Consider the following 142765-nt stretch of genomic DNA (forward strand, 5'->3'; position numbering starts at 1 on the left):
GCTGCTTGCTTGGGGCGGGATGCTCACGCAGCAGCGGGCAAACAGGATACAACGTTATGCAATGTGGGTACTTGGGTGGCTGGAAGTGATGTTGGGGATCTGGCAAAGATTTGTGGCTTTTGGGAGGGCACAGCTCATGGCAGGGGGACCCTGTCGGTGGATGTGGGAAAGGGGGAGGTGGTGAGAATTTCTGACAGCCCTCCTGCCCTACATCCAAGCACTGGGAACCTTGCTGCTGCCTGGTTTGCTGAGGGCCAGGAAGGGCATGGCCTCACTATGGCTTTTGTAAGTGGTGGGGTGCCTGAGCTGAGCTGCACCTGGAGAAGGTCCCTGCTCTAGAGAAAGGGCATTAGCTCATGCCAGCCTTCAGCTGCTTTCCCATCTGTGTTCTGCTTTTCAATAGGGGCTTCCTGCTATTCAGTGTAAGTCTGCACAGGATGGAGTCCATGGAGAGGTGCTGGGGAAGAACTGAGGGTATGTGTTTGTTCTGTGTGGTATTGGCCTGGTGCAATTATGGTTTCTGTCTTCATACCTTGTGAGCTATCCCGGAGTGGTGGACAGTAACAAGAGACAAGTGCCTCTGTTCCACTCTTCTACCTGCACTGATCCCCAGCTGCACTCTTGTATTGCTAGGGGCCCTGCTGAGGCAGGATAAATGGATGCTGATACAGCTGAAAGGGTTCCTGTTTCTGGAACACTGACTGTAATGTGGAAGTCCTGTGTTTGTGGGTGCCTCTTTGGCCTTGCTGGATGAAGCAAGTCCAGGCCCTGTGGTGACGCTGGGTTTAGAGCCCTAAACCAAATATGTACTATTTGCTTTTTTTTTTTTTTTTTACCTTTTTTATTCAATCTTTTCTGCTAGGATCAGAAACAAGGCAGGAAATGATAGCCAACAGCTGTATTTCCCACCCCACCAGGTCTCCTCAGCAGCCCACCTCCCTGGGGCAGTAGTGTTGTTGCTCCCACCACTTTCTTCCCTCTTCTCATCCCCTGTGGCGTGTCGTGACAGAGTTATATGTAAAGGATCTGAAGTTTGTGTGAGTTGCTTTATTTCACAGTGAGCTCTCTTCTCTGCTCAGCTAGGAGGTGGCGGCTGGTGCTGGTGTGATGAGAGCCCTTCCAGTTCTGCTGCTTCATTTGCTCCATTCAAGGCATTCCCAGCCAGACCAAAGACTGAAGCCAAATGTGTCTTGGGTGCAATAGAGTAATGGCTCCAGGTCTCTGGTGGCTTGCTGAGCTGGAGACCTCTGGGCACAGACCCAGCACAGTGTTAGTGGAAAATTGGTGCAGCCACCAGAAGGTTGGTAGGAAACATGTGAGCAAGGATGGAACCAGCTGCTCTGCGTGGGAAGGCAAATGGTTGGCCCAGAGGATGTGGAGGAGTGAGACAAGCCAGAGCTGGAGTGCACAGCTTGTTCTGATGGCCAGGAAGATGAGTGGCTAGGGCTGGATGTGGGTGAATGGCACAGGGCCATGTGTTTGAAGAGTGACCTATGTGCTGTAGATGTCAGCTCTTGTGGAAAGAGTGTTGGAAACCTCCTGACCCAGGGAAGCTGACTGTGTGGCGTGTTTCTTTACACAAGCCTGCTGTCACCTGGGGTTTTGCCTTTGTAGGGAAAGGCACAAATCCTGTAAAGGGGGCCTTAACTCAACCTGATGTGCAGCCTTCTGAGCTGGCTCTGTGCCACATAGAAATGTCCAGGCTGCCCAAGCAGAGAAAATCTCTTCTGTACATCCCTTCACATCCTCAGTAGGTGATTCAGGTTACAAAGGTCATTTCAAACACTACATACGTGCTGAGTTCTGGGCTATCTGTGGCTGCAGGGACTGCAATGTGTTGTGGAGCAGAGGGACTTGTTGGTGCCTGTGGGGAGGCTACAGATCTTTAGTGTCTTCTTGAAATCAGCTGGCCTCTGCATCTAGAGGTAATCTGAACTCGTATGCTGACAGCCCTCCCTCATTCTGCTACTGCAGCCTTGTGACTTAAAGCAAAGAGCAAGGCAGCATCCTCTTTGTAAAGTGAGCTGAAATGGTCCATTTTTTCCTTAGAAGTTTCTGGGTGACCAGTTGTGTTAACACAGCTGCAGCTGTGTCTCTGCAGGGATGTTGTTTTCTAAGCAGAAACCCAGAACAATTCCCTCAAAGATTCACTGAGGATAAAAGTGATTATGCTGGGTGGAACAGCTTTATTGCTTGAGTGATGCTTTGGCTCCGACCTCTTCCTTCCAAACTGGGGAATCGCAGGACCACAGTTTCATTAATGTGGGAAAGGGTCCCTTGAGGGTAACTTAGTTCAAACCCCGAGGAGCCCCCAAACAAAGCAGAAGGATGATGAAGTATCATTGTATTCCTGAGGAGACAAACTTTGGAAAGCAGTCTTGGCTCACCAGGACTCAGAGGGTCTTTAGCTGTATTGTGAGCAGGGCTGGAATTTCAAACCAGCTCTGGATCCCTTCCATACTCACAGGTGCTCTACAAAGAAGTGGTGCTGGTTTGAGCATGACCCTTCTCTTTGCCATGGATAACACTGCTGATTCCCTGTTGTACCCCGACAGGAGGTGTATCCCTTCATGCAGAAGGGCAACACGCATTTGTTACTCCTTTTCTGGATGTCTGAGCATGTGCTCCTGGGAGCCCAAACCCTCCCCCAGACCTCCCAGGTTTGCATGAGTTTGCAACTGTGCTTCCTGCTACTGATAGGTCTGGGCGTACGAGAACAAATGTTGGATGCTATTTAGTGCTTCAGTCAGGTCATGCCGCAGCCAGGAAGTGTGATGTTTGGTAATGGAGAACACATGGACTCACTTGCAAACACCCTCACTTGCTCTACCCTGGCTTCCCTGCCTGTAAAGTGAAAATAATAACTTAGAGCTTAAATGATGAGTTATGGGGCTGGCTTTGCTAACAAGGATTTGTTGGTGCTTGCATGGAGGCCACGGCTTTTGGGGTTTTCTCATGAAATCTGTTTCTCACAGACCTCCTTCTTCTGGAGGGGGAGGCAGGAATTCATTTTAGTCAGAGGATGGTGAGGCACTGGAGAAGCTGTGGATGTCCCATCTCCAGAGGCGTTCAAGGCTGGGTTGGATGGGGCCCTGGGCAGCCTAAGTTGGTGAGAGGCAGCCCTGCCCATGGCAGGCAGTTCAGGCTGAGTGGGCTTTGAGGTCCCTTCCAAACCAAATCATTTTATGGCAATTGTAATTTTAATGGCAGGAACACAGCTGATCAGCCTCCTGCTCTTGCACTCCATGGGAAGGGAGTAAGGGATGGCCTTAATGGGCAGGCAAAGGGAGTGGGCAATTGCTGCCCACCTCTCAAGTGGTCCCACTGCCTCACCATGGAGGCCATCTATGTGATGGCCACCCTACAGCCCCTGTGTTGACTGCACCTGATAAAAGATCAGTCCCATCTGGGGGTGTTGGTTTCACTAACCATGTAGCTGTTTGTGTGTTTCTCACCACTGGCACAGAAAGCCAGCACCTCCCACACAGCTGTCCTTGCACATGTGTGCACTATAACAAGCATCAGCTGACTCCAAGAGCAGCAGCAGTGAAAGAAGTCCCCAGAGATATGAACATTTCCCAAGATAGCGACATAAAGTAAGAATCAGGGGGCTATTTTGTTATTTTTTCCTCCCCCACCTTCTCTTTCCCTCTCTCCTTTTTTTCTCCTTAACCAAGGCTCTTTATTCTGCCTTTAGGGAAGCCATTACTTATTTTGATCTTAGAGCTGTGTAATTTTGGGGGTTTTTGTTTGTTCGTTTGTTTTTTAAATCATTTTCTGTACTGATCTTTTTAGGGCAGAGGGGATGAGAAGTCTTTAGAGAAGATATGTAAGGCTCCCAACTCCTCCCCTTTGTCCTTTTACTCCAGGGCACTTTGTCCTCACTCCTCCATCCCTCATCTTGGCATTGGCTTCTGGGGGAAAGGAGGCCAGCTCTGGCCTGTCTCCTAACTGACAAGCTCTGCTCCTCCCTACATTGTTTCATATTTTCTTGGCCTCTTTTCTCCTGCTGAGCCCAATGCAGGGATGAGCTCATGGTGTTTCAAGAGTGGAAGACTGTGCTCCGTAGCACAGAGGATCCTCCTCAGTCCCCTGGGGTTGTGTGGGGTCCTCCTGGCACCCAAGGCCGCCTGAGAAGCAAGATAGTTGGGCTGCACAGCCAAACAGTGATGTTGGGTCACAATGAGACCCTGACCAGTGTTTCAGTGTCCCGAAACCCTGTAAAACTGAGCTGCTTCTGGAAATGCTGAACAAAGAGTTCTTGAAAAGAAGTTGTCCCTTAAACACTTGCTCCCACCATGCGGACAGAGAAACCAAAAGGCTAAGAGATCTCTCAGGGCCGCAGTATCAAAAAGCGGTGTCCCTTGCAGCCTGCCATTGGGCAAGGACTTTGCGGGCATGATGGCCAGTCCAGGGCCTCATCATGGCAGCCCTGAGTGGGAGTCTGTCAAAGCTGAGCAAAGCAATTCACCAGTAAATGAAGTGGTGTTTTTCCAGGGAAATTTTTGCTCAGCAGAAAGTACGTGTCTGCATCTGATACGGGCTCCGTAAGTGGCCATTAGCTTGTTGTGGATGAGAGCAACATAATTGAATTTAAGGAAAAGGTTTAAGAGGAAATAAACTTTTCCTTTTGCATAGAGTTTCCTGCATGCTTTTTTTTTTTTTTTTCCTTCTCTCTTTCCAGTTGATAACTGCAAATGTCAATAGGTTGCAGTTAATATGTGGAGATAAAAATAAGAACAAAGAGAGAGAAAATGAGAAGGAGAACTGGGGATGTCCATCTTCACTAGAGCTGGGCGTATGTAGCAATAAACGTTCACAAAATGTGCTTGTGAATAAAACATGCAGACTGTCTTCCTCAGTGATTGTGACCCATTTTATTTCCAAACACTTGGCTGGAAAAACGTTCTGCCCACAAAGATGCTCACGAAAGCAAGCTATCTCTTGGAGTAATGTGAATAAATATAATTGAACGCTCACGCTGGCGTTATTCTCAAAGCCATTCTGAAGAGCCCTATCAGTTCCACGATAGGCTCGTGGAACAATTTGGAGTGATTGCAAATAACTCGCAGCTAGGAGAGTACATTTTTTCTGTGTGTGAAGCATGGCCTCTGGCTGGAAGTGATGCAGTGTGACTTACGTGACCACCGGCATACAGCGAAGGGGGGCTGAGGGGTGGGATGTTTTCAGCAACGGGGTCTCATTGAAGCCGTATGCTAAAATGCCTCCACACCAGCTACTTGTCAGAGCCATCCGAGGGATAGTCCCGGTTGCAAGTAGACAGGCTGCTCACTGGTAACTCGGGGACAGATAACAGGGCTGTGGCTGTCCAAGGATTTATCTGCAGCGAGCAACCTGATCAGCTTTAATCATATGTGACAGCAATGCGAAGTGCGAAGTTTTGGTCAATCAGTTTGAATTAATCGCCCCATTCCTCCATCAGTGTCACTGAACACAGGGTCAGGACAAGCCGGTGACTTTTCCTCACTCAGCCCACAGCCGTGAGGCACACCCTGCCCTCACACATCCCCATGATCCCCTCCCTCAACCCATGCCATTTGTGCTGCCAAGGGCAGGGATGGAAGCAGGTTGTTGGTTCACGCAGTGCCCGTTCACCTCTGGCTATTGAAAAGTCATCCTTAGTGAATCTTATACCTTTTTTTTCCCTCACATAGCAGTGAGTTGCATTTCATACACCCCAATGCCGGGGCTTTCCCTGTGTCTCCTGGATGGCTATTACACATTAAGCTACAATTGCACCGTCAGGGAGTTTTCCTTTCTGATGCTCTGCCAAAACATTCCCTTTAAAAAAATATATCTATCAAGGTTAGCTTGGGCAGGAAATAATCCAGACAAACACATGCTACCTGATCTTCAGGCCAATTAATCTGAAACAGATACTTGGTGAGAGCAGAAAGGCTGGATGGGGTCTGGGGGGAGCAGATGGAAATTTGGATGCACTGTAAGGTTGCAATTTGGATGCTGGCAGTAGGGAGGACAGGAGAGTGCTGTGCCAGTATAAGCAGGAAGGAATGCTTCTGTATGTAGCGTGGAGGCAGCTGTACCTATACTAACCTGTGCTCCTTAGGCATCTGTAGTGGAAATGCTAAGTCACGGCCTGAAGCAGTGATCAAGCACCTGGCTAGAAGGCAGAGCCGAACCAGGGGAGCTCAAGTGCAAGGAATGTACCTGAGTGACCAAAAGGGGTGGAGCTGGGATCCACCTTCTCAGACCTTCTGTGATTCTATGACCTCATTGAAGGGTTGGCAGTGGAGGTAAAGGGTGTCTGGGTGTCTTGCTGGAAGTCCTTGCCTACTTGAGACCTTCTAAGGGTAAGCAGCTGTTTTTTTTCTCTCATTTATTTCTATGTCTTTGCCTGCTGCATTTGTGCTTATCCTCCCTTGCTGCACCCTAGGATTTTGCCACCCTGCAATTATTACTGTGCTTTTCATCACATTATAGAATAGCAAGTGTTTCTGGCTAGCTGTAGGTTATGGCTGGAGGCAGGAGCTTACAAAGCACTTGGAGCAGGATAACCTATGGAAATAATTCATGGCCGGTGTGTGGAAGAGCTGTCCGCATTGCTTGGGTTCCCCAGTCCAGGGAAGAGGTTTCCATGAGGTTTAATACATGCTAAAAGGGAGTCCTTTTGCAAGGGCTAGGTCTTGGTAAAGGCAGAGAGCATCTTTGGACAATTAAGAACAAATGGCAAAACAAAGAGGGGGGGAAAAACTTTTATTTCATTTTCTTGATTCTCCTAATGAGGATTTGAGATCTTTGGTTTAGAAGGGAGTTAAAAAAAATTGCTCTGAATGTCTCATTTTGGAAATACTAAAGCAAAAGTTCTTGGCTGCCTAAAGGGTTGCTTGGTAGACCTTTGTGTTTCTGATTTTTATACTAATAGCTGTGCAGGTTATGTCAAAGCCCCTGAGGACCTTTGGTGCCATGAATCCATATTGGGAAAGGCACTACCTGTCCTGTTCAGACTCAGCATCAAGCAGTTACTAGCAGAAATGGGGGCAAGTGATGGAGGTGTGACTTTTTCCAAGGAGTGCATCAGAGTCTCTGATAAGATGAGTAGTAATCTGATGAATGTTGACCAACAAGGGCAGTATGTGACTAGGAAAAGTTTGATAGTGGTGTCTAATAACAAGAATAATGCATGAAATACTATGAAATAATGAGTACCACTGCGCTTCAAATTGATCTGGGGAGGTAGGGTGGGGGGAGGGGTCAGTCATTCTCTCAGTGCTGTTTAACTTGTAGTGGTTCCCTCCCTTAGGAAAGATGTGGAGCTGTTAGAGCAGGTCTAGAGGAGGGCAAAGAAAATGATCAGAGGGGTTGGAGCACCTTTCCTATAGAGAAAGGCTGAGTTGGGCTTGTTCATCCTGGAGAAGAGAAGGCTCTGGGGAGACCTCATTGCAGCCTTCTAGTACTTGAAGGGGGAGCAAAAGGGGGAGTGATTCTTTACATAGGACAAGGAGTGATGGCTTTAAAGGGGAAAAATTTAGATTGGATGTTAGAAACTCTCTACTCAGAGGGCAGTGGGGCACTGGCACAGCTGCCCAGAGAAGCTGTGGATGCCTCAACAATAGAGGCACTCAAGGTCGGGTTGGATGGGCCTTGAGCAGCCTGAGCAGGTGGGGAGCAGCCCTGCCATGGCTGGGGGCTGAAACTGGGTGGACTTTAGGTTCCTTCCAATCCAAGCCATTTTGTAGTTCTATGATAGTGGAAATAATGCAGTGCTACAAGCCTTCGCTCATTGCTGTTTTTTTTTTCTACCCAGAAAAAGAAAATCAAAGCAATAGAAAACTTTAAACAAATAAGTTACCTTCAGAAAGTGGTAGCTTGACATGTTTTAATATAGCTAATTTTAATCCTGTTAGCTGTACTACTTAAAAATGAATAGGATGCAGAAGGAAAATCAGCAAGAGCCATTGTGAATAGCTGCTCTCTTTTCAAGACACGTTCAAAAAACCTGGAGCACACAGTCCCTTTGTGGAACGTACATCTGGAGTGATGGGAGCTGTGGTGAGGATCGTGAGCAGCACAAAAGGTAGGGTCAGGTGTCTGAGCAGTGCAGAGGGGGGCTGTGAGCGGAGCTGGCAGTCGCTGAGAGTAAGTGGAACAAAGGCAGAAAGAGCGAGCAGGAAACCTGCCCTCTGTGTCCCTTGTGCACTAAGGAAGGCAGGCGCTGCTGCTGCCTCTGTCCTTGGCTCTTTGTCCTAAGATGGGAAGCACCAGCTGTGCCAGGCAACCTTCTCTCCAGTCCCCTGCTCCCACTTGCTCAAGTTGTCCCTTCTGCAAACTATGCTTGCCCTTCCAGCCTGGATCTCTCTGGAAAATGGGCAAAAATTCAGTTTGGTCAATTGTTAAGAGGAAAGAAGGGATGTTCTTAGGAGCTTTTTGGCTGAAAGATGGGGAAATGGGAAGTAGAAATTAGGCAGGGTAAGTTTTGCTACGAAGAGCTCTCTCAGCTTATGTCATCAACAGTGACTTTCTTTTGACCACAGCATATTGCTTTAAAGTCATGTACCATGCGTGCTGGGTTCCTTTTTATGTGGCTAAGCTCTCAGCGTGAGCAGCTGAACAAGTCTGTGTAGTCTGCAGGAGTGGCTGATTTCCCTGCACAGTAACAAGCCTTTCTGAATGGATGGTGGGCTGTGCAAAGTGCATGGCAGAGCTGTACTCTGACCCAGCATGGCTTAGAGTGGCAGGAGACCATGCCCTGCAGCTTCATGGAGCCTGTCAGAAGCAGAGATCTGCGGAGCATAGTTTTCCTCCTGTTTCCCATGCGATGCAAAAATAAAGCATGTCTCCCCTTCCTTGTGGACTATAGGAATAACATGCTGAATGGGTGCCTCCTTAGGGAGGTGAGGCAGGAATTCCAACCCATGGATCACTAGTTGTGGCACACTGCTGAGCTGAGGCGGCAGGCCTGGCGTAGTGCTCCCTCAGGCCCTGCAAAGCAGCACGAGTGGGCTGTGGCCCTCTGGGAACTGGGGGCAAAGCTGACAGCTTATGAGCCTGCTGCTGGGGCTCAGTATTTATTAATGGCTCACAAAAATCAGGGGAAGCAGCCAAGCTGCAAGGTTTGCAGATGGTGTGAAATTATTTAGGGAAGGGTGCCTGGTGGGACCTACCCATGGCAGGTGGAGCTCGCTGTTGACAACCATGGTGCAGAAGGATTCCTCTGTGCCTTGCCAGGCTTGTGACTGGGTGTGTAGTGGCAGGAGGAGGCTGGGTGTCACTGGACACAGCTCAGTGGAAACATCTGCTCAGTCTGCAGCAGCTGTCTCAAGAGGAATTAGAATGGCTGGCTGCCTGAAGAGTGGGATAAAGAAGCAAGGCTGACAATACCACCACTCTGCTGTGTAAGAAAAGCAGGTGAATTACAGACTGAGGCACACTGTGCAAGTAACACTGGTGAAGAAAGCAAAAACAGGCAGAGGAAGCGATGGATGTAGAGGGGACAGAGAACTCTATCTTCCTCCATCTTGCATAAGGAGGGTTGTGGTGAGATGTTTGAAAAATAAGGGTATCAGTTTATAGAATCACAGGAAAACTTGAGTTGAAAGGAATCTCACAGCCCAGGGCTGCCCCCCCACCGGCTCAGGCTTCCCAGACCCCATCCAACCTGGCCTTGAACTCCTCCGGGAATGGTCATCCACAGCTTTTCTGGGCAGCTGTGCCAGTGCCTCACTGCCCTCTGAATGAAGAACTTCTTTCATACATCTAACCTAAATTTTTCCCCTTCTAGTTTGAAGCCATTGCTCCTTGTTCTGTCACTGTGTTCTTTGGTGTCTCTCAGTGTCTTTCTTGTAGGCCCCCTTTAAATATTTATAGACTAATATAAGGTCTCCCTGAAGCTGTATCCTCCTAAATAAGTAAAAATCAAAAGGTATTCCTTGACGAGTGTGGATGCTTTTAAGCAGCCCATCATCAGCATGGGGTGGGTGAGGTGACTTAAGGCACTGAAAACTTGGGTGCCATGAGGATGGCCTGACTAGGGGTAGAACTCATGTTGAAGCCAGGAGTCGGTCCAGCTGGTACCAATGTGCAGCTCCTGAGGTTGCTCTCAGGGTATTCTCCCTGGGTATTCTCCCTGAAGAAGCTGTTAGTGGTCATAACCCATCACGCAGGAGCCATCACTGCCACAGCTGATGACTGAGACGGCAGGCAGAGGGCTGTGCCATCAAAGCAGCTGATGGAAGGAGGCAGGGAAGACTGTGGTTTACAAAGTGCCTGCTGTCCCTTTCTTCTTTCACCTACCCTTTGGAGGCTGAGGTTCAGTCATCTCCTGCAGCAGGGTGCTGGTGTCTCTGCCCCTATACAAGGGCCGGGCCTCACATAAATCATTCAAGCAAGACAAACCTTTGCCTCTGATATGGTGAGGAAATGTGACCTAGTTAAGCCCAGCCGTTTTTGAGTGTGATGAAATGGAAGCGACTTGTGTGTTGCTAAAATCTGACACCAGAAATAGGGCATTAGTTGTGCCGCCAGCCCAGCAGCCACCCAGTGGAGTGCCTGCAGGCACCCCGCTCATCCCCAGTGCCCCTGCCCCCCGGGTGGGTGCTGGGTACCCCTCTCCCAAGCAGCACCATCCACGCTGTGCCATGCATTGTGTGGCTGCATGAAATCCAATTAAAGGGTGAAATGAATTTTGGAGTTGCTGCAAGGGGGTGGGAAATGCCCATGCACAGAGGAGCAGCAAGGAGCCAGCTCTGGCCTTGTTTTAAGCCCAGCCTGACTGAAAAGCTGCTGCTACGGCTGCAAGGGAGCTATAAACCCACCATGCAATAATGTTACTGCTTTGATGGATGCTGTAAAGGCTTTGAATGCTTTTCTTTTTTTTTTTTTTTCTTTTTTTTTTTTTTTTTTTTCCCCATTCTCCTTCTTCCCTCTTTTTTCTTTTTTTCCTTCCCACTGTGGCCACGTACCTTGCAGTCTCCTTTGTTATAAAATGCCAGCTTCATTTCTAACCTAAATCCTGCCCCCTCCTTTCTCCCTATTTCTTTTACTGGTCAAAATACATTCATTTGCTGCCCCTTTCCTGGAGGGAAAGAGTAATGTTCCACCGTTTCAGGAAACAAAGCCTTTCTCTTCTCATCCAGGGGGCATACAGCAGGTTTATGCTCCCTCCAGCACAGCAGTGACCAGCAAGGAGTTCCAGCTTGGGCTGTAAAGTGCCTGATGGAGCATTTCTCCTGGGGAGGAGCTGTCCCTGCAGGGACTGAGGGCTCCTTGAGTATCTGAAGGAAAAAGAAACTTTTTGGTACTGAAAGTCATTGGTTTGGCATTTTTCTCCCTCAGAAAGAGTTTCACTTCTGACAGTTATGCTCGGGGCAGTCCATCTGAAGGCAACACTAACATTTCTGACTCTTCAGAGGACTGGAGAGTTGTGTGCACCACAATGACGTGGCCTCAATTTGCTGTTTTGAGAATGCTGGCTGAGTGGCTGGACTGGCTGATGCCACAGGTCCCTTCCCAGAAGAAGTCTCTTTGTAATCCCAAGTTTGTCAGTCCATTCCCTGCCTCCCTTCTCCTGGCATGCACTCAGGCTGTAGAGTTTGCCGCTTCTAGTTATGACTTAAGCCAGCAATGTGGAGGGGTTGAGCAGCAGTTAGGTTCAGAGAAGAGGTCCCTGAAGACTGTGAAAGCTGCAAGTGCCTTGGAGTGGGAAAGGTCATCAGGGGAAGGTCACAAGGCACCGATCCCGGCTTTTCTGCATTTTTTCCTTAAACGTCTTTTCTGAGTCACTGATAGCAATAGCATACCAGGCTGGATGCTCACCTGGTAAAGGGCAGTCATTCTCATGTCCTGCAATCTGTTAGTTTTAGGATTTTGCTCACTCTCCTCCTTCTGTCTCTCTGGTTGTTTCCCTGCAAGGATGGCTCCTTCTCTTTCTCTCTATCTCTGCCATGCTCTTGCCTTATATGATTTTTTTTTTTGCAGCATTCAGCCCTTGCTTGGCTTTAGCTGTGGGTGACTCATTCCCTGTGCCTTGCCTTGTTCCCTCCTCCTAGCTGTCTCTTGGACATCTGCTCTGTGCTGTCTAATTCAAACGTAGCCTGCCTGAAAATGAAGCCCTGCTCTGTCCCTCTTTGCAGCAGAACCCATCCTTCCCTGGAGAGCTGGGGCCTCTCCAAGGGCACAGCAGGCTTCCCATTAAACAGTGTCAACAACGAGGCATTGGTTTAGTCCTCTCCATCATACTCTTATCCTCAATCTAAGATATAGCTGGTCGGTGAGGTTGTAAAACCTAACAGAAGTGAAAGGCTGAGTTTCTGGACAGTACCATCTGACCAGACAAAACTTGATGAATGTTTTTTCTTTTTTCCCCTCCTCTACATAAATGAATTCAAGCAACCGATGTTTCCTTCTTGGTGAGGGATTTCTGAGGTTCTGACTCCATGGAAAGTTTGACTGTCTTGGGTGTGCAGCCAAGTTCTGAGGACAGCATTTGTTGAGGGTTTGCTCAGTGCCTGGAATATAAAACTGAAAGAAACATATACATTCAGTAGCTGTGCTCAAAGTAAGGGCTCTGTGCATGTGCTGTCCAAACATGCAGGAAGGACTCTGCTGTTGCAAACCCAAGAAAACAGGCCACACTGAATACAAAGAGATGCACTTAAATATTCATGCAGATCTACAGTTGTGCCACGAAGGAACAAAATTCAGGCATGTTTCTGAATGAAGATCTCCACAGCTTCTCAAACCCCAAAATACTAAGTCCTTTTATAGGTGCTTTTCACCTTGAAGCATCTCACTTTGTATGTGTGTATATGAAGGAAGTGGAGGGGCTCTGGGGTGGGATGTAGCAGGCATCCTACATGATCTACAGGGCCCTTCCTTTCAGAGCCCCTGTAATGTGTGCAGGGCTGTTAGCTCCCTCAGTCTTCCTCCCCAGACTCTTTCCTCCACACTTCTCTGGACTTTCTCTGTGTCCCCCTGTGCATCCCTTGCTTACGCTCCTGCCCTTGTGCCTGGAGCACCCTTTGCTCCTATTGCATGTGCACTGCTCATCTTCCTTGGCAGTCCTCTGCAAAGCCTTCCTCCTGGAGCACTCCCCCTTCTTTCTTCTCCAGGCTCCTCTGTGCTTCAGCTTGTACCTTCCAGTTGAGTTTACGTGCCATGCCTGTTTCAGCTTGCAAGCTTCTGGGGACAGCAAAGGTATTTTATCTGCAGTGACAAATTGCTGCACCAAGTTACAGTGTTACATGAAAAGAACAGCCACCCTAACCGCATAGCAGCTTGATGGCCATGATGTGCTGGGGAGAAGGTTAAAGGAGGTTATTGCTGATGTACTAAGGCCTGAAACCAAAGAAACTTACTTAGCACTTCCTTATCTTGTTCTTTGTGTCTAGTAACTTTCTGAGATCGCCTGTTGATTCCCAATCTCCTGTTACAGGCAAAGGAAGAATAAATTTCTGCGTATCTTGAGTGGCCAGAATAGACCGATTTTTAAGAGCCATCCAGCAAACTTCCACAGGGCTGAGATTTGGAGTTTCAGATCAGACTGATTACATGACTTAAGTCATCTCAAACCTGAACTTTTAGTGCTATATGCTTGATTTCACTCAGCCCATACTACTTGATCCCCTGCATAGATGTTCACTTTATTTTTTGCATCTGGTCCTGGAGTTTGAGTCTTCAGGTAACTTTACAACTTCACAGAGCACCTGGCAGGTCAGAGCTCCTGTTCATTGTATGCCTGGAGGCTTGCAGTCTGCAATTTTCCATCCCTCTCTATGACTTTGTCCCAGGCTCCATCTCTGGGTAGGTAGCTCCTCAATACAGATAGTTGTCCATGATCTGCTGATGTGGCACCTGGAACTACAGGGATGAGGTGTGTATGTGCCACTGCAGTAGCAGGTGAATGAGAAGCATTTTCCCTTTACTGTAGGCAGGAGCAGAGCTTGTCATCATGCAGTATGCAACTTGGAGCCTTTGGCCTGGGTCACAGTTAGTGCAGTGGAAAGGCAATACAAGAGTGAAACGGCAAGAGGACAAACAGGAAAAGTGTGCTCACCCATCTCCAAAGATCTAGGCTTCTGGGAAAAATTCCACAAGGAAGGGATCTCCAACCAGAGATCCTTCCCCAGTGGCAGTCAGCCTTTAAATGGGGTCTAAGAGAAGTGTAACCAGACTCCGTCCCTTCTGGTCACACAGCTGCATTGCCTTCACCTGTGCTCCCAGGGCTGACCCAGTCTGGGGTATTTATAAGCAACCAATATTTCTCATCCCAGCCTGTATTTTGCTAATTTTGAGAAACAAGCCTGTTTAGTCTCTTCTTGTAGACGAAAGCTCTCTCCTCCCCTGGTCATCTTAAGGGAGAAAGGCAGAGGAAAAAGAAGAAAGGAGAAAAAAAAAAAAAAAAAACAATTTTAAATTAATTCATCTTCTATGTGGATGTAGAATGTTCTGTACTTCTGTGATGGTATTAAAATCTTCCAAGTTCTATTAGAAATCCTTCATCTGATGTGTCTTAGGCTTACATTTTTCTTTCTCACATCTGCATGATATTGCCAGCTTGCAGTCATTTGATCAGCTAGCGCACGCAGGTCTTTCTCCTCCTCTGTCACTTCCAACTGATGAGCTCCCAGCTGGTAGCAGAAATTCTCGTTATTACTCCCTCAGGGCACGACCTCGCATTTTGTACTATTAAATTTGATTCCATCTCTATTGCTTCTGTCCCTTTTTCGTAGGAAAACTGCTCTGATTAGTCACCGTATAATGCCTCAGAGACCTAAAGACACATTCACTATATTTTTATTTTTAGAAACCATTTGCTGTTTCAGTATTTTCATTCAGTGAATGATGCTGATGTCTTTCCGTATTACCACATCTTTCTAACAGAAACTCCGGGCTGATGTGGAGAAGGGTGGGGGAAAATTGCCTTCCAGATGAGGTATATTCGGCAAGAGCAGGTACATTTCCAGATTGTTTCAAGGAAATAATTGTTTAAGCTCTTTGTCACTCTGTTGTTTGGAGTGACCAGACATGGTGTCCAGTCAACAGGAAAACAGCAAAGTGCAGGTGCAAAAATGTTCTGTTTTACCAAACTATTTTTTTCCAAAGCAATTCATCCTTGCTGTGTCTGAATTTACTGTGTCTTGCTGCCGGAGCGCACATCTCGGCTTCAGCACCGTCACGGTGATGGCTTCCAGCTCTTCTGGCCATCAAAACTATTTTATGATGTTCAAAGTACTTCAGAAACAACTGCCTTTATTGCTTAATTATGATGCTCGATTAACACGGCAGTGGGCAGCTTATGAAGCTACGTGATGGTGATGAGAATTCATTTATTTTGACCTCCAGTCTCTCAGTTACAAGGAACTGCTTTATCCAGAGAAATCCTGATGCAGTGTTGAACAGCTTCCTGACCCTAAGATACCATAGGAACCTCTGAGGCTCCACACTGTCCACTGGAGAGAACCCAGGACCAACAGACAAGGAGACAGAGAGCTTAGCTTTGAGGATGTGCTTTGTAAGGAGGTACCTTTGGAGAGACCCATGCTGAAGAAGACTGCCACTGTGAGAGATGTTCTACAGACAAACGTGTTGCAGGAAGTATCTGGGAAGAAGCACATACAATGATGCTGCAGAATTTTATTTCCCATGTCAGAATCACGTGGCTTACATTGGTTAGGTGTTTCCCAGCACTGGGAGCTTTTTACAGGACTGCTCCTTTGTAGCTGTCTGAGCAGCATCCAAAAACATGGCACTTCCCTCTCAGAGGAGACCTCCTCAAATCTCATCTCTACAAATGTGTTTTGAGGTTACTTGGGCCAGACTACGTGTGGGGAGCTATATGACTGCCATGGTGTTAAAATCCAAGCTGGTTTCAATTTGTTCTCACTTATGCAACTGGGATGCATCTCAGAAGCATGTGACAGTTCATCCCAGATGGACAAAATGTGGTACCCAGAAAGGAGTTTCCGTGTTGCTCTCTGCGTGTGAGCTGAGGGTGTCCTCTGTGTCAGAGTACAGCAGGAGGACCCTCACCCTGTGTCTTGCAGTAACTCTATGGCCTGCTGCCCTCATTCAGTGGTGAGGATGTGTGCTCTGTGTATTGCAAGTTTCTGGCAGCAAAGGCTGCTTTTCCTGCCCTGTCCAGGCCTGCTAACGAGGTGCCTCTGACACCTGACAGGGACTGCCTACCAAGATGTGGAAGGAAACAGAGGGAACGGGAAAGCAAAGCATCGTTTTGGGAGCAGAAGAACTTCTGAAACATTAATCTGGTGAATAACTCCCTGCCAGCTGAATTTCACTTAACCACTGATCTGAATCATGTCACAGATGGTATCATCTTCCAAAGTGTTAGCAAAACACAGGGCTCAACCTTCGGTGGCCATGCATTGCTATTTCTGATCCAGCACAGCAACATGCCTGGAAAAGACAGAGCTTGTAATAACTGCAGCTCAGGAAAGAAAAACAACACCACAACATTTTGAAATTGGAATATCTGGTTTGCAGTAGAAGAATTGCCCTTTCTGCTCAATGCAGCAGTGAAGATGGGCTTGCAAGATAAAGAGCAGCACATACTCTGATAGACTGTGAGATCTGCTGTGATGACCTTTAACAAGTGTAAAATCCCATTCGGCATTGCTAGGTGTGGTAAGTAGGATTGGTCGTGACACAAGCAGAGAGAGGAGGAAGAGATGGCATGCCAGCTGGGAGCCTCTGTCTGTGTGCTATTTTGTGCCTGCAGGAAGAACTGATGTTTGAATTGTTGTTTAAAATATTAAAACCAGGGCTACCTGTTGCAAGGTTTGATAAATGGTAGTGTTCTCAGGCATGTGATTTCTGCTACTAGAAGCTACACCTGTATTATTTCACGCTGAGGTCCTTTTGGCACCTGAACTTAGGTACATGTCCTGGCTGCATCCACTGTCACAGTGAGAAATGACCGGTACTGCCCACCTGCCTACGTGCCTGATGTCCATGCAGGAGGACACACAGTGCACTCCCCCAGCAGCTCTGCGGTGCAAGTACCCCTCCTGAGAAGCCTGCATCTGGTGGCTCCATCCTGGCTGGTGTTTCACAGGCAGCCAAGACAGGATTTCCATCACCCCAGTGTGCCAAGAAGGTACAGCCTCCCAAGGACGCCCACACCTGTTGCCAGGCAGTGCCCTGGTACGTGGCTCAGCCTTCTACTCCAGAGTCACCTCTGAGAAGCCTTTACCAAAGGCAGCTTTTGGATATCTTTCATTCACATGCCTCAGCACCAAGATATTAAAAGAATAATGTGAAGGGTTGCAAAAGCACGGTATCCATGAAATGAAGAACATTGTATGCATCCTTCAGCCAGGCATTTGCAGGTACCTACTTCTCCTGTTCCCCAGCAACTGTCTAGAAATCCCAGGGTGCAGAACTCTGCAGTGATGGAGGTTAGCAAGAGCTCTGTTCTGACCCTTTGGGTACTAACATGCTGTTCCCTCATCATCCCAGAGTGAATATCAGGCTGACTTTTCTCATCTGCAGTGAGCTAGTGGTAAAAATGCATGAGCTGCTGTAAGAAGTCCAGCATTATAATTGTGCTACAGAAGGAACAAAGAGGGAATTAACAGGGCCAGGGTAACCAGATTTGAATAGCATGTAGCACAAAAGGCTGAAGAATCTACTAGCCAGAGGCAGGACCTCTCATGGAACATGTCAGTTAAAGTTGGGCAGCCTAGGAATGAACTGAGTATAATGGCAACCTGCATTATAGATGCTGCTACTACCTATCGTGTAAGGAGATTTCATAAAGAAAACCCCATCTCAGTGGTTTCCAGAAGGATTACTTTAGCAGACAGCTGGGCACATGGGCTGATTAAGCACAGATGCAATTTCAAACAATTGGAACAGTCTACCACAGAAAAAAGATGGAGTGAAACCTTGCTGGCACAGGTCTTGTGGACAGAACACTTCTCAGACCTCTTTTTCCCACCAGGGAAGGTTTTGTGTGATCTCAGGATGGTGTGGTTCCCATTACCCTTCTTCAGAACATCACTATTTGCTTGAGAAATGACAGTGGTGGGTGAAAAGAAGGGGACAGTGCAATGAAGAGATACCAAAGGCAGGGAAGATTCTGACTTCTTCCTTTCTGAATATTTGGGATGCTGGGGCCAAGGCAAGGCTATGATTCCTTGCATCACCTAACACCCCAGAGCCACTGGCAGGCTCACAGAACAGACTAAATGGATGTTCTTGCTACTGGTGTTTTTATCATCAGCAGCCTTACTAACTAAGCAAATGATAGAAAAATGTATCATCCAAGGAACCGTGTCCACCCTCTGTTGCTACACAATATGGCTTTAATTATTCTCAAACAATCTAATGACAGATTAGGGACTAGTCAGTGTCTTTTGAAGACAACAAAAAGATTCCTGTTGACTTGAGTGGGCTTTGGCTGAGGAAGCTGCCATGAGCTGCAGGAGGATGTTTGAACTGCTCTGATTTCATGCCGGAATCTATGAAGGGGTGGTTTTGCTCACTGGGAAGTCACTGGTGCTGGAGCCAGTGGAACTGAGCACCCATAGCTTCCAAAATCAGGAACATGGATTTATCAAACCCTTCATGATGTGGTATTCACCTTCACTCCTGGTCTGTAGAAGCGTTGCATGCCCATCTATAGATCCCACTGCTTACCCTTTGCACCCACAATCCTAGCACTAGTTAGAATCTGGCCTCCTGTTTTCTTTTTTCCCTCATCACTTGTTCTAGAATAAGTGGCAGTCCATGCTTCTAAAACTGGTGAAGCTATCAAATCAGATTCAATTAAACTCTTTCCACCCCTTGCACATGCCTGGAAAAAAAATAAAAGCTTCAGTTGTTGGAGTTTAGCTGACGATGCTTTTGTGCAAGAAAGGAAAGGCTGCAGTGAGTTCTCTGTAACTGAAGCCATATGGGATTGAGACTTGTTGTACCAATAATGAAACATGCCTGTGTCACAGAGCAGTTTTGGTTCCAAGACATACAATGGGCTGTTTGCAAAATCATGTTGCTGGTTAAAGCCACAGTTTTAAAATCGACAAATAGTTGAGGGGTTCAGCTGCTTAGGAGGATATGGTCTAGCTGATTGCTTGGGAAAGTTTTTGTAAAGCCCAAATTGGCCTGAGGTTCTCTGTTGACTTGTTTTCGTAATATATATTTAACAGCTGCACAGTGGTAAATGTTTGCCAGCCATTTAGGCAAGTTGCTTAAGACATATCTAGAGATAAGAAGAGTGAAAATGATTTTAACTTCCTAATTCTCCCTCCAGCCTTCCCAACACAGACGTGGCAGTGGCACTGAGAAGCAAGTGAATTGCTAATGCAGATTAAGTTGTCCTTCGAGGAGCTACTGCAATTAATCACCCAGTAACCCCTGAACAAAGAAGTATTTCCACGACACATCAGTGTTTCCAGATTTGGAAAGGGCTTGATAAGTGCTTAACTGAACTCTCACAGTGAGGGAAAAAGCGTGTCGCTTCTGGAGGAGGGCCTGGAACAGATAAAGGGGGAAATAACTTCCCTGTCCTGCCTGCTCAAGAGTAGCTTTCATTGTTGTTGTTTTTTTATCTTATTTCATTCAGGTGTTTGGCAGTGAAGAAGGAGGCTGGAGGAAGTCAGAAGTGTTTCAGCCTCTTGAAGCTTTCTGATGCCTGAAAGCATCTTCCCTTTCACCTGGCATCTTTCACCGCTGCCTATAGCCACCTGAGCTTCGTGTGTGTTACAATATCAGGTACTCTGCTTCTTTTTTTTCTTAATTCTTAGTCTCAGTGTCACTTGGCTTTGTATTGCAAATGGGAAGCAGCGTTTTGTGATCCTCAAAGAGCTCTGGTAATTCTTTGCAAAAACTTGAGCTTTTCTGAAGTTCCTTTCTTGTTAGCACTGGACTTAGATCTACCCTGAGAATATTCACCTCAGAACCTTTTGGCCCCAAGTATGACACAATAAGGCCCTGCTCAGCAGGGTGGTTAGAAGGATGCCCGCAGCACTGCTGTGCATCCTGAACAAGAGGGACCCTTTGGGGGCCTCAGTCCTGGCAGCTCCAGTGTCCTCCTGGGGGCTGCAGGAGCAGATGCTCCATTTATTCTGGGCTTTCCCTTTTTCCTCTCTGTTTCTGTCTCAAGTAATTAAGGACTGAAAGGTTGCATTAAGTGCTGCCTGGGGAATCATATTTTACTGCAGACAGTGTTCCCTGTTATCGGTTATTGTATTATAATAGGACCTAAAAATCCAATATGATCCCTGCACTGAGAGATTTACTATCAAAATGCATTAACCATAGAGACAGGTAAGAGAATATCTTTGATTACGGTGCAACGCGGCACTGGAAATTTAGGTGACATGAGCCAGCGTGCATTGGAAAGAGGCAAGCACTGGTGGCAAATGGCTCGAATCATGGTTCAGCCCCTCCAGCACAAAATGTGACTCACACAGAAAGGCAGTGGAAACACCTCAAGGGACAAAACTGAGAAGGACATTTTATCATTTATTGCTAACCAAAAGAGGTGAAGTCATCTGCAGTTGCATGGGGACCTGCCCGTTACAGGGACAGGCTTCAACTTCCCTGTGTGGATTTTCTGTCATAATTCACCACTTAGGCAAAAAAACCCAAACAAACCCACAAAACCGAAACAACAATGACAGAAAAGAGGAGTGAAAACAAGAGAGTTCAATGTCTCATAATAAGCTCTCTCTGCTGTGGCAGCAGCTGCAGTTTCTCCTCTCAGATTTCTCTTCTGTTATTACTCTGAATGAATCAGCAGCTGCTTAGGATGTAATCCAGAAAGATTCATGGAGGAGTTCCTGGTGGTTTTTCAGATACTGATCGGATGGAGGTAATGTCTTTGAGGAAGGCACTGCCCCTCATAAATTAGCGGCTTCTGATAACTCAGCTCTCTGAAAGGAAACAACAGCAGGAGGAATCCAGAAATAACAGGTCTGTGTGAGAGGAGCTCAGTACGTTTTTTATTGTCTCGGAGGGGATGTGGGAACCACGTAGGTAACTTCGACTGTTGTTGCAGCTCTCTGAGAGCCTGTGCTCAACCACACTGTTGTCCAAGCGGGTGTATCTGGAGGCAACATCTATAAGGATCATCTGGAAGAGATGCTGCAGCATAGGCTCCTCTAGAGCCTTCAGGACACATCCATGATAGAGCCATTTTGGTGCTGTTTGTGCTTCATGGTCGTGTGCTGGGTAAAAGCCATTGGGTCCATGATATCTGATACTTCCAGAGGCCATCTACTGGAGCACACGGGCTCTAAGGAATGTGGAAGAGATAACTGGAGGGTAATAGAGAGGGTTATTTCTATGGAAAAAAATAAAATAATCCTAGCTCTTTCCTTTTATTGAAGTCAGTTTGTGATCATCTATATAAAAGAAAGCTGTGTTCTGAGAGCACAGACACATTTGCATATGGCTGGTGTTCTCTTGCAAACTATTTGAATAAAAATAAAAGAAAAATGAAAATAGGAGTTTTCACTCAAGGGAAAAGTTAATGAACTCACTTCTCTTTCTTTCACTCCCTGATTAAATATTATGTTACCATTTTGTCTTTGCGCATGAAGAGTAAAACCCTGCTCTGTATTTTGCCAGCTTCATTCATGAAGCTTTGTATTATTTTTACAGCACTAAAAAATTAAAAATGACTCTCACCACGTGAGTAGCAGAACGGAGAAGAGCAGTAATTCCCAGCAGTGTGGAAGAAGTAGAAAGTGAAAGATGAGACATCTTTTGTTTCTTTGAATAGGCATGAGCTGTGCTCCAGCACACGCTGATGGGAATAGTCCGATTAGACTGGCTATGGAAGGCATTACCTGTCACGTAAGGTATCTGTGCGACCTTCCTTTCTGGAGAGTGTGGTTTTTCTCTTCAACATTCATTATTTCTGAGAGCCCGTGGGCTCAGCAGCAAATTGCAGTGATGTTTTAGGTTTGAGTGCTTGTATGTTCTGATTTTCACTTACAGCTGCTAGGGAGGATTTCAGCAGATTTTCAACTAGGCTAGTTGAACATCACCAGTCTTCTCTCCTGCAGTGGTCAGGCAGCTCATTGAGCTGGTGTTATGCAGTGCCGAACCTTCTTTAGGGTGTCAGCAGAAGCACTAGTAACATCCACAGAAGTAAGTGCAGACTCGTATGCCAGAGCATGGCTCCAGAAATGGCTTGGTGTTTTATTAACACATCAGAAGGCTATCACCATGGTCCTTGGATGTACAGAAATTGCTAGAAGCGCCTCTCTGAGGGACCATCAGAAAACTAGCTCTGTGTGAAAGCATCTTCATGGGGAAAGTCTGTCAGCTGCTCACTATGGCTTTTTATTTTATTTTTTTTCAAATCTTCTTGAGAACGAACATTGTTGCTTTTAATCTACAAGTGGATGCAGGGTTTAATAGAGGCTTAATGCCTGAATGGCTTGCAGTCTTGTTCAGTCAGCTGTTGAGATGTAAGTGGGAGTAACAGGGAATCGCGGAGGAGGTGTCCATATGCAAACCTTTTAAAACAATGTTTTGGGGGTGTGAGTGTGTGTAAATTCTTAGAAAGGGGGAATGAAAAGCAAACAAACATGGAAGTGTGAGTGGAAAACGTAGTTTTAATGCTTAGAAGTGAACTCCTCCATCCAGGGATTTCATCTGTGCTGCTGCTACTGGCCCATTTTGGTGTATAGTAAGAACAATTCTTCTAGCTGCCAATCAACCATTTTCTTTTCGATAATTATTCACATTGCTGTAGAAACGGAAATTATCCCCATTTTCTCACTTTCCAGTGGAAAACTGTAGTTGCAGCTGCTCCCTCCCCCCATCTGGAAGTTTTACGTGCTAAGAGTCATCAGCCAGCCTTGCCTTAAATCAAATCTTTACATGCAGCCTGGATGCAAATCTAGCAAGCACAGCAGCTGCCTACTCTTAGCAAGGAGAAAAGCAACACGTTTCTTCAGCCACTGGCTAGGGAATTCCTGCTCAAAGAAGAGGGCTACGCCTTGTCTGATGCCTTTATGAAGTTATAGGAGACAGTTTCCTGCGGGCTTTCACAGATACTGCTAATCATCTTAAACTGAAACAGGGCCTCCAAAAACAGCATGTAAATCCCCATAACACACCTTCAATTTCTGTCTCCAAGGCTACCCAGCTGCCCTGATCCTCTGTGACAGGCTCGAAATGCCATGATGCTTCCTTTTGAACTATTCCTTGCCCACTTTACTGCCAGACCCCCCTATGGGAAGAAGCCCCGCTAGCTTGCTTTGCTCACAGGGGACAAGGAGTCACAGCATCATTGCCCTGTGCTGGGTGATGAGCAGTGGGACACCTGTGTGGCAGGGGATACAAGGCCCTCTGCTGTCCTACAGCTGAGTGGAACTGATTTCCACAGGGGAACAAGAAGAGATGGAGAACCTGCACTGTCCTTCCCTTCCCAGTTGTGCTCACCCATCTGCACAAAGGCTGGGTCTTAAGGGCTCTTTAAAACTATGTTAATAGCATTTTTCATGCTGCTTTTACTGAACCTCCTCATTCTGCTCTAAACCATGCAGTTCATGAATAGCAGCTATTACCTGGTCAGGGAAGCATGTTTTGGGGGACACAGTGTACGTAGCTTTACTGGGCATTTTTCAGTGATTTTACATGCAGATACTGCCTTCTCACAGCGAGCCAAATTCTGCCCTCTCCTGAAGTCTCTGGGGTCTAAATTAGTGAGACTTTAAATATATCGTGATTTGAATCTGAATGTGCTTCCTGGCTTGCAATCCCTGTGGTCACAGAGTAGGCAAGGAGACTTTGTGCTTTAGTTTACCTTGCCATGAGCGGGCTTTTTCGGTCATCCCGGTAAACCATATGATCAGCAGGCACATTGCCTGTGTCGTCAATGTGGGAGTATTATCTGCAGGATGCAGGATTTGCAAAGGTATAGATGTATAAGGCAGGGTCCCAGCAGCACATAGAATTCTCCGGATAGTGGCTCATCTCGCATCTTCACTGAGAAGACAGCACCTGAGGTCCCTCCCAAAACATTCCCCAGGACTCACAGGAGTGCTGGATGAGCTGATGAGGCATTTGTGCCACAGACACCCCCAAAGCACTGCAGAGTCAAGAGAATGATGCCAGACTAGAATCAATGAGGCCTTATGCGGGCACTCAAGAATAACAAGCCAACCAGTGGATTTGCAGGCAGCCTGTAACAGCTTGTTATCTGATGTCCCCTGGGCACAAACACTGAGACATCTGCAGTTTTTGACCCGTTTTTTCCCTCTGCTGGCTCAATAGCTAGTTAGCCAGTCATCCAAAGTAGAAACAAAACAGAGGGAAGAAGGGAATGCGTGCCAGTAAGCAGAAGCTGGAATATCGGGACGCCAAAAGGACTGGAAATAAAACAAGAACACAGGTTTCTTTGCTCTCCTTTGTTATTTGTGCATCAAGCTCTCTGAGTTTGTTTCTGGAACTCTGTTGAAAGCTTGCTAGTTGCCACTGAACTTTAACGTTGGTTTATTTTGCATGTATTTTGCATCTCCAATCTCCTTGTTCGGCACTGCGAGATAAAAATGAACCTGAGCAACACACAGTGGGACTTCATCGATTGTCTCTAGTCCCTTTAATCTCTTCCCACCCCATCAGAGGCCAGGAGGAGCCCCAGAGCAGGCTGCTGTGTCCTTTGAAAAGAGATCCCTGAAGCACAGCAACCACGCCAGCTAACACTGCGCTTCCCTGCTTCCAGGCTCTTGTTACTAAAGAGTGTGCCCAGATTGTCTGAAGGGGTCATGAACACCAGCCCTGGCCTAATCTTCTAATTAACTCCTGTTAATGTAAGTGCTCTTGAGAAGATTCTTTTAGCCGTGCTACTCAAGAAATTAGAAGTCCTCTCTCAAAGAGATAGAGCTTTTCTTCTTTCATAGTTCAGCAGGACAACACCGTCTTGCTGCATGAGAAGGATTTGCCTCATCCTGTGGTGCTTGTTTCTCATCCCTGAATTACAGTTTATTTTAAATCAACTCAGGATAGTAGGTGGCGGCTCAGTGTATATTATTTGCAACATTTTAGCCTTACATAGGCAGAGGCCTCATGGTTTGTTGGTTCTCTTATTTTTATGCCTTGGAAAAGCCAAAAGATTGGGATGCATGCCTTGCAATGATATGTAAGGCTCTGGGACCTACTAGAGAAACATGCTGCTGCTGCTGCTTCTGCTTCTTCTTTAACCCAATGCGGCCTCATCGCATGGATGCTCAGCTTATTGCAGTCAAGGTTAGAAAGGGATTTGAGCCTCTTTCTGATGTGGAAAGAAAGTAGTCCCACAGGTAGAAGCACAAAGAACAGCTGAGCTCAGGCTGACCTCAGGAAAAAAACAAAGCAAGTTTCCACAATGGAGTGTAGGTGGAGTGCATCGGGAGAGAGAATGTGGAGCAGGATGAGAATTGTACCTGCCTGTGCTATAAGCAGAGACTCTGCAGCTCTCCCGGCGTCAATTTTGCCTAGGAGAATCCATCTGAAAACAAACAAATACCGACAGAAATGCTTCTATTGTTTTCTTTCTCTGTTGGTAATAAAAACTATTCCTTAAAAAAGAGCAATATCCTCCCCTATGATTTTAGCAGTCACAACACAGAAATGGAGAAAACCTGAAAGCACAATTGACTCCTTTTGATTTTTCCTATTTCAAGAGAGGAGACGTGCCAGCGGGAAAGAGAACAAAAATCACGCTGAGTAAATCTGGAATTTAAACTGCCACCGATGATCAGCAGCAACCATCCAAATGTTTATTTCTTCTTCTACAGTTTCTTTCTGCTTAAGCTGATTAGCAGATCTTTAATTCGATATTCAGTCACCGTTACATAAAAACATGTATCTTTTAGGTCGTTTCTTTAATTATTCACCTCTGCAGGAATTCAGACGGTGAGATTTGGGGGATAATTTAGTCACGTACCGCCTTAGCATGCAGCTTCTCTTCAATAATTTGTTGATTAGTCATCTCCATTTGGTACTAGAGATCAAGTCCTCCTTGCACTAGGCTTGACAAGAAAACGTCCAACGGTTTGAGCAGGGTGTTGGTTTTATCCCTACTGCATGTACCATAGCAGAGGTGCCACAACATCTAGTGCTGGATCTCTAAGATCAGTGCTAGACAGTGCTTTGAAATATAGCTCCGTGCAGGGGATACAGTCACAGTTTCAAGTGAGAAGCAAGGGAGGGACTGCAGCTCTGCTGCTGGAAGCATACCAGCGAGGCATGAAGCAGGAAGATACCTCCCTTACTGCTTAGCAGACTGGATACGTTTCTGTGTGTGGTTTGCTTGTGTGGCATTGGTGACGTTGTGTGCGAGCTGCAGCCACTCGCAGGTCTCCGCAACCTTCCCAGTTATCATGGCTGCAGACCACCATAAATGTTTCTGCAGGCAAGCTTCTAAGGTCATGCTGCTGAACCTCCATACATGGGCTGAAATATCATGATACATGGGTTGGGATTTTTTCACTCCTCGTGTGTTTAGTGCTTTAAAATTCCATCCAGTTCAACAAGAGCTGAGCATGTAATATAAAGCAGCTGTTTATGGGTGCTTAAGTACAGAGTTAAGGACCAAACTTCAGGCAGCCAGATTTGAAAAGCGTAGTAAGTCCTTAAATGATGCGCTCTGCTGAAAGGAGTCTACTCTAAAAATGCTCATGAAGTGTGAGGCTTTATGATGGAAAGGAACCTGTAGCAAGCAGCGTGTGTGCTTCCCACTTTTCCTAGGTTTCATTATGCCTTCCTGCCTCACAGAACAGCTGTAACATTAAACCCATTGAAATTTGCAAAGTGCTTAGAGATCCACCGAAGGGAGGCAGGACAGAAGTAAAAGGTACTCAATTTTCATCGCGTTTTATCAGGCAAGAGAGTTCCCAGAATGTCTTTGTAACAAATAAGAATAAATAGCTGCAAATGTAAAATGTTTCCTGCGCTCACTAATAGGTATCCTTCGGGCGGTGGTTGAGGAGAATCTCTACTTAAGAACAGCATAGATTTGAACACTTGAATTCATATTTCAATACCTTTCTTAGGGCCATAACTTTATGCACTTCACTAGTGCATGAATACTATCCAAATCTACTGGCATTTGAGTAGTGGTGGCAAATAGTTTGATTGTTTTCTCCCGTCAAATTTCCACTAGATGTTCAAATAAATCACTCACAAATGTGGTTTTTTTTCCCCCCTCATGACTTGGTTACTCAATAGCCAGCTGAATAATATTCATCAAATAAATTACTTATTTTTTTTTCCCATCAATCTGCAAATAATTAATTCACAAGTACTTTTTACACGAGGCAGTCAGCTCTAGCCAGGACAAATCAAGGTAATTTCCTGCTCTTTTGATCAAATGCCAGTAGGACTTTATCTTGGACAGCTCAATAGACACAGGTTTTAATGCATAATACATAATGGGTAAGTTGAGTTTTTCACAGTTCTTTGAGAGCTCTCTGCTATTGCCCATATTTCTGTTCAGCTACCGAGAGAGGCATGACAAGGGACATATATTTTCTGTCCAGGTATGCTCAGAAGCATTTTACTAACCTGAGCGTACAGCTCAGAGGCTGCTGGGCTCACACCAGTCACAGCCTCTTGGCTGGAACATGCCAGCTGGTTTGTAGAGCAAAGTGAGATTTAACGAGGGTTGAGGATGAGTATTGTTCCCGCTCCAGCATCTCAGGCAAACCTTGAGCAGAATGAAATCAAGAGACATGGAGTTTGGCCATCACACAGGGATAATGTCCCTAGCTCACAAGGAAAGGATCTTTAAAGAATAGCCATGACACAAGGTGGCACATCTATTTGTAGGTGTTTCCAGGACAGTCTACACTGTAGCTCCTTTTCCTTGGGGCTCTTGTGTGAGCAGCTTGGAATCGGCTGGCGGTCTCCTTCCTGCCCTCGGTGTATGTGTATTGCTGACAGAGCAGCTGAGAGTGGCCCTATCCTCTTGCCTAGCTCTCTCTTTGTTGTGGAGAGCTTATGGCTGCCACACAGCCTCAGGCTCTGGGACCACAAGATTTCTCCACTGCTTAGGGCTTGCAGCCAGCGATCTGCATGGGAGCAGCACTTCTGCAGCCCCTGCCCTGAGCAGGGTGTGGGCCCTGTCTGGGTGGGCCCTTCTTTTGCCAGAGATGCACGGGGCTCCTGAATGCTGCATGCCTTGCACCTCACACTCCCTGTGGGCACTCATCTCACCTCTGCTGCTCAGGAACAAGGTGAGGAACACAACTTGCTCATCCATGCTTGTTAACAGAAAGGCTTTGCAAAGCCTGCTAAGTATGTGCTGGAGGAGTTGTGCAAGCAGGGAAGGTTTGCAGGTGGCTTTCTTGAGGATCAGCGTGTGCTCATGTTTATGCACATATGTGTGCATACTGTTTCATACAACCCTCCAATTGTGATCCTTCCCCGAGAGTCTGATGGCTAATCTAGTTACCCCAAAATGAGAGACGCCTTCTGCCCATGCATTATGCAGCAATCTAGGTATAAAGAAATGTAGGCAAACATTCCTGCAGTGTCATCAATAAGTGAATATATATGTGGTATCTACGCAACAACAGCAATGCTAAATGCTGAAAGTCAAACTGAGCCTTCCCGAGATACAAACAACTGACCACATATTTACTCTGCATGTCATAAATAAACATGGGGAGAGCACAAAAACAGAGGAAGATATTTGTCTCGACTTTATGCTGGGAGAAAGCTTTCCACTCAGTGGAAATTTAAGTAAATTTAAATTTAAGAAATTTAGTTTGTATAGCTGAACTATACAAAATGGAATTGGCAAGGGGAAAAAAAAATGACATAATCACACACACGCAACAATCCATTTGAAAGTAGGACACACGAAAAAGGAAGAAAGCCGGCTTTGAAGGAGAAGGTAGACTGATGCTGTGGTCAGCTCCAGCCCTCTTCTTTTTGGCCTTTGCACCAGCAATTCATCAGCCTCAATGAAATGGTTCTCAGATTGAATGGGGGGATGGCAAACATGTGCCAAAATTGTCACAACTTTTCAAAATGTTCTTTAATGCTCCATGCTGCAAGGTTGGGTAGTGAGAAAGGAAGAACATCAGCGGCACGTGGCCAGACAAAGATGCCTTGGAAAACAGAGGTGTGAGAAGAGGCCTGGGGATGAGCTCCACGTGCTTTTTATGTAGTGTAGCAGCTCATGACCTAGTTTCATTTTTGGATATGTGAGAAAGGGAAAACCAAATAATGATAGAGAAATGATTTGCCTTCTGTGCGCAGCGTGTGTACAGACCACAGCGATATTGCATCCAGGGTCAGTGCCTGTGTGTCAACAAGCACTTAGAAATACGGGAGAATCCACAGAATGCTGCAGGGGCTGGAAACTGAATCAAACAATGCAAGGCTTCAAAGAAAACCTATTCAGTGCAGCAGGGAGAGGTGAGAGGAGCACAGGTTTGTAGACAAAGGCGTAACCGGTTCTGACGTCTCGAAGTCGAAGTTAGACAAATTCCAAATGACCAGAAGGAAAGGCTTTCCAAGGCCACCTCTTGCAGAAATCTGCTGCTCTAGCCATTCAGCCCTGTAATGCAGGTCCTCATCAGCAACCCTGACCCAGCAGAGGAACATGGGGAGCATGGAGCCTGCAGGGAGCACGGGGCTCCTGTCAGCAGGATACTTGTGCATGCAATGAGCCATGTCCACACATACATTGCTGCTACCAGGCTGAAGGAGTGCAGGGGGAGATATTTGGACTAGAGTTTGATGAAGGATCAGTAGTTCAAACAGCATGATGAAAGTGGATGGGTAAAAATAGGAGATCTCTGTTTTCTGAATTCATTGCAAGGGCCGTGGCTTAAAGGGAGGATGTTTTTCAGTGAAGTTCAGAAGAAACGTATTTGAATGGCAGCAGAGGAGAGCGATAGAAGCAGGTGGCATGAACAAGCTGGCATAGGGGCAATGTAAACACTGATGAAGGCAGCCTTGTTTGGTTTAGGCGTCCTGCTGGCAGCTGCAACCCCATTCCTAAGCCAGAGAAACTTTGGTGGGACAGGGCTTTGTGCTGCACACATCTCACCTCAGCTGGAGCTCAGGCAATTGTGGCTGGAGGGTGAAAGTTCTCTCAACCCATCCGAGGAGGGTTCTGTCTCATTCCCATCAGGCAACGCCCTCCCTACTGTAAAGCACAACAGAATAAATGACAAAGTCCAACCTAAAATGCAGCCCGATAACCATCCCCAGGTACTTCCTGCTGCTGGGAACACCCAGCCCAGCTCCAGGCCCAGGGGGTCAAAAGTGGTCGTGCAGTGGTGGGGGCAGAAGGCTGGACACAGAGGTGTCCCACGCGGTGAAATACGTGAGATGGACTTGGCTCCACCACGTAGGCCTGAAGGGAGCCCGGGAAGCGAAGAGCCAAACGCACACAGAGGGAGCACCCATGTTTAACACGGCGGAGGGGGCTGAAGCGGCAGTGCCCGGGGGTCAGGGTCAGGCAGCGCCATGGCGGCGCCAGCGCGGAGCGCGGCTACGGGCTGCCCACAGCCGGCGCCCGGCCTCTCCCGGCCACGTGTGCGGGGAGAGGGGTAGCGGCGCCCCTCCGAGCTGCCCCGCCGCCGGCAGGCGGTCGGCTTCGGTCCTCGTTTCCCTACTCGGCGGCGGGGGCCGGGCCGGGCCGGACCCGCACCTCCCCCGCTACCTGCGGGCGGGGGCGCGCGAGGGCGGGCGCTGGGGAAAGTTTGTCTCTGTGGTTGGCTGCGCGGCGCGGCGCGGCCGGTCGGGGCGGGCGGGCGGCTCCGAGCGCTCGTAGGGCAACGGGAGGCGAGCGGCCGCCGGTCCCCGGGCGGAGGGAGGCTGAGGCGAGCGTGTGCGGCGGCCGCCATCCGCCTCGCGAAGGGAGAGGCACCCGCCGGCATGGGGCAGCGCGGGGAGAGGGCGCCCTGCCCGCTCCTCCTCCTCCTGCTGCTGCTGCTTCTCGGTGAGCCCGGGGGCGGCGGGAGGGGGTCGGGACGGGGCCGTGCTCGGCCGCAGGTAGCGGGGAGGGCAGGGCCAGACCAGCCGGCGTTCGGCGGGAAGGGGGTCGGGCGGCGCCGCGGGGCTGCGTTATCCTCCGGCGGGAGACCGCCGCCCGGCCCGGGCCCCCCGCGGGCGTTAGCGGCCAGAGCTGCCCGCACGCCGCGTCCGGAGAAGTTTCAAGGCAGGGGGCCGCCGGGTACGGCCCGCTGGGAGTCGGGCCCCGCCGCACAGGTGCGAAGAGCTGAGGTCGGCGTGCGGGAATCGAGGCTCCGCGCGGGGAATGGGGCTACGGGATCGGCGGGGAGCGGGAGCGGCGCAGCAGCGGGGTGGTGGTGCGTTTCTTTTTATTCGAATTGGAATATATATATATATATACATGTATTTTTTGCTCCGTGAGGCAGCGTCGGGCTGCAGCGCTGTTGGGTACGTTGCTGAGGGAGAGGTGAGTTGAGCAGGGAGGTGCCCAGGTGAGAGCCGTGCCCGCTGCGGGGGGCTGGCGGCGATGGGGGGGTGCCCTGCGGCCGAGCCCCGGTGGCGGGCAGCAAGAGGGAGCCCCTCCGGGCTCTCGGGTCAGAGGGTGCGAGCTGCTAACAGTGTGCCCCCGTACCCCGCCCAGCAACGCTTTTTTTTCCGAGCAGAACAGTATTTGCTGACTTAGTTGGTGCTTGTACTTTTGACATCGCGATGACTAATTCTTTTCTATTACTGCCAGAGAGCGCGCTCTCCCCGTGGCCGGGCTGCGGGATCCTCCGCAGGCAACGCTCCGGGGCAGAACGCCAGCCTGCAGCTGGGCCGGGGTGTCGGCGTGGGAGAGCGGGATCCCTCTTATGCACGCTTTGCAGAGAGGTGTCAGTGTGCGCCTTCTCCTGCTGGGGGCTGGGGCTGGCCAGATCGGTGCTTCTCACAGCGTGGGCACTGGGCCAGCTGGGAAAAGGAGTGACAAAGCGGGGGAAACTCCCTTAACCCTGTTTAGAAACAGAAAGGGAATGGTATATCTCAAGCGAACGGCTTGGTAGGATGGGCAGGAAGTCATGGGCTCAGTGAAGTTCTGAAGATCATGCAGCAAAAGGAACAAGAAATATTGAGAGAGCTGGTCAAGCTGTGGTTTGTCTGGATGCTCTGAGTTGTGTTGCGGGGATTTCTTATTATTATTTTAATTGCAGTGTACTGTTAAAATTGAAAGCGCTTTTGTGCACAGTGGGAAGAACCCTGAACTTCCCAGTGCATGTATGTGCTGCATGGATATCTGCTGCTATATGGACCAGGCTGCTCTGTGAGGTACTCAGAGTCCTTAGAGGTCGGTGTGCGATAGCGCTCCTCCTCTCACTGTGCAGAGAGGGGTGCTGCAGCCAGCGTGTGTTTTCTAGCAGCTCTTCAAGAGAGAGGAGCAACGTGCAGTAGGTGTTGATGCATTTCTGTATAGCCAAGGTGGCAGGAAGGAGTTGAGGTCTGTGAGAGTTCATTGGCACGGGCTGCCCAGGGAAGAGCTGCAGTCACTGTCCCCAGGGGCTTTTTAGAGCTGTATAGACATGGCGCTGGAGGACATGGTTGGTGGGCATGGTGGGGGTGGGCTGGCGGTTGGATTGGGTGACCTCAGTGGTCTTTCCAAGCGTAATTATTCTTGTGTTCCCTTGTGTGTACTTAGACTTGATTGCTTCATTCAGGTTTTTAGAAACTAATGCAGCAAATGGCTGAAGTATTCAGCTGTGGCAAACGTTTTCTCAGCCTTTCTCCTGGATGGTGGTGCCTTTGTTGTTTGTCAGTGCCAGCACAGGTAAGGAGATGGTGGATCCTGGGCTAAAGGCCTAGGCAGGAGGCCTCACAAAATCCTCAGCAGAGCACGCTAGGCTGTGGGAAGATGCAGGAATCAAAGCGTGAGTGGTGTAAGAAGTGTTTCTACCTTTCCAGCCTGTGTTAAGGTTAGCAAATGATTGCTTAGTCACGTTTTCTTTCCAGCTCTTGTACATCTTTCCAGGTCTGGGACTACTTTTCAGGGAGTGCAGGTGCTTTTTCTGAAATTCTTCATCCGCGTTCTCCAGATTTCTCGATTGCAACGTTTTGACACAGCAACAGCTTGTTCTCTTTAGGTAGCCTCTGTTGTATTTGGCTCTAATCCCCGAACTGAGGTATAAGCCTGCCTCGACAAGATTTGAAGTAAGCGGTAGGGGTCATTTAGAAATGCAACCGCGCGCTTGATTAGAGGAGAATGTATGTAAAAAATAATGTATATCCACCCATCTCTCTGCATAAACAAATGCTCAGGGGCGTTTGAGATTACAGATTTCCCATCTAAAAAACCAGTGGGTTAAATTGGTTTTGTGTGGTTGGTTTCTGGTGGTTATTTTCCAGTCTCCGTAATCCTTTTCAAATACTTAACTGCAATATGGATCTGTATGTTTTCTTAATGGAGAAACAGTTAAATACCTCAATAAGGCACTTTTAGAAAATGAATACGTCAGTTGTCTGTTTTTAGATGCCTTTCATTTTGTTAAGTCCTGTGTTTTAGGAGGCAAAGGAATAGAAGCATCTGAAAATGTGAATTATTCCTGATACAGAAAGGAATCGATCACTTGGAAGTGAATTTGGGAAGAACTTAAGCAAAACATAATAGAACTGGGTAAAATAAGGGTTATGCCAGTGTCAGTCAATGTCTCTAAGTCTGGAAGAAAGGACGTTAGATGGACTATGAAGTGTGGATATCTGTCATAGTGGCAATGTATCTTTTTAATGCTTTGCTTTTGACTTCTGGAGATACTGTAGTAAGCTTCTGGGCCTGCCTTACTGGGGGTCCTGCTTTCTTAGAAGTTAAGTGGTAGTAAGTGATAAAGCCTGTTGTCTAGATATCACTGAAGTAGCATTGTCTAGATCTACTGCATTACAATCTGCCCAGGAATAATGAGCCATTTCCTGCATGACCTTTGTTCCCAACCTGAAGAATCATAGAATCACGGAGTGGTTTGAGTTGGTTCCTTAAAGGCCATCTAGTTCAACTCTCCTGCAATGAACAGGGGCTCCTTCAGCTCCATCAGGTGCTCAGTGCAACCTGACCTTGGGTGTATCTGGGTACAGAACATAAACCATCTCTCCGGGCAACCTGTTCACTGCCTCACCACCCTTATAGAAAAAAGCTTTTCCTTCAGGCCCAGTCTAAATCCCCCTTCTTTTAGTTTGAAACCATTTCCCCTTATCCTGTCACCACAGACCCTGCTAAAACAGTCTGTCCTGTGCCTTCTTACAGCTCCCCAGTAGACACTGAAAGGCTGCTCTCAGGTCTCCCCAGAGTCTTCTCTTCTCAAGGCTGAACAGCCCCAGCTCCCTCAGCCTCTCTAAGTAATGGAAGTGTTCCATCCCTTGGATTAAGAAAGTACCCCCAAGCTGAATTGAAGAAGAAATGTCTGTGACATAAACAGGTGTGTTTGGATGTTGGTATATGCTGCTGTGAGGAACCGGTGTTGTTAAGCACCTTGGTTGAGTCTTCTAATGTTGTACAGCTGTTGAATGCCAGTAAGTTTGCCCTGGTGCTGCTTGAAGCTTGTTGCATTAGGACTTCTGCCTGTTACAGTAGGTGAGTCAAGCTGCAAGAGAAGTCTTACATGACTGGCTCTGAAGGAGCAGCCCGGAGAACTGTTTTGTCTGTATGTAGATGTGGCAAAATAGCGCCGCGGAAATACAAAGAAGAGCTGAAATAAGCTGAAATAGCTAATTTGTGATAATCTCTATGGCCAGATGGCATTTGCATGGATGCTGTAAAAGAACTGAATTGTTAGCTGAGCTATGGGAAGAATAAGTAAGTTATTAAGACACCGAATCCTGGACAATGTTTTACTCCTTTAAAAAAAGGGATCTGAAGACGGTTTTTGGAATTAATTGACTTGTGAACTTCAGGAATGAGAACTAATTAAAGACTGGAGCTCACAGGCAAGCTGTCACAGCTGCTGATAGGCAGGGCTGCCAGCAATGCCTGTAGTATGTGTGCTTGGTACTTTGTGTTATGAGGGACATCTCTGAAATGGTTTATTATCCTGCAAGCCTTCAGGGCTGAGTGTCTACCCTAGGCTGACCTCTCTTTTTTTTTCTCCTTTTCTTTTTCTCTCCCCTAGAAGACAAACAAATGAACTGAAAAACAAAAAAAAAAAGCTCAATTGTTTCCAATCTTTCCTCTTTGGAAATGGGGAAGGCAGGAAGAAGCCGGTTGGCTTTTTGTTTTTGTTTTTTTTTCCTGGCCTATTCTCCCTCCCTGGTTTCCAACAAATAATAACATTGCAGCTGCTAAGCCGAGAAGTTGTAGCACCTCCGTGCTTTCGAGCAAGGGCTGGAAATTTGGCTGGAGTTAACTTTGCATCCAGAACGTGGCTTTTGCTGTTGTAAAAAATGCCCAAATTTGGCCACATTAGAAGACTTGGAAAAGCATCCATTTCGGAAAGCTCTGTAGGGGATTAGTATCGTGTCCCTAGAGAAAGCACGCTGTCGTTGCTTTCAAGGTGTCAAAAGATTATGGCTGGAATTAGGAGCGGGGAGGTGGAAGCTGCCTTTTAATTCCAGTTTCAGAGTTCTGTAAATGTGTCGAGAAGTGGGTTGTTTTTGTTGTTGGTTTTTTGTGTTTCCTTTATTTTTTCTGCCTTCTCCAAATTGGCCAGTATTGAAACAGCGCGCTTGTCTGTGCGCATCGCTGATTGTATCTGCTCGTAAGAGCCTGCTGCTTCAGCAGACAAAGTGTGTATCATCTTTCTTATATGTGGCTTTCTGAAAAATCAATGTAAACTTTATGTGCAGTTTGTAACTTCTGTTCTGTGGCTTCAGCTCTTCTCTCAGGCTGTTCTCCAGGTGTCCTCCATTGTCCTTCACATCACTCTGGCTGTAAAACATCTCCTGCTGCTACTCCCCAAAAAACTGGAGAACTTACCCTACCCTTCCTGTTTAATAGGCTTGATCTGTCCAGGCTTGCCTTTCTGCTGACTTCCCTAAAGATGTGGTTTAGCTTCGCGTTTGCTTCATGTCTGCAGTTTGCATGCTTTCATGCTTTCAGAGTGGCTCTTTACTTGCTATATTGGTAGCCATTCAAAGGAGTTTGGTGGGACTATGACTGGGGTGGAGTTGGCTGGCAAGAGGCTGGTCCTGACAAAAACTCGTTCTGCTTAGGTTTGTCAGCCTTCAGAAGAATAATTGCCAGTGTAAAGGACTTTGTTTCCGTGCATGTTCCACTGTTAGCTCCAACTGCAGAGAATTTAGCATTGTATTTCAGGCTTTGATGCAACGTGGCTGTGGGGAATCTTTGAGCAGCTCTAACAGCATTGTTCTCCTACGCGCATTAAAATGATTGTTGCAAGAGAGGCATCCATAGGGACCTCTGCCAGCTTCTTATTGATGTGTTCAGTTTCATCTATTGACACACTACCCTTCATTATTACACAGTGAGTCCTGTGGCAGTGGAATCTGCTATTAAATCTGCACTGCAAAAGAGAATTGGCAGCAGCCTCTTTAAAAGCAGCATGACCTCTGTGTTTGCAAAGAATAGCTTCTAAATATGAAACAGATGCTGAGCTAATATAGGACACTTCCTAAATTTTCCGGGTACCAACTATAATCATCTAGAGCAAAATACAGAATTCATATAACTTGGAATCATGTAAGATTCAGTACTAATTTTTTCCTCAGTATTGTGTGATTTATTAGTACTTGCATGTGTTTGTGCCTGAATACAGCAAGTAATAGGTGGTATTATTTGTTGGTGGGAACTGGTCTAACAAACAGTAAGGGATTGATCTTTCCCTCATATGCTCCAGTCCTACTTAGGATTCTAGACAGTGGGGCAGGTGATACGTCTTCCTCTGGCTTTTGCCATAGACACAAATTTCGTCCTTTCAGAGCACTACTCGTAATATGAGCCTGATGTTACAACCTCCACCTTCACCCAAATCACAGGACTGTTTGGGTTGGAAGGGACCTTAAAGCCCACCCAGCCCCAACCTCTTGCCGTGGGCAGGGTTGCCCCCCACCAGCTCAGGCTGCCCAGGACCCATCCAACCCAGCCCTGAGTGCCTGCAGCAATAGGGCACCACAGCTTCTCTGGGCAACAAAGGAAGTGTTACAGTTTTCAGAAGCCTGGTAAAGCCCAGTGGCATCCCGTGTCTTGGGAGATGGATTAAGTTTGTGTCTATGTAAAGAGCCTTTCTGTGCGTAGAGTACGCTTGTTTATATTCAGTTCATATGGAGATTTAAATTAATTTTGAGTAATAAATCTGTTGCATCAACCTTGTTTCCCTTTGATCTCACAGTCGGGTTCTAGACGAGGCACACAGTATGTACATCTTGGTTTAGAGAGCTGAAGTGCCTGGAGCAGGCTTCCATCAGGGAAGGAGTAAATAGTATGAGAGCTTATCAGAGAAAAAAAATCACTCTGATCATCTGGAGATGAGAGGTGGCAAGGTAAGCCTCAGCCCTACGGTTCTGTCCTAAAGCAGTGTTGAACTGACATTAAAGCTATTGACTAAGCTGTGGGTGCAGGCAGCTGTATTGATAGGCACCTGTCAATAGCTGCAAAACGACTCACTACCCTGGGCTTGGGAGGGTTTTATTAAAAAAAAAAAAAAAAAAGAGAGAGAAAATAACAGGAGTCAATAGGCACAGAATCGTGGCTGTTGTTAGAAATCAGAGGTAGGTGAAGTGAGGAAAGAGCACTGGGGGAGGTCACGCTCCCCAGTGAGAAAGAGAATAGCGTGTTCAAAATGGAAGAGTGAGTTAAAGGTGTATGTGTATGTGGGGTGGTGGGGTTGGGGCCGTCTTCGCCAGAGAACGATCTTAGCCACATAGAATAGATAGAAGCCACAAGTTTCTTGAAGCTCTGCAAATAAATCTTGAAATATCTGAGTTTTCTGAGCCAAGTTTTCTGGCAGGTAAATGGAATATCTAATTGTGGACTCCTGCGGAGTTTAAAACAAGGACTGAAGCGGGATGCGTGTGGCTGCAGGGCATGCTGTGGTGTCTGAATTGATTGTGGTGTCTGCCTTTGGAGTCTGAAAGGGATGGGCTGATGGCGGTGGCTGCAGCGCTGCTAATAGAATTGCTGGGTGGGGTTGTCCTTCCAAAATAGCGGAACAAATGAGTCTTCAGCTTGTATCTTTGCTCCTGCTCAGCACTGGAGGGCACAGAGAGCGTGCCTGTTCCAAACTTTGTCTTCCTGGTAAACCTATAGGGATCAACTGAGATGAGCCAAAGCTACTTGCTAAGGAACTGTTAAAGGTCATTTGAAATATTTTTCTGCCAACCCCCTTAGTGTGAGCAGTTGGCCTTTGGGTAGTATATATATACAGGGAGAGATTTTTCTCCCTTCACACTTCTACACTTTAAGACTTTGACACTTTGCTCTTCATGCAGAAGCTGGTAACATATAGATTAGTGCCAGGCACATGCCAGGATAAGGCATCTCCATACCCAGACTTCCTTGCATTAACAGGTCTTATCTAGAACAAGAGGCTAGTCTCCTTACTGTGCTTTCCTGGAACTAGTATGTCGTCAAATAAATTGCTGGCTTCCTTCTGTATTTTCCTCTTTCATCACACTCCTGATGTTGGTGCATTGGGGTGAAAACTCACTTTGTATATGCGGGTTTGCACAAAGTACAGCATGAGTATTAATGTTGCACGAGTGACCATTTGGGGTCAATTGCCTTTTTGTTCTAGAGTCTTACTTGCAATCCAACATGGCACTTTGGCTGTGTGACTGTCATGAAGGAACAGTCAGTTGTTGGATTGCAAACTGAGTTTTCCTCTTCAGAGGAGGCCACAAACGTAAAACTTTCTGTGCCTGGTGCTTGGGTTAAAATGTGTCCAGAGGAGCAGTTTGCCAGGAAAATGATCAATCACTGAGTCACAGGGTGTACTTTGAGGAAGAGGAGGTTGTGCATTGGGGTGGAAAGATATCTGGAGATTTTGGCAGGTAAGAAGCAATGACGCAGGCTGTAGGTTCTTTCAATGATGTGGTGATGAAAGCTTTGTTACCACTTCACAGTGATGGTTTTTGTTGACTTGGTCTAATGGCAGGAAGTTGGTTTTGGTTTTGTTTTTTTTTTTTTTGACCTTGGGTGTATGGGAGAGGGAGGTAGAGGGAAATATGGCAGCAAGGTTACCTAGGTCTGAGGAAGTATGAATATGTGCTTGTAGAAGATCTAGGAGTGAGGCATGCTGGGACTACCTTAGGACCTGCGTGTATTGAAGGTATTGAAGTCTTGCTGAGAGGACTTGGTTGTAGTTTAGATATTATTTCTTCATACTCAGTTTTCAAACTCTCATCTTGACTGGGATAATAAGATGAAACAAATTTGGGCTTTACACCTTGTGCATGTTGTCAGAGGACAAAGATATTTGATATTAGACCTAGTGCGGTAAAGGAGTGGTGGAGGACAGCTAATTGCAGGGAGTTTGGTAGCGTGAAGGTAGAACTTTCTGCTTTTGAGTATGCTTTTGAGTCTGGCCTACAGGTTGGCCTTGCTGGGCTTATGTGAAATGAATTACTGTTTTTGCTCCACTTCTGAGTGAACGTGCATAGTGAGGCCTGGGAGAAATTAAGGCATATCCTGGGTGACACAGTAGTCAACAAGTTTGCTCTTTGACGAGGGGCTGCATGAGCTTGGTACCTGATCTCTGATGCAAAACAGCCAGATGTGTGTTGACTGTGCCTGGCACTTGCACGTCGAGGTTCTTGAGAGGAAGTTTGTCCTGCTCTCGCCTGTTCTGTTTGAGTGGGTAAGCAAAGAACTTGGCCTTCAAAGTTATTTGAGCGTTTCTTATTACTATTTAACATCACTGTTTTGCTCTGCACCTCTCCATAAATGGTTTTTTTTACGCGCCTTAGAAATAAATTAATCATAAATTGGCAATTGTTTTCCATACGTACAGCCAAGGAGATTTTTAACTTGTGGTAATCAATGCTCCTACCTTTAAGACCTTCTTGGAGTCTTGAATATATGCCATTAGGTTATGACAGAAAAGTAACCTGATGACCTGTCTGTTTAGTGGGACCCTTAAATCCCATTTATGCAGTTACATGTACTGCCTTTGCAGTAATTCACTTCTGACTGTTACACTTACCCTTCCACTACTTAAAACAGAGGTCTGTAGTACTTCAGAGGCAATCGTGCATGGAGGTAAATCCTTCTGAGTGTGAGCCAATTTTGATGTGACTGTTACAACACATTCTGTTGAATTAAAGTTGGATGTCTTGGATGTGAACACATGCTTTCTAAAGGTGTGCAAAATGGAGCAAATATGGCTCCCTTTGCTTCTGTTCAGCCTTTGCACCCTTTGGGGAGGGCAGGTTCCTACATTCAGTGTAGTATGGTGTATGAGAAATTGGTAAGCACAGCCTGAACCTCTTATTAATCAGCTGAGGCAAGTGTCAGGTCAGCTGTGGGAGCACAGATGAGAGTAATGTAGCTGTGCTCCCGGAAGGAGTGGATCTTGGCTCTGCCTCCTCTAGACCTCATTTAAGGGCTGACCACCACTAAGGCAGCATCTCTTGGAGATTGTTCCTTGGTGGAGATTGTCTCAGCATTTCCCAGTAGACCGAAGGCTTTCATGTGGGTGAGTTTTTCCTGTAAATTACCTTTTGGGTATTTACAACTACCATCTTTTCATTATTGTCACCGTACATATGGGCACTTGTGGGAACTTATGGGGGCTCTGGTTCAGGAGCCACAAAGTATCTCCCACCTGGCCTGCCTGGGCCAAAGCTTTTCTCCTTATTGGAAAAGATGATGTGTGTGCTATATGTATTGAAATAGATGAAGTGGGGTGAATGGCCACTGAGAAATTTGAATAGAACTCATTTAGAGGGAATTTTGCTTCTCGGCTGATGGATACAGTTGGCGTTTTTAGGAGAGTGGAATCTTTCTCTTGCTCTCTCTCAGAATGTCTATTTCTGTACATGAAGTCATCTTTTGCTGGCCTTTTCTTTCCTCCGTTTGAATCCACTACTGCCTAAACAGTCGTCTCAGCAGTGTCAGAAGTATGAATGCTGGCAAAGGTTTTGTCAGATTGTCTGGGTTGTTTAGCTCTGCAGAAGAGAGAAGTTGTACAGAGGTTCCTCGCTGCATCTCCAGCTCAATGAGGACTGGTATGGCACCGCTTCCAGTGGATCAGTTGGTCTAGAAAACTCTAAGGAATATTGCCTTAGACCACCATGGTTACATAAATATACTGCTACTGGATTATACAGTTGTTCTGTGACTTGAAGTAATAATTCTGATTATGATTTCTGCTGCATGTGTGCTGAATTATGCATTGTGTGGAAGCTGTCACAAGCCTCAAGTAATAACCAAACTGGAGTTTAAAACCAAGTAAGCTCTGAAATAAAACAGTTTGCAGAACGCTCTTTGAATTTATGGTGATAATCACAGAAAAATAGTGATGTCCATTTCTAGATTATTTTTTTTCCACATACTAATTATCTTCTAATTCTCAGTTTGCTCAAGTTTATTATTATTTTTTAATGTTGAGATAGAAACAAAGTGGAACCGATTAGTGTTTTCTTTCCTCTGTCCTTTCACTCCAAGAATATCATCAAAGCCCTGGAGTATGTCCAGAAAAGGGCAACAAAGCTGTGAGGGGTCTGGAGCACAGGGCAGTGGCTGAGGGAGCTGAAATTGTTCAGTCTGGAGAAGATGAGGCTTACGGGAGACATTATCGCTCTCTACAGCTGCTTGAGGAGGTTGTGGTGAGGTGAAGGTTGGCCTTTGCTCCCATATCACTAGTGAGAGGACAAGGGCGAATGGCTTCAAGTAGTGCCAGGGAAGGCTCAGGTTGGATGTTAGGAAGCATTTCTTCTCTGAAAGAGTGGTCAGATGCTGGAATGGGCTGCCCAGGGAGGTGGTGGAGTCATCATCCCTGGAGGTGTTCAAGAGCAGTGTGGATGTGGTAACAAGGAACATGGCTTAGTGGGGAAATATTGGTGATAGGTTGCCAGTTGGACTAGAATCATAGAATCACCAAGGTTGGAAAAGACCTAAAAGATCATCCAGTCCAACTGTTGGACTAGGTCATCTTGGAGGTCTTTTCCAACCTTGGTGATTCTGTGTTTCTATATTACTGGTGTTTAAGGACAGGATGTGGATAAGAATTGAACTAAGCAGTGACTAGGCTTAGCAGAAGCTTGTGAAATCAGGCTGAGGAAGTTTGTCTTTCTGCTTACTTCTTTCACAAGCAGAAATTAAAGAGCCTCAATTCAGATTCTCCCTGCAGGATGTTTCCCATAAATCCAAAAGTGGTCCATGGTCTTAGTTCGTCCTTGATATTTCTGATATGCACTTCAACAATATTCAGCCATGGCATATTTCTGCAAAGATAGATAAATGCTGAAAAAGTCAGCAACAGTGATGCTAAATTTATTATCAACTTTCAGTATGGACGTTCAGGGCTGTGGCTTTCACCTCTGCTGTTGTTTCAGGCTCTCTGTATGGAACTTAGAACCTTGGCTTATGGTAGGTAGAGGTGGGTATCACTCTGAGCTTGGACTAAAATGTGTGTACATATGGATCTTCCACATAGAAAGTAGGGTTCTGATTATTATTTCAGTTGAGTTCTGCTTACAGGATGATTTTTTTCCATCGGTAATTGGTTGCCTGGCCATGCCTGTGACTCTTCCCTAGCAGTCAACTATGTACATAACCTTTCTTAAAGAGCTTATCAGCTAGGAATAAGAAGTGTTTTTGATGATTTAGAGAACTGTGCCCGAGAGCTTTCTTTTTCCAGAGATTTTGTAATCTGAATAATGTGATGTGAGTACAGCTTTATTAGAATTGTAAACTCCCATAATGATCAGAAGGGAAGAATGCATCTGCCAGGCGGATTAATGAAGATGGTTCTTTTCATCAGTAGAGAGATTTTTTTTTTTCAATAGGATCTCAGAGAACTCTGGGAGATCTTAGTGATTGTATTAAGCGTCTATAGATGATGGATAGGAAGTGAGTTTCTTGTGTTGACCTGCTAAAAGATGAAAGTACAGGAATGTGAAAAGGCCAGGCAAAAATCTGAATACTTTAAAGCTGCCGAGGGAAGATAATTATGAAAGTGTTAAACTGATTCTTTTAGAAAACACCTGTTTTCTTTAGTAAAGTGGATCTCCTTGTACGATAAAAGCAGAGAGCTTCCTTTCAGCGTAGGGATGGACTGGTCTTCTGTTCTGTACTTCAAGACTTTGTAGCAGTCTCTTGTCTGAGGCTTATTTGTTCCTTGTGGAAGGGTCAAATATCTTGAAATAATCTGTGTTTTGTCTGGGGGAAGGCAAAACCCAAACTAGTAGCATGTTCTATGTCCTACATTTTGATTCTTCATAGGGCTTAGGCTATAAAACTGCAAACAGTGAAGGCATTTATAGGCTGCTGTTGCGATGCATTATGGCTGGTGCTCTTCTGCTTGGATTCTTTGAAATGTCTTAATTTGATGTTGTGTGTTTTAACTGGCTGAAGCTCCTGGGAAATGCTCTTCAGATCATTAATCTCTTAAAAACCTGTTCTTATTTCTGAAAAATTTAGTGGGGAGGCAGGGAGTGAGGTGAGGCGGAAGTCGTGTGGTTAAGTGTAGTGCTCTGTAAATGCTTTACCTTCTGTGCAGCTCTTAGCCAGCAGCAGGAGTGCCTACAAAGAACTTTGTTGTTTTCTTACAACAGTAATAATTCTGATTGCTGTCTAATAGCAAACAGGCTTTTGTTATAGGATATTTCGTGACAGCATTCAGTGTCATTTCTTGCTTATCCTATTCTGCTAATGCTTGTGAGAACAGGCTTTCACCTCAGTTTACTAGCATCCTAAGTGACAAAAGCACACCTCTTGGGTATAGGCTGGTGTTGTGCAGCTGTATCTCACATTTCTGTTTTTCTCCTGATTTTCTTATGTAGAGGTCAGCATTTTGCATTTGTGTTCTGGAAGATACATCGGTTTATACTGTCCTTGATGCTAAGGCTGGGTGAATAGTTCTCCTTGACCTCTCGTGGCTTCCAGGGCACGTTATGGAAACAGGTTAGGACTTGCTCTGCATTTTGGACAGCAGTGTTTCTTGGTGCTGCTTTCTGAGCCTAATCATAAGGGAACAGTAACTCTCCCTGTGTGTGCGCTGAGTCCATCTCTGCTACCAGAGTGCCATTTGTGAACGAAGGGGGCAGTTCAGAGAGATGCACTTTAGCGAAAATAAACGAAAATCTCCAAGGTGCTTAGGAGGTGCTATGAGAATCTTTTCTCACTGTTAAAAAGCACGGACTGCTAATTTTAGTGTCTGTGGACAAGTCTGCAGCTTTTCTGATGAATCCTAACACCTTCTGATTTCTAAATTGGTGTTGTATTTTCCACGTTCTGTTCACATGGTGCTCTGTATTGTGTGCTGTTAGACAGCTGCTGCACTTGCGCCAGGCATCATTTCTTTTCAGTCAGTGCTAAAATAGTTCCCTTGTGTTAGTACAGTGGCTGTAAGACTTGTGAGATTTAGCCTGCAATGTGCTGTTGCTGATGCAGTGGTTATTTGCAACTTGCACTGTTGTCTTCTTATGCTGTATGTGTGCACTGATCCAGGACCACCCTGCGAATGGCTGTCGTGCTCTCTGGTGGGATGAAGTTTAACTATGGAGGTGTTTGTTTTTTTCTGTTGTAAAATTTACTCTGGGTCCTGTCTGTTTGTCCCAGTACATCAAATGTGAGGATGCCTAGGGTGCATGCAATCTGCTGTCTGTTTCTGCCTTCAAGTGTAAGCTGATTATAAGTGTCAGTTACAGAATAATTTCACAAATCTAAGTTTTACCCAAATAAACAGCTCTTTATTTTGTATGTAGATTGTCTTATAAGCAGAGTAACCCTGAGACAGCTCTGCAAGGAGGCTGGAACAGAAAAGAAACAAGTGGTTTTCCTCTGGGCTTTTCTCGGAAATTGTTTTCTTCTTCTTGCTGCTTTAACATTGTGTTTGGTTCTCTACCTGCCTTTCTCTCCTATGTTGTGCCCCCAAGGGTTCCCTTCTTTTCTGATTTGAAGAGTTACTTGAACATTTGGTTTTCTTCCATTCTTTTTCTTGCCTCCCTCACCACCTGAGGAGCAAGCAGTGGAAAGAAGGATATTTCCTCCATGCTCTTGAAGCTGGAGAGGGAGCAGTGTGATGCCAAACATCCATTTGGCCTCGTGTCATGCCTCTGTCAGCAGCCAGGGCTTCATGCCTGAGGAAGGGTGAGCATACACTGTGACCATCCTTTCAACACCCTCTGTAGCTCAGAGATCTCCTAAGTTAGAGGTGGTATCCTTGCGTTTAACCTCAGACTTTCCTTCCAAAGCCTGCTGACCAGCGTGCATTGCATTTGACTTCTTGAAGTTTCATTTTCTGAAGTGTGCTGGGTGAAGGTGCATATTGACTGATCTTTGTCTGCATGTTAACTTTCCCTTTCTCTTTTATCATCTGTGATGTTGACCTTCCTGTATGCAGCATGCCAATGACAGCAGCAAAGTAAATACTTTTGAGATATCATTTTTAAAAGTGGAGTAACAGGAAACATTTTAAGATGTGTATTTAGGCTTGCTTATCTGAAAATTAGTAGCTACTGGCTGAATGCCAAATACTAAGATTCCAAGAAGCAATACTTTGCAAAGCAGTCTCTGCTATATGGCTGCCATGTGGATTTCTTGAATGTCTGATAGCATAAAATTCTTCCTAAGTTTAAGTGTGTGTGACATTCTGTAGTGCTGTGTGTTACTATGTATACAGGGGAGGCCATACAGTATTGATTGTAAAGAAAAGAGTAGATAGTGTTGCAAATGCTGCCACTTAGTTGAAAAAGGAGCAGTGGAAACTTGCGGTTGTAATATAAAGGGGAAAAGAGGCTTTCCATTTGTGGTGGGCTACCAGAGGTGACTGCTTGGCTTCTTCAGCCAGGCACTGAATTGATGGGTTTCACTTTTCTGCTACTGCAGATAACAAAATACCTGCGCTGAATGCAGGGCAAGGTTTTAAGAGGTGATGGAGGGCTTGAGGCGGTGAGCTTGAAATGTTACAGAGACTTGGCTCCTAAGGTTAATACTTGGGGTTTTTGGAAAGTTGAGCCTTTTGATTTCTTGAACTTTACTCACCAGAATAGAGTGTTGTGAGGTGGGTTTTTTTGTTGTTTGTTTCTTTCTTGTTTGCTCTAGAAAAGACAGGTACAAAAGTGCAAAGGATTTTGTTTCTCTCCAGTATGGGGATAACTGGGAGCAGAGCTGCACCAGGTGTGATTCTTGCATTCAGCTCTCTGTGGATTTTGGAATCCTTCACATGCCTGTACCTGTCCACCCATCCCAGCAAGTATCCTCATTTTGTCTGGTCTAGGTAAGGTAAACAGCAGCCTTGTACAGTGCCATTTCCTCTTGTGGCAAGAACAGCTTTCTAGGGGTAGAATTCAAGGAAAAGGCAGGTAATGACACAGCTAATTTGCCTTCAGACTCTTGGAGACGGTGTTTACTGGCAAGTTTTCAGCTCTTGCACACTCTTTTCAGAAGCTTTTGGCTGTGGAATTTGTTGGGCAGGGTTAAGCAGCACTGCAGAGAGTGGGTGGTTTTCATATCCAAGACATACATGTGTTGATGGCTTAACTCACATTTATGACTTAGGGAAGAGTTCCCGTTTCCTCATTGAAATTCTGGATTTAGACATGAACAGTCCTTTAAGTATCCTTTGGGAGGAGTGTGCAGGCTACATCTTTGTTTCCGTTTTCTTTGGGTTTGGGATTGAATACTGAGGTGAATCTCCTCACAGCACACCTGCTGTGCTTCACTTGCCCTCCAGTCTTTGGCCTATGGCACCAAACCCAGCTTGGGGCAAACCCAAACCCCCAGCGTAGTGTGGCTCTGGAGGCCTCAACACCAACAATCCTCTACTTTCAATCTTTACTCCTTTGAGACTAGCTGCTAAAGTAGACAGTAGTGTTAGTCTTGTGAATTTGATAGATGATGGGATATAAGCATTTTCTGAGGATTTAGATGATCATTTTCTAAGAATTTAGATGATGGGATATAAGCATTTTCTGTATTTTAAATCACAGAATTGTTTGAGTTGGAAGGAACCTGTGAAGACCCTCTAGCCCAACTCCCCTGGAGTGAACAGAGACACCTACACCTCTGTCACGTGTTCAGAGCCCTGTCTAGTCTGACCTTGGATGTCTCCAGGAATGGGACTAAGACCTCTCTGGGCAACCTGGTCCAGTGCCTCACTTATTGAAAAAAACCTGTTATTTGTATCAAGCCTAATTCTCCCCTCTTGTAGTTTGAAACCATTTTCCCTTATTCTGTCACAAAAGACCCTGCTAAAGTGTCTGTCCCCTTCCTTCTTGCAACCCCCCAGATGTTAATGAAGTAAATAAACAGGGTGTCTTGTGTTCCGTCTACTATCTAAGTGTCTTATTCACAATTTTCAGGAGACTTAATGCAAGGAACCTTATTGATTTAAATGTTGTTGCTTTTGAGGTTTTTTCTGGTGTCTCTGGAACTGCCTGTATTGATAAATAAGTCTCTTTCAAATAACGAAGAGTGCTGTGGCATGTCTGTTTCAGAGCTAGCTGTTTTGCAGACCCATCTGGGGATAATTTTATTTAATGTTTTGTATGGGGTTACACAGATCCTCTTACAGACCTTGACCCGAGTCCCCGTGCATCGTCTAGATGCTGTTTTATGTCCCTGACCTCTTGTATTTTTCTTATTTAGACCCCTTCCTTCCTCTTGCCCCCTCCCTACCAGCAGTCTTCTTTGCAAGATGGAGACAATCCTGTAATGAAAAGTCTCTCTTCCTGAGGCAGCGATGATTTAACTTGTTCATGGTAGCTATTTTATTTTCCTGCCTTTTCTGGGGCAGGAGAGTTTCTCATAGTTGGTCCCTTACCAAATAACAGAAGCTCAGGCACAACAAGTATTGTAAATACCTTGCACTCCTGTTCTCAGTTACAGAATTAGTTATGTAAACCTTATATTAAAGAAGGAAGAGCCCTGGTGTGTCTTAAATCATGCCCTGCTTGTACACGCATGCGTACAGTTCCTTCTTGTCTAGGAGAAAAATATCTGTGCTCCTAACATGCAGGCTCTATAGAGATTAGCATACTAAACAGTGTTGCTCTGCATGACCTGAAATTGGCTTTGAGTGCTAATTGGATCTGTGGGTTTTGGGAGGGGGGGCCGGAAGATGTTGCCCTCTTGTTTTCCAGGTTGCAGGCAAGAGTATAGACGTGGTGGGGGTATAGGTGTCTGTGAGGAGTAAACTGAGCTCCTGAGCTATGGGGTTACCAGCTGACAGAATAGAAGCTGCCTCCTGTGCACTTGCTTATCTCTTTACCTAGCTGTGCAGGTCTTTCTATTCTCATCTTTATGTGAAGAAACATGATGATACAGGGAAGTGAACACCAAATTAGATCACAGGCATTCCTGGTTTCAATTTTTAACAGCTCCCGTTGTGCTGCATGCATGTCTCTAGTTGGTAGTCTGTCCAGGTGTACCTTCTACAGCCAAATCACTGGCAGTAGCCACACTTCTGCTCTTGACTGTGTGTGCCGACATGGCACAGGTGCTTCTTCCCATTCTGTAACACCTGTTCTGTGTGCATCTGTTGTTGGCATTTCTATTGTGGCTTCTTGCTTGGAGATTATGTATGTTGAAGATGGACCGTTAGGTAATTAAATTATGGTTAAAGAGGATTACTCAATAAACACTGAGATCCATCCCTCCATGGGCTCCTATGGCTGCAGTTCAGTTGTCAAGCACTGATCTGGGGTGGGCCAACGCCATATGCTGCCATGGCCAGCAGTTTCAGCAGCCTTGCTGACTGGTCACTCACTGCCTACTGTAATCTCTCACAGCAGTAGATGCAAAGGGAGTGAAGCTGTCCTTCTGGATCCCAAACCCAGCAGATAGTCTGTGAGCTTGACGTGAGTGCTGAGATGCTCCAAGTGGTGGCTGCTGTCTCCTGCAATCAGGCTTGGCTCTGGTGCTGGTTTTACTGAAGTCTTCATGGTGGCTTCTCTCATCTCATTGGTGGAATGCTTGCTGGGAAATTAGCCTCTGTGTAATGAGAGTTGAAATGATCCCCTGCTAGAGGTTTTGGAAAAGTAAAGGGTAAGGCTCATGTCTAAATTATTGAAGCATGTGTGTGGCTCTTTTTAACTCCTCCGCCAATTGCCTTTAGGCTTCACTTGTCTTTAGAGAGGATTTCATTTGATACAGATGAAGTGTGAGATTGAATTGAGGTGGACCAGGACCACCGAATTTGGGCAGGTAAAACAAACAGAAGCTGGTGAGGTGTTTGTTTTTGTTTGTTTTTAATGAATGAAAAGTAAAAGCCTTCATACCAGATTTAGCACTTCTTAAATTTGAAAACATGGTTAATGGTTTTGGATATTACCTAGCAATAAAGATAAGTGGAAAAAAAAGACCTGCTTAACACCATTAAATAGCAGTATCTGCTGCTCTGGAAAGAAAAAAGGTGATAATAATAGAGATTGTTTTGGGGAGAGGGTGGCCCAGATTGTTCCAAGAGTTCCCTTTTAAAAATGAACAGTTTGTGGAATTATTATATAGCAATGTGTTTCACAGATTTATAGAATCATAGAATGGCTCAGGTTGGAAGGGACCCTAAAGATCATCATGTTCCAGCCCCCTTGCCGCAGGCAGGGTCACCAACCTCCAGATCTGGTAATAGTCTAGGTTGCCCAGGGCCCCCTCCAACTGGGTCGTGAACACAATATGTGCATCTTTTAAAAAGCCTTTTGACATAAATACATTTTCCTGGTTTTACAATTTTCCCATCTTTTCTAGGTGCCATGTTATGTTTAAAATCATACTGGTTTAAAAATGCATTAGCTTTTATAGTTTAACACGGCCTTATCTTAGATTTTTTTTGTCTTGTGTTGGATTTTCCTGCTCAGCGTGATTTTACTTAATGCAAATTTAGAGATCATTTATTCTAGACTGATTGTTTCCTCAATTAAATCCAAAGAAGGCTCAGTTCAATACCAGAGATGTGCTGCATTCCACACAGAGCAAAGAGGATGGTTGTTCTCTGCCCAGAGGAAATTACAATATAGAGCAAATGGATTTGGGCTGCTCTGCTTGATTCCAACTGCTCTGGGAAAGATCTAAGATAACAGATAAGTTAATGATGTTGGAGAATAGTATTAATTTTAATTCTGTATATTCCAGTTTGAGGACTTCTTTAATATTGGTAAATGTATGCAATCTTTTTGAATTTGAATTCATATTTTTTTTCCCATGACCTTCTTCCCCGCGGAAGAAAATGAGATATTTTTTTTGAAATGGCATTTCTGCAAATTTTTTGCAGCCTTCCTTCCAGCTCTGCCAGCTCTTCAGCTTTGAGTTGTGGCTTTTACTGCTTTGTCAACTTATTTTCTTAAAAGGTAACATATCGAACCTCTCCTCTCACAACGCAATTTGCTTCTGAAGCAGAACAGCAGAAAATCACCTGCCTGGTGTGGCAGCTTAAATACCAGTTACAGAGTCTCTACACTTTGTGGGTCTGCTGTCACCAGGTAGCCTAAATGGAGCGCACTGGCAGGTTAGGGCAAAAGTGGAGTTATGTGAGAATTTTTGGAGAGAAGTCACTGAAGATGAGTAGCAGGGGCAGGTCTTTCAGGTGAGGAACAGGAAGAAGCAGCGTATTGACTCTTGCATTTCCTTTTTTCCTCTCATTCCCCCTTTGCTCCCAGCTGCACTTTGGAGACTTGTCAAAAGTGCTTCATTATCTTTAGCTTTTTATCTTTAACTGTCAGTCAGCGACAGGGAAAGGAAATAGAGATCATATGTGATACAGTTGTTTGACATCCGGAAGAATTTAAAACACAGTCTTCAGTATTATCTCTGCCTGTTAGGCGTTTCTGTTAGGACTGATGGTGCCACAGTTCTCTGCCTGCTTGGTGTGCTCAGTTTATCAACCCAGCCTTTTGCTTTACATAGCTGGGAAAGGTTGATGTGTCTTCCTTCTTCTCCTGCACTCTCATAGCATACCTATCCTTGTGACTGGGAAACAGCACCGCTCTTTGAAATCTGGGCTGTCTGCAGCAAATGATAGGTCTGTTGAATTAGTGACGTGACAAGGAGTAATGGCCTCAAGTTGCACCAGGGGAGGTTCAGGTTGGATGTTAGGAAATGTCTCTTCTCAGAAAGAGTGGTGGGCTGCTGGCACAGGCTGCCCATTCAAGAGGTGTTCAAAAACCATGTAGATGTGGCACTGAGGGACATGGTTAGTGAGCAAGGTGGGGATGAGTCGATAGTCAAACTGGGTGACCTTAGTGGTCTTTTCCAACCTCAGTGATTCTGTGGTTGTATCACACATGCAAACTGTTTTCTGCTTTTCCAGTTTCTAATGTAGGTTATGGTTCCTTCTACTTACGTTGTAGCAGTAGTTGCAGAAGCCCTTAAGGAAAATTCCTGTAGCTCATTTTGACAAACAGAGAATTGAGTGGGTTGTTTGCTTGAGTAAATGAGATGCCACTCTGGCCTTCAAAAGGGAGGAGCGGAAGAAGGGTAAGATGCTTTTTTCTTGATAACCATGAGATCATCCAAACAGGCACTGTCAAGAGAGGCACTCACTGTAGTGGAGACAGGGAAGAGGAAGGAGGTTTTTCCTCTTGCGATTCAGTTAAGATTTTCTAAAGTAGATCTCTTTGACCAGTGCAGATAGTAGATTTAGTGTATTTTGTATGGTGGAATACTGTTTTCTTACTGCTTCTGACTTTTTAGATAACGCTTTTTGACTGCTCTTTTCGGATCTGGACTTGCCAATTACTTTGTGTTTACCCAGAGGAACATCATCCTGACACTCAGGCTGGGCAGAAAAGTCAGGCCTCATTCACTGAATGTTCGTCTGGCCCACTGTGATGGTGTGTTTTTTTCTTATATCTGGAGTGTATTAAGAAACAAACAAACAAACAAAAAAAAGGTAGGGGGACATGGAAGATCTGTTTTTGTTTTCTTTTTTCTGTTGAGCTCAGTTGGCTGTCTCCCTAGACTCTGACTATAAACAGAAAGTTTACTGAAGTGCTGCTCTCCATTGATGACAGACAGAGCCTAGGTAACTAACCAAATAAGGCAGCAAACATCTAATGCGGCTGTGCAGAAGGACTTTTGGAAATGGAGTGTTGCACCGTAGGGTAACTGAGAACTGTGTCTCAGTGAATGACTTGAGGTTCGTTTAGGTGCATTTGAAATCACTTTCAAATTCAAATCACTTTGGGCGAAAGGTGGGGTGAATGGAAAAAACAGTGGGTCATTACTGTGCTGCAGGAGATGTTATTTTAATCCTTTCCTGTGAATCTTAATCCATGTGGTAGAGATAGAGATGGAGCCCAGCTGTGAAGGTATTCACTTTTTCACCCAGTGCTGGAGATGTGGCTTTTCTGAGGTCTCTCAGATGGCATGGAGATCAGAGCAATCCGGCAGCCTTGCAGTTTGATAGTGTTTCTGAGGCTTCACTTAAGATGCAGTATGCGTTTCTTCATCCTGATAGAGATAATGGGTTTTAAGCAATTACACCCAGGCTAATTCCTTTTGATAAGAGCTCTCCATTATCTAAAAAAAGAATCCCAGCCGCCTGGGAAAGAACAGTGTAAATGTCTCTCTCATGAACTCTTTCATTCGCTCTTCTCTGGTACGTTCAGATGATGCACTGCAGATCTTTCAAGCCATAGAAGTCTACCCGTCCTTTTTTAGGTAGAGAGTATTGCAGTCAGGGAGGTGTAACAGCACTGCTGCGCTGCAAGGTGCAGAGCTCTGTCTGCTTTGAGTAGCCTTGTACAGTGATTATGGCTCAGACAGCAGGGATGCGATTGGTCTCTCTTACAGGAGCCCTTTGTTCCTTCCCAGTGCAGGATATTTGGTTGTAAGGGACAGGTTGTGTCTGCTGATTAGGATGATCTAAATTTTGTAATGTGGAAGGAGTAGCAAGAGAACAAGAGCCTACCATTGTATCTAGTATAGATCCCAGCCCGTACTGTGCGTCGCTTTGCACTGGAAAGAAGAGTGTGATGTTGGTGCACATTATGCAGGGATGGTAAGAGATCTCATTTACTTATTTCTAAGACCAGTAAAGAAATTTCAGTAGTTAGTTGAATTTTATGGTACTTAAAAAAAATTATTTCTTGTATTCTCCTTGATCTCCCTCTGTCTTCTTCTCTTCTACATAAACGATATAGGATAGAAGATTTAGTTGATGACATTTAAAAATGTGCCCATGGGGGTAATCTCAAAGCATCATATTGTCTATGTGAATGTGCAACTTCTATGAAAACCATGTTATATGTTTAAATACATGTATATTATGTTAACAGCATTGAAAAGTGTTCAGACATTGTAAATGTAGTCGTTGTATTTCCTTCTTTCTTTCTCCTAGCTAGTCACATATGACATTCTTGTTGTGGAGCTGCCTGATGATACTTAAAACTGAGATGGAAGGCAAGGAGAGAAGGGGGAGATTGGTGATAAGGACTATAATTTCTCCTGCTTGTATGCCTTGGTTTTCCTTCTCTGGAGAAGCATGGCTTACTGCCTGTCCTGTACCTGGCTGCGTGTTAGGAAACATTGCTGAGTGCCTTGTGCTGGGGGCCTGAGCAACTTTACTCAGAAGAGAGTAAGAGGATTTGTGTGGACATGTCTCTGGGGTGGGAAAAAAACAATGCAAAAATATATATATATGTATTTTTTTTCCTTCCGTTCTGGAAGGTGACTTCACAGATGCCATAGTTAAGCAGTGTGGTACAGCAGTGGGAGATTTTGCTTGGAATGTGGATACTACTCATGGTAGGAATTCCATCACTCAATCTCCAGAATGGCACAAGAAGGGTTGTCCATGTTCAACTGCCTCCTTTAGACAGGGCTGCAGCAAAGTGGTACCTATGTGGAAAATATATGGAGGACTTCCCAGAGGAAAAATCATTACCACCATTTGCAGAGTTGCTTGCAGCATTTCGTCCTGTCATAAACTGCTGTGAGTTTGAAAGGGTTGCTATATTTCCTTCCAAGATATGATAATATTCAGTTGGCAAATGAAACGACCTTTTGTTTGGAAAACTCTTCTGAGATGCCTTTGGGATGAAAGGCATCAGCGATGTTGTTGTTACATCTCTTGTGACTGCCGTAGGTTGAGGAACTGGACTATGTGAGACTCGAGTTCTTAGTCTGAGCCAATTTACTGACTCTTCAGCTCTTACTTTTTTGGCTTTAATTGGCTTCCTACTGCACGTCACATTGCATTTTCCTTTGGAAGGTGGATGTAGAAAGTCGACCTCCTTCTCTGGGCTGCCAAGAGAACAAGGTTTCTTATTAGGCAGAGCTGTCTAGTGTGGGCTGGAGGCAGCACCTTGTATAAGAAAGCACTGAAGCAGAATTGTGTTCTTTGCAGTAAGAATACCGTCCCAGTCTTGTGAGCAACTCCACGGATTACTTCTTGTCATGTTCTTCCGTAAATGATATGAAGATACATAATCGGTGTGATGATGAGGCTCCTAGGAGATTTTCTTTATCAATGATAATGTCCCTAATGTAGGAGGAAAGCCCCACCAGCTCTTCTCCTGAGGAGGTGGCGCTTGCTGAAAGTTTCAACAGAACAGTTGTTCTGTAGATGATTTTGCTGCTTTGTTTTCTTGGCTATCCTAAAAAACTTCCATACCTCTCTTCTTTGAGAGGGTTTCATATAGTGACAGTAATGAGATGTTGCATCTTGGTGATGGGATAAGTTAATTTAAGTACTTTACTCAGTGATGGTAAAGAACAAACACTAGCTTAAAACTGCATAGGCTGTGTCTTGCTTCTGTGTTATTGATATGTCATTCCCCAGTTCATTGCTGTAACTTGATAAATACTTTACCTTTTGTTTTGGAAAGTAGCTCCTTGCTATTTCATCCAGTGATCTGGTAACCATAAAAACAGTCTGGCATTTAAGCAGTTAATCTTGTACTCAGATTGAATGTCCACAATTGCAGTTGATGATATTAAGACAGTTATTGAGCTCCAACGTCTCTTTATTTTTTTCAGTATCATAAAGACCACCATACTAAATTGTTTGTGTTCTGTTGGGCTTTGTCACTAATGTATACACTTTTCTGTCCTGCTCCATCTGTTTCTACAGTTAAGTGGTATTCAAATGAATTCATTAAGAACATGTCACCTTATATTAACATTGAAGTATATTAGGTGTCATGGAGAATAAATGTTCCCAATAAATTTACAGAGTGTGAAGATCTCATGAGAAGATTTCAGAAGAGCTGAACTTTGCTCTGGGAAGATAGAGGTGGGGGCTTGTGATTCTAACGTGGGGCAGAGCAAATTATCTGTAAAAGCTCCCGTTTATCTGCCAGAACAAAATAAAGCCAAGGTTGGTGTCTGTAGCTCAGTGCCTTCTGCTGCACTTACATGAAATGTTAATCTCCAATGCACGGTGAAGAACATAACACTTGTTTAGCAGCTAGGGACACTCTTCTGTCGATTGCTGCAGGACAAAAAGCAGAGCCCTGGATTCACAGCTTGCTAGATCCCGAGCCTCCTGAGTCACCTCAAATGGCAGCTTATCCCTGGAGTATCTGTGTTGTGCACACTACTCCTTACCTGTAGGCACTCAGAGCACAGCAGCTGCTCTGCTTTAAGTTCATATCCTCTTAGCTTTATGATGCTGTCTCTGTGCTTCTGCCTCACAAGTCCCTGTGCCTCTATCTTTCCCTTGTGCCTGCCTCCTCTTAGAAAGATGCTAATCACCCCTACCTTCATTTAATGTCAAAGAGTCTTTAGTGAACTTGGAAGGAAGAGAAACAGAGCTGTCTCTGCTAATCTCAAAGACAAATGTGTTGCCCTTGCCGCATTAGCTGTGCTTTTGTCACCTCTAGATTGGATTAGTGCAGTGCACAGTAAGTGGGTCTGCAGCTGAAGGCACATACAGAACAGTGTTGTCTGTTTGTTTTAGTGTCACCAGAGAGTATTTTCTAGGGAGAAGACGGTGCTTAAGAGCAATGCCCTCAGTCAGGATCCTGAGCTGACTTCTTGCACTGCTCTGTTCTGAGCTACTTTGGCTGTCAGGCAGTGCTTGAAAGCTTACCTGTTGTTGCTCCTGCTTTCTGTAAAAAGACAAGCTGAAAGACTGAATGGAGCTAGAACGTAAGGCTTGGTGAGAAATACAGTGACTGGAGCCTCTCAGCTGTCTTTTCTTGGGTTATTTTTCTCCATTCTGGATTTTGAGATATGGTGCTTGCGTTTAGAGATATACCCTTAAACACCTTTGACTGAGAACAAGATGTAGACACTTGAGATTTTTCCTTTTTCTGTTCACACTGGGAAGATGCAGAGAAGTCCAGATTCCCTATTAAGACTAGTCCATCACTTGATCAGGTGCATAACAGTTTTTTTGAGAAGGGTAGAAGTGAGTTAAAAGATGTTTTTAATACAAACTGGGGTTAGTGTAATGAAAGAGTATGTACTGTGTTGACTATAGAACACTACAGCAATCAGGAAGGTGAACTTACAGGAGTGAGTCTGTACACATGAACAGCCTGCAAAGCAAAGAATGTGCTGGGAGTTACCTGTCCTTATCAGCTGCAGAGGTAAAGACAACGTCAGTCCTTGGTTCAACTGTTTGCTGAACTGTAACTGGGGACCAGAGTCTGCTCTTTATCTTGTGATTTTACTCAGTGTGTACAGCTGCTCATGTTTTTAAATACCCACAGATGATCTTGATTCTTGAACACATCCCTTTCAGTGCTGTTCTTTATGGCAGATTTCCTTGGGGATGGCTTCTCTCTGTGTGCCCAAACTGGGATTCCTTCTGGCATGATGGCTTGGAGCCACTCTAGAGTACAGTCTTGAGGTACCGAATACAGCAAGAGATATGAAGGGAAGGCTCGTCACATGTATCAATGTTCATGTTGGTAGCTGGTAGCTTTCCCAATGTGGCTGGTAAACTGGAACAGTTGTGAGTTGCTGGACTTCACATGTGTGCGGGCTGTTTGTTTGAACTTGATTTTGCCTGACTCATACCCCAGATCAACCTAGTGGTCCAATTGCTCTTGATATCGCTATAATGATCTACTTGGTTTTAGTAAGATCAGTGTTCTGGCTTCTGTTTTGCTATACTGCTAAAATATTTAGATGTGGATATGGAGCTAGTGGGATGTTGTAAGAATTTTGCTGCTCCTCTTTGGAGGTTGGGGTTAGGTAGTATCCCTCTCTCGCTGAAAAAGTTTCTATGGCTGGAACTGTGAATCAAAGCAGTTTGCTCTCTGGTGAAGTGAGAAGCCACCAAAATGAGAGAGCCAAATGGACTAGAATAGTCTCCTTCCATATCTTTGCCAGGTCCTCTGGCTAATTTAAGCGGTTCACACTTTTGCCTGAGGCATAACACATTGCCTTGCCCGTCCTTCTGCAGAGCACTGCCATTGCTCTCCTGTCCGTTTAGTTAGGCAGCTTCTGTCTAGTTAGATGGACACAAGCTGAGCCCCATGTTTTCATGTGCTCTGTTCCTGCTCCCATGTTCTGAGACTTCCACCAAATATCTAGTATGCATTGGTAACAAGCATGCTTACAGAATTCCATTCAAGTGCTGTTTGTTCAAATTAATCATTCCTTATGAAATTAGCAGTGAAATAAAGATTGACCATACTAAAAATTATGTTTTTAGGTCTACTGTTCCAATGAGATTAAATATTAGTAGGAAAGATTGCTCTTAGTGGTTTTAGCTTTCTGAGGAGTGTGCCCAACCTTATTCTGTATCACACTTTTTTTTTGATCAAAGCCTAACCTGTTAATTCCTTTGTTAACTGTCTGCTTTCTCTCTCCTTATACTCCAATGTAGCTTTCTGCAGAGGACGTATTGTGAAGGTGCCCAAAGGCCCTCTTATTCGAGTCATGGGCACGGAGGTGGTGATCCCTTGCAGCGTTAGTGACTATGATGGACCCAGTGAACAGAACTTTGACTGGGAGTTCTCCCGGGGGACTGACTTCTTGAGGATAGTGAGTACCTGGGATTCTACATTCACCTCTGAGGAGTACCAAAAACGTGTGGGCCGCGGGGATATCAAACTGAGACGGAGCAGCAACGATGCTGTGGAACTCGTGATTAGAAACATGCAGCCATCTGACCAAGGGATATACAAATGCTCCACGCCCAGCACTGATGCCACCGTTCAGGGAAATTATGATGCTGAGGTCCAAGTGAAAGGTATTTCTGAAGATTGAGGTGTGCTCTAAATTTGTTTTTGGTATTGGTTATAGATGTGCTTCTAATAATGTTGAACTTCAGTTGCTTATAAGCATTGTGTTTGTTGTTTCTTTTTCCTGTTGAATTCTCCTAAAGGTAAAATCCAAAATTGGGAATTACAGTAGTAGTGATGGCACATAAAGTCCCCTCCCCCCTTCCCATAGGAAAGCTAAGCATTTGGTTTTCTTAAGATGTCTGCAAATACTTTTGGTTACTAAGCCTCTCGGTGGAGGGGCTAACTTCAGGTGAAAACACAGCTTGTGTTCTCTCTTATTTATAGCATCGTCTAGGAATCTGTCTGTATGAAGAAAGTAATCTTCCGTTTTCTCTTGCTCCTGCAGTCATGTCCTAGCCTTACTCTGTCATTTAGAATTCTTAACTAATGAACGGGCAGATTTTTATGTATTTATTTTTAATTCCTGGTGTTATATCTTTTATTCTCAATATGTTTCTGGGTGGGAATAATCTGAATGATACTGCTTGGATGAGAAGCTGTAATGAAGAGGAGGGTAAATGAAGTTGAATGCTTGTCTTGGCTTGTTGGAAGGGGATCACTAATGAATTTTCAGCTGAATTTCCTTGTTCCTGAAAAACACTTGTGTGGAAGAAGAAAAGGTTGGATACATGGTGCCCTCTCATATTTTTGGTGCCTCGTATCAAAATAGGTGAGGGTAGGTGCTCTCTCCTTGCTTCTGTTTTATGATGCTTGTGTTTTCTATTTGTTTTTTATTAATAGTGATTTCTGATGGTTTATCGGTGAGCGGTTCAAAAGCACGTTCCGCAACATCTCTCAAGCTTTCTGAGGGTGACTCCTTCAAGTTGCGCTGCTCAGCAATCACCACTTCACCAGAACACACTCACCTACACGTGACTTGGCAGATCAAAAGTGGATTGTCTTGGCGGGACATCCTGTCTTTAACTCATGAAGGCAAATTCCAGCCTGGCCCTGGCTATGAAGAGCGCTACCGTAATGGAGATATCCGCTTGGACACAGGAGCAAATGACACGTATCGACTGTCTGTGTCCCAGGCTTCCTCAGCAGATGGGGGTGTCTACAGGTGTCTTGTGAGCGAGTGGGTGAGAGGGGCAGACAGCTTATGGCAGAAGATTCAGGAGAAGAGCGTGGAGATAGCGAGTGTGGAAATCCAACGGACTGGTGAGTGCTACTGATGGGCTGGGATCATAGCTTCCAACTGAAGCAGAGCTGTGTCCAGAATGAGATACTTTGAGAGTAGAAATTGGATAAGCTGGACCGAATGAGCTCACCCTTCAGGAGAGTTTGGTGCTGTTTGTATAGCTGGCCTGTTTACATCTGAGTTGACATCAAATTCTTGGCTTGACTTTGTTAGCTTTTATCTGGGGGGCAGTGAAGATGATGACATAGAAGAATTGACTGGAATCTCTTACATGCGTAGGCTGAGATTTTTATCTTAGACTTCCTCTGTTCTCTCTGTTTCTTAGATAACGTTGTATTTAACTGCTCAACACCCCAGACCTACCCTCTGCGCTCTCGTTAACATTGTGTTGTCTGATAGCACTAAACAGCTGTGCTTTCCCTGTAAAAGTGGATTATGACTCAGTGACAGATGTGAATGTTATGTATTAAAACAAAATAGAAAGTCTGGGAGGAAGGAGAACAGCAATGATAATTTCAAAGGACAAATTATCCAGTGATTTCTATCACCTAACACTGGATCACTGGGCTGATTGCTCCACTGTGTTGTCACGGCCCTGTTAATCACATCATTGCATGCTTGACTTAGGAGACAAAAATACGTGAGCTGTGCTGAGGATATCCAGATATTTCTGTCTATATAGGTTTCAGGAGAAGATGTACTAAGCGCTTAATTGCATTAGCATTACTGCTGCTAGATGGAGGGGGAAAATGAGAGGTGATGCATCTTGTCACTCAATAGGTGGAAAAACAAGCAACAGTAGTCCCTCAGAAATACAAGGCTATGACAGTATTTTCAAGCATTCATACAATAAAGTTATATTTTCATTTTTGTAGTCTCGCAAACAGTGTAGGGAGAGCTCAGAATTGCTGAATTTTGACTAGCTCATTTGGATGTAGTTTTTGTATCCCGGTGGTATTTAGCTTGTGAAATTGGACAGAACCAATCTGCCCCTTCTTTTCAAGGTGCCTGTTACACAGTAAAAGCTTGCAGGTACTATCTGCTAGGCCAGGGGTTGCTAATTAAGAGCTGTAAGCATCTATTTTGATGCACTTGTGAAGAGCATTCTGGCCATCCTCATCCTGTTTTCAGACACTGATTAAACACTACCTATTTAAGCCGCAGCTAGCAGTGACTAATGGGGCAGGTTTTTAGTGTTTGTGTATTTTGGTTTTCTTTTTCCTGTTTGGCCTGGATTTTTTTGGCCGTCATTTTCAGCTCAGTAATTGGCAGCACTGGAACTTTGTCAGGGGCACGAAAGCTTTCTGGCTTTCCTGTTCTCCTTTTAACTGCTGTAAATTCTGGTGTTGAATTTGTAGAATTAAAATAAAGAAATAGACATTTGTTTTCGTTTTTTAAAGTGATGCGAATACTGTTGTCTAACTGCTTGTACAAGTAGCACAGCTTACTTTTGTAACTGTGTTTTTTGCTGCTGGTACTCTAACTACCTTCCCACTGCATTCATCTCCTCGAGTCTTGACCTTTGGGCCTGACTTTGTTTTTGTATGTCTGTTTTCTAATAGCACCTTGCACAACAGGGATGTAACACTAAGCAAGTCCTTTACACACTTCTGTAACAAAAAAAGAATGTGAGAATGCACATTTGAGTGAACTCTTTCAGATTCCCTCTCCATGGTTATACCACCAGGTTTTGAATGCCTGTGACTTGTGCATGAAGACAGAAGCGCTCCATGCTGAAATGCTGTTCCTAACCTTGCAGAGGTTAATTTATATTCTGGCACTAGCCTATTAAATTAATTAGGCTTTCCTACTGTTTCCAATCCTAATGAGGGAAGTCTCAATAAAACACTGATCAGGTAGGAGACTTGGCTTTCTGCTCTGTCAGGTGGTGAGCAGTGAGATGAGCACTGCTTAGTTTAGATGGCAACAGTTGCAGCCACTCTGTTTTGCTCTGGCATTTGTATGCTGTCTTTTATTCCTGATGATCATCCTAGAAAGCTTTTATGGCTGGGTATGCATTATGCGCTTACAACATGGTTTTACATGTAAATCCCTGATCTGCTGTTAGCTGCCTGTTTAAGTTAGGAATCATGTTACTACAGAGGACAGCTACTTCTGTAGCAGCCCAGTCTGCTGACTTTGGTTGAGATGTTTGAAGAACAGGCGCATTATGTACTGTGGAGGTGGTGCTGCTCTGAGATCCAAATCTAATCTTTGGATAAGGTAGGCTGCAAGTTAAGCAGCAAGTTAAAAGGTGGGAGTGTAGCAATTGGACACATCAGTATGATGGGAAAAGGTGTTTCAGCTGAGGTGTAATGACAAAGAATTGTCACAATAGAGAGGTGCTATAAAGGAATAGAAGAAGATTGCTTACCCATACCAGAAGATTCCAGGTTGACAGGGGAAAGCTCTACCAAGGAAGGATCTCTAGAAAGAGGTACTTGTCCTGCGGCAGTCACCTCTTAAATGAGTTCCAGGAAAGGTGCAGCCAGGATCCACCCCTTCTGGTCACACAGCTGAAATGCCTTCACCTGTGCTCCCAGGGCTGACCCAGTCCCTTCCCCAGGTACTCAATGAGTGGTTCAGGCCGTGACTCAACAGTTCCCATACAGGGAACCAGGTAATCTGTGAATGATTTGAGCTGAGGTTTACAGAGAGCACCTACAGCACCCCCTGGCTTACCACTAGGAGGTTTACTATTCCTAGTCTTGACACTTTCATTCTATGACTTTTTATTTCTTATTTATTTATTTATTTAAAATAAAGCTATGACCAGCTTAATAACCTACAGAATGCAGAGGACCCCATTTGAAGGCTGACCATGTGTGTTGTATATATTAAAAATAGTCACTACCCATGAGAAGAGTTTGTTAAATGTGTTTTTAAGTAGCTGTTGGAGTTGTTTTGAAGTTCACTGTATGTTGGTCACAGCATTAAGATGTGAGTTAGCAACATAAGTCATTATTGCTGCCATCTGATTGCTTCCCTTTCTTGCTTCTGCAACACACCAGTGGTTAGTCAGAACTTCAATATGTGGCCATAGCTGCTGCACATCTAAATCAGTTCTCCTCAGTGAGCTCAAAACCATTTCAGCAGATATAAATTGAGTTCTAATATGGTTTCTTGTGATGTCAGTGAATGTTTTCTCGTCTGAAGGAAAGTCCCAAAACACCCCGACCCCCTGTGAGAATGAGAAATCCTTTGTTTTCCTGCTATGTGAAAGTGGTATATATAGTCTGTGATTGGGACAAACCTTTCATGAACCAGTTGCTGTTCTTCTGTTTTCCTTTGTCTTCTCACACTTATCAAACACCATTGCTTGATTAATCTGTGTTTTGCATATGATAACCAATGCAACTCAACAGCCAATGGATGCTTGAAGGTAGGGTTACTGAGTCACTTGAGACACTTCTGTAATAGTGAAAGACTGGATAATTTACAGTAGACTCGTAGTAATAAAAATAGTGTTTTATTTTTTTGTTTGAATTTTTGTCTCTTCTTTTCCAAGCTCTAGATGTGCTCATCTCAACAAGCAATCTGTCTGTAACTGAAAGAGACTCCCTGGATCTTACCTGCAACGTCACAACAGACAGGAGTGGTATTTTCCAAGCCGAGGTGACGTGGTATTTCTCTGAGTCACCCGATGATACCTTGTCAGATGCTCAGGTTTTGTTGAGCATGGACCATGATTCTGTTGTCAGTGATTCAACTCTTATCAGTCTGAGCCACGTAGATAGGAACTCCTATCGCCTGTTGGTGCGTGATGTGGATGTGGAAGACTCTGGGTACTATTTTTGCCAAGCATCTGTCTGGGTGCCACTGCACAATGGGAGCTGGCATAAAGTGGTGGAGAGGATATCTGCACCAGTCAGTGTGGTGGTGACAGCATTAGGTAAGTGATTTTGCTTTCAAACTTCACTGAATCTCTTCTGGGCAAGTTTTTATCACATTTGCATTAATCATGTATATGTAACTAATCTGTCTCTCAGATATGAAAATGTACTGATCCATTCTGTGGAGTTTGGGGTTTGTATTATAATGGGGTTTTAAGATCTCTAATTGCATGTCCCACCCCCACGCCCCATTTTTTGATGTCACTGAACAGGCTGTAACTGGGAAACAGAACTTAAGAGCCTATCTTGTTTACCAAGGGCTAAAGCTGTCCCTGGTGTCATGTTGTCCCCTTTCATCTCCCTCACACTGTCAGTAGGGCTCTGACACAGCAGCAGGCATTCTCTTGGAGTTCCAAACAGAGTGGTATCAGGTGATTCCCATGATTTTTGTGACTCATATGCTATAAAAATTATTTATAATGCGAACTTCATAATGGTCTTTAATAGCTTCCAAAGTTGTTTATCTTTTAGTTTGTTTTATCACTGGAGACAGACCGCATCCTGCTGATGGATTTAGGATAGGGCAGGATTTTATACTGCTTTATTTTTCTTTCTTCAAAAGACAGGTTCATTTTAGTAGATCACACTAGCTATTGATTACTGTGAGTCAATGAGGCAGACCTGACTACGAACTAACATAATTCTGGAACTGTTGATTAGCATAGTGGTCATTAAAACAGATTTTCCTCAATGTCCTTTTTTTGTTGTTGTTGTTTTGCAAGGGACTAGCTAGGAGGGGCTGTTCGTAGCATTTATTCTTCATTTTAGATTTCTTGAACTTAAACTGAAGAAGGAACAGAAGCCAGAGGTCAGAGGTTCAACAGGCTTGTCTGATCTACCTGACCTACAAGAAGAGGCTGACAGCATCTTTCCCTACACCCCTGTCCTGAGAATAATGTGTTTTGGAGATCCAGTGGGACATATACATGCCTAAGACAATGAAGCTTTTACTTAACGCTATCCCTACTGAACACTGAATTCTGATCATCTCTCTATGCAAATATCACAGAACTGCAGGGGTTGGAAGTGACCTCTGGAGATGATTGCATCCAGCCTCCTGTTAATGCAGGTTCCCTACAGTAGTTTACACAAGAAGGCATCCAGGTGCTTATTGAGTGTCTCCAGAGAAGGAAATAATGTTTACAAGCAAAGTAGGTTGGGAGCAAAAATGAAACTCTGGGAAAACTTGGGTGACAGGCACCAGCAATACTATTCCTCACTCTTTCAGTTCCAATTGGGTATTATCTGGGGACAGGAGAAAATAAAATCTATTATTCAGCAGGTGCTGTGTTGCTAGGGTAAGGGAAGTAGAATAATTTTTCAGTGTTTGAGGTTCTCAGCTGCATCCAGAATTCACCAACTCCTCCTCTTTATGGAAGTTAAGAGCTGCTGGGGTATTAAATCGTTGAACTGTCAGTGAGGCTGCTCTTTGACAGCTGACAGAGCGGAGGAATGAGGTTTATCCAGCCAGCCTTTTATTCTTTCTAAATCCTCAGCTTGAATGTCTGTCAGGGTGAAGCGCCTATCTGGAGTGGTGTCAAATCCCAAACTCTCTGCTTAGCGGTCCTTTCCCTCCCCACAAATAAAGCTACCTGAAGTGATTATCAAAGAACTTGATTCTTGCAGCTTTTTCCCTCCTGTATTCCTGACTTCTGAAGAGTTTCTGCTTTCTTCATCTTTGTTGGACTGAAAATGTTAATTGATCTTGACTGCGTTATTTTTTTGTGAGGAAGGAGAAGTTTGGGGGGGGTGGGGGGTGGATAGGAAAGCTGCAGAGTGTGGGCAGTGTATCATGAGGCCTTGGAGAAGTATGGTCTTTTGTGAGTGAGACTGGAAGGGCAATGTAGAATGTAGCAGTAGGATCTGTAGGGATTTACTTAAACAAAAAATGGAGTTTGACCACCATTAATAATCTATGACTTTGTTGTAGCAGAGGAATTGTGTAAGTTTTTCCTTTGTATTACTTACACTGAGAATCTGTACAAATCTGTGCTGATGTTCACTATATAGCGAATACTAAATAGAGCACGATAAGTTTCAGCAGGCATCCTAATAAATACTAAGCAGGCTAATGGTCAGAGGTGCATAGTTAGAAGAGCTTCACAGAATGGCAAAGTATATGCTGATGTAGCTTTACTGCTGCCAGTTGTAAGTACTATGGACTTAGGTAAATGGTACTTTCAAGCTTTTGTGTTACTCAGTGCTGCAGAAAGTCAGTGATTTAAATACTCCAGTGTCCTGTCTGTGTGAGTGTCCTTGTTCTTGCTAGATACAAGGACACTGCATGCCTACGTGCATAGAACTTAATGGGTGGAGGTCCTTTCTTCAAATGGGCATAGGAACACCAGATTGCTTGAGTAAAATTGTTTCTGTTGTTTGCATCTGAAGTCCAGAAGTGCATATGCACACACATTAGTGCAGCTGCTCTATTAAGATGTTTTATTATCTTGGCTTGCTGGTGAGCTAAGTCTAAGTTTTAGCCTTGGATTGCCTTCTTCATCCCAATTACAGCTTCAGTTAATTGTTTCTGGGAGGGCAAAATGCCAAGTACAGCATAAAGCAAGAAATAAATACAGAGCAATGAATGCATTTATATTATCAAATCCATGTGATCAATATTGGCTGAGTAGTTGGAAGACTGGTCTTTTTTTTCCTGAATAATAGTAGACAGCAAGAGAGACAAATATCCTAATACTAGTAAATAAACATGCATTTCTTTCGTGGCAGGAGGTCTTTGCCGTAATCTTTTTTCTTCATTGTCCGAGAGAAAATGGTCATGTGGCTGCCTTATCTCCTCAGGGCTTTGGGCAGTCAGTGATTTTGAATTTAAATACAACAGCACCCTTTATTTATTTATTTATTTACATTTTTTTTTAACCCATGCATTTCAGGTGCACTTTTTCAAGCTCATGAGTTTCCATCCTTGCAGCTTTACAGTGCAGGCCTTTAGACAAAGATGACTGGAGGTCTGAAACTGAATCCAGACTGTGGCTTCTCGGGGCCTGAGGAAGGGGAAATGATTTTACTCAGTAAGATCACTTTGTTCTGGTTTCTCTGAAGTGCTCTGATTAAATATACGAGGCAAAAGATCTTGTTTGGAAATGCAGGCCTAGAGAGGCTTACTTCAGACCAGTACATATCTGAGAGCTGGAGTCCATGCTCCCGATTCCCAGGCATTATAAGTAAAATACGAGTTTTGGCACTTGGCCTTTATCTTAGTTGCTGTCACAGTCTGGATGTTAGCAGTATCTTATTCAGTATTAAGCTCTGCTGCTTTCTGCTTGCAGCTTCTGACTTCTGTTTATTTTTTATTCCTGCAGAGCCAGATTATGAGGTGTTTCTGAATGCTTCTAAGACACCCAAGTTTTCCGATGACCCCACAGAGCTGGAGTGCAGGATCACAAACGTACAGGACACCGAAGCAGACATCCGCTTCTCAGTTTCCTGGTACTACAGGCAGCACTTGCTCAGTGACGATGTGGTGTCAGATGAGCTCCTGGCCACGATGGATGCAGACTGGACTCTGCTGCTTGGGGACAGGAGCAGAGAGAGGACTCAAAATGGGGAAATAATCTTCTTCAAAAAGGCTGTTGACACCTTCAGTTTACGAATCCAGTGGACTTCAGAAAATGACAGAGGGGATTATTTCTGTGTCGTCTCTGCATGGAGTCGGCAGCGCAACAACAGCTGGGTAAAGAGCAAAGATGTGACTTCTGCTTCTGTCCCCATTTTATGGGCTACACAAGGTAGGAACCTCGTACCTATTCACTGGAAGACCTGGGCAGCTAAGATATTTTTCTCTTGAGTAGGACCCCCATTAGTCAGAAGGCCTGCAAATGGGCTTTAGGAATATAGCTCTTCGTTGTGAAGAAGAAAAAAATCCTATTGGTTTGTGTAAAGGCTTCTGTTTTTGGAGGTAAATACTTAGCACTAACAGGTTTTATGCAACAGTTTGAAAAGGAAACACAAAACAAAAATATATATGAAACTGCACAGAACTTGCAGGAACTAGGCTATCATTGTGGCAGGTAGCATCCAGCAGTGATGCTGGGGTCACTGCTCACTTTCATGATTCATAGTGCTTTGGTCTCACTGGGATGCATCTCGTTGCTAGCAACAAAGTGACCTGCGTTGAAAAGAGGAATGTCACTCACCTTGTCTTCTTTGGTTGCCAATTTGATTGTGGGAGTTTGTGTTCCCTCTCTTCCACCTTATATTTACAAGCACGTTTAGACAGCACTTTTGAAGAAGTTTGATGTCATAGTAGTACAAGAGCATAAAAATAAAATAAATTAATTTAAAAAATAAGTGCTTTGTATGGATCTTGTCCCCTTTTAGGCAGGAATAAACTACCTCAGATCAGTATTTAAACTGTCTTTTGGAGCATTTCTTAGGAGCTAAATGAAGGTACCTGAATCACTTAATGCTAGTTTAAAGTGAGTGCATTTAACTTTTTGGCTTAAGCATGAAGATGGGGGATAAAGAAATAGGATAGTTTAGGATGTAGCATCTTTGGCAAAATCTCAATGCTTAGCTAAGCTGAATTTGCCCTGATAGAATTCTCTAGCAGGACTGAGATCTCTCATAGATGTTGAGTACTGGTCACAATTAGTTTAAATATGCCATAACAATGTGTGTGTGTGTGTGCATGCACGCGTAATGGCTTGTTGCCTTCGGAGCAGCTAGAGAAACCAGCTGGAGTTGAAAAGTCTCAGCCTGTGTTGACATTCCTGTGGGAAAACAAACCCTGACAGGTGTGAACGTTCCCTTGTTCCTGGTTTTGTTCCAAAATCTCTTCTAATTTTGCATCGCAAATGCTATAGTCCCCAAGCTGAAAAGTACATTTGTTAGCAAAACTTAGAGTTGGGGGATTTATGATCTGAAAGCAAAATCCTGTACAGACTCTCTTTTCCTCCTGAGAAAACATGTTGTATGTATGTAAAGGGGGGAATATTTAGATTTGATTTCCTCTGCTTTCCTTCCATACCCCCACTTCTCAGCAGTCTGACTGCAGATGCCTTCTTTTGCTTTCCCTGCATTAGTCTGGCTCTGTGATCTCCAGGCTGGACTGTTAGCCTTGTGTTGCAGCCAGTAACTATGAAGCTATGAAGGAGTTAATCTGCTGCTGCCTCTGCTCTCTGACTGTTGTTTTGATAAGTATCTCTGGTGATTTGAGTCCCTAACTGCTCCCAGTGCTTATAAAAGCAAGCAGACAGGCTCCCATGTGTTTGCCTAAGGAGAGAAACAAAATTTGCCTCTTCCTTGGATAGGCTGTGCCTATGTAGAAGCTTTTCTTCCAACTATTTCATTATTTGAATTGTCTGTCTTAACTTCAGAGCAGTGCTGGGGGAAGGGGAAATAGAGGGAGGAGACTTTAGAGAGATCCCAGCTAGAAAAAGACAGACTCGAGCTTTTGAGAAAGACAAAATGATTTTGTTGCAGCTGTGAGACGGTCAGTAATGAGGGCTGTTCAGGATAAAGAGACCTCTTCTTGAGATGTATATGTCAGATGAAGATGTCAAAGTCCCTTTTCCTCATGTTTTATAATAAATTGTATGCTTGCCTGTTTGCACTTGAGGCTTTTTATCCTCTTTTTCTGTTTTATTCTGTTGGGACCAATAATGCTCATGTGTCTTTCTGCTTATTCAGCTTTGCAAATGCAGCCAACCGCTATCATACATCACCACTGTTTTTGACACGCTCTGTCTCATTTCTATTTCTTTGCCTTCTTCTTTTACCCTCTGTCCTTCACCAAAGGTAAGAAGAAAGCATCTCCATCTTGCCTCAAAACTTGAAAACATGAATTTATTGTATTGTTTTTAGCTTGTATACTTACTGGAATCTGTACTTGTAAAGGAAGAGATGGAAACTTTTGTCTGGTTTTGTAGATTATTTTGAACACAGAAGTTTGATAATAAAAGAAAAAAAATCTTTATTGGTTTGAGTGCAAGTACTGCCAGCATGGAAAACAAAGTTGCTGCTTGCAAAGGAACGCAGAATTTTCTTAAAGCAGTGTTGTCAGCTCTGGATCTGCATGAAAGCCTTTGCAAAGAACATTATCTTTTAATTGAAACTCCATATCCCAAAGGTACTATTATTTGGGGTTTTGTTAATACTTCTGACTTTAATTTACAAAGTAATTGTATTTCACACAGTGTTACATGTCCTAAATGTTTTCTTGGCACTCTCTGTTAAGTTTAGTGCAGAACGAGGACATCTTCATCTTTCAGAAATTCCTTTGAATAGACAACAGGTGATATTCCTTCCACTTCTTGCAATTGCTTGTATACAGCAGACGCTGCACAGTACAGACACACAGTTTCATTTGAGCAAAGGAATTCCCGTACCCGTGGTACCACGTTGCCATGTTAGGTGCCTGTTTGGATCTAGGAACAAACAAGTGCACTAAGCTAGGGGTACAAGCACCAGTCTGGACACCGCCTGGCTGCTTTCTTATCTGCTCGGCTGTTAGGCAAAGAAATGGCACAGCTGTGTGTGTGCAGCAGTGAGGAGAGCAGTTGCCTGGCGTCTACATTTATCAGGCCATGATGGAGGCTGCAGTGTGCAGGCTGTATTTTCAGAGCTCTTGGTATCTGAGCTACTGGAGCCACAATTGTACCTTGGGGTGTTGTGCAGCCGCCTCCTCCTACAAAGGCAAAACTGTCATTACCTTAATGTTTGTTACGTTCCCTATACTTTCCATCTAGTTAGTGCGCTGGGGGATGAAAAAGCCTTTACGAATATTGAGATGGTGTTACTTGACGCTGCTGACAAGACATTAGTCTCTGAGATTACTGCCAGTTGTGGTGGTGTGCTTCTTTTCAGGCTGGAGTCAGCAAAGGACAGGGAAGGTGATTGTTGTTTCCTGTGGTCTCCTTGCCCTTTAGCTGCAAGGTTTCACTCGCAGTTTGGCTCGCTTCAATTAGGTTAGAACTGTTTTCTGTCATTACCCAGGCAGCACACTCGAAGCCAAGCACACACTTTGTTGCAGGGCTCAACAAGAGAATTAGTGTGGATTATCTGCATGGAGCTTTGTCATGCTTTCACTCTTGGAGATGGAGGTGGGAGCCTGCACAGGATGCTGTGTGTGTGCTAAGGGACAGGCATGCATGGTAGTGGTCAAGACATGGACACTTACTTCTTTGGCAGCTCTCAGAAGATTTGAGAAGATCTCTCAGGCTGTGGTTCTTGGAGGAAAATGGCTTCTCTGGCCTATTTTTTGCTTCCTTGAAAAAAAAGAAGCACTTCAACACCTGTGGGTGTTGGGGTGTCTTTTTTCTTCTGTTGTTCTTTGTTGTATGTTTTTAGATAAGAGAATCTGCCTCTACCTTCTGTATGTAGTATTCATCTAGCCTAAGGATCAACGGGTTTTTATAAAGGTAGGAAAATTCTGTGCAAGGTCTTCCAGAAGGATCTCTGCCAGTTCTTTGTTCGCGTCTTAATTCCTAACCCCTTTGGATTCAACTGCTGTTCTCCAGCTGCATTGCCACTCCTCAGTGTTCTCTTCCACTGACTCTACAGATGGCATTTCTGCTGCTGTATCATGCTGCCAACTCTGCTGTCTTCTGTAACAAAGGTAATCAGTAAACACAGTATTTTCTGCTGCTTTGAAGTGGGAAGCTGAGAAAGAATACCTGGGAGCAAAGTCTGGCTGATCCTTGGTGGGGACAAGGCATGCTCCTCTGTGCACTGTTTCCTGACCTGTGGCTCTGTGAGTAGTTGAAATACAGCATTTGGAGCCTAAATGGGAGGGCTACCTCTTCTCAACTACGTCTCTGTGTCATCACATGGAGGTGTTTGTCTTATGTACATATATATGAGACCGAGTGTGCAGTACCCAGGACTCAGCTCTGATGTTAAGATCAACAGCACAGTGAATGTTTGTATCATGAGAATTTTAGCTCAGAGCCTTCTTACGAAGTCTAGAAAGCAGCCATATATGGTGGTGAAATACAGTTACCTTTTTGGGCTTTTGCTTTAGAGGCAAATTTATGATTGTCTACTGTATTCCTAAAATATGAGACACGCTGATCTGTGCTCCTAAATGCAACTGCCTTTATAAAGAGAGTGCTATCAGAATTTCATGGAAACTGAAACTGAAAAATGGACGTGGAGTCTAGAATCAGATGCTTGATGAGGTCTTACACAGAATAGCATAGAATGCCTGTACATGCAACGTTCAGTTCTGATTGCACCCTTGATGCTTAAATGTGCAACTCTTACAATTCCCACCTGCTTAGCAGGTGGAAGTGCAGGGGGAAGTTGGTGTGGAGCATCGAGTAGTTCCATGCTTAGCCAGACCACAAGATGCAGTTCAGCCTCCCCTGCTCCTGCTGCTTCTTTTATATAGCTTTGTACTGCGATCTGCTTTCATACAGTACTGATTTAAAGTTGTCATACCAGGTTTCTCATCTTGTGGGCTGTGTTTACTCATTGTGAAAACTGCTGCTTGAAGGCAAAACACTGCAAAATGTAATCTTGACAAGTATCTTGTTGCTGTTGCGAGGAGGGCACAAATATAATTTCATTTAGTTTACTTTGGGGAAAGTATTAGAATCTCACTATCATTTATTTCCATTATCCTAAGAAGTCTCACCTTGTGTAAAGGTGACCTGTGTAGTCTTGTGTTTAATGCGCGTGCAACCATTTTATTTTTTGTAAGGGAGGGAAGTTAGAGTATGTCATAATGAAGTAAGTCCAGAGAGCTGGACTGGCCCCAATTCTTGCAATACTGCTAGAGTGGGAAGTTGTCATAAGCCCTTCTTGCCTAAGGAAGAACTTGGGATGTCTCTTTATCACAATGCCAGGAAAGCAGCAACTCCCTTTCCTTTTATCTAGCTGTGATTTTGGGCACTCCTTGTTTTCTCAGTTGCTCCCTGTGAGCTTGTATTCTTTTTCTGCCTTGAGGCTATGCTCCTAGATGTATAGTTTTCCCAAACCCTGTAATTAAAGGGATTCTTGGAATTGAGGAGCCCACAGACTTGGAGAAGGCTGAGGAAAGGAAAGGAAATGGAGTAGTAAGTGTTGATATCGTTCTTGTTGTCAATTTGCTGGGGATACGTCAGGGCTTCTTGTAGGCTTATAGTCAGATGAATGCATGAGAATCAAGTGAAAAGGACGTGGAGGCAGAGGTATACTGACCTCTTCCAAGACTTTCTTGTCATGCAATTTTGTCACGATTTTGCAAGTAGAGCTGAATGTGACTGGGTTGCACTTGAGCTAAATTCTTCAAGAGAAATAATGAATCTTTACTAAGTGCTGCAGATTCAATCAGTAGCAGCTTTTGTCACTAGTCACGTGTGCTTCATCTTGTGTCCTTGTAACTTGTAGCTGACGGGGCTTTTCCAGATCCAGTGTAAAACTGGGGCTCATCTGACTCATCTCATCTGACTAGTCTTTCAACTCCTGAATTAAAATATCCTGGAGGTTCTGTCCTGCTTTGTCCTGCATATTGCTCTGTTTGTTCAGTGTTTGGTGTTTTCTTTTAATCCATGCATCTTGACCCAAGCTGTTGTGTTACTAGTATGTTTGCTGTTGCATTGCATTCTGGGATGTTTGTGTTTAGATAAATTTAGATAAATTTCTTTCTCAAAAAAACAAAATTTTCCCATTTTATTAGTGACCTTCCAGTCTAAAACGTGCTACAGAAATAACTGCACTATTTATTAACCCTTCCCTTGCTGCTTATTTCCTTCCCTCTTCAGATTACACGCTGACGGTGGAGGCGGTAAAACTGAAGCCATTCTTTGTGGCAGGCCACACCTTTGAGATGACGTGCAAGGTGTCCTCAAAAAACATCAAGACGCCCCGCTATTCTGTCCTCATTACAGCAGAGAAACCACTGACAGATCAGTCAAATCCCAATGGAACCACTCGCATAATTTCCTTGAACCAGGACTCAGTAGTGCGGCTGGAAGACTGGACGGACCAGACTCGTGTGGACGGCGTGGTTCTGGAGAAGGTCCAGGAGAATGAGTTCCGCTACAGGATGTATCAGACCCAGATTTCAGATGCTGGGCTGTATCGCTGTGTGGTGACTGCTTGGTCTCCAGGTGGCGGTGGCATGTGGCGTGAAGCAGTGAATGGCTTGTCCAACCCTATCCAGATAGACTTCCAGACATCAGGTTGGTATTGAATTTGATAAGCGTGGGTTTCATCCAGAAAGGGAGGAAGTTCTGTGACATTATTCCAGTGGTTTACCTGTTTTTGGGAAATGACTATTCTGGAAATCAGAAGGTGGTGTGATGGCTGAGAGATTTGTTTGTCTTCTTTGGTGGTACTTTTGTCTTTGGAGCTATAAGCTGTTTACAGAAAGATATTTGATAAATTAGTTACAATCATAACCTACAGATTTTCCTTTATTAATGCAGGTTTTATGATCCTGCAGACTCAGAGCTCCAGTATGGAATAATTGCTGCCATATTTTCTGACTTCATTACTAGATTGCTGTTATGTAACAATCTTTTTGGAAGAGCATTAATGTAAACTGTGTTTCTGTTCCAAAACAAACCTGATTAGCATAGTATTACACACCTTCTTGTTGATGTAATTGCAAAAAATGGTCAGGTTAAGGCAATGGCAGCGTTCCAGCAAGTGAAGACTGAATGGAAGACTATAAAGGCCTCCTGTGGCTGGCATTCAAAGCTCCACAATTTGGAATAAATTTCGGTACCTTTATGTGCATCTTGTTCCCCACATCCTTGCCCATATTCACCTGTAACATACCCTGCCTGGTGAGATTTTCCTAGAGAAATGTACCTGTCCTGGTATATTTTTGGGGTAATAGAGAGACTGGGGCAGAGTTGGTTTAGATCATCAGAGATGCATCAGATGTTAACACTAACTTCTATCATGCTTTGGAATTGGGAGCTGCTGCAGAGTTGTTTTTCTGTTTTGTTTTGTTTTTTAATAATGGTGTGTAACTCTGTGAGGGAGAGACTTCATGATTTGCTAAACCAAACTTGTGACTTCTTGAGTGCTTTTGAAGAGCTCTCAGTGTAGCCTAGGGGTGGGTACATCCTTTTTGGAGTTCTCTGGTCGGCTGCTTTATCTTGAACCTGCCTTCCTTTGTTCCAATTCATAAGCACAACTGGGGTGAAAGTCTCTCCTTACTTTCTTCATTCTTCATCTGAGTTCTGCTTCATTCTGCTTATAATATTGGGCCTGTTTTCTGAAGATGTGACTAGGCTAAAGCAGCTTGACTTCTGGTTGCCTCGATAACTAAGGTAACTGTTCTCCACCGGGTGGTTTATGAAAACACTTTTTCATAGCAGATGCACAGTGATGAGCGCAAGGGCTGAGCATAGGGGCAGCTGTGCTACAAAGGCTTCGCTTTATGAGACATTTTGAAGTGCATCATCTTAATAGCAACTCTAACAATAGCCTTGCCAGTAGCCTTGCCTGAGCTGGTTGGAGAGAAGTCAGTGACTCAGCTCAGTGCCTATTTCAGTTCTAGATCATCCCTGGTTGGCTTCTTGTTTAATATTATGGTGAGTTATTCTTCTGTAAATAACCCATATGCCTGTGTTCTAAATGCCTCTTGGAGTGATACTGTCACAGCTGAATATTGCTGTAGATTCGTTATTATTTTGAGAAGGCTTAATGGAGTGTAGCTCCAGCCCTACTACTCTTAAAACTTGAGTAAGACACAGTGGGAGAGTGACACTTGCAAAGAGTCGATGCAGAAAAAACAGCAAGAATTAAACCTGTTCCAAAACCCTCCCCTCCAAGGTCTTACATGAAGGCTTTCCTGCGCAAAGGCTGTGATTAGTGACTCTCCCAATGAGATTTACATTATGTCACTTTGAAATCTCATCCAGAAAGTTTGGCAAGATGCTATTAATATCCGTGGTTCAGAGGGAAACCTGTGAGCTATGCAAGGAAGGGAAGTGAGCGTGCTGCAGTCTTGACTTCTTTTCACTGTCAGTTTCTACTCCCTCCATTTTTGCCCAGATAGGATTTCCAGCACATGGAGTGAATGAAGAAAGGGAAGCAGCCTGCAGTGCTGCCCTGGGAATGTGTGAATTCCAGTGGCAGAGCTGAGCAGGGGGGGAGGAATGGTCCTGAAGTTTGGTCAGCCATTCTTCTTTACAAGAGAGTAAAGACAGAAAGGAGAACCCAGGCACAATTTACTGGAGAGCCATTTCCCAAAATAATCTTGGCATGCAGCAAAATCTGACTTGAAATACCTTTCTTTCTGCTATTGATGGATGAACTTTGTGTCCTTGAGTAGTTACTCAGATATCCATGCTGGACATTCATCAGTGGGCATGATGGTGACACATGATGAGCGCAGTTAGAATGGATGCTGGCAGACTTGCTTCCCTAATCACATACCCTCCTTCCCCCCCGTTTTCTGCTTGTCTGCAAAAGTGACGTTACATGTATAAAGGCAGCTGTGCTTCCTTTCCATTAGCCTTGCTCATCTGTTGTGTCTTATTACTCTGTTCTGGGCAAAAACAGGCCAACAGATATTAAAAATAAATAATTGTAACTAGATGTGTGAGACAAAATTTGTTGTGAGCATGTGTTATCTTACATCACTGTTTGCTAGGGTGTACTTTTTTTGATATAAGCCATGACCAAACTGTGACTAGGTCAGGAAGCCAGAGGTAAGTGGCACAGCTGTGGAGCAGCTATAAAAGTGCAGCTCAGATATCATACCCTTCTCCTGCATCTCTTATGGTACAGGAAACTGTCAGTTTTGTACTCCAGAAGAAGAAGCAGGTGCCAGATGTTTTCTAATGGGAATAGTGTAAGGCAGAACTGCTGAGGTTGCTAGGGTTTTCTGGGGATAAAGGGAAGTTCTCCAAAACAGGAGGGAAGATGTTAATAGGAAAAGGGTCAGAGAAAGCGGAGAGAGGTTTGAATAAGTATAAGGTGAGAAACACCTCTCTGTTAGAATCTTGAGTTCAGTGGGGATTTGTGATGAGTGGTTTATGAAATCGTTTGCCCCTTATAGTACGATTGTCTTGCTAACAGTTTTCCTGACTGTTAGGGTCTCAAAGTGTAGCAGAATGGCACTGTAAGTGTGACTGTTGAGAAGACAGTATTACATCAAAATTAAAAGGTATTCCTGTCTACCCTCTACTTTGAGGGCTTGGTCTTAGCCAACATTTTCAGTTTGCGCCGTGGAGGGGAATGAGGGGCAGAACAGATCAATATGGAAGTAGCATTTTCAGCAGAAGGAAGTCCTTAAAGGGTTTCACATGAATGTTTTAGTGGTGGGAGGAATTTATTTCTCTGATGTTTTTATTGATCTCTCTTTGGCATGGGGTGTGGAGGCTTGGGCTGGAAACCCTTCTTTCTAGTCTGACTCCCAGATATCCAAGTTGTGATGCTTCAATGAAGGATTTTTAGTGTGTGTACGTGTTGTGCGGTGTGACCTATCTGAAAGGCAGGAGGCCTGTAAGCTTTTTATATATGTGAGCTGGGGACTACACACATGAAACTTCAGGGTTTCCTGCCACAATAGGCTAGAAATGTGGCAGCGCTCTGAAATGTTTTTCCATGAACATCTGTGGAAAATGTCTTGCTCAGATTCTTTCCATTCAAGGCAGAGCTTGCTGGCACAAGCAGACACCTCCTCTCTTCTTTCTCCACTTGCTGTTGCAAAGGGACATATTTATTCCATTTCAGTTTATGATCTGAAATGTTAATGTAGAGGCATTTGCTTGAAACTTCCTGAACTTAAAAAAAAATTAGAAGTCATTTTTGTCTGCTGAACTATATAAACTGGGACTCAGGGGGAGGAGAAGGAGGAGCCTAGTAAGCCATTAGTGTTCATATTTTCAATCAATGGCAGATTGTTCTCTGCTGGATATATTTTAAGACTGGAGGGGATCTTGAGAATCCTCTGGTTCAGCCTTATGAATAACGTGGATCACTAGACTAGCTTTATAAAATGAATTCCTGCTGTATGTCTAGAGACAGTAAGCAAACTGAGTTCTGGGGAGAGGCAGGAGGAAGCCATCCAGTATGGAAGCTTTAAGAAATACTCTTCCGCGCTGCTTTTGGTCAACAGTTTCAAACAGAAGTTCTACCATCCCTTTTTAAGGGTTGCCCAGCAATATGAGTGACAAGAGCAGCTTAGAAGTGCTTGACTTGAGATTTTCTCTTAATTTCACTGCTGAATCTGTGTACAGGTACATTTGGTACAAATGGTCCCAGCTTGCCTGCAGCTGTTTTTCTATTGTTGTTTTGGCTTGGTTTTTTTTAATGCTCAAGCGCCTGGTCTCTGTGAAATCTGCCTAGTTTATCCTGGAGTCATGTGTTCTTCTTTGATATTCATTCTTTAATTTTCTATCCCTTTCAGTCTGTACCCATCAACCCAAGTTAGTGTTTAGGTTGTCTTTGCCCACTGTACGCTAACAGGGATTTCCACAGAAGTGACTTATTTTCCTTTGCCTTGAGGGAAGCAGGAAGAAGGAAGCTTTTAATCTTGTATACAGAAATATGTTATGAAGGAAGATCATTTGGAGCTTGGCTGTGCTCTGAGCTGGCTTCCTCTGTGCCATTCAGCAGAGGGCAAATAGCTCTGGAGAGGCAAAAATGAAAGAGAGCTCTAAGGGAAGCATCTCAATGAAATCTTCAGCTGTGGATTACATCTTCATGTGAGCTCATTGCTCAGCAATGTATTATCAATCTCTTTGGAAGAAGCTGAGATAAACTAAGCTGCAGAAATATGAGCTAAGTATTGATGTTGAACTTGCAATTAAAATGATGCCCTGCAATGACCCAGAGAGACACTCAGATGCAAGAAAGTAGATTAGAAAGGTTCTTAAAGGAAAGAAATCTTAATCATGGAAAAGAATGAACAGGAATGCAGCAGAAACTATTTGGCAAGAGAGACTGGTATTTTCCAGTCACAGCTAATGGGCAAGAGCGTGCTTTGTCACGGTGTGTCTTGGTGCCTGCGTGCATTAATTCTGGAAGTAGAAACCACAGACTTAAGCTACTGGGGTCTTCTTCCAGTAATAGTTGTTTTGAGGTTATGGGTGAAACCTGTTGGGGAACAGCTCTGTAAAAGAAGCTGGGAAAGGGCTGAAAGGAAACAGCATGGGTGAAAGAGCTCGTTATCTGGAGAGAGACAGAATCCACGGTTCAAATGGATGACTTGGTGCCAGGGCAGATATGAGTAATCTTGGAAGATGAAGAACTTGTGGATTGCATCTGTATTTTCCGCCTTATGGTCCACGGTGCTGGCTAATTGCAGGCAGTGAAACTGCGTGCAGCAATTGCTCTCTCTGTGCTGGGTAACGGACTGGATGTGGGGTAATTGAGTGGAGAAGCCTCCGGAGTCTGCATCTCTGTTGCCAGCCGGGTTGCTTGACCTTTCTGTGTTCTACTTTGTCTGGAAAATAAAGGTAACTCATTTCTGTGGACAGATTAGACCTTGCAGTGAAATACTGGCTAAGATGAAGTAGAAAAGTTCAAAATGTCATGTAGGACCTAGGTAATTAGGAGCTCATCTATTGTAAATCCAGATGTTGACTGGCTTTTGGTTAGTTTCCCTCCTTTCTCCCTTTTCTTACAGATTTAAGGTGTTTGGATTGATTACTGAGCTGTGAAGGAAAATGGGGTGACAGCGGGTAAACAGGGCTCAGGGAATTTTATTTTTCTCCAATGTGTAAATTCTTAAGCAGAGTTAGTTAACTGAATAAACTTCAACTCCCCCTTTCATCACCACAGCATATTCAGGGTGAATCTAGTTGAATGCTAAATAGTAAACCAAACTTGGTGCATTTTTTTTTCCTTCATTTATGCGTGGAAGAAACTTTTTTTGCTGAAAGCTGTCCTTAGGTTTTGGGCCTGGAATTTTCTGCTTTGGTTATCTGAAATTGATGGCTTGAGCAATGAGAACTGCTGCAAAAGGGCATATTCAGAAGAACCAAACCAGTCCTGATCCTGGAGCTTGGTTTCCTTGTAAGAACTTCTATACCTGTGCTACTGAATAACTTCAATTTCTTTACTTTGTCTAGAATGGTGGTGTTTTTCAAACACACAGTATTGGGATTGCTGGTTTATTTTGTAACTCTGCTTTTTAGTTTCTGAATTAGCTGAAGGCATGACATTTATCTTCAAACCTGAAGTTATTCAAATCCAATTATTTTTCAGCTTTCAGCCTACTGAATAGATTCCCTACACTTAACTTTGCTTTGTTCTTGATGAGCTTTTCAAGTCATGCTTGATCTGTCAACCCTGTGCTTGAAACTAAATTCCAGTTTGTTTATTCTCTTGAGTGACCAGCAGTTGGCAATAACAGTATTTCAAGCTATTAAGTACAGGCGGCAAGGTGAGCAAAGCCACATTGTCTGTTGTCTGCAGAGTTCTATTCTTGCCAAAGAAGAGTTCGTTACTTCCCCAGCCCACACCTTGCAGAAGATCTTGTATCACACATGCCTTGTGAGGTCCTCAAGATCATCAAAAGTGTGCTTGGAAGCATTGTCTGCTCCAGTGCCATTTTATCTGAGCTGCTAACAGTAAAGGTGTTCAGTTAAATATGGCAATGGATTTGCTTGTAACCTACTGACAGTGGCTGGCTGCTGCTTTTTTTCAAGACTGCTTCTCTCATCCCACTGCCAGACAAGTTCAGCTGAAGCCAGATTAAATTGTTTAAACTCAGGCCATTAATCAGGCAAATCATAATCAGGTTAAAAGCAGTGATGGTGTTTTATTCTCTAGAATAGAAACAAACAAAAAACCTAGAACCCTTCTGTAGAGGAGGTTGGCAGTTCAATGACTTTTCATGAGGGGCAGAGGGATCTTCTCAGCTTCTGTGAGTCTTTTGTAGGCTGTGTAGTGACTATAGCTTTGGCAAACGTACCTTATGTCGGAGGGTAAGGGATTACATGGTCATCTTGATCCAGCTCAGGGCTAAATGGTGTCTCTTGCAAACAGGCTCTTGTCTTCTCAGGTTATGTGGAGGAGTAAAAGCCATAAATGAAGAGGCCTTATTCTGTCCTTTTATGCCTGAGGACAGCCTGAGGCCCAGAGCATGGGGCATGTAGACAGAAAATATTGCTAAAGAATTAAGGTACTCCTCTTGAAAAGCTGCAACTCCAGTTTTCAAGGCTAAGCCATTAAGAATTCAATGTAAGGAAGATAACTTGCATTTAAAAAAAATACATTAATTAAGAAAAAATTAAATTCCCTCTTTAGCTTGAGAAGGAAGAGCTCAGCACCTGACATACCTCTGGGCTCTGTCAAAATCAAGTCCTTGTAACATGGGACAGTGATATCTCCCCTGGAGTTACAGATGGTAATTTTCAGGAGACATACCCTGGTAGGAAAATAACCAAAGGGAAATAACTGTGGCTTATTAAAGGTAAATACAATCATGAAATGACAGTCAAGTTGCTGCTTTGCAGCTGCCTTATTGCCCAGGAAGCTTTGACTCTTAATGTGGAAGGTAGACAAGAGATGAACTTGCAGTCCCAGAACTGAGGAGTATGCAGTGATGCTGCATTGCCACAATACTTCCTTTCCTGGCAGAGACACCAAACAAACTCAGCACTTACCCTAATGATGTTTGGATGCCAACAGTACTCAAACTCCACTCTGTATTAGTGGTTTTTTTTTGGCATGCTGGGTTTGGAATCCAGTATCTGCTAAATGCAGGTGACTGGACTGTTGATCTAGAAATAAAACTCTGTATGTGTACCCTTCTGTCTTTCTTTTTTTCACCCTACCAGGGCAGGGATAAGACAGCCCAGCCGTAGCCTGACCAAGTTGGGACCACATCGTTCTTTCTTGCCTGATCCCTGCCATCATCCAACAGAGCTGGGCCTATGTGTTGGAGCAGGGTACCCACTGCCAGGTTGTAGGACCCAGGCAGCAACCAGAATTATTTCAGTGCTCTTTTGCATTCAGTCAGTGCAGCAGAGGAATGTGCTGGGAATGTGGGGATGTTCCTAGCAGTCTTGACAGTCACTCTGCTGCTGTGGCAGCAGAGTCACAGTTGAGGACTCACCTGGAGAGCCCTGGTCCGTCTTGCCTCTGACTAGTCCCTAGGGCCTTGAACCTCTGTCTGCGTAGCTACCTCAAACCCCACCAAAGACAAAAATTAAGTTATATGAAATACCTTGTTTTAGTTGAAGAAGAATAATCAAGTAGGCTGCAAAGGCAATATGGTTGTAGCGTGTGTCTGTTCCAGGCAAGGGCATGTCAGTATACATGGAATTCCCATAGAGTTTGGACAAGGCTGAGAAAGAAGTCAGTCTAATATCTATTTCCTCAGGAAATAATCCTGTTATGCTACTTCTCTTTTATTCTTGCTTCATGTGGGTACCTTACAATCTTATTTTTTTAATAGAGACGACTTCTGGGGAATGGGTATAAACCTCTAGGATGTTTGTCCACATCCTGTCCTCGTGTACAAACTGAATCTGCTTCTGGGGCAGAGAAGGCTGTAAGAGGTTTATGGTTTAGCACAGCACAGCAGATTGTGTGCGGTGAAATTGTTGGAGAGGAATCCTGGAAGCCACAGAGTGATTATTGCAGTGTAATTGTAATTCATTTCTTAGTGTGCTGTATAATCTCTGATGAAAACAAGTCAGGCCCCTGTAACCTAGAACAGCTTCACTGGAGATGAAAGCTCTAGCTCTGTGGCATCTGCAAGTTTCTTTTCAGAACCTTGATGAGTTCTTAGTGCAGCTTTCCACATGAACCTGTTAAGACAGCAGGGGACAAGTGGGTTGCTTAGCTGAATTTCTTAACTGTTCTCTATCAAAAATAGTGTTTGCCACAGGTCTTTAGCAGATTTGAAATTTGCAGTTTCTGTACTTAAACAGTAACGTGTGAGAGGAGGGAATGTCTTCCAACAGTTCACTTTTCTTGCCCAAATTACCTTTTTGTTCTTGTTGTTGCTTCTGCTCCTGTCCCAGAAGTAGCTGAGCCAGTTAATGACAGCAGCTAACAGAATCTAGGGTGAGTGAAAGCTGTTACATCATAATCCGAATCTCAAGTTCCTTTGTGAACTCCCTGGCCCTTTCCCCCAAAGCCATCCCAGAGACCACCATTGTCATCAGCTTCCCTCGTGCTCATCTCTTCCACCTTATTTAGCAGAGAAATAACTGTGAGTATTTTGACGTGTTCTTTGTTTTCTGCCCTGTGAAACAGAAAGTACTAGCAATGTAGGTGTATCTGAGGAACTGATTTTGTGAATTTTGCATTGGAGATATGCTTGTCAAAATGAGGGGAAGTTTTGTTACCATCTGCATCTCAGAAGTCAAACACATACACTGTTACGGTGTCTGAGCATTTCATAACAGCCCAGTGGTTTTCATCATTACCATCACCACTTTACAGCTGAAGGAGTTACCATACCCTTGGGCATTGAGATATCTTGTACAAAAGAAGCTATCTGTAGCAGAGCCGGAAGGAAAACCCACAGAAAAGTGTTATCAGATGCATTTCTCCTATTGTCTGTGTTTCACTTCTGCGGCAGAGCCACCTGTACTATTAAATTAATGGATTGCTCTAACTTGAATTCCTATTGACAGTGTCAGCCAAAATGATCTGTGCTGGATTAGCCTGAGGACCTGAACTTTATTCTTCCGTGAGAAGTCACCAGTGGCGAAAGGGCTCATTTTGCACAGGATGGTGGAAGGCAGACTTGGTTGGTGACTTTGTGCTGTGCAACAGGCCTGGCAGATTAGTGGCTAAAAATGGATGACTGTTTTGCCCAAACTTGCAGGATCGCTTATCCTTACTTCAAAGCTCAGTCTCAGCAAACAAGTAGAGGATGTAATGTAATGTACAAAAAAGGTTACGGACTCTGAAGAAAAAGCATATCATGAATAATTGTGGTTACTCTTTTCTAGGTCCTGTGTTTAATGTCTCGGTGTATTCTGACAACCTGACGATTTACCAAGGTGAACTGGCAGATTTGCTCTGTATCATCACAACAGATGGAATGACACTAGAGCCAGGTATTTTGACAAAAATATTTCCCTTGTAACTCAATTGCTTTGTGATTAAATACTAGCAGCTACAACGCTGTGTCATTTGAGTGAAGCTGACTGAGGGTAACACTGAAAATCCTACAGAACTAGATAAATAACAGGAGAGAGTACTTGCTTTGCACAGCCAAGTTTAAGACAAGGTTTGTGTTTCACACTCTTGATAGAAGGAAAAAAGTGTTCCTGTTGCTAACTCTGCCCCTGTGCTGTCTGTACAACTGACACCGGTGCTGGCAGTCTCTGCCTGCAACCACTAGATGAGCATGGGAACTGTTCCTGACTCCTTTAATTAAAAAGGAGATATGTTTGCAAAACCTTCACAGTCATCTGTAAGCGGTCTTAAAATCACCTGATCAGTCAACTCAACACTTCACAGTGAATTTGAGGCTTAATGTAAATCTAAAAATCATAAAAACTGATTACTGCAGCCTTGGTACTGAAATGGATGTTAATTCCCATTGCCTTCAGAAGCAAGCCTTCTTTTTTGCATGGGAAGAAACACACAGTACCTAATCATTGTGGGAAGGACGATGGGCACTTGGAAGGCAAGCATTTGTGAAAGGCTGAAAAGTTCAGAGAATTGCTCAAAACTTAGCTGCTTGCCCAACATTGCCTGAGCTGCTTTTCATCATAATGCTGTGTGAGCAGCTCTGGTTTCTGGACTCAGAGTTTGAGTTTGGAGCGAGTTTAGTTCCTTTTTTTCTATTAAGTCATGTTATATATGTGAATATATGAAATGTTTAGAAGAAACCTATATAAATACATAAAAATATGTATGTATGTATCTAAATGTAAAGATGCCACAGTTCTTGGGAATCTTGGAAATCTGTGCACAAGCCACGACAAAAAATGGTGCTGTGTGGCAAATGTTACTTAGTGTAGTAGTTAATGAGATGAAGTGCCAAGCTTAGTAGAGGTTCATCACTTGGAAATTGCAGAATGTCTGTTCTGTGTTAAATCTGAGTGTAGCAGGGAGGCAATTTGCTAGATTACAGTTCTCTGCTGCCTGTGGAAAAATGATGGAAGTCTGTGGATTGTATTACTGAAATGCTTGGTAAGGAGCAAATGCTGGGTGAACTTTATTCCTGTCAAAAGATTAATAGTGTGGGATATTGGACAGTCTGCAGCAATGTATGTCTGTATATATGCCTCAGTTTCTGCTCAGCAGAATGCCTCGGCTCAGTTGAGGTGTTCCCATGCTCTTACAGGTAGTGTTGCAAGGCAGTAGTAACTCCAAGCAGCTGGCTTCCTGTGCAAAGAGAGCAATAACTGCTAGCAGGGAGCACCTGCTGCTTCTGATGATGTTTTACAGCTAAAATAAGCCTGGGGTTGCCTTGTGAAAGAGACCTCAGCATCTCCAACTGATTTAGAACCTGAAAAGAGGCCACTTACTAACAGTGGGGCTCACCTACTAGTGCATTTGAGTTTGTGATGCTTTTGTGTGTGTTTGGTAGTTTGAGACGGGGAGAAGGACTGACAAGAGAAAGATAATCAAATAGACAGAAATAAAAAGATGGCCTTTTCGCGGAGCTGCTGATCAGCAGAGTTAGACTTAAAGTGGGAAGTTCCATAAGGGAGTATGAATGTCTGTTGAATCAATAGATGATACCTGCGTTTGGAAATGTTGCCCTTTTCGCACATTATGAGCATCCAGTGCAGAGCTGTAAATGTCAGCACTGCAATCTGTTTTGTAGCTGGTTAATATTATCTGGAAGAGGCAACTCTCTGCTCTGTGGTTGTTTTTTGGTTATTGATGTTTGGGTTTTTTTTTTTGTGTGTGTGTGTTCTTGTGACTTATTTGTCTATAATGGGGCAGATGAGGCACACACAGTGGATATCTAGAGAAAGGAGTAAAGAAATGTGGTATTGTGGCAAGTGTTGGGGGAACATGTTGGTCTCTGCTCTGAGCCTCCAGTTGCTGAATGAGCAAGATTTGGGTCTAGCCAGTTGTGCTCTGTGTGTCTATGTGGTAAAGTTCCATCTGGGCATTTCAGGTGGCCCTAAAAAGCTGATGCCCCTCCAGCCCTTGCTGGTCTTCTGGTTGAAACTGGCAGCAAAGCTGCAGGAAACATCAGGAATCTATGCAGCAGCAGTAGGGTGTGCAGATTTCCCTTGTCATTCTGCATTCTTGGCCTTCAGGGTTGGAGGGGAATAGAGAAGTGGGATAACTAAGCAGGTTGGGTAGAGATGGTCCTTAAGGGCTCATTTAGCAACAACCTGGTGTAATCACTTGACTTTCTTTCCTCCTGTATCTCATCTCTGATCTGAATCTGCACTGAGTAGGTATCACAATGTAGTTCACCATTCAAATGGAGAGTTCCTTTTTAAATTAATGCCAAAACACTAGACAGACTCAAAATAACAGCACTGTTCCATCCCAGCAGGGAAATGAGGTGTGTTGTTGGGAAAAGCCCCTACACCAGATAATGAGACAGGAAGAGCAAGTGTTGCTAGCATCTCCTAGAAGAAAACAGTTGGCAATCATGGCTTTTCAGGTTGGGAACTCAAGAGAGGAAAGCGGAGCAATAGTCTGTGCACATTTCTATCCCGACTATATTCTGTGGGTCATGATGGCTTTCAAGAGGTCTGCTGTTCTGTTGTTAGATCTGCCACAGCAGTGTATTTTGAGCAGAGAAGGATCAGGGAATTTCATAAGATCTTTTGTTAAACGCACTTCCTGGACAGTTTGAATGCACTTGATATGCCAGCTGGCTCTGGTCTTGTACATGAGGCACTCAACTTCACAAGCATGTGAGTAGATTAGTATGTATGCTTTATATAGGAATACGAAGTGTTGGGTGCCACCTCTTTCCCCCCCTTCATGCGTACAATCAGAAAATTAAAGTACTTTCAAGGAGCTGAGGAAAAGCTAAACAGACGATGATCTTTATCACTCCCCTTCTCAGCTCCATTTGTTTCTAGAAGCGTTACTTACGGGTTGGTTCCTCCTCTAGTAGAGGCGATTCACCATTGTGTTCCTGCGAGTATGCACGCCCACCCTGTGGGAAACTTTCAAAAGGGTTGAAAAGGTTTTGGCTTGACTGCTACGTGGTTTAATTTCCTCTGTTTCTCTGAGACCCTGCTGAAGTGGAGTGTGCATTACTGAGCTCAGTACGTGGCAGCAACCGTTCCATCTAAAGAAGTGCTGCTTTGGCTTGGCAGCTATAGCTGGTGTTTTGAATTTGTACAAGGGGAGCATGTGTGTGTCAGGGGGGAATAGTAGTAGTACTTCTGTGCCCTGAAGATATAAAAGCTGCTTCTGATGTTTCTGTTGAATACACATTTCCGCAAACGATCTCTCTAGACTTCCCAGATCACCCCTTCTTGGGCTATGTGCAAAGGGATTTTAAAGTGTTACTTACTCTGCCTGAAAGAGGTGGGGTTTTTTTCAGTCCGCTCCAGACAGACCCAGTGGGTACTCTGGAGAATTTAACAAAACCAGCTTGTTTACCTCTTGTATGGTTTGAAGTGGTTCGCTCGGCTCTCTAGGAAGCCCTATTCAACCTCATTTAAATGTAGTAAACAAAAAGGGTCTCAAAATTGTGATTCAACACTGTAACAAGATGCTGAGAGAGCTCCATTCTAAGTAGTGGAAGTGTATGGTTCCTAAGAGCTGGTCTAGAAATAGGATTCCCTGTTTCAGGGACTGATTGGCCAGGGAAGCAGCTAAGACCCAGACAGCTTAGTCCTGTGTGTCAAATCGAAATATGCATAAAGATGTGCTTTACATGTTGATGATCCTCACTAGCTGAGGAGGGGAAGAAGCATAGCACCACTATTACTCAGCTTGCAGGGCCTCTGAAGCACCCAATTCCCAGACTCTGCGTTCGGTTATGGAAGGAGCTGAGTTGCAAGAGCTGCTGCTGACACTGAGGTCCTTGATTGCCTTCTGAATGATGTCATCCAGTGCCAGGATGACTTCCCTAGCGCATGGACACTTACTGTCCTTACTTGTGGAAGAAACCTTTGCGGTGTTAACCACGCGTGTGATTCCAGTGGGAGTGTTTTGTTTTTTGCAGCCTGAGGACAAAAACTGAGTGGCTTGTCACCATACGAGGGGCGTGTGGCATTCTGCAGATGCTTTTGGGAAGCCTTGCATGTGGCCTGTTTTACGTCAGTAAAATCACATATTTGTTAGCACTTGGGAGCTGCTTGGAATGTTCATCACTGAGCTGCAGAGAGCGCTTGATTCATGTCCTTGTTTTGCTAGATTTGAAAAATGTGAGAGAGATAGAAAGGAATCAGATGACTTTGCTGTATGAAGCTAGTTCAAGGAGGATGGTGACAAAGAGTTCTCAGAGCCAAATCCTCCCTCTGACTGTTTGCAGTGAGTCACTAATTGCACGCTGTGTATACTGACTAATAAAATATGTTGGCATAATAGTTGTCCCATGTTGTAATTACGGAAGATAGATTCAGCTATTTCAAAACGACAGCAAATGCTCGCATTCATCTTTGCATGTTGAGGGAAGAGAACCTCAAATTACTGACTGAAAGAAGTAGTTGCCTGGGCATCTAGAAGCTATTTTATTTTATTCTATTATTTTTCACCTAACTTATTGTTGAAATCCATTTCCACAAATGCAGTGGTGTATTTGGTGCAGTTGGACTCAGCCTGGAAGGTATCCATGTGTTCCATACCTGAAAGCACAGAGCAAATGGCAGTTTTGATGAACTTCCCAAGGAATTGGTCATTCCCAACAGGGACTGCCTGTGGGCTAACGTTACTGCCTTATTTGGCATAAACAGGCAGCAGAGGAGGAGGGTAGTTTATAGAAACAGCTCTCTCAAATTGAGGCCCCGCTTCCCATAGATAGTTGGATGAGCGTACGAGGCAGAGGTCAAGGCTTGTTGTTTTTAATTGGACGTGTTTGTGCGGTTATTTGTGTTAGCTCTGCTTTAAGGAGAGGGGTTCAGAGTGGTATGCCGTGTAACAAAGAGTGTGATAGGAAAGTATGATTGTTGTGCGGGCTGCTGGTCTGTATGACCTACGTAGACCTTATGTAGGATCAGAAAACCTGCTGTGGGGCTGCAAGTGTAGGGTGTGCTGCGTTGTCACCCATAGCAGCTTACCATGATGGGTGGGGTCATAAACTAGATGCTGTCCTAAAACTGTTCGGTCAGCCAGTATCCCTGGCAGTAACAGCATGCTTACGTCTGCTTTCACATGTTTTTGTTTTCCAAGATGTGTGTAAAAACAGAGCACCTTACTGGGGCGTTAATGATCCCCCAGACAGCAGCAGGTGGTTTTTGTCTGCAGTAAGGAAGAACGAAGCACCTGGCCAGCTGATGCTGTACCTCAGATAGCAGTGCTGAGGATGTATCTGCCTTTATAAGATTATTCTAAGGTTCTCTATCTTCTCAGAGTGCCAGCTTGCCTGATAAAGGCTTAAAAATGGTCTTTACTCTTATCTACAAAGAATTTAAGTAAAGCTGAGGGTTTGGGGCTTAGATGAAAGATCAGTTCTACATTTCAGATTGGTAATACTGTATTTTTTAGAGTTCTCAGTGCTGGCAAGTGGAGGATTGATATATATGCTCAAAATCAAAGGGTCTGTCTTAGGTGTGAGAAGGCATCACAAAACTTAGGGTAAAAATAGTAACCTCTGTTTCCAGCAAGCTCCTATCAGCTTGTTAATGCACCCGGAAGAGGGAACTGTTGAACCAATTGAGTGGGCATCTGGAGCCCCTTCCTGTCTATGCTATAGGTCATCTCATGTTTCAAGCTCTATCAGGTATTTCTGAGTTTGCATTAGCAAAACATAGTGGTGATTTTTCTAATAGATACTCAGCTACAACAGCCTAATAGGGCTAAGATTGTGATGCCCTGATGTGATCAATAAGATCTTGCACAAAAGTAGAAGGAGCTAAATATGTTGGTGTGGAAGGTGCTGCAGATTGTTTGTGTGGACTGTCTCCTTGCATAATATATCTTGTACACGGCACGATGTGTGATCATCCATGGCAGTAACTGACAATTGTGGAAGAAGCATGTGAAAGCAGGCTTTGCTCTGGAATACCTTGTATTTTTGCAGGTAATTTTTTTTTTCCTGCTTTTTGCTCTTTATTTATTCAGGCAGACTAAACGTGAAGCAGGTGCTTTAGGAATGAGCACTCTGTAGTTATATAGGTGCTGCCTGAAGCTAATGATGGAAATCACTCTCTGCTAGCAAATACCTTCTACTGCCACTCCCTTTTCAGTGTAGCTTCAGCATAGAATCGTAGAATTTCCCAGGTTGGAAAAGACCTCGAAGATCATCAAGTCCAATCGCAGCCTAACCATAGTACCCTAACTCTAACAACCCTCTGCTAAATCATATCCCTGAGCACCACATCCAAACGGCTCTTAAAGTTTAACACGTCCAGGGATGGCGATTCAGCCACCTTCCTGGGGAGCCTATTCCAGTACTTGACTACCCTTTCTGTAAAGAAGTGTTTCCTAACATCCAACCTAAACTTACCCTGGCGCAACCCTTCTCATGACACCAGGCCTGCCTTGCTGATTACTTAGGATAGTAGGCAGGAAAGCAAGTGTTTGCTATGGTGTAGTGTTGGTTATAATGCTTGCAGATCAGCCTTTCTGCTGAGAAGTGGCAACATGAATGCTCGGTGGAGCTCAGTGACATTGTCCAAATTCTTCTTATTCCTGCAAATGCAGATGATATGTCCTTTGATGTCTCCTGGTTTGCCGTGCGCTCCTTTGCGTTGGACAGAGAGCCTGTTTTGCTGGCCTCAGTGGACCGGAGAGGGATCGTGACTCAGAGCAGGAGAAATGGGAGCAGTGATCTGAGCCTGGAGAGAATCAGCCCGCTGGAATTCCGTCTCCGCATTCACGGCTGTGAGGATCATGACTTCGGGAACCACTACTGCGTAGTCACCCCGTGGGTGCGCTCTGCCACCGGTGTGTGGCAACAGGAACCTGACATCAGAGCCAAGCCTATCTTTCTATCTGTAAAAATGGATGGTAAGAGCAGTACTCTAGTTTCTGTTGTGGGATTTTTAACAGCTTGTTATGTTTTTTGTGGCAAGTGCTCTCTGTCACACATACCTTTAATCTAAGTAGACATCGCTATCCTTTTTCTGTAGTTTGCAACTTCTAATTCCAAATTCTGTAGACTAGTTGGTTTATACTCTGAAGTGTTCTTTTTCCTGTTGTGTTAGTGATGTTTTGCATAGCTAGGGTATCTTTTAATCAAGACTTAGTATTCTCTCCAAATGTTAACCCATTTTCTTCCTACAGGAGGAAGCCTTGGCTTGCATCTTCAGTGTGCTGAAATAGGGTCATGCTGTGGTTAATGTCAAAGCTGGGCATGAAACATCAGAGCTCTGTCTCCTTCCTCCCTCCCCTAACCACAAGATGTGCTATTCACTGCACTTAGTGCCTTATCTGCTGTGCAACCTGAGTTGCAAGTGTTGCTGGATTTTGTGAGAAGCTAAATGTGTGCTAGGTATTGCATTCAGTACACGGCTGAGAAGGAAGATGAATGCAGGAGGGATTTCAAACTGGTTGCTTTCTTCTCAGCATTTCCATGAAAAGTCACATTGAGAAATTCCGTGGACTTGAATCAGAAGATCTTGTTATTCCCACTGTACTATTATAACTGTACTTTCCAATCTCCTGTTTCTTGACCCTGCTTTTTAACAGTGCAGTAGGGCCTACCATCCAAGTTTCCTGTTTATGTGCCAGCCTTGTGGTTTAATAGGCAGGGCTGCTGAGTGGCGGTGAGTGTACTTTGCCAGTAGTTCTAGTCAAGCGAATTGTAAAGAAGCCTACTATTTGCTGTTTGGAAACAGTCATATAAAGAAGATTGCAGACACAGTATGCCCCTGAATAGAGAACCTTTGGAAGGCATTTGTTTGGAGGATTGGGTGTTGAGATATCTCTTGGAAGTACCTTCCTTTTGCTTTCTTGCTCCAGTATTTCTTGTGTGTTTCCAGCCTCCCTGAAGCTCTGAAACGGTGAAGGAAGCAGTAAGGTGAAGTGGTAAGGGAGTCTGATGACACACCAGTATCCCAAACCTCTAAAGAACAGAAATCAAGGAGGAAAAATAATTTAACTTCCTTCTGAAATAAGTAATCTGCCTGTGACAGAAATATGTGGGTTTTTTCCCCTCCCTTCTTTTAGGCAAGAAAAATAATGCAGATCTTCAGATTTCTCAGTAATATGGAATGACTTTGCCTTCCTTCCTTTTTTTCAGTTCTGAATGCTTTCAAGTATCCCCTATTGATTGGCATCGGTCTGGCTACTGTCATTGGACTCTTATCCTGCCTCATTGGCTACTGCAGCTCCCGTTGGTGCTGCAAGAAGGAAGTACAGGAAACAAGACGAGAGCGTCGCCGGCTGATGTCGATGGAGATGGACTGAGTGTGGGAGCCAGACACACTTGCATTTTGGGAGAGAGTCACAGGGCTCTTGGACTGTGCTGAGACACTCATTCACAGGCCCAGTTGAGACAATGCTTTTCCTCTCTGGTTTCAGCCTGGACCTCAAGCTTCTCCTTGTTACACGTCGTGTCCTGAGAGCTTTCGGGCCATATCTAGTGACTCAGAGTTCTCCTTTCTCCAGCAGCACTTTCTGCGTAGAGGTCATGTCCTTTTAATGTATGAACTGTTGAGCCTACTTTCAGCAGGGCCCTGTGACAAAAATTCACTATGTGTTATTTAGTTTTTAATGTTTTGTTTTTGCCCCTCTTGGATTTGAAAAGATCTTCTACTATGAAAACATGTTGAGTAGTGTGGCGTGCAGGAAGGGACTGGTAAAATCGTTAGACTTTTTTTTTTGTATTAACCAATCTACTTTTCTCCTCTACCTCCACTGCAGCATCCTGTCCACTTTTTCTCTCTGCCTTGATATCTCAGACTTCTTTGTATTGCTTGAAGGCTGGAGAAGGGTATTCCACTGGAGTCACAAGAGGCTGTTCCAGAAAGTAATTGATTTTTGGCTGTTGCATACCTTCTCTTCCCCAGCTTTCAAAGAATTTACAATTAATCTGAAAACAAAATTTGCCTGGAGGTCTTTGAGATGCTCTTCTTAAAGTTTTATTTTGTTTATTTGTTATTTTTCAGTGCTCATAGCCCGTATCCGTGTTGAACAGGGGCTAACTTAGCAACCCTGAAGAGTCAGCCCTCAGACGAGCATTTGTTAGATGACTGCTTGCAGCCACCTTCTCCCCAACCCTTCCACCTTCTTTTCTCCCCACTACAGCTGCTCACAACGTGCCTCAGACACTGCTCTGCTTGTAGCGGGGGGGCAACGTGGTGTTGAGAGACAAGGCCCAGCCTTTGCTGGCTTTGTCGGAGAGGTAGGAGACCTTGTACCGCTGATGCAGCGTGACTCATGAATAAAACATGAGATGGATCTTTTTGTGCAGTGAACCAACTGATGACGTTCAGAGACCTGTAAACTGTTACCAAGTGCACAGACCAGATTCCAGCACTACTTCTGCCAGTTGCTCAGTGGTAACCCTTGAACTTGTGAGCAGTCTGAGATCTGCAGTAGTTCAGGGTAGGAATATGAGCAAGCCCAAGAGGGCAGCAAAAACCCTTCAGGTTCCCATGATCCTGGTCTTGTTGCATAGCTTACAGCGAGGATTTCCCTAAGAGTTTGAGGCTTATTCCTGGGTGCTATATAGTATCATGAGTCCTGCTTTGGTCTTCCACTTTCACTGACCTGGCTCCTGGTAGGGAGCAACTTCTTTTCCAGGCAGTGCTGTCTTTCCAGCACAGCTGGTATTTTAAGCAATAAAAGTCAGAATAAAGATACTGTGTACAAGGAGGTAGGACTACATCATAACCTAACATCACAGCCGTGGGTCTGGTTTGCATCAGGAAGAGCGGGAAATGTAGAGGTAAGGCCAGGGCTTAATCCTGTACTGATTTGATTTTTTAGTGGGTTTTTTGTTTGTTTGTTTTTAGGATAAAATGAAAGATGTTGGAGGATGGCATCCCCAGAAAGCAGTGGTTGTGGTATGCCAATATAGACACTAGTTATGTACTAGACAATCATCGTCACTAATAGCTCATCCCAGTATAATATATACCTGGGGAGCTGCAGGTCTAACATCTGTGCTACAATGACCTCAGTTCACATTAGTTTGTGAAAGCTTTCACTGAACCACTCAACACTGCTGCTATTCCAATACTATTGCAGTAAGATTGATGTTGTGGTTTATTCGTGTCTTGTGTGATGACCTCTTTCTGAGGTTGGTGTGAAGGTTTTTTCTAGAAGGATTGTGTTCTGCCTCCAGCATGTGAACATGCATGCAGTCACATTGTTGGTGGGTTAACTTTGGCTTTATATACATACACACACAGGCGTCCAATGATTTTTGGGAGCTGAATGTAAGACATCTTTAACATGGACTTGATTTGCAGAGATGAGGTTTGCAATTCCTTATTTAACTGCTTGATATTTCATGTAGAGTTCCAAAGCTGTGACACCTGTGAACCTCTGGAGGACTTTGACCAAAACATTCATGGCAGATTCTTCTTCTGGCCCAGTGATTATTTTTTTGCTTGTTTTTCTCTTGAAGAGGTCTGGAAGGGCCTATGTTGCAGACAGATGTAGCTGCCTCTGCTGAGGAATGGGGCAGAAGCAGTCTACCCTCCACTGTGAAAGCCTGGAGATCTTTAGTAATGCTTTCCAAAGAAAGGGAGTTGAAGAAATCATTTACTCATATCACTTTGACAGCAGCATTTTTCTTCTCCTTCCTGGCTACTGTAGCGAAATCTTTCTTTTCCTTGGCCATTTTGGAACACCATACAGACATCTGGGATGCTGGCTGTCCTTCCCACACTCATCTAAGCAGCTTCTTTCTTGCGTTAACCTCTGCTTTCTTCACAGAAGGCCTGTGGAATCGGGGTGTCTTGGTTGTGGAGGCTGGTAGTGGTGGTGAGGTTCAAAGCACAGCATCAGTCACTTGCTGTCCTAGCGGGCTGACTCCTTATTTATGTGCTCTAGCTTAAGTTTTAGGGAAGGAGGGTCATGACTGTAATGCAATAATTAGGGAATGAGTGAGCGGGGACCTGACAGTTCTTCCTAAGCACACAACGTAGCACACTTTATCCCTGCCAGAAAAAAAAACTCAGGGTTATTTTGGTCAGGTCTCCCTGCTTGTCTGTCATGGAAGGTCTCTGTGTCCTTAGCTAGTGCTGACCTTCTTTCGTGGCAGGTAACAAACCATCTCCGTCATTCCAAGTGAAGCAAGTTCCCTGCTATAGCTCATACTGCTGCCAGCCCCTTGGAAGGCAATGCTGCATCCCCTTACACCCTGTATCTGCTGTAGTTGGAAGGCTAGAAGCTGAGGGGCTAGGCTTTACCCCACAGGTTTCCTTCTACTTGTGCCAATTTTGTATTATCCCTTTTTTAAAAATAGAGTGGGAATCTTGTCTCCAGTGAAAAAAGAAAAAAAAAAAAGAAAAAGAAAAAAGACTTTTGGTCACTTTCATGTTTTTTATTGTTTCTTGTGTGAGTGATGGTGTGTGTGCACCTGATCGTGCATTAAAACCTGCAGAGTATCAGGAGAGTAAGCTGCCTGAAATGTGTTGCAAGCATCCATATCCTCTCAGCTGCAACCTGTGGTATTGTCTAAGTATCCTAAGGGCTCGTGTTGATCTTCCTCTGTTCACATTGCCACATCTCCTGGGTAAGCTGGTAAATTCCTCCAGGCACTTGGAATTCAATCCAGGACAAGCTTGAGCATATAGCAGAAGGGCAAGATGTTTGTTTTCTTTTGTTTTGATTTCAAAGTTACAAAACAAAGTGTTTGGCACGGTTCTGGAATGCAGGTACCCAATAGTTCTAACAATGCTGTGTAAAATGTTTCTTTTTATGTTTAAAATAAAGAACCTTTTTGATTAAGCCTGTGCTGTGGGCTTGGCCTGAATGTTTATACAGTGGGCAGTTCTCGTACCTAGCACGTACACAGATTCTATTGTTACTGAAAGGGTATCAAATGTAAACCTTACAGTCACCTTTCCAGCGCTGGTCACCCTGCTAAGTAGGCATCAGCCCTATTTTACAGTAAGTTTAAAATATTTGCTTATGTTTGTGTGATGAATTGGGAAATGTCATTGTTTTCTGTATCCATTCTGTTTCTACCCCATCATAAGTCAACATTATTGCAGAAGGTACGAGGCATCTGAAATGTGATGGGTTTGGCCTGGTTTCTCCCATGTGATAACACAAATGCTGCCAATCATCCGTGAGTTCCAGTAAAGCAACCTTTGTGCTAAATGTCGTTCCTCACATGAAGCGAAGTCTTTTCCAAAGGTAACTGTGATGGGACTCATCTTTTAACACTGCCCAGCCACCCCAGACTTGAAAAATAGGTATTGTGAGAATGCAGTTTGTGACTTACTTGCAACATGCATTTTTAAAGGAATGAGAATCTGAAAGTACCCATTCCTCAGTGTGAGTTGTAAAGAATAGTACAGCTCGCCTTAGGTATGAGAATGAGTTGAGGTAAGTGTTTAATTGGCCAGGCAAATAAGAGGAGTGAGGTAATAGCAGCTCCCTCTAGTGATGGGACAGGAAAAGAGGGGGGAAGCTGCAGCAGATAACTGTGGCCTTTAATTCAACCAGGGTGTGTGATCAGTGAGTCCTCCAGCTCTTTGTAACATTCTTCTATTTGTAAGAACAGTTCCAGGATGGATTTTAGACTTGTTTTTTGTCGTCGTTTTTGTTCTTGAGTGTATGGCATCTCTGCATTTGCATGAGAATAGTCATTGAATCACAGATGGATCTAATTTGCTCAATTTATATTTATACCCTTATTTATATCCTTATCCAGGCTCTTAGTCTTCTGCCATGCGGTTTTCCAGCTATGCAGCTCCTCAGGTCCCATATTGAGCTCCTTGGTGTGCCGTGGATGGAGTATCTGCTGCGTCTTCTAGCAGCTGTGCTAATAGTGAGTGACAAGTCTTCACAAAGTATTTACTTGGTGCAAAATCACTGACATAAGGTGAGTCTTTCAGCAATGAAAAGGATAATGTGTCTTTCTACTTGGGTTGCTTCTCCTTCTTCCCCAGGAGCAGCCCTTCCCAGCTCTGCTTTCTATTACTGTCCACACTATTTTCTTCTCTCCCCAGCCCCCACAGGTCCTTCTCCTCACTCTGAAATGTGTCTTTGATGTTACAGGGAGAGCTCCTTCAGAAGCTGAGCTCTGAATTCCCAGCCCAGCAGAAATGTATGTTTTCTATAGAAATACTATGTTTAAGGTCCTTTTGAAGCTGATGGCTTTGTCTGCAGCCTTCCAGGTGTGTGCCGAGGTGTCCTTACCGTTATCTTTTTCTCCTTTCTTCACAGTTTCCCGCATTCATCCAGAAATGTCTTTTGTTAATCATTATTCATTAATTTCTCCTTCCTTGACCTGATCGCATACAGTGTTAAGAAGGTGGCTCTCAGGATTCGTGCACAGGGCACTGCTGTCTTTAAACCTGCCCTGCCCTTCCCCGTGCCAGCTGAGTGCAGCTACTTCCCACTTGATGAGGCATATTTTGAGAGACATTCTCCAAGGCTGGGAGAGTCGTGCGGGAGCTACTGCATGATCCTCAGGTGAAGGGTGTCTGGCACCTATGCCATGTTCTGCTTTTCTCTTGGGATCTGTGTGCAGCAGTGAGAGCAGCACTGAGTGAACAGTGTGTTCGCAGACCAGAACGCTCTACCCAAACTTATGCCCCTTACTACAAGAAAGATATTGAGGCCTTGGAGTGTGCCCAGAGAAGGGCAATGAAGCTGTGAAAGATCTGGAACACAAGCCTTATGAGGAACGGCTGAGGGATGTCTGGAGAAGAGGAGGTTCAGGGGCCTGAAAGGAGGCTGTGGTGAGTTAGCATGTTAACATGACCTTCTTAAGTCCAAGTCCCTTTCTGACAACTCAGCAGGCTCCAGACCAAATTCCTTTGGATAACCTGAGTGTGTGAACTTGGACAGAAGCCTTGTATATTTGATGGATGAGGGTTCCTTTAGGATCTTCAGGAGGAACTGAAATGTTGGGCTTTCAAAAAAGAGCAGTTCTGTCTCTGTTATTGGACCATATGAAATCGCTGCTTTCCCCATGGCCTTGTAGGAGTGAAAGAGAGGAAGCTGTTTCTGGTGGATGAGCTGTGTGGATAAAGCAAAGACTGTGATGCTGGATGAGCTGAAAACGTTGTTCTGCTATGGCTACCTTGCTGCATTGCTTAGGGACCATATCTGTGTGCCACTTCCACATTGTTTTTAGCATAGGGATGGCTGCACTGGTGAAATGCATGCTTTGTGCATCCTCTAGTCTGGCCTGCAAAGAGAGCAGCTCCCTGCTGCAGCCACCGATGAAGCAAGTTTTGGCAGTTGGAGTTTATCATTTTTCCCAGCTTATGTGTATTTAACAATTGGCTGCAGCAATGGCTGTTTAATTCCCTTACTAACATTTCCAGGGCAGCCATTTAATTTTTTTTTAAAACCCTCTTGCTTCTGGAAATCCTGTAATCAAATCCAAGCTCTGTCAATCTAATTAGTTTTGAAGCACAGCATCTCCATAACTTGGAGACCTAAATAAGCAGCTTAGTATTAAAACCTCACTTCTCTCCTCACGTTATGCTGCCTTTATATTCCCCAGGAGAAGTTCCCACCAAACAACAGTCATTGTGGCTGCTCCCCCGTTCTCTTCTCTTAGAACCATAGGATCATTAAGGTCAGAAAAGACCACTAAGGTCACCCAGTCCAACCACCAGCCCATGCTCACTGACCATGTCCTTCAGTGCCACATCCACACATCCCTGCCATTTTTGAACGCCCACAGGGACAGTGACTCCACCACCAGCTTTTGCCAATGCCTCACCACCCTTTCTGTGAATGAATTTTTTCTAAGGACCAGGTGTAAGCCTCTGCCACTGCGTTTTGAGCAATCTTTTGCATTGCTGCTTGCTTAGAAGATGCTGATGCACTGATTGGTTTGGGGCAGCGTGTGCTGATTTGTGCTGCTTGCTGAGGGCTGCCCAAGCAGCTGGGGAGCTGCACAGGTGCTGCTGTAGCATGTTGGTGCAAAGCAGCCTCCAGTCCTGACCAAGGGGAAAGGCTGGATATGGAGACAGTGGGCAATGGAATGAAGGGCTGGGTCACCTGTCTACAGTGGAAACTGTGAATAAGAGCAAACCTCAACTCACCATAACAGTTGTGGGTGCCCTCCTCCCAAGGCAGCCTCTGTTGCTCGCTGCTTAGAGAAGCCGGTGTTGTAGAGAAGTGGTTGCAACCTTCTGTGCCTTTGCTAGACTCCCTCTGCTTTTGGGGCTGTCTGCGTGGCTCACTGGTGCATCAGAGTAGAGATCCTCATCCACTGGCATCATACTCACCTCTGCAAGCTGTGGGTGGAATCCTATGTAGCTCCCAGCAATGTGAGTAGCTCCAGTCGGAGCCAGCACATCTGGGCATTTGTACTCCATTAGGAGGCTTGTGCCCAGGGGACGGGGATTGAGCTGGTGGCCATGGGGAAGCTGCCTGCCTCCTGCTCCTTACTGAGGGATGTAACCAGCTGCCTTTGATGTCTGAGCCAGGCTGAGAAAACCTGACAGCAGACTTCAAAGTCTGTTGTGCCAGCTCCTCCATTATCTGAAGACTTCTGCCACATCCCCCAGGACTGCTGGATTATCCTGGCTAATTCCACAATGCATCCCTCATCTCTGCCTCGCTCCAACCCCTTGTGTTCAAGGCTGTCCCTCCTGCATCACTCTGGGGATGTGACAGTGGCGTTTCTTGGAAGGGATATTTTTGGAAAGCTTTCCTGCAGAGTACAGAGGGCAGGTACTTGCTGGATCCAACAGAGGTGATCCCCAAAGACGCTTCTCAATGGCTGCTGGGCCTTTCACAGTAGTCTGTCTTTGCCCTGGCTGCACAGCGTGGAATGCATCCAAAAGAATGTGCAGAGAGAACTAGGGTGTGGGAGGAGGGAAAGTCGTAGAGAATCAGTAAGGTTGGAAAAGACCTTTAAGATCATGTAGTCCAGCTGTGAGCCCATGCATGAAGGTGTGTAATTTAAGACAGTCATCACCACATTAGAGCCAAAGCCAGTGCTGTGGGCAGGCTGGCCCCACCTAAAGCAAAACGTGGCTGTGCCCTGCTCATGTTTGCTGGGAAGTGGCTCTACCACCAGGTCTGGCTGCGCTGTTGAGGCTTCTGTTGGCAGTACATCTCAAAGGATGCTCTGCTGATCCTCCTTTAGCCAACTCAACATTTCCCAGGAAGGGAGTGAGGAAGTTTCAGACTACTCAGCCCTAAGAAGAGGGAGCTGTCGTTTTTGTCTGCAGAGCATCATCATTGCCCTGACGAGGCTGGGCAAGGCAATCCTATTCTCCCTGGTTTCTCTATTGTGAATATAAACAGCAGTTCATGCGTCATTGCAGTTGCAAGCTTGGAGTGGAACTGTCCCCGTGTGTGCATTTATCTGCACACTGACTGCAGGAAGCTTGCTGAGGTTGGGCTCCAAATCTGATTTTCCTCTGTCACTGTGGCAGAGAAGCTTTTCTCTCCACCGTGGGGATGTGTGGGCTGGCTTACTGTCAGTAGGGCCACCGCCATGCACCTCTCAGTGGGCTGCTCTCAGAGCCAACCTCCTGCCTGTCTCTGAGGCAGCGCTGGTTTCCGCGCTATGCCCCTCTGCTCTGCTGTATTGCTGTATTGTTGGTGGCAGGGACAGGTGGGATTCGATGGGACCCCTCCAATAGTCTGTCCCTGCAGGCTGAGCTTGGCTCTCTGCATAGCTGTGTGGTGCTGATGAGCAGTCAGCAGCCTCTGTCTCTTGGCCCCATGAGCTGTCATGTGAATCAGTTTCTGAAATGGGGCAAGGAGGGACCTCGTGCTTGTTTTGGTTCGTTACATGAATCTCATTCCCTCTGAGAGCCCAGTGGGATCAAGCAGAAGGGCCTTGTTTGTTTTACAGCTGCTTTTTGCTTGTGAATCCCTGAGCAAATTTAGCCGTTCATCCGATACCTCAGCAGGCTGCAGGAGCAGCACAGCTCAGGAGCCAACTTCACACCGCTTTTCTTCCTGTAAAAACCAAATAGATCTTCTCAGAGAGAGCCTCCAGCTCCAGTTTCTCACCTTTGGCTGCTTCCCACCTGGGTCATGCCCCTACCAGCCTCCCCCTTTTTTCAATGGGCCATGTGGTGGTGGGATGCCCTCCTCTGCCTTCAGTGCTAAGGAGGGAGTGAGCTGTTTAACATAACAGAGCAGGAGGCAAAGGGTTGGTCAAGCAAGGGGGGCAGTGTCTTGCTGTGCCATACAGTGTGCTATGTGTGAGCTGCTGCAGGATGGGAATGGCCTCAGGTTGTTGATAGTGGAGGTCCGGGTTGGATATTAAGAGAATTTTCTTCTTAGAAAGAGCGGTGGGGCAGTGGCACAGGCTGCCCAGGGAGGTGGTGGAGTCACCATTCCTGGAGCTGTTGTGCAAGATCCGTGTGGATGTGGCACTGAGGGACATGGTCAGTGGGCATGGAGAAGTCTGTGTCTGACTGCCACCTTGGTAAGATGCAGGACCTCGGTGACGTGCTCTGCTCCCCGCTTCTACCCGCCTTTTTCTCTAAGCAGAGGAAACCGCTGCCGGAGTCTGGCAGCTTCCTCTCAGCTGCTTTCAAAATTGCAGGGTGGCTGTCACCATCACCCTGAGGGCCTTCCACTGCCTTTCTAGGGAAGGACCCTAGCAGATCTTGTCCGCATGGGGCTGGTAAAGCATCAGGTGGCTGCCTTCCTCCTTTTCCTCCTCATGGGTGAGTGCCCTGCACTGTGACAGGGATTTCTGGGGCAGACAAGTGGGAAGTAAAGCTGTCAGGAGCCTTGTGTGGGTTATGTGTGCGGGCTGCTTTACCTTCCTAAATCAGGGGGACAGGACGCTCCTGGGTGGGTGGCCCAGGAGAGCACCTCACCCGGGCTACAGGGTGAGGGCAGCCCGAGTGTTGTTGGGCTCCAGGGCTGTGGGAGCTGCAAGGGATGGGAGGGTGTGCAGATGACCATCACCTCCTCATCTCTCCTCTGTAAGCCCTTTGCAGGTTCCTGGTGCCTCTGGAGGTGTTTCATGCCCCTGGAGGTGCTCTTGCTGGCTTCTTCTCCTGTACCCTCATTGTTTCTTTCTGTGAGACACTTCTCCAGCAGCAGTTAGCTCTGACTCCTGCTTCTTTCCCTCCAGCCTGCACTGGACCTGAGAGTTTGGTCCTCTTCAGCACACCACAAACTTCCTCTAGTGGTCTCAGCCTGGTTGCTGCTCCCTCTGAGTGCTGTCTGGGAGATGCTTTCCAAGCAGAAACTTGATGGCCACATGGGTTTGATGCTCTGGCCTCTGTTGTCTGATCCTGCATGCTGGAAGACAAGATTTCAAGTTTGTTGGCATTGGTGCTGTTCTTAATGATTGCAAGGGATGCTGAAGTTCCTTGCAGTTGTTGCACCAGGGAGGTTCAGGTTGGGTATCAGGAAAAACTTCTTTGAAAGTGTGGTGAGGCATTGAAACAGGCTGCCCGGGGAGGTGGTGGAGTTACCCATCCCTTCAGGTGTTCAAAAAACATGTGGACGTGGCACTGAGGGATGTGATTAGTAGACAGTACTTGGTGGTAGGTGGACAGTTGGAACTAAGTGATCTTAGAAGCCCTTTCCAGCCTTAATGATCTGTTGTTCCTAAGTCCCAGGGGCATTGTGCTTCATAGAATGAGACCACACCCTAACTCACTGCAGTATCACGCTGCGGTCCCTGGCATGTCCAGGCCCACTGCCACTTTGAATTGCAGTAATTTTCAGTTGCAGTCTGCAAACTTCATGCATGATGACTGTCTGCTGGCAGGTATGGGTGCTGGCCAACGTGTGGTGACTATCCAAGAAGGACCACTCTACCGAGTACTTGGCTCCCACGTGACACTGTGGTGCAAGGTGAGCGGCTACCAGGGCCCATCAGAGCAGACCTTCCAGTGGTCCATCTACCAGCCCTCAGCCCCAGAACGGGAGGTGCAGATCGTCAGCACCGCCGACCCCTCCTTCCCCTACGCCATCTACACCCAGCGGGTGCGCGCCCAAGAGATCTATGTGGAGCGGGTGCAGGGGGATGCGGTGCTGCTGCACATCACGGAGCTGCAGGACCGAGATGCTGGGGAGTACGAGTGCCACACGCCCAACACTGATGAGAGGTACTTTGGGAGCTACAGTGCCAAGACAAACCTGACAGGTGAGTCTCAAAGGACGGCTTGCTCTGTGGGGGTGGCTGATTTCCCATTTTCTTACTGGTATTGTCAAGGTGATGGCCAAGCTACCAGGGATGACGTGCTGTTCTGTACACAGTGGCATGAGGATGTGTATAGGTCTCAAGCCTGTACAGATGCATGCAGGTTTCCCCCTATTTCATAACCCAGCACCTTATAAGAGAAGAGTTCTCAGGCTCTAGGTATTACCTGTTGGTACCTTCTCAGGTTGCGGATGGGACTTGAACTCACGGGGTACTAATGATGATAGGGAGACAGCAGGGTGGAGAAGCAAAGTAAAGTATCCAGCTGTAAGCCCAGAAAGTCTGCATGGCCCATCCTCTTGGTATTCAAACTTGTGTCTTCCTTTAACCTGGTATTGTGGCCACTTGGGCTCATGAAAGGCTGGATATTAGCCTCCTTGGGGTTGCCCAGTGCTACCCACACTTTCACTAAGGAATATACTGCTGAGTAATACACTGTGCATTCTTTTTAACTGAGGTTTTAAGCACTTCACGTATTGGCATGGTCTGGTTGGGGCCTCTCCCATTACCAACAGCACTTCTACCACACTGTCAGATCCTTTGGAGCCTGGCTGTGGTTCTTGCAGTCACCAGCACATTGCCCACTGAGGCTAAGAAACGCTTTTTCTCCTGACCAGCTGCTCTCTGCTTCTCCCCTTGTGCTCAGTGATTGCGGATACCCTCTCAGTCTCCATGGGCCCCCAGGACCTCACCCACGCTGAGGGGGATGCCATGGAGCTCACCTGCGAGGTGTCCAGATCCACTGCCCAGCACACACACCTCTCTGTTGGCTGGTACTGCCTCTGGGGAGAGCACCGGGCTGAGATCCTCACCCTCTCCAAGGACTCTGTCGTGATGCCAGGGCCTGCTTATGCACAAAGGTTTCTGGCGGGGAACGTGCGGTTGGACAAGATTGGGAGCACCTCATACAAGCTCTCCATTGTGGCGGTGGAGCCATCTGACCAGGGGCAGCTGTACTGTGAGGCAGCCGAGTGGATCGAGGATCCCGATGGGACGTGGAAGGACATTTCCCGCAAACAGTCAGAGAGGACATCGCTGGTGGTCACTCCCCAGGGTAAGGCCCTTGGCTCTGGCTGCTGTGTTCAGCAAAGGACCTACAGTGTGTGACCTTTGCAGTGGTGTGTCATGAAAATCTCTCTGCCCGTGCAACTATCTCCAATGCCTTGTTTCCTCCTATTTGACCTCCATCACAGCTTGGGACATCCCAGTGGCTTTCTGTGGATGTGCCAGCTGGGCATCAAGGAGGACAAGGTGTCACTGGGGCTTATGTTAGACATGGAAGTATGTGAGGACAAAGGCAAAATGCCTGTCCCCTGGGTCTCTCTGCCCCACCCCCTAGCAGGGTCTTGTTGAGCCCTATGCTAAGTGGAGACCAGAAGAGGCCTTGTGTCCCTGGTTGGCTGTGGCATGACTGTGTACGGCTGCAAGTACTAGTTCCACGCTGCTATTTAGAAATAAGGAACTCCTGTGGAAGGCAGTATTCTTTACACAGAGGGTGGTGAGAAACAGGCTGCCCACAGAAGTTGTAGATGCCCCATCCCTAGAGGTGCTCAAGGCCGAGTTGCATGGGCCTGGGGCAGCCCTGCCCATGGCAGGAGGTTGGGGCTGGGTGGGCTTTAAGGTCTCTTCCAACCCCAGCCTTCTGGTGATCCTATGATTTGCTCTGTGGTGGCTGCTTAGGGTGGAAGAAAGATGGCAGTGCTAAAAGGGCACTGTGATGGTCACACCACAGCAGCTGGGGCAGTGGTGAGTTGTGCATGAAGCCCCTCCATCCCCTCTGTGGGACTGCTGGCCCTGCTGTGGCCAAACACGCCAACGGTTTCTATAAACTCTCCAGCAAATATTTGGGAATACCAAACATATCTACAGCGGCTGGGATTCCTGTTCATACACTGTTTATAAGCTGGTGTTTAAATTCAGAGGGTAGTATGCTGTCTGTAAATTATTCCGGCTTCTCCACTGGCAGTCGTGGAGCTACTCTGCTTTACCTCCAATCTACAGCTGATGGGATGGGGGATCCACAAAGCTACAGAACTCCTTTATCCTCTTTTTGGCCTATGGGGACTGGAGTCTGCTTCTCCATGATGAACATTTTCCATTCTCGGTGCTTCTCTATGAAAGAAAACGTTACAGTAGTGAGCCCCTTTCATTTCCCACTGCACAGCCACCATTGCTCCTTCTTGGCTTTTGTTTGCCCACAGACCGACATCTCTACGTGGGCATTGCTGCCACCAAGAGTGACCTTTCTGAAGGGGACACCCTGCAGCTCAATTGCACGCTGGGAACGCAGAGGAGTGACAGCAGGCACTTCCAGGTGGCTTGGCTCCTCAACAGCACTGAGGTGGCCAGAATTGACCCCCGTGGGTTGCTGGTTTGGAAGAAGGAATATGAGGAGAGAGCCAGTCTGGGGCAGCTCCATGCATTCAAGCAAAGCAATGCAGTTTACATCCTCACTATCCATGAGGTGGGGCTGAAGGACAGTGGGACCTACCACTGTTCTGTTTTGGAGGTGAAGGCTCCTGGGAACTTCCAGAGCATCCAAACCAACCTGTCATCAGCTCTCAGAATTGGTGTGAAGCCTATAGGTGAGTAAATCCTAATGGTTCTTCTGGGTGAAACCTACATCAGTGCCTGGCTGAGGAATGCATTGAGTTTGGCCTTGCTTTGGCAGGCGCTACTCAGCTTCTTTTGTTGCAAGTGCACCAACATGCCACGTTTTTCAGTAGATGATAATGGGAGAAGTATTTGCTCTTAAAAACATCAGCATGATGGGAACAGCAGCTGCCAAAATGAAGCATACATCCTTAGCCTGGTTCTTTGCAATCAGTTTAGGACAAGAAGGTAGAGCTGTGGGAGGTTGGGTACTTGGGGCCCCTGGGGGTGGTGGGCTGGAGGGCAGGGCAGGATGGGAACTGTGGCTAGGGCTGGAAGAGCAGAATGTAGCTCAGGAGAGGAGGAGTGGGATGGAGGTTTTGTCGTGCTGACAAGATTCACACAGTGCAAAATGAATCTGGGAGCTGGTGTGAGGTGGGTGGTGGGAAGGGTGTAGGGGGTGCAAGGTGGCAGCAGGCAGGACTTCTGTCCCATCACCATGGGCTCTCTCCCTCTCAAGCAGGTCTTGGACTGAATGTCACACTGAAAAGCCGACCAGCCACTGTCAGTTACACGCAGAGCTTTGAGCTTGTCTGCCATGTGAGCGCTAGCCACCCAATTGAGGAGCTGCTACTGTCTGTGGGGTGGCTTTTCCAGTCCAGGTCACCCACCAATGGCTACCAAGAGCTGGTGCATGTCCTTCCTAATGGCACTGTGTCCTGGGGACCAGCACAGCCCCACTTCCAGGGCAAAGCCCAGCTGATGAAGTCAGGTGCCTTCTCCCGGCTGCACATCCACAGTGCAATGGCTGTCCATGCAGGGACGTACCAGTGCAAAGTGGGAGTCTGGAGGACGCTTCAAGGGCAGCCCACTGACTCCTTCACCTCCAATGCTGTGGGGATAAAGGTTGTCCCACCAGGTAAGTGGTGCTGTGGGGGCTCCTTTTGCAGGCAGTTCCTTCAAACCCCTTGGTCACAACTGGGACAACTGGTGGCTGGGTGTCCCCTGGGGCTGCACAAGGCAGTGTTGCTCATCCCGTTTCTTCCTTTGGATTTTAGGGGTCCTTGGAATTTAGGAGCTGCAACCCAGTGAACTGGGATCATGCTTTTCCATGCTTTTTAACTGATGGGTTTGCCTAAGTTAACGTGTTTTCTTCCTTCCTCAGTTTCATAGTACTCTTTCCCCTACACTCTTGGTACTCTCTCTGTGTGCTCAGATGTCAGATACTCTGTTTTACACTCTGAGGAGGTCAGAGGGCTGTGATGCAGCTGAGGGGATTGAAAAACGTGGGTGTGGGCATGCAACAGTGATGTGAATGATACTAAGATAAGCAGGTGTGATCATAGTCTTTACAGAGGAGACAGCAAGACATGATGACATTCAGCTTCAGAATTACTGCAGCCGTTGCTGGATAGTGTGGAGATGTAATGAGGTAGGCCATTCCCTTTCACCCTCAGGTTGTGCAAAGGGAGGTTCCAGTTGGATATTAGAAAACATCTCTTCTTTAAGAGTGGTGAGGCAGTGGCACAAGCTGCCCAGGGAGGTGGTGCAGTCACTGTCCCTGGAGCTGTTCAAGAACTGTGAGGATATGGCACTGAGGGACATGGGTAGTGAGCATGGTGGAGGTGGGTCACTGGTTGAACTGGGTGCTATTAGCGGTCTTTTCCAAGTCTAATGATTCAGTGATTTTGCTCTGGGAATGGGTGACCCATGTTGCAGGAGATGGCTACTGACTCTAGCACTGCTTCTCTATGAAAGGTTGTAGTCCCAGCCATGCAGTGTGTTTAGGAGTTCCAGAATAAAGCTGGAGAGGGAGTTGCTCTAGCAGCAACGGGTTGAGGCTGTGCTGCAGAAAGTAGTCCTCCTAATCACAAAACTTACCAGCCTGTTCGTCTGCACAAGAAATCTTCTGAATGGAGCCCACTGAGATATTCAAGTTCATGATTTGTGTTTCAGTGTTTTATCTACCATTCTGTGTTGCTGTGTACCTCGGGGGTTTAGATGCTGCTGTAGGCCTGGTGTTGTAGCACTGGGCAGGAAGGACATGTGCAGAAGGTCACAGTGGGAGAGGGAAAGGAGGATAGATATATCTTCCCCCTCCTTTACTTCTTGCCCTCCCCTGTTCCTCCAGAGCAGTGCAGTGTGCTGTGAGATGCATGGCAGCACTTGCCAGTCCCTTGGGACTGTCACCTCCCAGACCTCCCAATGACTGGTACTGCAAAATCTGCATTGCTGAAGTGTTGGGTGATAAACAGATGTTGGAACTTACGGACACGCTGTGCAGTGTGTGTTTTCAGGTTAATAACTACTGCAAGCATTCAAGTTGGTGGTTGTTGGCAAAACTACCGGGGTTATTTTGTTCTTCCATTTCAGAAAGCAAGCTGAGGGTGGCTACGAGGGAGAGCTCCGTGGAGGTGGCTGGTGGTGATGATGCAAGGATCGATTGCAGAGTGGAGTTCCCCCTAGATAACTCTCAGCTGGCTGTCAGCTGGTATTACCTTCCTTCTCCTCCTCCAGCGGATGCCATCCCCCTGCAGGTTGTGCGGGCCAGCCACAGTGGCCTGCTGGAGTATGGGGCTGAGTTCAGCTCGCATGCACAGAAGTCTCGGTTCCTGAGCCAGAGGGTGTCCAGCCATTTGTTCCAGCTGTGGATTCTCTCGGTCAGCCCTGGAGATCAGGGCCAGTACTGCTGTGCAGTGGAGGAATGGCGCTGGCTGGATAGTGGCTGGCACAGCCTTGGACAGCAGTGGTCGGGGAAAACCAGGCTGCTGCTCAGGCTGCCAGGTGAGCTGTTTGGGGGGGCGGAGGGGGTTCTGCCTGAGGGGACCTCTAGCAGGGGATGGGAGAAACAGCAGTTCCTGCGCAGAGTGGAGATGTTGGAATTCTTTGCGTGGAGCGTGCCTCTCAATGGGAAATGAGGAATTAGGAGGATTTGCCATATCCTCCCAAACCAATCGAGCTGGTATTTGTGCCTCCAGCAGCAAATGCTTCACAACAAAGAGAACCACAGCCCTTGCTTTCCCATGTGACACAGGGTGTCCTTGGTCAGCAGTACAGCCCTTTCCCAGTGCTTCTGGGTGTCCTGATGCAAGATGCAAAGCTTCTCCTGTCCTGGGGCATGCAGTCAATAGAGAGAGCAAAGCTGAGGGCTCAGTTTGGTTTTCTCTTTTGGTGCTGCACCTCTGGCATGTGCAGGGTGGGGGGTTCCTCCCCCATTCAGCCTCACTTGATGTCTTGTTTTTGACCTCAGATGATCTAAAGGGGAGGAGTCTGACTTCCTAAGTAGTCTGGTGCAAAGGATGCTTATTGGGAAGAGGACAGATGGTGTGGTACAGAGATGGTGGAAGGGAAAAAAACACCCCAGACAGACACCTCCATAGCAGTGCATAATGCCATGACAGCTCTTTCTGCTTCCCTTCCCCACAGAGAGTGAACTGCACCTGGAGAAGGCCAACCGCAGCATCTTGGCCAGGCACGGCCAGGAGGTGACGTTGGGCTGCCTGCTGGAGAGCACCCTCCCGCCTGCCGCCCGCCTTTCAGCCACCTGGTTTCATAGGAAGAATGATGGCCACGAGAGGCCCCTGCTCACCCTGAACCACGATGGTGCCATTGAGTCCCTACAGGAGGGGCTGGTGGGGAGGCTGCAGCTCCGGCGGCCCAAGGCTGGTGACCTCAGCCTGACGCTGGGCAGCGTGCAAGAGGACGATGCTGGGACATATCACTGCTGGGTGCAGGAATGGCGGCAGCAAGGCAACAAGGATAAGTGGGAGCCGCAGGCCTGGGCACTCTCAGGGTACACCCAGCTCAGCACCACCCCACCAGGTAATGGCGCACAGCCACCTGCCTTGAACTGCTCCCTGCTGCCTACCTCCTTTCCCCCCCCCAGCCCTTAGCTTGCTGGGGTGCATCATGCAACATCATGCATCCCTCCTTATCTTGCTACAGTGCAACTAGGAATGATAGCAGTGCTGGGAGGACTTGCTTAGGGACCTCAGTGGGGTCGTCCTGGGAAGACTGAGCTGTACTGAGAGGCAGGGCAGGGAGGAGGAGGGCAATGCAAAGTAGTGCATGCTGGGATTAAGATTCCAGCCCTATCCGTCTGCTAGGGCTGAAACCCAAGTTCCTTGTTCTGTAAGTGCTGGAGGCAGAGGTCTGATAGGATGCCAAGAAATCCAGTCATGAGTGAGATGTAGCTTGAGCAGGGTACTGCTGACTGTCACTGATGGATTGCAGGCTCTCTGCAGGACCACATACCCCCAGCCCTGCTCTCAGCCCAACCATTTGGGTTAAAACGCTAACCATTTTTCGGGGAAAAAATGTTGTTGCAATTTTTTTGGCATCTCAGTCTCTGGTGAGGCCTTAAAAAATGATCACTGTCCTCATAGGGTGTATGAAATAGGACTGGGTTCTGCATATAGGAGCTTAAGTAAATAAAAAGAAAGGTTTCAGTCAGGCATACAAAATGTCTTTAGGGAGGTAACTGGCAGGAAAAAAGTACTCTCTTGATACCTTGATGGGGGGAAAAAGGAGGCTCGAACGACCCACATGGAGAAAGAAATACGACCTGTGAAATCAGCCATGTTGTGTACGGCTGGACTGAGGTGCTTGCAGCTCTGGAGCTGCCCCACTCCATCTTGGTCTGGTGTTTGCAGCGGTCATTATTCCTGCATTTATCAGCACTAAGTGAGATAGTAGGGCACAAGGGGACTTGTGCCTGCTTCTGGCACAGGCTCAGAATTGCACCTCTGGCAGAGCTAATCTGAGCTTAATTGCTCCTGGAGGGACTGACAGCACTCCAACCCTCTTCAGATCTCTTCCTGCTGTCGTCCATTGCAGCTTCCTCTGGCACTCAGGCTTCTCCTTCCTCACCCCCCTCCATCTCCTGTTAGCTGTTACTGGCAAAGTAGCCATTGCTGGAATTACTTGGTAACTTAGAAAATTCTCCTCCAATCTGGTCCACATGGTTTGATCCACATGATTGCTCTGTGGTTTTCACGGCTTTTACAAAATCTGAGATATTAGCTGGCCATTTTTGCTTCTTCTCTCTCTTTTTTGTTTTATTTTGTTTCTCCATTGATGTAAGTGTCTTGAAAAGTTGTCTGAGGGTAATTCCACAGTCATGCACAAGTGTACCTGCAACCAGGGTTTACTCCAGCTCTAAGACTTGATGCCCTTTAGGATACCTCTCTAGCACTGTGGAAACTTCTCCCTGTTTTTCTTGTGGGAGAGTCAATGCTACTTTACTCTGTGTAGGAAGGATGCAGAACTTGAGAGGTAGGTAGAAAGGTAAAAGCTGGTTTTATGGCTGGGAGCAGCTGCCAGGTTGCTTGTTCACACCAATCCCACCAGGCCTCGTGGGTTTCCCAGAGGCAGCTTGGGATTGAAAGAGCTACCACACTCACCACAGTTTTGCAGAACAAGAGTGAAGCATCTGTGTATGGGTATGGGTCAAAGAGAGAACTGAGATGGACAGAACAGGACCCAAGCTAGTTGGTGTGGCCATTCATGGTAGGCCACGTGCATCTGAGATCAATTTGTGAAGGTAAAGCTGTGTGTCATAGAATCACAAAGGTTGGAAAAGACCTCCAAGATCATCAAGTCCAACCATGAGCCCATCACTACCATGCCCACTAAGCCATGTCCCTCAGCACCAAGAAAGGAGACTGTAATAGTCATGACTTCTGGGTGAACGTGAGGAGCTCAGAACCAAAGGGACAGGCTAGCATTGGGCTGATCAACCCCAGCCTGTCAGAGCAGACAGAGGTTCTACCAGAGTATGGTGCATTCACCTGGAACCTCCTTGAAACTTGTTGTTTCCTTTGCTTTCCTCTTGTACTTCCTTGCTCTGGAGCAGCCTGAGGCAGATCTCTAGCTGTCAGTGGTATCAGGCAGGGAGCAGGGAGTGATGACTGTGTGGCTTTTCATTGCTGAGCCTGGTGTGGAACAGGTTAGCTGTACTTTCCCTGGTGGGATGCTTCAGCTGAGAGTGAGATGGGGCCCATCTGACCTCCCAAAACAAGAAATTCAGGCAAATTATTTTGTTTTTCCTTCCCCTTTCCCTCAGATAACCAAGAAAACATGGTATGAATTCTTAAAAATTGCTAGATTGAGGGAAGAGCAGTAAGAAGGTAACCTATAGAAACACTAAGAGGGCAACTCAAACTGGGTTGGGATCTCACTTGTTTTTCCTTCTTTCTTCCTCCAGAGACAACAGTCATGTCTAGGATCTGTTCATCTCCGTCATTGCTGAACTTCATCCTATGCTTACCTCTGGTTCTGATCCTTCTCCTGGCCCTTGCTGGCTTCTGCTGGTGCTTCATCTCCAGGAAAAGAAAAAAGAACACCATTAGAGGAAGCCAGCTGGTGGAACTGCAAGGGGCTGAGGGGATCAAGCAAACTTAGCTGGTCCACAATGGGAGGTGTAACTTGAAGGAGAAGAACTGGATGTCTGAGAGGACTGAGTACTTGAAGAGGGGTGGCTTGTTTTGCTGTAGCTTTTGCAATGAATACTTGAAAATACGTGTTTACTTTTAGTGGAACAAAGCAGCTCTGAATTACCGAGCAAATAAGGTTTTCAAAATAGTTATTCCTCTCTCTTAGATTTGGAACCCACCCACGTGTTCACTGTTGTGGCTGCTTGCGGTGTTTGAGGTGCTTGTGGTATGCATGTCCACCAGTGCTGTGTGGAAGTGGTGTTATTCTCTTCATGTGTAAGGAGAAAAATCAGCTGGTTTTGCCCTAGAACGCAAAAGTATCGAGCTGCTGCTTGGTTTTAGGCAATTTGACAAAATCAGCACAGCACCCAGCTAAAAATCCTTGGCAGCACTGGGAATGGTGTACTGGCATTTCATTTAAGGCATTGCACTTGCCTTTCCCATCTCTTGCTGGAGGAGAACTCAGACACTGCTCTCCTCTGTGTCTGGAAGAGTCCCTGTGCCGAGAGAGCGACATCTCCAAAAGGAAATGGGTCTTCATCACAAAACCCACTGCAGGAGGTTGAGAACTGAGCAAGGCTGGCCATAGAATCACAGAATCATTTGGGCTGGAAGGGACCCTTAAAGACAGTCTAGTCCAGCTCTCATTGAACAGGGACGTTTACGACTGGATCAGGTTACTCAGAGCTCCATCCAGGGCTGAGAGGCCAGGGATGAAGAAGGTCTGTAGACTACTTGGGAAGTTCTTGTTTCCCTGTTCAGCTGCTTCAGCCTTTTCCTGTAGGTGATATTTTTTCTGGACCTCTTACAACTTTTCTGCTGTTTGTCTGAGTCATATCTTGATAATGCTTCACCAGTATCGTGCTCTCTCTCAGTATTCTCCTTCAGATGGTTTCCATAGCTTGCTCATAAGAGTATCTTGGGAGCGTATTTCAGAGACCTTGCTAAAGTCAGGAACATGTGCCTGCTGCTTATCCCTATAGAGAGCAGTAAGGTCTTCCCCGAGCCTCCTCCAGACTGAACAGTCCCATCTCCCTCAGCCACTCCCCATGAGACCTGTGCTCCAGACCCCTCACAGCTCCGTTGCCTTTCTCTGGACACGCTCCAATGCCTCCATCTCTTTCTTGTAGTGAAGGGCCCAGAAGTGAACAAATAACCCGTCCTTGTTTAAACAACAAAAACATTTCTGCTTTTTGCATTCTTCTAGGTGCCCCTGGATGCTTTGTTCTTTGCCCTCACATGCCTCTAAGGACTGCAGTTAGGAAGATGTGGCTTTCATTTTCTGCTTTGTATTTTCTCATTGCTCACTGTCTCACGCCACCCCAGGTGTTACTGCAGCAAGCCACAACCGTGCGGCTTGACAGCCTGTTCTTTATGTGTCTTGGTGTGAACCTGATCAAGATGAGCCTTCTGCTGAAAAATCTACCTTGTTGGGATCGTTATTGCTGGAGCGGTGTCATAGAGGAGCCCCCACTATGCTGCTGCTGTAGCTGAGTGTGGTTTGGTCTCTGTGAGCTGTCTAAGTCCTTGGGGTGGCTGTGCTGGCCTTGGTGTCTGCTGAGCCTGTGCTGCCTCTGGTTTGGCCACCACATCGTTCTATGGCAGCAACTGCTGGCATCTAACCACCATGTAAGGAGCTGCAGACTCAGCTGTAACGTGAGACTGTGCATCTGGTGGAGTGAGAGAAGAAGGTGGGGGGGAGGTGGGGTGGGTATGTTTCTCCAGCCATAGGACACTCTCTCCTTTCTTTTTCTGCCCCCTTTTTTTTTTTTCACAGTTAGCCCGAGGCCGAAGTAGCAGCTTTCCATTCAGTCAGGTTGAGAGGTTTTATAATGTAGTTTTGAGAAATGTGCCTGGAGCCCCGATGAAGGGTCTGTGAGAAGAATGTGTGTGTGTGTGTGTTTGCTGTGGTGGGCTTTTATATTGTTTTTAGTTCTGGTTTTGCTGGGTTGCTGCCAAACCTTTTGGCTATGTTTTTTAAGATGGATTTTTTTCCACAAGTAGCCTTAGAGTTGTAACTTATCCTGGTTAGAGCCGCAGAATGGTCCTGTTCTCAGAGGGAAACGTTTCACAGGGCTGAGGCAAGGAGAGGGAGAGAAAGGAGCGTGGGGTGGGTGGGTCAGAAGGATGGTAGTGGGTGGTAGAGGAGCCTGTGGTCCTTCAGGTCTTATATGTATCTTGACAGGATGACAAGGCAACAAAGACTCGGGCCCAAGAGGAATGAATTAGCTGTGAAACACTTGTGTGGGGTTATAGAAACACAAAGCTGCTCTGTGCTGGAAGCTTTGGGGGAGACTGAAGTTGCTCTGCCTGTGCCATCAGAAATCAATCCCAGGCTGCTTCAGCACTGTTCTCCAATAGGGGTTAGGAAGGTATGGAAGCTCTTGTGCAGCTCTGCTGCTTGGCAGACCTTTCTCTGCAGAAAATGAAGGGTGTGAGGGGTCAGGTGGGAATGCAACCGCTGCATTGTCTTCCTGGAATGCTTTTCTGGCACTGCCTTTGGGGAGGAGTGAGGCCAATGCCTGATGACCACACTGGGAGGTTGTGCAGCATGCGGTGGCACAAAGGCTTGCCCAACTGACTCTCTCCTGCAAACTGGTCCCCTGAGGGCCTTTTGCTGTAAGGCTATGAGGAGTAAGGCTGGGCGGTGAGGTAGGTGCTGTGCAGGTGGCAGATGGCTTGCAGGCAAGGAGATGCTTTGCATCCTCTTGCATCTTATGTCTTAGAATTTCCTATAGTGCTCCACTCTGTTAGAAGAGAACAATGGAGCAATGTGCTGCCCTAGTGCTTCCAGGGCAAGTCTGTTGAGGAAGTTTTCCCAACTTTCCAAGTGCTTTGCAAGCAAACAACTTTCACTTCTCCTGGGATGCCCCCTCTGAAGCTGTGTGACTTCATTCCTTCCTCTTAACTCTGAGTTGGCTTAGAAACCTGACATTCAGTTTTCTTCCTGTGATAAAGTATTTTAAATCTGGAAATAAAAGATGCTTTACTCTCACTCTATGCCATTCTGCATTCAAACTGCTTTTTGCAACCCCTGCCTGTTTCACATGTCCTTCAGCCCTGGCCTTTGGCATCTAACACAGAGCAAAATCACTCCTGGGGCTCTAAACCTTCCTTAACTGCTGAGAAACCACTGTGCTGAGTCTGCCTGCTGCAGGCATTCAGCCCTTTGCTTCTGCTTCCCCGCCTCCTCCTCTTCTTCCAGCAGATAATGGGATGACAGTCCTGTTGCACAGGGCAAGAAAAGGCAATCATCGCTCTCCAGCAATGCTTTCTAAGGCAGGAGCAGTGCAAAGAGTGGGGCTCGAGGTGGAGGTGGGAGAGGCGATGCAGCAGGCAGGAGGGAATGGTCTCATGTCCCTGCAAGCAAAAAGGGGCTGTTTGTGGTGCTGTGAGGTAGTGATATTGATACCCCCACCTGCTTTTTAAGGATACATACATAGTTTAGAACAAACGCAAGCCTGTTTCCCTAGCAGGTTTTGTTGAGAAATGCAAACAGGAAAGCAGAGTCCAGATTACTTCTGCAAACCAGACAGGAAACAGAATACTGCAAGCAGCAGTTTTGAGTGTGTTTTTTTGGAGGTTTCTTGCTTTTCTTTGTTCATTACGTCTTTTCCTGTAGGTTTCTGAATGTAGCGATGTGCTTATAAATGATGCTGAGCCTGGATTGCTAGTAAAGGAAGAGGAGCTGCTCCCCACCATCCCTAGAGCCTGTCCTCATGTGGGATGCTGCCCTGGACCCCTCCTTAGGGATCACCGTGACAGCGAAGCGCTGCGGGGTGGCTGTGAAGCAGAAGGTGAGCTGGTGTCCAGCCTCACGCCTGCTGTCCCTCCTCATTGTAGGGCTGGGAGAGCATTCATTGCTTGGACTTCCAACCAAGTGTAAAAATTCACAGGTCAGGGGTTGGAAAAAAAGGCTGCTATTAGCGTTATTCTAAGTGCCAGAGAATGAATTGGTGAGTGCTGGGAGCAATGTGGAAAAGCAAGAGAGGCGGTGCCTCCTCGCAACCCCTTCATGGGGCGGTGATGCTGAGGAGAAGGGATCGCTGCCCGATTTGAAAGGGAATAGGGCCATGACCAATCGCTGTGAAATGTGGCAATAATGCCTCGCGCAGTGGCCATGGGATAAAAGGCAGGGACAGCCTGAACTGTAAAGATGTTTCATTTCCCTGGTAATGAGGGAGACACACTGTGGCAATGGAACCAGAGAGAGAGAGAGCCCGAGAGATGCTAATTTCTGCTCCTGCTGTCGCTGCCGCTTTGATCTGAAGCAAATGCCCGTTTTAAATTGCAAACGGATGCAAGTCAGATATCATCCAGCCACCGGCTTACAGACTTAATGAAGTGGGACATACGCCTCGGCCTGATAATGTTCCGAGGGGCAGGCGACTTGGAGTGGAATTACTGAGGGTCTGAGATGGGAGGAAGGCTGGGGATGTCATGGTGGAAATCGCCACCAGGGGCACAAAGCCCTCCTGCTTGGTGTTCTTAGTAGGTTGTGGCACAGAGGATGAGGGGCTCAGCCAACAGAAAAGATATGAACGTGTTGCCCTGCTGTTATGTGTCCTATGTTTTATAGTATCTTGAACAGGCCACCGAGGTTATGGTGCTCTCAGAGCATGGACATCAATTTGGTGTTCACCAGGCAAACTTCTGAACAAGTAACCAGCTCATTTTGTGCCATCGTTTGGGTGCTCAATCGGACTTCAGAAAGAAAATATGTGTTAAGACTCTGCTGATAAGACTGCTCTGGGCCAGACCCAGAGGCCCAAGGGAACAAGTCCACCATACCAGCAGTGATCTGGGAGCATAGTAGCTCACTCTGGACAACCCTGTCTTGAGTCTTGCGTGAAGATCTACCCATTTTGAAGAATTGATGTTGAAAGAGATAGAATCACCAGATTATTACAGTTAGAAAGGACTGCTTAGATCACACAGCCCATCCCCACCATGCCCACTATCCATGCCCCTCAGTGCCACATCCACACGGTTCTTGGACACCTCCAGGGATGGTGAGTCCACCGCCTCCCTGGGCAGCCTGTGTCACTGCACTGCCACCCCTTCTGAGATGAGATGTTTCCTGATATCCAACCTGAACCACCTCTGGTGCAACATGAGGCCATTCCCTCTCATCCTATCACTGGTTAGATATTTATTACGCTCTTCATTAAGGTGAGGCACATGGGTCCTACTGCCAAGCCAGGGTTTGTTGTGTACGTGAAGTACCACCGTGCACAAGAGCAGTGGGATACAGAAGAAGCTAACTGGAGGTAGATAGCCTCATCACTCAGGCATTTTTATGTTCTTATTCTACATTTACCCTGTAGCCTTGCATATAACTGCAGAAGAGGTAAAAAAAGAAGCATGTGCCTCCTCACACCCTCTCTTCCTTTCCCACTACCCCACAAGGCTTTTGTTTCTGCAAATGCTTTCATGTGGCTTCCCCTTTGGTAGAGTAAATCACGTTAATCTGTAGAATGCTAGGCAAGATGAAGTTTTTAGATTATGCTTTATTTTTCTATGGCATTTTGTGCTTAAGGACATCATGCCATCACAATGCATAGTTGAGAATTTTCTCTGCTTGACGAATGAGGGGACTTGGATGCAGCAGTTTGCTATGAAACAGTGAGGAGAGAAAAAATAAATCAGAAATCTCTTCTAGAGAAGGAGGCAGGAAGAAAAGCTGACTCTGGTACTGAGAATTAAAGGGAAAAGCCTCTGCTGGACCCAAAATAAGTCTCCATAGAAACAGCTTATTCTGAAAATGAATTACTGCAGTATGAAATGAAGATTGTGGGCCTAGTTCTGCAAAATATTTAAGCATGTTCTTTGCTTATCCCTATTCAGCTCAGGATGCAAGCATGTGATTTCCATGGGTGCTTATGTGCCTTATTTGATGGAGGTAGGAATATGAACGAGCGTTGTTGAATGGAGATCTGGACTTTCTTGTGCTTCCTTGTGGCTGACAAACTTACAACTTAGTTTTTAATGCCAACACATGTTGCTTGGTTGCCAGAATTACAGACAGCAGCAAATAGACCACAGCACTGCGTTTTTGGAGTTCAGCACAAGGTTTCAGTAGATTCTTCTCATTAGCAGGGAGTGGAGTCAACAGAGTGTTTACATTGCTGGGTACTTTACTGTTCTGTTAATTAACTCTTGCTGCATTTGCATGCAGATTTAAATTTATATGGGATATTTATTCTGTAAATTAACAACATGGTGATCATCTGATAATTAACTTGGGAGTCAATGGCATGAGAGGTTGAGATTTATTCCTTAATCTATCTTTTGTGCACCTCTATTTATGGTCTAAGGACATTTTTAAGACAGGGTAGGTTCTTAATATCTTGCATGCTAATTTACTTTTATTGGGAATGCGTGCTCACAAACAATTGTTTTTAGCTTAAGCTATTTGAGACTGCTTTGTGCATCTCTTTTTTCCTTCTGTTGTGACTTTATGTTCAGCCAAATTAATAGGACAAATAAGGTCTGACTCAGAGCTTTATTCCTGTTTACTATGCTTGGTATAGGCGAAGTTTTTGCATAGCTAAGCTATGGCTGCTCTACTTCACAGAAACTTTCCATCTCCTTACTGCTTCTTATTTCTCACCAACTTCTGACTTATTTATTTGGGGAGGTATCCATTTGTAGACAGCCCATCTAAACATTTCCCAGTGTCACTGTAGAGCCCTGCATAGTGAATTTAAGGTCACCAGTGACAGGGCTTTGGGACAGTCTTCAGAAAAACAAGTTTTCTTCATGGAAATTTGCCTAGATTGTGTCCCTTCCTCTGATCATCTCTGCCAGACCCAGCCAAAACAAGCTCTCAAGACATGTCAACAATCCATCTTAATATAATGTTCAGCACAGAAACTGTTGACGTGCTGTTGAGCCTACATGAATGGTCTCCCTCCTATGTGATCCTTCAGCCCTTCCAAGGCTATCCCTGTGTTGGGCTTTAAATGTACCAAGCTGGACATGGTCTTCAGCAGGGGAATCATCTCCATCTGAAACTGTCCCTTGGCCCTGTTGGGCTTGAGTTTTCTCTTATTGCTGGAAAGTATTCTTTTTCAGAACTTTCTCTGATGTGGAGATGAAAGACGTGCATCCTCTCCCAGAGGTTCAGCTGTTTCTTGCGAATTCCTGAAATCCACATTTGTTTTACAGTCTTCCTCCCCTCCTCTGTGCTTTCTTTTTATTTGCCCATGCCTGCTATTCCGTCATCTGAAGTGCATGCTGGAGATGGCAGCAGTTACAGCTCATTTTGCAGTGGTTCTCAACTCCGAGCCTTTCAGGGGCTGTGAAAAAGATGCCATCTAAGGAAATCACACAAGCCCAGCCAGGTAATGCAGGTGCCTCACGGACACTCTTTCCTCTTGGATGCTTTCAGATCCTGAGGAGGCCCGTGACCTGCGTAGAGTCCAAAGTGATGGATAGATTTGCACTGAAGGAGCAATGGTTGTTGCCCTTTTGCTGCCTCTTCAGATCCCAAGGATCTCCATTTCCACATCGCACTGACATGAGCAACGAAGTGCTGCCTGAACATGGGGTGTTCAGTGAGGTCCTATTCCTCATTGGTTAGAGCCCAAGAGGCCCCACTGGGGTTGGGCTGACTCCCTGAAGGCTGAAGCGGAGAGGGAGCTATGCTTTCACTGGCCATCGGTAATGACTAACCAGTGCAGAAGTCAATTCTGCTTGTCCTTGACCTGTGTTGGGTTTGCTTAGGTCCCCCCAGAGGTGCCTCGTGCCCATGAATCCAGCCATGATGCCAAGAACATCCTCATCCCCACATATGGCTCCATCGGGCCATGCATGTGGCCCACTGCTTCTGACTCCTCAGTTGGGCACATCTCCCCTCTGAGCCTGCAAAGCCTGCTGTTGGTGTGCCAAGCTGAAGTCATGGAAATAAATAGAAATGTATTTTTAACCAAGTGTGAGATCTCTCATTCTTAGCTTCCCCCCATAATTGATTCTGTTTTTACTAATGATTTGGAATTCAGCATCTATTCCTGCCTGAGAGTGTTACTTTGTTAGCCGGTATTAGAGAAGGAGATTAAGGCTGTTGTTAGCAGTGGAGGCTGTAGGACATATGGGTAATGCAGACCTGCTAGTGACAAAGTTGTTTTGAGGCAGTGGGACAGATTGCCTGACTTAGCAGCAGTGAAATGGCGATGAGGTAAGTAGTGCTGGGAAAATCCTATTAGGGAAGGAGAACAGCACACTGGAACCAAGCGATCACAAGGTGCATGGTACCAAATGTGTTGTTTCTCTAAGAAATCAAATTCACATTAGTTGCACAGTGGGGACTCATCTCTCTCCAAACTGCACTTGCTCTGTGAGCAGGCTCACAGGCTGCTCTGAACATCCCAGCACTTAGTAACAGGTGAAGACCAAAAGATGATGATTTTAGCCCTTCCAGGTGGTCAGTCAGTTCTGATTTTAGCTGGATGTTTCCACCTCCACCCCCTTGGCAGATGTGGAGCAGGATGAAGGACAGAGAGATTTAGAACAGCATCCTGGGTCTGATCCTTGTTGCTGTGATGGAGGTTAGAGCAGATGTTTTCTTTGCTGAGCAGGAGGGCAGCAGAAATGCATATGTACCTAAAGGTTTGGCTAACAACCACTAGCTATCAAAGGCTTCAATCTATTTTCCCCTATTGGGAGTGTTCTGCAACACTGTTCCTTAAGCAATTCCTGGGCTCTGTTTGGCCAGCAGGTGTTTCTCTGTGGATTTGATTTTGTCGTGTTTTGTTTTGTTTTTTGCCTGTTGCTCTACAATAAATAGGTTAGCCACGATTTATTTGAGACAGGACTGCGGCTGGTGATCTGTGTGCTGTTGTGGATGTAGGAGCTGCGTGATCTTATGACAAAAGGTGATTGCTGCACAGCATGAGGGGACAGATTAGGATAAATGACACGGAGGAGTCTGGGTCCACCAGTGGGCTGCAGGCCTGCCAGCTGACGGGGGATGCAGGTGGGTTGATCTTCACTTCTAAACAGCCTCTCCCTGCACCCTTATGATTAAGGGCAACGCTGTGGCAGACATGCCTCTATTTTTATTCTGTTTTTATTTTATTTAGGAGGAGATGGGGAACAAACAAGGGAACCAATCCTCCTGCAGAAGAAAGGAAGCACCGAGGAGCCATCCAGCAGAGGCAGCACTTCTGCCACCAAGGGCAAGGGCTGCTTGGACATCACAGAATCACTGAGGTTGGAAAAGACCACTAAGACCATCTAGTCCAAACCCCGACCCAGCATGGGATGGTGCTGTCATGATTTTCCAGGTAAGAGGAAGGGGACTCTAGGAGGGACAGCTGGAGCCAGCCCACCTGGGTGACATGGGGAATGTCCCAGAAGGGACCTTAGGAAGGATATCTGCTGTGTTTTCTACTACTGCAGGGGAAATGCAGTAACGACCAAGCAGGGGTGAACTGCAAAGACCTAGAGGGAAGCTGGGGTCTGGAGTTGGGTCAGGTCTCCTTGATTCTCCCTATGCAGCCAAAACCAGGTGAGCCCCAGGGTGAAGGGATAGTGTATCTGCAGGACTGGTGTATAGTCAAGGGTTGATAAGCCATCTACCCTGGGAATCCAGGAACAGGAGGCTGTTTGCGTGCTGAGGGTGGACAAAGCCATTGTGATACTGGTCAGGAAGTGTTTTTGTGCAAGAGGAACCTCAAGATACATAACTTCCCTCACCCCTTCCAAGCACCAGCTTCTCCTTTCTCATGGGGAGTGCTGGGACCAGGGGAGGCCACCTGTGCTGATTCTCCTGCTCTGTGAGTGTGCTGCCAGCTGCAAGAGCTGCATGTACGCATGCTTCAGATAAAGCTCTGTCCAGCTGAGGGTTTGGAGTGTTTTCCTGATGCTCATGTGGATTCTGGTTACACCTATTTCTGTAGAATGTGTTTGAATTGCAGAACTGAACCTCAGCATCCTGAGTCTTTGTATGGAGCCATCGCTCCCTTGCCTGCCTGTTTCTTAGCTCTCTGTGCATTACAGCAGGGAGCCGAAAAAGAGCCTTCCCTTTCTTGCCACAGCTCAGTACTCCTTTGACCACAGCAAAGCTGCAAGCATCTTGCCAGCTTTTTGCTCCTCTTGGCAAAAGCTTTGAGCCTCTGTGGCCCGCTCAGCAGTAAGGAGCCACCCAAGGCAGCAAGGGCACTTGCAGAACTGCTGGCTCCTACTCTTTCCCATATAACCTCCAACACCTCTCACCCACAGACATGTGCTGCTGGGGGCTGCTGCTCCCAGGGCTGAGCACTGGCAGCCTTGCACGCTGCAAGGCTAAGCACGGCACAGCTAACCACTACAATGTGGGGCAGCCGCAGCCACCCAGCTGTTCGTGCTGATGATGTGACTTCCTGATGCTGCTCAGTGCTGTTGTTGTTTCCCCAGCCTGTTGCCAGGTGCTGCAGCAGCACGTTGCTGCACTCTTAGTCGCGTCTTAAAAGCATTTTAGGGTTCTGGTGGCCTGCGGTTTGCTGTGCCACACGCACCACTACCATGAAGGACCTTGAGGACTCCTTGCACTGGGGGTGGGACTTAGGGCCAAAAAGGCTGCCAGAGCATGTCTTATTTCCCAGCAGACCTTGGCTGAACTTAGTCAGGCCAGGGAATTTCACCCCAATGTCTTGTGTTGGGTCTGAGTAATGGTGCCGTGAAGAGGACACCAAGAACGAGGGCCTCCAGCCCTTCAGTTGGCGTGTACTACAGCAGCTAACCCCCTGCAGCTAATGGCACACCTTATTCCCCAGCAGACCTGGCTCTAGTTTTCAGCCACTGACTCTTCTTTTACCTTTGTTCACTAATATGTTGAAGAGTCTTCTGAAGGTACTTGCTTGAACCACCTCTGACAGTCCCAAGATGCTGGAGTTTAAGAAGCATTTGGATCTCAGACACAGAATCTGATTTTTGGGTGGTCCCTTGAGGAGCCAGGAGTCGGAACTGATGATCCCTGTGGGCCTCTTCCAGCTTGAGATATTCTATGAGGTGTGTTGGGGCAATGTAGGCTCACCTCTTCATGCCCTTCTCCTTTTACAATCCTGGAAGATCAAAATTGGCTTAAATAGGTAAAAGCCTAGAGGTATAGAAAACATTAATTTCTCAAGTAACCCATGCTGAGAGGTCTGCTTAAATATTTGAGAATGGTTTGAATCACCTGTATGTAACAAGGAACAATTAAGGAAACTAAAGATGTTCTTGAATATTTCCTTTACGTTCATTTTCACTACAAAGTGGCTCTGGAGGTGCCTGTTCAGATCTTCCTCCTGTCTTGGCAAAGCTGAGATAGCGTCAGAGATTGAGGAGCTGGAAGAAGTGGGCCACAGGGATGGAAGCGCCGCCCCTCTCCAAAAGGAATAGTTGTCTCAGAAATAGAGAGGGAGAGAGAAGAAAAAGTAGTATTTGGTAAGGGTGGTGTGTGTTGTGTTCACATCTTTGAAGGCTCTTGGGATGATCTGGACAATTACAGGCCCGTTTGACATGCATGCAAATGAATGCCATACCTAGTAAATTAGGAGAATCAGCCGTGACACTTATTGCTGCTAAGGCTGCTCCGAGGTGCAACCTGCAGAGATTCTGCAAAAGAAAACCATGTTTGCTGAGCTCTTGCAAGTCTTTGAACAAACCAGTGAATTAGCTGATGGAGAAGACCTGTCTGACACCATTTCTTTAGCTTTCAGAAGGCTTTTTGCCAGACCATGTACAGGAGAGAGCTGTTTCTACAACTGGCAGTGCAGGAAGCAGCTTATTGCTCTGCCTTGTGCCTGCTGGGAGGTTGGGTGAGCTACTGGGTGGTGGTGGCATGGGGGATGAGCACCCACAAGGAGTCCTCCTAGGAGAGGACAGAGGAGGAGAGAGGACCCCTTGGTGACGGCTGTTCAGCCAATAACTTGCAGGAGGACTGAGCTCTCGCTGAGCCACCAAAGCACATCTGATCAATAACTCGGTGTCCCGACTTGCACATTAGCAGAGTCAATTATCAGCTCTGCTCTCTGCTTCCTTGATTATTATTTCAGTACGTAGCAGCTGCTTCACAAGCGTTATGGCCCATCATGCTCTGAGGGGACTAAGTTAAATGCAGATTATTGACCGATGAGGCCATAAGAAGGTACTGTAAAATATACAGTCGTGTTCTCCCATAAATCCCAAGCGGGAGTGCTTTTCAAAGACATTCCTCTTGCAGTGGGAGTGCTTTCTGTCATCGTCAAGGCCCTGAAAAATGCTTTTTCCACCTGATTCGCACCACCTCCTCTGCAACATCATTGTCTCTTTTGGCACTGCATCTTCACATAAACGCATGGCCCTCCCTCCCTCGAGGTGTTTGTCAGGACTCCCAGGCTTCAGTGGGGATGCTTGACTTACGGCTTGTTCTGTACACAGGCAGGGCGATCTATATTTAATCTCTGTTCTGGCCCCAGGCTGTCTGCTGGCCCTCAGTTTCTCAAGTTCCTGTTGCTTCAGGTTCCCCAATTCTGGCTGACTGTGGCTTTTTTGCTGAGGCAGCCCACGTTATGCAGAGCATGAGTAGATGCCATTGTGAGCACTCTGAACACCCAGAGAAGTCTCCTTTCCTCCCTCTGCGTGCCCGATGTACAGCTGGCAGTCCACCCTGTAGAAGGTCATGCCCTTTGATGTTGGGGCAAACAGACCCATCATAGATGTATAGAGATACTTCAGAGGGCATTTTTTGCTCTCTGTCTGGTGCTCCCTCAGCTTGCTTCTCAACTCAAAGGAGCTTTCTACCAGCACCCCAAACAAACACTGAGCCTAAAAGGATACAGTGGTGCTATCTGCAACCTCCTGAAGCCTTCTCTGCGTCTCTCTCTGGCTGGGGAGTTAAAAATCAAGTGGACAGGACCAGGACAAGGAAGGAAGCAAAAATTTGAGTCAAAACTCTTGGATTTATCATGAATCATTTTGCAGGCTTCCCCAGCAAATCCACTGGAAGGTTTTCTGGCATTGTCTGGTTGAGAATGGCAGCTTCCACTGCATTTTTTCATAGATAACGCCAGCCGGAGTGAAGAGCAATGTCTCACGACACTCACTGAGTTTACCCCTGGGTGACTGACACCTTGGCCTAGAAGTCTGTGAGATGGTTGTTGATGGGAGGACCCATTGCGCCTGGCCAGGAGGATGACACAGTCATGCTGCATGCTCGTGTCTCAACCCAGAAGCTTTTGAAGAGTGTACAGGAAAGGGTCATCTTGAAGCAACCTTTGTCCCTTTGAAGGCCTGAGGTATGTATAAATGCCAATGAGCTATTGAATATTTTTTCTTGCTTGCCACTGCCGTAGAAGTCTAACCACCTTGGAGCTTCATAACCAAAACTGCAACTCATCTGGAGATCCAGGTAGTATCTCCAGCACTTGTGTATGTACTGATGCTCAGCACTACCTGCACTTGCTCTAGAAATGTCAGGCTACACACAGTGACTATCCTGTGGTCTGATATCTACACAACCTGCAAGCAACAGAAACCACGCTATACCAACACAGGCTGTTCATGTGAGACTTCCATCCTGCAGCTGCTTTCAGAGTGGCTTTCTTTCTCTTAGAGCCTTGTTCATCCTTCCATCTCTGTACAATCTCAAACTTCTCATGGGACAACCTATGGCTTATGTTCCCCAGTTAAAGCTTATGTGTTCAGTTCAGCACCAGTTTATAGGCTGGCCTTTAGGTTTGGTTCCCAAACATGTCTCACTACTCTCCTCATACATGCCCTTGGCTTTTGGCTGGGACAACCTGAATATCTAGGCAGTGTGCAGTTAGATGTGATTACGCTGGCTCTTTAAGGGATATGGACTATGCTCCGACAGCCCAAACAGTGTCCTTTGATGTCTGAGGGATGTGAGAAGCCTTCAGCTCTTGGAGAGGAGGAGGCTGACACAGAATACAAACAAGGTTTGCTCAAACATGGAGTTGTTTGCCCAGCCCTGCAGTGCAGCAGCTGTGCAATGCTCACCTCAATTCCTACGCGTGCTTGAGAAAAGCTGTCAGAGGAAGCACATCTTCATGCACGGGTCCTGGGCATCCTGCCCTCAATGCTTCAGGGGTGAGAGAAGCTGCTGCCTTATAGTTGGTGGTGCAAAGGGTGCACTGACCCTGCCTGTTGGTGTAGAGGAGGTCTTCATGCTGGCTCAGCTGCCCTTAGCTTTGAAACTTTCCCTCCTGTGGTGCTCCTCTGCTGAAATTTGACATGGAAATGATCCTGATTTATTCTGGAATAATAGGATGAAATGGTGCGAAGGAAAATTTCATAGTGAGGAGTGAGATAAATCACCCAGAACAGTCAGGAGAGTAAGAAGAGGGGGACCTACATTGCTCTGCTCACTGTGGGAATAAGCATCATGCTGGAAAGTTTGTTGCTGGGAGTGATGTGCTGCTGGATGGGATAGGATGAGAGAGAATGGCCTCATGTTGCACTAGGAGAGGTTCAGGTTGGATATTAGGAACAAATGTCTTCCCAGAATAGCAGTGAGGCAGTGGCACAGGCTGCCCAGGGAGTTGGTGCAGTCACTGTCACCTGGAGGTGCTCAAGAACTGTGTGGATGTGGCACTGAGGGATATGGTTAGTGGGCATAGTGGGGATGGGTCGGTGATTAGACTGGGTGTTCTTAGAGGTCTTTTCCATTCTTAAATGATCCAATGATTACAAAAGGGGTGGCTGTGCTGGCTGCAGCTCCCGGAGGGTTCCCAGCCTTCTGGCACCATCTGCTGGGGCTGAGGGGATACAGCTGCGGGGAGCAGCCCTGCTTCCCCAATATTCCCTTCCCAGGGGGTCGTGGTCACCCTTGCTTGAAGCCATTCAGCAAGCGGTGGAGAGCATCCTGGCCTCACTGGGGGCTCCAGCAGAGGAGGGAGAGAGATGGAGAACAGCAGAGCTCTGCCTCCAGCAAGGCAGTCTGCACAAATGGACTGGCTTATAAATGAATTTATAAGTGGAAATTGGCCTATAATGAGTGAGTTACTGAGCAAAAAGGACTGCATGCTGCAACCCACTTAGGAATCTGAGAGCTCAGTGCATGACGCAAAGCTGGAGGGGAAATGCTGTGTCCCACAAGTGGAGGCATCTGTACTGTGCTCCAGCTGTGCTCAGCCCTGCTGTGCTGCACACCTCTCTGTCCTTTGTGGGCCATGGGTTCCTGCCTCCAACAGCACTCTCCTCCTCTGCTAAAACTGCCACAGCAGTGGGTTCTTGAAAGTACCACTAAACGCCATCATTAAAAATAGTTTTATTTCAAGGCAGCTTTTGCTAGTAACGGTTCTGGAGTTCATTCTCTGGAGAAATATAGGGTAGTTTTGTGGTTTTTCTTGCTAAAAATAAAGCAGTCTCCCAAGCCCGCTGCTGTGTTTGGGCTCTGCATTACAGGCTTCTGTCGACAGCTTGCTTAATGAGTGGGGATGTGAGGGAAGAGAGCTTCTCAAGGAGGAAGCTGCTTGCTTCCCAAGGCTGGAACTGTAAACAAGACGTAAGCGGTGACTGGAATATAGTGTGTTCCTCTCGGTGCTCTAGACACACAGAATTGATTTCACCCTTTCAGTTCCTGGAAAAAAAGGATGTAGCCTATGGACAGCTGTCTGAAAGTGCACACAAGCCACTGATTTCACCTCTGTGCACACGTTAGAGGTGCTCACCCTTGAGGCTGAGGGATGGAGCCCAACCAGGCTTCCCCAGGAGGTCTGTGTTTCCCTGGTGTTCCTTTGCTGCCCCGTTCCACAACAAACCTACCCTTCTTCTGGGGGAAAGCTATGCTTCTCCAGTAAGGAAGGTCATGGAGCAGTTTGTCTTGAGTGTGATCACAGAGCACACATTGGACAAAAAGGGGATCAGGCCTAGCTAGGATGATGATCTGGATGAGGGGATTGAGTGTACTTTCAGTAAGTCTGTGGATGACACCAAGTTGTGTTGGTCTGCCTGAGGGTAGGAAGACCTTGCAGAGGGACTGGACAGACCAGATTGATGGGCTCAGGCCCACTGTATGAGCAGTAACAAAAGCAAGTGCAGGGTCCTATGCTTTGGTTGCAACAACCCCATGCAAGACTACGGGCTTGGGGCAGAGTGTCTGGAAAGATGTGTGGAGGAAAAGGATCCGAGGGTGTTGGCTAATTCTCAGCTGAACATAAGCCAGCAGTGGGCCCAGATGGCCAAGAAGGCCAATGGCATCCTGGGTTGTATCAGAAATAGTGTAGACAGCAGGAGCAGGAAAGCGATTGTCTCCCCATACTCAGCTCTGGAGAGGCCGCACCTCAAGTACTGTGTTCAGTTTTGGGACCCTCACTGCAAGAAAGACGTCAGAGAATCATAGAATCCTTTGAGTTGAAAGGGACCTCTGAAGGCCTTGTGCAGCTCCTCTGGAATGAACAAACACCACAGCTAGATCAGGTTGCACAGGACCTTATTCAGCCTCACCTTGAAAGAACCTAGGGATGGGGCATCAACCACATCACTGCACAACCTGTGCCAGGGCCTTACCACCTTCACTTATATCTAACTGAAATCTGCCCTCTCTGAGTGTGAAACCATTTCCCCTTGTTCTGTCTCCACAGAGACACAGATCCTGCAGATCCTGTCTAGATACTGAAAGACCACTATCAGGTCAGCTCTCAAGCTTCTCTTCTCCAGGCTGAACTGCCTTATCTCTCTCAGCCTGTCCTCGCAGGAGATGTTTTCCATTTCATGAATCATTTTCGTGGCCCTCGATGCACTCCAACAGGTCTACATCTCTCCTGTACTGAAGACACCACAACTGGACGTAATACACCAGGTAAGTCTTACCAGCTCAGAGTAGAGGGGCAGGATCAGCTCCCTTGACCTGCTGGTCATGCATCTTTTGTTGTAGCCAAGGATACAGTTGGCTTTGTAGGCTGTGGGGGCACATTTCGGGCTCATGTCCAGCTTGCCGTCCACCATTACCCCCAGGTCTTTTTTGGTAGGGCTGCAGTCAATCCTCTCATCCCCCAGCCTGTTTTGGTAATTGGTAATGGGAGACATTGGTAATACCTCAACCCTTGTACAAGACCTTGCACTTGAATTTGTTAAAGCTCATGAGGTTCACCCGGGCCAACTGCTCAAGCCTGTCTAGGTCCCTCTGGATGGCATCCCCTCCCTCTGGTATGTCAACTGCACCCCACAGCTTGGTATCATCACTGAACTTGCTAAGGGTGCACTCAACCCCACTGTTGATGTCACTGATGAAGATATTAAAGAGCATCAGCCCTAGCACCAACCCCTGGGGGAAACCACTCATCACTGATCTCCGTCCAGACACTGAGCCATTGACCACCACTCTCTGGACTCAATCCTGCAGCCAGTTCATTGTCTATTGAACAGCCAACACATCAAATCCAAATCTTTCCAAGTTGGAGAGAAGGATGTTGTGGGGTACCATGTCAAAGGCCTTACTGAAGTCCAGATAGGTGACGTCAGTGGCTCTTCCCTTGTCCGTTGAGGCAGTGACCCATCGAGGCCCTGGAGCATGTTCAGATAAGGGCAACAAAGCTGTGAGGGATCTGGAACACAAGTCTTATGAGGAGTGGCTGAGGGATTTGAGGTTGCATGATCTGGAGGAGAGGAAACTCAGGGGAGACCTTATTGCTCTCTACAACTGCCTGAAAGGAGTTTGTGGTGAAGTGGGGTTCATCCTCTTCTCCTGTGAAACTAACAATAGGATGAGAGAGAATGGCCTCAAATTGTGCTAGGGGAGGTTCAGGTTGGTTATTAGGGAACACTTCTCAGAACAAGTAGTGAAGCAGTGGCACAGGCTGCCCAGAAGGGTGGTGGAGTCACTGTTCCTGGATGTGTTCAAGAACCGTGCAGATATGGCACGGAGGGATGTGGTTAGTGGGAATAGTGGGGATGAGCTGGTGGCTGGATTGGGTGATCTTAGAAGTTTTTTTTCAACCTTAATAATTCTACACTATGCTCTTCCGGACATGCTTAGCACACCTGCCCCTTGCCAGCCTGGCATACCATGGCTTATGGCTTGCTTTCCTTGCATGTGAGCAGCTGCTCTCTGCTGGGCTACTGCCTCAGGGCATCTGGTACTTCTCTTTCTGTGCTGGGAGAGTATTCAAGTGTTTTTTCTGTATGCTGTCATACACAGCTATGAAATATGCTCTTGCACAACTAGCCTGAGAGCTTCCAGAGGCTGCTAATTGAGAGAGAAAAACAGCTTCTATATAAAGACAACCAGCCTCAATGTGCAGCTAGCGTTGCTCAGAGCTGGAAGGCTCGCAAACCTCCCTCCATAATAGGGAAGAAGAATTGTGTGCAAGGGGAAGAAATACCGGGAGAGGAGTAGGAGCCAAGAGGCACTGCTGCAGCATCTTCACAAGGGAATCTGCAAGCAGCCCACACCACTCTGAAGTGCAGGGCATAAGCATTCCCAGCTCCTGGCCCCCTGCTCCTGGGGGTGTCTGGGCCCATTTGCCTGGGAGAGGGCTGAGGAAGGAGATCTGCCCTCTGGAGTTGCTTTTCAATGAGTTCTTCTATCAGCAATGGTTCTTGGGCTCGTTACAGGATAAAAGGGGACCTGGAGCACTTAGGTGTGCATTGACCCAAAAATACAGATGAAAGAAAAGTGTGTTTACTATCAGCCAGCAATCCAATAGATACATCCTTGCAGACACCGGTCTCCTGTGGATGGATGCAAGCAACCCCATTCCTCTGACTATTAACTCTTTTGGGAGCATCCAAGCTAACACTGAGGCATGGTTTTTCTTTTTCCTGGAGGTGTCGCTCATCTGTGTTGTCTGCTGAGGTCAATTACAGCTGTAGGAGAGCAGAGGCTGATGAAAGATGAGTGCCTTGCTGTTGCCTTTCCCCCTGAGGCAGCAATTCCCTCATTTCTGTGTTACAGCCAGGCTTGTGCTCAGGAGCTGTGTGAAGGGCTCCTACCTCTCCCCTGGGACAAGGTGCTACCTGGGGGACACCATCCCCCCTCCCTTATGGCCCCTGCATTACCTGATTCAACCGGGCAAGCTCTGCACCATGCTCACAGAGAACTGTGACAACCCCTGCACAGTGCTGGGCACTGCCAGGGCAGGGGAAAGCTGTCCTGCAGTGATGCTTGCCCATAGGGACCGGGATTGAGATGCAGTGCTTGGAGACTCATTACCACCCCCCACCGAACAGCCTTTGGTTGGTGTTCGTTTTCACTCGCCGCAGCTTTGTGTTTGGAGAATTAATTGCTTTAATAAGGAGCTTAATTGGAAGAGCAAAAGTAGAATAAACAGCAGAAATACTGGATGCAGAGAGGTGGATACCTCCTGATCAGCTGTGGGCGGAGGGGGGGGGAGTGGAAACAAACCAACCACACCTCGATTTTTCAGGGCAACTGCATCCGCTTGCGAATGCACGTCAGGTTTGACAAATGGTTTTAGCACAAATAACAGAGGGTGGCTTTTTTGTTTCTTTTTGTTGTTGTTTCCCCTCCAGTTTCCATGTTTTTTTGTTTTTTGTTTTTTGTTTCCCCTTAGTTTCTAAACAAAACCTTTCCCTCTTTCATTTTGAAATCAGATTTAGGGAAAAAAAAACAAACCAAAGCGTTGAGCAAATCATAAAGCTGTTTGCCCTCGGGACTCCTTCCCCGCCCGCTGCTTCCAAGGCCCGGAGCCGCTGCGCCGAGCGCGGCCGCCGGGAGAGGGCGGTGAGGCACCGGCGTGGCCGGGCTATTCGGGTCGCGCCGGGCTGCCCCGCTGCCTCCCGCGGGGCCGGGCGACCGTCAGCCCCCTGGCTCGGTTAGTGTGCTCCCCAGTGCGGCCCCGTGCGGCTCTCCGCCCAACTGGATGGATGGCGGCGTTTGTGGAGATGTATATGCTATTGAAGGTGAAGCCGGGGTCAGTACTTGTCTTGGAGGAGAATCTCAGCCGAAGCATGAAATGCGCTTCGTGTTGATTTATGGAATCTTTGTCTTTTCTCCGAGAGAGAGGTTGGGTTTTAAAGTGAACATGCAAAAAACAGGGCATGAAGCTTTGTGTCTGGGGAAGATAAGGTGCTGGGGTTCCAGCACTGCTTTGTCCCGTGTCCCCAAGGGAACTGTGGAGGTTCCCAGGCTGTGCTCTTCCCTTTGGTAAGAGATGATAGTAGCACCAAGCTGGCAGCTGTACAGCAGTGCTGTTGTAAGTGCCAGGGAAAGGAGGTCATGGTGGGTTTGTCCATAGAACCATAGAATCACTGAATGTTTTGCTTTGGAGGGGACCTTAAAGTCCATCCAGCCCCAACCCTCTGCCATGGGCAGGGCTGCTCCCCACCAGCTCAGGCTGTCCGGGCCCATCCAGCTGAGCCCTGAGTGGGAGATGGGGTATCCACAGCTTCTCTGAGCAGCTGTGCCAGTGCCTCCAAGTGAAGAATTTCCCCTTAATGTCTAAGCTAAATCTCTCCTCATTTAGTTTGTTACTGGTTTGTAGATGCGTTTTGATCCATGTCAATGGACACGTGTCCGGTGGTGGTGTGACAGTCCATCTCTTTGAGGGGAAGCACCTGGATGTGTGTTTCCCTGCTGAAAACTCACTGCTCCTGCTTCTGGCCTGGACTTTGCACTTAGGAGATTCAGGTTGCCTATGAGATTGAAGGAGGGAAATGTGAGCGAGAGCAGCACCACGAGGAAGGAGTCAAACACCAAGGCAGCTGTATTTCTCCAAGGGAAAATGGATGGAGACTGTGGAAAGCAATCACTGTTAGGAGCAAGAGAGTTATGGCTTCCAATCAGCAAACAAGGGAAGAGCGCATTTCAGAGCAGCAGCTTGTGTTCGCTTCCTGTTAGCCCTAATAACAGCTATATCCCGGAGTAATCTTGGAGTTCATTTAGAGCAAGATACAATTATTGCGCTGTGTGCAACAAGCACCCTGCATTTGCTGTGCACTGCTGAGCCTGCAGCCAGCTCCCTCCCGGCGGTGCTCTCCCGCAGACGGCTGCTAACTGCTCTGCTCTTGCACACCATTGCTCACTGCATGCTCACACACATCTGTATTCCTCAAAAAAATATATTTGCTGCTAAATGTCAGGAAAATTCTATCTGTCTGCTAGCAGCCTGGCAGCCCCCACTGTGGAACAAGGATACTCCAAGCTCGGGGAAAAGGATTCTAAGGGAGGGAGGTATCTCCCTGCTTTGCAGCTGGGACCACTGGGCGCTTGCATGCAAGTGCCAAGGAACCATGCACATGCCAAGGAGCCATGGGAAGCTCGCAGCTATGGAAATGTTCCCGTCTTCTCCCACAGCCCCAGTGCTGGGTTCTGCAAAGCTCAGCAGAAGGCACTGAGAGCAATAAGGCTGACACACCCCTAGCTTAAATTTGGACAAGCTTTTTAATACCCTCCAGAAGAGATTACTGGAATGACCTAGTTGTTTATGTGTGGTGAAGCCATTAAATGAGCAGAGGGCTTTGCTCATTAGAGGAAGAGGAATAGAGAGTGGTGCCAACCCCAATGGCACCAGTGCTGCAAGCGGTGCCTCCAAGGAGCTCCTGCCCAGGGGTGGAAATTCCCCACTTTGCTCATAGTATTCATCATCATAGAATCATTCAGTTGAAAGGGACTCTTAAAAGCCATCCAGTCCAACTCCCCTGCGATGATCAGGGACTTCTACAGTTCCATCAGGTTGCTCAGAGCCCTGTTCAGCTTGACCTTGAATGTCTCACGGGCAGGAAGCTTTATGCTGCAGGGCCAGAGTGGCTAACCCAGGCTTCCAAAGGCACTGGTGGTTTGCAAGGGGCTGGAACTCCTCAGCGAAGCCAGTGCTGTCCTGCACAATGGGCTACAAATGTACAGGGTGCTCCAGTTGCAGGATACTGGAATTTGGGATGCCTGAACGCCTGCCTGCTTCATGGGTCCTTGAGACAGAGCAGCATACAACCTGGTGCAAAGGGTTCCTTTGCACCTTGAGAGGAGAATTTGTCCCACCTGCTGTTGGAATGGGAACCAATGAAGGAGACAGAATGAGTGTTGTAACTTCACCAAGAGTATAACTTGGGTTTTCTATGTGGTGATTGACATCTCTCATCTCACAGCATTCCTTTTTTGCCCTCCTCTCAACTTACTCCAGTAGCTCTCTCTTTCTTACACTGAAGACCCCAGACCTGGACGCAGTACTCCAGATGGGGCTTCATGAGGGCAGAGCAAAGGGGCACAGTCCCCTCCCTCTCCCTGCTGGCCACTTCTCTTTTGGTGCAGCTCAGGGTACAGTTGGCCTTCCAGGTTGCAAACGTGCACTGCTGGCTCATGTCAGCTTTTTGTCTATCAGGACCCTCCAGTCCTGAGGGTGTTCTCAATGAGTTCTTCTCCCAGTCTGTATATTACCGGAGAGCTCTGCGCTGTCCTCATTTGGGGAAGCCTCACCCAAAATTCCTCTGTGCCTGATGTCCACCAAAGGAAGGACTCCAGGCTGTCCCATCACTGTCACCACTGGCAGCAAGCAGTGCAGGTCACAGCACAGCTCTGCAGCCACAAGTCCTTGGGCCAGAAACAAGGAGAAGAAGTGTGTTGTTATAAATCGACAGCCCTGCCTTAATAGCTGTAGGCTATAGGTGTGTAGATTAAATTTCAGACCTATATTTCACCGGAGTCAGATGCTGGCGTGTCAAGGCACTGTAAGTGTGCAGCCCTTGGACAGCGTGCGGCAGGTCAGGCGAATGGGCTAACAGAGCAATGAAATAAAGTGCAATAAAATGCAGGCTAAGAAACAGGAGAATTTCCTCACGGTGAGATCTAGGCTGTAAAACAGCATCTCGGGGAATGGATGGAAGCTTCTTCGCGATTGGGTTGTTTAAAAGAAAAAAAAAAAAAGAAAGACTTGATGAATGTTAGATGGTGTGTCTTAGCCTGGTGGTGTGCAAATAGTGGCAATTTTGTCAGAAGAAAATGATGACAGAGGAAGCGTGCTGCTCCATTTTCTAGCAACTTCACCCTGAGTGCTGTCTCATTTCCTCTGGAGAGCGACAAGTGGAAGGGGAGCGGGGCTGTCTCTGGGACCCCGACAAAAGGGAGGTGGGTGTAAAATGAGGAGCTGGTAATAAATACTCAGCTTGTTTAGAACTGCAAATAGCAGGGAAAGGAGAGCGGTAAAGCAAAGGGGCTGCAATCTGCTCCTGTCTAGCAGTCAGGAATGTGGAGCTGAGCTGGGTTGGGAGGAGCGGAGGGGTGAGCCAGGCCAGATGCAGGGCTGAGAAGGCAAAAACTTGAGAGGAAGCTGCTTAAGAGAGGCTCTTCTTAATGAGAGACAAGTACACTAGGAAATATTGCCTGCTAACAGTATTCATAAGCTGCTCCCAAGATGTTTTGATTAAACTGCTGTTGTCTTTCTAGTGTACTAATGGTTTTTAATCTCTCTTGATGCCTTGGGGCAAAGGGGTCTACTGATTCACAGCAGCTTGGTGAGCTGAAACTGGTCCCCAGTGAATGCATCTCTCTTGCCACAATCAGGGCTTTTAATTTTTAAAAATGTGAGTTTTTAGTGCAGGGAGATCCCTTTGCACGCGAGTAGGGGATAAGCGCTGTGCCATTGCGTGCTGAATGCTGTGGGAGCTCCTCTGGGACAGACACCCACTTCTCCCTCGTCTGGGGGGTACTCTGGCATGCGGTGCTGTCGTGTGACTGTTTCGCTGCCGGATGGAATGGAGACTTGGGCTCCTGTTGCTTTTCCACTGGGTTGCCGGACTCTGGAGCTGAATGGTGCTGAGAATGCAATCCCTTAAAGCCATGCTCTGGGGCAACACTACCTCTGAAGCACATTGACATATGAACCAGTGGGTGCTGTCTTCCCAGCCACGGGTGCCCAGCACACAGCATGGGCTCTCCTCCGATGTCCTGATGGGGCTGGGCACCAGGGAGAGTCCCTGATGAGAGCAGACAGTTTCTAAGTCCTCTGGGTATAGTGGCTGCTTGTTGCTCGCGGAGAATGAAAACATATTAAAGTCAGAAACCGCTGCACCAGTCATTTTCCAATTCCCCGCTCAGAGAACTGGCTTCCCTGGAAAATAGGTCACTTACATAAAAAGCACCTTATTATCACACCAGAGCAGTGAAGGAAAGAGATGGCTCAAGAGACACTTTCATTTTGAGCCCCCGTTCCTGGGTACTTAGATATTTCTGGAAAATTGACCCTTTGGGCTGCAATTTCTCATGCTCGTTTCCAGCCCATAAGGTGAATTTCAGGACCTCGTTTTCTCCACTGAGTTAGATGAGGCTAGGAGAGAAAATGGGTTGTTTCTTAACCTTTGGAGGATGGGGTGCACAGGCACTCTTGCTTTCCATGAGGACTGAAGTGAGCCATATCCCTGGGTGAAGGTTCCCACAGACAAGCAACCTTGTGTTCCCCACCTCCCGTGGCCTTCCCAAGAAATACATGTGCTTTATTCCTCTAACTCGTATTTGTTTATCTCTCCCTTGCATGGGAAATAGTGAAGGGGAAACGAGAAGGAGGGATCAGGAGGGCTCATGCTGAGCTCGGGGGCACTTGAGATGTGGAAGGGGGTAATGGGACCATTGGAAAATGTCACATTGTGAGGAAGAAAGTATCCAGTTTTTTGTAAAGGAAAAGGGGTTAAGAGGAGGGTGGATGGAGTGAAAGGAGAGGCTCATTGAGTTGAGCCTTTTTGAGAGGAAATGGGGAGATCTGCGGTGAGTAATGCTGGTTTGGCTCAGCAAGAGCAGTGACAACAGCAAAATGCCCAGTTCTCTGAAAGAAAGCAGTTCTGGTTCTGGAGGACAGGGCCACCTCCTTGATCCTGGACTGGATGCTCTGTTCTGTGACTGTTATCCCTCATCCTTGGAGGTATTCAAGGCCAGGCTGGATGGGGCCCTGGCAGCAGGTGGAACTAGTTGGGCTTTAAGGTCCCTTCCAATGCAAACCGTTTTGTGATTCTATTATTTCAGCCCTGGCCAGCAGGTGGAAAAGGGAGCCCAGAGAAGAAGAGTATGAAGAGAGAGAAAAAGAAGGAGTGGCATGTCAAAAACTGGGAAGGAGAGGATGAAATAAGATGGGCAGATGGGATGGGAGGACTGAGGGTAACAGTATAGTGAGGAGGCTGTGGAGAGGCTGGGGAAGACAGATGGAGTAGGGGACAACCAAAGAGGCTGAACTGTGCCAGAACAGATCTCCTCCTGCACTCTTATTGGTGTGGCTGCCCCATCCCAAGGAGGAGCACACTGCCCAGCACAGCTCTCACACCGTCAGACATCTCTGCCACTGCGGGAAGTGGGCAAAAGATCCTGGCATCTTGGCCTGGAGGAGAGGCTTCCAAAAAATATCAGCAATTAGCTTTGCAGCAGTGGCAGCCAGCAAGCAGTAGTAATTTACATAGCAGGAGCTGGGAGACAGATAGCTTTTTAAACCAGATCTGTCATTCCCAGCTCTCTCCCCTCTCTGATGCTTTGATGTTCCTCTTTGAAGAACTCTCCTCGCTCGCTATTCCTCGCTCCCTTGGTGCCGCTCCAGCTCTCTGAATGCCTTTCTCTGTCTTCCTGCCTGCGTGTCACTGCTGCCGTGCTGGTATGCCCGCGTCTCAGCAGGAAGGGATCGGAGCGTGTGGCAGCTGATGCTCTGGTATCGGCACTGGAGGGGCTGTGGTGAGGGAAAAAGGCCGCTGGCAGCACTGAGACATTGTCTCTGCACAAGGTCTACTGCTCCATCGCAGAGCATGGTGTGAAACAACATGGCCACAGCACTAGGCAGCTATCTATCTGTCGCTGGGCTGGCGCCTGAGGGGGAGCTGGGATCCTGAAGTTTCTTGAAAAATCCCTTCTCAATCTGCACAAGCTAAACAAACAAACAGAAACAAAAGCAAAGGTGTTCTGAATTAGCATCTATTCAGGTGTTTGAGGGATAAAAGCTGGAAGAGGTCATAGTAGCGCTATGGTTTCACCAAGCACTTATGCCAGTGAGGGGGTAAGGTGCCTCAGTTCAAATCTCCTCACAGAGACAAGAGAGTGTGGCATGTGAATGACATAACAGCGTGTTGTAGTCCAGTGGTGTGTTACTTCATCACGTTTCAGGCAGACCTGGAGAGCAAACAGCCATCACACAGACCAGTGTCTTGCTGCTGGATATCTCACCTGCAAGATACTTTGGATCAGCACCATGCTTTTGAATTTAAACTTATTTCAGTGCGCCTGGTTCTGCTTACTCCTTCTGACTGAGGTCCACGGGGCATGTGAGACTGCACTTGAATTTGGGCTCCAGGGCCAAGAGATGTGAACCAGCTGGCTCCACTGCCAGTACTGAGCAAGAACTGCTGTTTCCATGCCTAAATGTCTCTGCTTGGGTGAGCACAAGCCAAGGGAGTCTGGGCTTCCAGGAGAGCTGGAGGACAGCGCTGAACCATCCCAAATACTCACTGTAGAGACTTAGCTACTTCTCAGGTCCCACCATAGTTTGGGGATGTTAGGCAGGAAGAAAGCACTACTCATCAGCAGGCTTGGAGCTCTTTGAGTTATCTTTTCATATTCTCATTAAGGTCTGCTGCAAGAAGAGGGCTGGCTGTTGTTGGAATGCATGGCTGTCATCACCAGTACACAAAGCTGTTGTGCTCAGAGGCTGCTTTAATCAAAAGACGTGTCAGGTTTCAGGTTAGGGACCCTCTATCTGTTGCCAACACTGTAAATTAACTCCAGCCTGGTACCCAGGGGTACCTGCCCTCCAGCTGTACAGGTATCCACATGGCAGAGAGGCCAGGAGCAGGGCAAGTGACCCGTTTTATCTCACACAAGCTGGTAGCCCTGGAGGCTTGATTTTCTCTGCTGCAGGTGAGGGGAGTGATGAGGGTGGAATCTGGCCTTGAGATTTCACCCTGGAGAACAAAGGCGAGCTGCAACATGGCTAATAGCAGCAGCTATCATTTGTACCGTGGTGCCCGTGGGCTCTACCACATCACCTGGGTACGGGGTTGTGTTAGCAGTAGTGCTTCAGGGGAAGCTGAGAGCCCCCTCTTGTCATGTGCCCAATGCTCTGTGTGCCCACAGGCACCTGAGTGGAGGTGAGGGATGCAGGATGGCTCTCTGGTAACCAGATTGGCGGCAGAAAAAGATCATCCTTTCTCATGTGAGAATGGATGAATAAACAGGCTATGAGCACTGCCAAGCGAATCTACAGTCTTTAGGAAAAGGAGCAGTCGGACATTGTCACCTCCCTTTAATCTCCACTTGATTATTTCCTCCTCGGCCATCGTAGGCTACGTGACAAGCAGTAAGCATACCCTACTCCACCGTTAACTGTTAATAATGTAAAGCTGTATTAAGCCTGAGCTGCCCTGATCATCTTGTTCAAAGCATCCTTCGGACGCCACAGAACAAATTTCTTTGCTACAAGCTGTTAGTCAGCGGGCTCATGCCTGCTTTGTCTTGCCATTTTTTTTTGGTTCCTGAAAAGCATTTTTGTGAGCTGAACGCTGCAGCGGTGTGTGTGTCGCAGGAATAGAAAGTCCCTCAGACACACACTGACCTTCACTAGACTGAGTGTTTTCACAAAGCTCACCGAGCCTTCAGAGGTCATCCTATGCATTCGGGAAGGACAGAGGGCCAGGACCCCACTGGCAGAAATCAATGCAGCCTGTCTGCGGAACACCGTGTTCCTCAGCTGGGAATTCAATGAATGGCTTTTGATAGAGGACTGTGCAATCAGAAATGTAGAGAGAGGGCAAGCAGGGAGCATCTCTTCCCCAGCTTCTGCCCTAGAGGAATAAGGGAGATCAGCTGCAGCTAGACTGGCCGAGGCAAACTCCTCCTGGCTGAGGATGGGAAGGGGAAACAAAGCATCAGGAGATCTTGATCTCCTCCTGAACAGGGCACTGAGAAATATGGGCACCCAGCGGACCCAAAAGCAGCAGCCTGAAGTTGAGTGCAAGATGGGCTCTGCTCATTGTCACCCTGTCGTGAGCTATCCAGAAGTGCAGTTCCTTCTGGGGCAAAAGACAGGTGAGAAAGCAGAGTTGTTGTCTCTTCCAGAGCAAGTCTGACCACCATATGGTGCTGACAATTACTGTCACCATAATTAATTCCTTCCTGACACTTCTCTGGCAGATGTCCTCATGGCCTACAGGAGCGGGGCTGTCTTCTTAGCAGCTGCAAGGAAATGGGGTAAGAAATAAGTGGCAAGGGAGTTTCCTTCTGTTTTGCAGGCAATGTGAGCTGCATGAGAAAGAAGCAAAAGAGGCTCTTCAGCCCATGGCTGTGCAGGCTTTGGGAGGGAAAAGGGCTCCCTTCTCCCCATGGTTACTCACCTCCAAATTACACCAGGATTGCTGAACCTGACACTTCATGTGCAGCAATTTGCACGTTGCAACGAGAAAATTAAGCCAAAGCAGAGCACCTACCTCATGCAAACGTGACCTCTGTGCCCAGCAGCCATTCGACACTCTCCATTAAACAACTCTACCTGCAATTAAAATCATCCAAAGCGAGACTTTGAACCGCTGGGCCTTAGGATTACAGCTCCAGAGGGACCAGTAAACACAAGATACGTATGTTTCTCCCCTCCTGCTTTCTCTCTCCTCTGAAGAAGAGTTCTGGATGAATCTGAAGGAAGGAACAAGAGCCTGGAGCTGGGTATAGAATGACAGAATCATAGGTGCTGTAAGTATATTCTACATGGTCATCATCAGGCGATAATGGCTTCTCCTCATACTGGGGCACAACTAGCTCTTGCTTTCTCTGCTTTTGCTGGTAGGTACACCTACCTGGCATAGCTCCGACGCCTTCTGGCACACAGGAGATGTCAAAGGATGCTACTGGGTTTGAAATCCATCCAAAGTGATGCTGTTCATGTATGTTGCTGACAGCAAACCCTCGCCTTGGCTGAGCTACTGTTATGCAGGACTTTTTAAGGAATGATAGACGGGATGGATTGTTGATGCATCTTAAAAATGTCCAGTTTTACATACAGGTCCAGCTTTCTGCCTTTTACTGGTAGCATTTCACTTTTACGAACTGTGTTAGGGGTTTTATTTTGCCTTCCCTTCACGTAATTCCTGTTTATTATACAACCTCTCCTTATTGATGCAGTATCTTTAACAATAAATGATGCATGAGCGATCTGAACAGTTACTGGAAAGTGTCCCTGGGTGAGCTCTCATGAGGACTGCTTGCCTCACTAATGGAGGAAAATTCTAACTACTTCCTAAATCAATTAACCCCAAAGGCCAGGAGACATGTCCCAGCTGCTCCCCTATGTGCCCATTCACATACGGTAGGCTGCCATCCACAGGTAAAAGCACGGTGCCCACAGACACACTCATTGCCACTGGTGTGGTCCTAGCCATGCAGATGGCAGTTGGGTGACATTTCCTATTCAGCCACTGACATCCATACCGGGATGAGACAAAGGTGATGGACTACAGGGGAGCACAGTTAGCGTGCCATGAGGGCATCTAACATGAGTACAGCACAACGCCACTGGAGGTGACAAAATGAAGCCATGACAGTATTGAGCTCATCCAGAAGGGAAGAGGCAAGCAAGGATTTCTGATGGGCTGAATGGCGTGCTTTCTTCCAGGAGAGTGTCAACACTGCTTCTAAGGCTGGAGAACCCAGAGGCTGGTGAAGAGAGGCAGTAAAGTGGTGGTGGCACTGGAAATTCTCCATTAGGGAGGAGAAACACTGATTGGAAAGGAGAAAAAAAAGAGCAGAGCAAGTTTGAGACTGTGGTGGAGGAGGTTCTTGGCAGATATTTGTTCTATACAGCGTGCCGTGCTCACGGGGAGGGACAGTGGTGAGGTGGGTATGCAGGCAAGCTGGGGATGGCAGTGTACATGGAGCAGAGGAAGAGATATGGAAGGTCTGTACATCAGGAAGAAGTGAGAATAGGAAATATAGGTCTTCGAGCCTTGTGGCATGAAAGCTAAAAAAAAATGAAGACCAGGTCAGGGTGGAGAGTGTGAAGAGTCAAGGGCACGCGTCAGGAGGACAAGAAAGGTATTTCCTCATGACTTGGCAGCTCTGCTTCTGTGCCATGAAGAAAGAAACGTGGGCTGTAACGTGTGTGTACCCTCCAGAGGGTATGTGTGCAGGAGGCACACCTCTGAGCTAAAGGCCTGCCCCTGGTGGAGCCCAGGGGGCTTTCCAGAAGGGAGGTGTAGCATTGGCCTTGGCAGAGCCCCAGCACTGCGTGTTTGAGTTTCAAAGGGGAGGAAGCACTGGGATCCCAGCAGGTACATCCAATGGCACATCCCAAGTTCTTCAGCTCCAGCACCACCCAGCAAATCCACGTGTGCACTCAGCAGAGAACACCACCATCGGAACTCATTGCACTGTGCCCTGTGGCCAAGGCAAGGACATTCATCCCGATTCCAGCAGCATTGCAAAGCTGCCCTTATTGTGTCCTGTGCCAAGAGGAATGTCCCTCAGCCTCACCACAGCAGTGAGCTGAGACAGTGCTGCAAAGCAGGCTGAGAGAACCGGCAAGCCCTATTTGTGGGGCTGCGCCGCTGACTCTTGGCAGACATGAAAGGGAGCTGAATCACTGTATTATAATTTCAAGCTCCATTAAAGAAACATGGGGATGGGGACAGCAGAGGGAAGGAGAGGGCAGGGAGGGATGAAGAGAAAATTGAACAGAGCAGAGTAGCACTTGAAGGGGAAAGAAATGTTGCTCATAGGCTCAGAAGGGGGAATTGCAAACAGAGATGAGATTAAAGGGAAACCCATGAGACCGTCTCTTTAAATACAGCAAGATTCACTTATTCCTTGCTGAGCCAGGCTTGCTGAATGCTGGAGGCACGTGCTCCACTGAGATTTGCCAGCCCATCAAGCAGTGAAAACCCTTCTCTCCCCACATGCCAACAAACTACCCTCTTCCACCCATGTTACAAAGGAGGTCCTATTGCTAATAAATTTACTGCAGAATGAGTCTTAGAATGCAGAATGAGTCTTAGCTTTTTCTTGGCGAGACATCAGTGCTGAACATTATGAAGATCCTTTATCCAAGGGCATCATGCTGGGTGCCATGTGTCGGGGTGTAACCCATAGGTGGAGAGCAGAGCTACAGGCGGAAGAAGAAAGGAAGGAGTCTGAGAACACTGTCCATGGAGGTTATTAGCTGCTTTCAGAGCCAGTGAATGGAGATCATGAGGCTGGCTTGTAACAAAGTGCCTGACCCCACCAGATGGACACTGATCACTTTGCTCTGCACAGGGGGGGGCTGCTGGATGTTGGCCTGACTGTGGCCTGGATGCAGTCTGGAAAGTCTTCACCTGGTTCAGCCCTGTAACCTGGTTCAGCCTTCCATAACTATGACTATGTAGATTTTTAGTTCCTCATGAGGGTTGGCCAGGCCCAGCATTTGGGGAGAGGCAGACATTGTCCTATGCACTCCATGGTTGTCCCACAGAGGCTACAGGCTCTTTTCCTTTGCTCTATGCC

General features: G+C 46.3%; 2 protein-coding genes across 2 annotated transcripts; both read left to right on the forward strand.

Annotated features, from left to right (window-relative positions):
- The first annotated feature begins 30420 nt into the window (after window positions 1–30420).
- PTGFRN (prostaglandin F2 receptor inhibitor) lies at window positions 30421–94948 on the forward strand. The gene is given in 11 exon segments (XM_072326523.1): window positions 30421–30463; window positions 30466–30775; window positions 30777–30895; window positions 57759–58124; window positions 58900–59319; window positions 62808–63191; window positions 66513–66938; window positions 72897–73316; window positions 83016–83123; window positions 89812–90117; window positions 91352–94948. Coding segments are annotated over 11 exon segments (3069 nt in total). The 3' UTR covers window positions 91519–94948.
- A 5818-nt stretch (window positions 94949–100766) lies between these two features.
- CD101 (CD101 molecule) lies at window positions 100767–111382 on the forward strand. The gene is made up of 8 exons (XM_072330696.1): window positions 100767–100892; window positions 101954–102331; window positions 103035–103442; window positions 104590–104973; window positions 105504–105899; window positions 107354–107764; window positions 108407–108802; window positions 111186–111382. Exons 1-8 carry the CDS (start codon window positions 100841–100843, stop codon window positions 111380–111382), a joined length of 2622 nt encoding a protein of 873 aa, XP_072186797.1. The 5' UTR covers window positions 100767–100840.
- Window positions 111383–142765: the final 31383 nt, after the last annotated feature.

The sequence above is a fragment of the Excalfactoria chinensis genome, chromosome 1 (genome assembly GCF_039878825.1).
Source record: "Excalfactoria chinensis isolate bCotChi1 chromosome 1, bCotChi1.hap2, whole genome shotgun sequence".
NCBI classification, from domain to species: Eukaryota; Metazoa; Chordata; class Aves; order Galliformes; family Phasianidae; genus Excalfactoria; species Excalfactoria chinensis.

Coding starts and splice junctions, on each gene's coding strand:
- CD101 (XM_072330696.1), top strand. CDS start 100,841: ATGGGGCTGGTAAAGCATCAGGTGGCTGCCTTCCTCCTTTTCCTCCTC. Junction 105,900..107,353: donor GATAAAGGTTGTCCCACCAG/GTAAGTGGTGCT, acceptor CTTCCATTTCAG/AAAGCAAGCTGAGGGTGGCT. Junction 108,803..111,185: donor GCTCAGCACCACCCCACCAG/GTAATGGCGCAC, acceptor TTCTTCCTCCAG/AGACAACAGTCATGTCTAGG.